We start from the raw sequence: 144179 nt of genomic DNA on the forward strand, positions 1-144179 counted from the left end.
GAGAACTAATGAAGTTAGTGCGGTAAAAGGTAAGAGTGGGACAGTTTGGGCCTGGTGATAGGGTTGCCAACTTTCTACTCGCACAAAACCAAACACCCTTGCCCCGCCTCCCCCCGAGTCTCCACCTCCCCGCTCACTCCATCTCCCTCCCCCGTCGCTCGCTCTTCCAGCCTTCACTCACCTGCTCATTTTCACCAGGCTGGCTCAGGGGCTTGGTGTGTGTGTGTGTGTGTGTGTGAGGTTGCAGGTGTGGTGAGGGCTACAGCTGGGGGAGTGGGCTTTGGTGTAGGGCTGGGGATGAGGGATTTGGTGTGCAGGAGGGGGGGTCCAGCTTTGGGCTGATGGGTTCAGCGTGCAGGAGAGGGCTCCAGCTGGGGGTGCAGGCTCTGGGGTGGGGCTGGAGATGAGGGGGTTGGGGTGCAGGAGGTTGCTCTGGGCTGGGATCAAGGGTTTGGAGGAGGGAGGGGGATCAGGACTGGGGTAGGGGGTTGGGGCATAGGAGGGAGTCAAGGTTGTAGGCTCTGGGCAGTGCTTACCTCAAGCAGCTCCCAGAAGCAGCGGCACGTCCCCCCTCTAGCTCCTACACAGAGGCACGGCCAGGCAGCTCTGCACGCTGCCCTGTCCGCAAGTGCTGCCCCTGCAATTCCCACTGGCTGCAGTTCCCGGCCAATGGGAGCTGCAGAGCTGATGCATGGGGTGGGGGCAGCATGCGGAGCCCCCTGGCTGCCCGTATGTGTAGGAGCCGTAGTGGGGAGATGCGCTGCTTCCGGGAGCCATGCAGAGCCACGGCAGGCAAGGAGCCTGCCTTAGCGCCACTGTGCTGCTGACTGGACTTTTAACGGCCCGGTGAGCAGTGCTGACCGGAGCCGCCAGGGTCCCTTTTTGACCAGGTGTTCCAGTTGAAAACCAGACACCTGGCAGCTCTACTCAGTGACTACATGCCTAGAAAAGGGCCATGTGAGAGTGCGTCAGGCACCATCAGGCATGTGCTAGAGATCATGCAGGGAGGCCATGGAGCACTCAGAGTCTCAGCTAGCAATCCTCCTGGGCAGCACTGCATGGCAGGAAAACTACACTCCTCCCTCTGCAAAACACACAGGATACGCCCCCTCTGAGCCCAACTAGTTTGCTGGTTGGCCAGAGTGCCCACAAAATTGCTAGGTGGGAGCAGGGACTATGTTCCCCGACAGAAGTGTGGCCAGCTCCTGTTAGCGTGGGATTGCTCTCTGTGCCCTGCCCCTCACACGCTGACAGGGGCTGGTCAGAATCTAACCCGGTGTGAGGCAGAAATAGGAGGAAAGGTGTGTACAGGGCTTTGTACTGAATTTCTTGGACTCTCAAGGCATATTGACTTAGGGCCAGATTTTCAGAAGTGCTGACTCCCTACATCTCGTGCTGACTGACCGGAGCTATGGGTGCTTAGCGCTTCTGGAACTCGGGCCCTCAGCACGCACCTGAAATGATGCTGTGAATGTGTTTGTTGTATAGGCTCAGATACCAAACACACGGGCAAACTAAGAACCAGCCCAGTCAGTGTTCAGTGCTGAGCCCGCCACTCGCCTCTTTTAAAAGGGCTTTTGGTGCTCAGGAACGAGCCGAAGCAGGGAGAGCCCTGGGCACGCCCATCCGCTACTCGTCCCACATAGGCACCATAAGCTTCCCCACACCACCCTGCCAGGGGGTCTCACCTTTGCTTTGAAGACTCAGCTCTTAGGATGGAAGTTCAGTCACTGTCCTGGTCTACACTACACAGTTAGGCTGACGTAAGGCAGCTTACTGCGACCTAATGATGTCAGTGTACACACTGCAGCCTTGCTTCTGCCGATGTAAGTGCCCCAATACACCCACATCATAACTCCACCTCCATCAGAGGCATAGGGCGTACGGTGGTGTTTAGGGCAACACAGTGGCTTTGTAGACACTCTTTTACTTACATTGGCTGTTACATTCCCTGGAGAGCTGGGTGGCTGGACCCCACTCCCAGCTGGGAGCCGTGGTGAGAAGCCCAGGTGGCTGGACCATGCTCCCAGCAGGGAATGTGGAGGCAAGAAGCCTCAGGTGGCTTCCTACAGCTCCCGGCCAGGAATGGGGAGTGGGGCGGGGCAGCCCTCCAGGAACCTGTGGGTGAGCTAGGCTCCTGGCAGGGAGCTCCCCACACTGCCCCCCTTAGGTCGGTGGAAATGCTTTGGTGAAGATGTGCACCACCGACCCAATGAGGATAGTGTGGACATGCACCATTGCAGTAACTACTACAGTGGCTGTAAGATTTAGTGTACACATATCCACTGTGTCTAGTCATTCTGTGTCCACTGAGGCTATCAACTATCCAGCAATGCCAATAGTAACATGGACCCCTTTGGTCCTCTACGAAATAGACTGAGATAACCAGCTTCTTTCATGTGGAACAAGCAACCATCAGACAGTTAATCAGACATTAACCTAGGTAGCTTAAAACCCATGACCTGAGAGTGAATGGCTCAGTATCCAAGCTGGGAGGGGTTGCAAGTGCTCTGAAAGATAGGATTAAAATTCAAAATGATCTGGACAAACTGGAGAAATGGTCTGAAGTAAATAGGATGAAATTCAATAAGGACAAACGCGAAGTACTCCACTTAGGAAGGAACAATCAGTTGCACACATATAAAATGGGAAATGACTGCCTAGGAAGGAGTACTGTGGAAAGGGATCTGGGGGTCATAGTGGATCACAAGCTACATATAAGTCAACAGTGTAATGCTGTTGCAGAAAAAGCGAACATCATTCTGGGATGTATAAGCAGGAGTATTGTAAGCAAGACAGGAGAAGTAATTCTTCCGCTCTACTCTGCGCTGATTAGGCCTCAACTGGAGTATTGTGTCCAGTTCTGGGCGCCACATTTTAGGAAAAATGTGGACAAATTTGAGAAAGTCCAGAGAAGAGCAACAAAAATGATTAAAGGTCTAGAAAACGTGACCTATGAGGGAAGATTGAAAAAATTGGGTTTGTTTAGTCTAGAGAAGAGAAGACTAAGAGGGGACATGATAACAGTTTTTAAGTACATAAAAGATTGTTACAAAGAGGAGGGAGAAGAATTGTTCTCCTTAACCTCTTAGGATAGGACAAGAAGCAGTGGGCTTAAATTGCAGCAAGGCCGGTTTAGGTTGGACATTAGGAAAAACTTCCTAACTGTCAGAGTGGTTAAGCACTGGAATAAATTGCCTAGGGAGGTTGTGGAATCTCCATCATTGGGGATTTTTAAGAGCAGGTTGGACAAACACCTGTCAGGGATGGTCCAGATAATACTTAGTCCTGCCTTGAGTGCAAGGGAGTGGACTGGAGATGACCTCTCAAGGTCCCTTCCAGTCCTATGATTCTATCATTGTCTGAGCCATTCAATCTCTAGCATTAAACTTAGAACCAGGAAAAACTAGACAAGACACCAAAAGTACCAGGGTAAAATACTGTCCACAGAACTCTCAGTGGAAGAAACACAGGCCACTTTACAAACCCTTCCAACTTAGAGCCTAGCATTATATCCCTAAAAATGTTATTAAAATGCTGAACAGACTAATAAAGTTTTAGTGGCTTTGTAATTAACGCTCTCTGTGACTGGGCCTCCTGCACAATTGGGTGTCCTCTCCATGGCACGTATGTTTAAGAGACACTGTATCACTGATAAGATAGTTATAGAGCTGGCTTCTTCAGGATTCAGTGTATGGAGTTCTCCAAGTTCAGGCGGATCTGATAAGGTTGTATTATTGAATGTCTAAAATGCCCTCAGTCAGACTCTGTGCCAAACTGAGGCTACCCTGTGAAGTTGTGTAAAGGGAAAAAGAGCTTTTCCTCATTGCATGGGGCTGGGAAGCAAAGGTAATGTGCATGGTTGGTGCCAATGGTCAGTGATGCTAGCTTCCCCACAAAGAGAAAGAAAGGCTAGGGCTAGAAGAAAGTACACCCAGCCAGCTAGAATTCCTTCTGGTAGCTTCTACCGCAGAGTAGCTTTTCTACCCATCACTCTAGCACTGGCTATGGCTTTAAGCCACACAACAGTGTGGTGCATCTTAGAAGCAGTAATCACCGTATAAAAAGGACTGAATAGATTAGGGCAAAGCTCAGGGTTATTTTTTCCCATCAGCTGTTAGAGAAAACTAAATATCCATTCCTGCCACTGGCTGGGCAAAGCTAGGAAAAATGCACTTCAGACCACAGGGAGGGGTGTGTGTGTGTGTGTGTGTGAGAGAGAACTGAACACTGGTGAGCCGGGCTGCTGGAACAATTTATACAGTGGGGGTGCGGAGAGTCATTGAACCAAACTGTAAACCCTGTATATGATGGAAACCACTTCAAGCCAGGTGGTGCAGCAGCACCCCTAGTTCCAGCACCTATGTGGGGAGCCACTCAATATAGAAGACCTGTATGTCCCAGCCATTCCTGCCACCAGTTACGCTATGTCTTCATTGCAAAGAAAGGTGTTTTCATGTCGAGAGAGCTAACAAGATAGCTCTCGCGATGTAAAATCCTGTTGGAGACAAGGCACTGCAGTTTTTAACCTTGGTAGGTAGTTGAGGCTAGGATTTCTTGGCTATAGCTAGCTCCCTCCGTGTAAAAACACACATCTCTTTTGCAGTGAAGACATAAAAGTGAGAGAGACAAAGTTAAAGTGACAACAGGAGTGTCATGCCGTGCATTTGGATGTCAAATGCTCTTCTGATCTGGCAGCAGGTTACTCCCAGTTAGCCCAGGTGTAAATGACACGCTCCTAGGCAGTAAAGGCCCACCAGATTCACACACATGGGGAGAACAGATTCCAAAGCTACAGAATAAATATATGGTGCACAACCAAGGTGGCAGTGAGCTGAATTTAAAGTCTGTTACAAGCTATAATGCCATCCCCTAAGAAGTGGGCCAGCTTTGTGGTGCAGGAAGTAATTTTTCAGGGCACTTACTTTAATTACAAGGTGAATTCTCAATCCATAAGGACATAACATGACCATAGTTTAGTGGCTGCTACCATACTCCCCTGACAAATACCATGATGCTTTAAAGTTTCAGTAGTCCCACTATCTATCTCCAAGTGAAGGGAAACATCAGCTAACACACCCCATTCCTTCCAAGAACAAAAAAGCGAAGATCAGCATGTTCATGCAAAACCTTTATTTAGAGAATGTCTATTGACCAACAGCGCCACCTGACTTACATGGTAGCATGGAAACATAGTGTTTACATTGTGCAGAAAAATACAAAGAAGTCCTTAAAGACATTCATCCTGTGATATTATACAAATATTTTTGTAGTTGCTTACCCCTGTTTCCTCCCTTTATCCCTCTGAATCCCCTCTTGGCCTATCTAGAGCAATGGCAATGACTTATTGTTGGCAACGGAGATGACCCACATGTTGAAGCTCTCTCTAGAAATACTTCCCGTTTTACGTAAAGACCCACACATGCACACTGATGCATATTGTCTATATTTTACATCTTCTTGTTTTCTGCCCAGTTTAGGAATTACTTGTGGGATGTTTCTGGTTATTTTTTCAACCAGTCGAGAGTTGGACAGCTAGGCTTTCTACTGTCTAGGGTGGAATGTTCCTCATTTATTATATAATCTTTATGTTCCTGTGGTTTCCCCTGGATGGGAAATTTCATTTTTTTATTTCTTCTCTCTGCTCTGTGTTGGTCACTTCAGACTTTGTGTTCTTTCCCCCCCCTCCCTGCACTGTAGCACTGGGAGGCGTGTGCAAACATTTGGCAGCATGGGTGGTAGTGAGCATTGTGGATTTTGGTTTTAATAGGGACATCAGGATTCATCTTTTTCTATGTTTCAAACAATTTATTTTAAATAGTGATTAGGATAAACAGCTTTGATTTACTCCCACACTGAGGCTTCTGGTGAATATTTTCATGTGAGTTGGAAATAAGAGAATTAAATTGCAAATAATGTTTAGCATTTCAACCTCCCTAACAGTGTTCTAATGGCTTCAGCAATGTAGCCATTGTCTGTGGGTTTGCAGGCATGAGCCTGTAAACTCGCACCCTTTGGAGTAATCCCAATGAAATCATTGGGGCTCCTCGCGTGAGTAAAGCGTATGCCAATTAATAAGGGCTGCTATATCATGACCCTGGTGTCTATATAACCAAATTATGGAGAGCAGTTGAGCCCAACCTAGAAGAAACCAACTGTTGCAGAAACAATCAGTTTATGGACCATGATCCACAGACAATTTACCAATTTTCTCCATTCCATTTAACACAGCTTATGCTGCAGTTTAGCTCATGCCTCCACTTGCCTCTTTGGTCTAATGGGTCCCATCAAGGAAAGAGTCTGTTTCCAGTTATACCAGCTTACCCTGGGAGATCTGAGCTGCAGCAGCCAGCGTACAGTTGAAGGATCTTCCGCTATTCACAATTAGTAATGCAAAATAACTTTACCTTCTTCCTGCCCTCCACACTCACTCTCTTTCTCCCCTCCCCCTACACCTGGTATGGAGGAGTTCAGTCCTACTCCTAATGAAAGCGAAGGGTAGCAAAAGTTAAATTTCTATTCCCAGCATAAATGCCAGCACTAGAAACCCCTCAGTCAGCAGGCTGCATGTGCTTCCAAGGCAGCGGAACACTGACCATATATATTACCGTCAACTTATCACATTGAAGAAGCAAAAGCCTTTTTACTAAATTCAGATATTTATATATAAACAAGCCTGCCGGACTGGAGGTTTTCAGATAGGCACAAACTTGACACATTATTTGTATTACTTGTAAATTTTAAACAATCACTTTTTTTTCAAGGTTGGTTGGGTGCTGTAATGTATGAAGCACTGTACTTACCTCTAATGACTCTGCACTACTTGGAAGTCTCCCCACTGGATCTAAATTGAGGGAGCTTGGTGGCCCTGTATAGGATATGGGTGTCTGACTCACAGACTACCCCGCTGGTACAATCTACCTTGATCTTTGCTTTGAATGACCTGAGCTTGTGAAGGCTAAATTATGTATTTGTTACTCCTAGAAAGGTTGTTGCGAGTTAATTTAATGGCTGGGTGAGCCAATACATGGCTAGGCATTTCAATTGCCAAATTTCTTTGGCCATTAACAGACTTCAATTACTTCAAGGGGACCTAAGCACATACTTTCCTAAATCAAGGCCACACTCTCCTGTCCCTAACGCCTCCCCCGCGGCAAGGTCTGGAACCTGCGCTAGAAAAGTAGTGATTCTTTAAAGGAAAATGTAAACCACAAATTAACCCCAGTCCTGCAGAAGGATGGATCTGTGCGAGTGAGTGCTTAGGCCTGCAGACAATCCCATTGGCTTCCACAGAACAACATGTGGAAATAGAGGGTCTGCCCACTGCATAGGCTAGGAACCAGCGTGACTCCCCATTGTTTGTGGTTGGCAAGGGACTGAACAATACAGAGAAGCCTGGAAAGGAGCTGCGGGAGCTCACTACTTACTCTTCTTCCCCTGACAGAAGAAAAGTGTCTGGGGACTTGGGGCTCTCACCTCCTTCCTGAAGGTGGAGTCATTGCACTGGCAGTGGCAATAACATGACCAGATTTAGAAAGGAGCATGGCGATGGGTAAGCCTTATGGATACAGATTGTTCACACGCAGAGCTGGAGAAAGTCTGCAAGATTCAGTTCAATAAATTATACAATCACATTTTCTTTGAATATGTAACAAACTTTTAAAAATTCCATGAAGTTCCTGTGTAACCGAATCATGTGTTACAGATAAGAAATTCTTGCTGCCAAAGCCTAGTATGTGTCTTTGGTCTGTTTTTGCCAACTCACAGACCACCCAAAAATTTATGTTTCAGGAATTTGAAATGTTTAAAAGATAAGGTGGTTCTACAAAACAAGAATGGCTAGTAACGAAGCCCTTGAAATTCATGGATAAATTGTCAAAAGAATGTCAGCAAACAACAACACTTTAAAAAAAACCACAGAAGTGGACATAAAGGCTTTAAAAACACATAAACATTGTGCAGGTTAATTCAGTATTAAATACAGCAGAATGTACAGGCCTTTTTATATACTCTTTAATTTTTGTTTAAAAAGCCATATATTTGAATGTCACAAAGAAGCAGTCCAAATCTATCCACCCCCTTCGTGATGCCCATTGGCTCCAAGGATGAATTTGACCCAGATTTATTTATTTTCATACACTAGCCTAATTCAAAACCAAACCGCATAAAAACGTTTAACAAACAAACCCAGGTACTTTATCAGAGCTGCTCACAGACACCGAGACGGGGCTCCAAACCCACTTTTTGGTAATTACAGTCAGTGGAATGTTATGGCAGCAATACCAGCACGGATGGTTCTCAGCTGTTTTCTCTAAAGAGTTGCTCCAAAAAGAACAATCCAACAGTTGAGTGGAAAATTGTAGAAATTAACCCTGTACTCCACACACATACATATACACTGATTGTTCTTTTCACAACAAAAGAAAGTGGCAGTACTGGATATGAGGCCATATGGAACGTGCATTAAGATACATAAGTGATTCCTCCTTGGTCTGTCTTCAGTCAAAAGAATTATTCTTCTTAAAATATAATAATAATAATAATAATACTTCTTTATACTGGCCACTTAACAATTGTTTACATCGTAGAAAAATAGACAGTATTCTGTAACAAGAAATATAGTTAACTTTGTTAAAATGGGCTATTTTAAACCAGCAATTATTGTGTCATATAAAGAATTTCTAAACAGCAAAACACAAATAGATAATACTGAGTGCAAAACAGCCAGTGGTATTGTTTGCATTGGTTCAAAACATTTAGTTGCCAGCTACTGTAATTACATGTTCTGTACACTCTATTACAAAAGTCTTGATCTTTTAGGAGCTTTGGGGAGTTTGCTTTTATTTTCTCTACATGTGGCAAATAAGTATTTAATCAAAATGAATTCAAACTGTGGAAGTCCAAACTGATTTCACAATAAATCAATATTCATTCGCCTTGTCTTGCATTCATTCCAAAGCATCCCTCCCACCCCCCTCCACACACACACACACACACACACACACACACACACACACACACACACACAGTGCAGCAGCACTCATGACTCATGTCTTATGGCCAAAGATTCCTCAACTTATGCAGAGTTTGGGCTTTAGAGATTCAGAAGTTTAGCTTATAAATTCACATTCCTTTAAAATCATTTGACTAATCTCCTGTGTTTAAATGTACACAGAAGAATAAGCTCCAAAGCCTAGTCTCATTGAATTTACCATCCCAGCTGAAGACTGTTAAACATCGTTTAGATAAAACCTCTTTGCCAAGTATAGGCATTAAGTCTTAATGCTACAAAAAACAGATGGTATCCAAGTAAGAGTCAGAGTTTTCTGTGATCTCCACAAAGCAGATATGTGTGAATAACTAATTTCCTACTGGCAGTGGTAAAGGCTTTATCAGAATATCATAAAACACCACAAATGGAGGCAATTTCCAAGTGTTAAAACACAGAGCAAAATCAGCAAAACATTCTTAGGAGAGCAGACATCTCTAGATTCTCATCTGTGTTCAGCTCACACCCTTTCAACCCTGGAGGGATCGTACATATCTGAAAAATGCAAGACAGGAAAACCATGAGTGATGGGTTCTGAAATCTACTCAAGTTTAGTACATGCAGCTGGCAAGAGAAACAAGACACTGTTTTCTTAATTTAGAAGTACAGAAAAACCCGTGCAAACACACTATTCTTTTACAAAAAGTCAATTTAAAAATTGAATAATGAACTTGCAATTATTCTTTTTTTACACTGCGTGGGAGAATTCAGTGCTGGTGCTGGACTGAGAGCCCTGGAGATGCAAGTTCTTGACTAGAGCCTGATTCCTGTCCCATTAGCCCTGATTCTGATCTCACTTACACTAGTGTGATTTGGGAGGAACTCTTCTGAAGTCAATGGAGCTACACCAGTGTAGAACTTGTGGAGATGAGATCAGGATCAGACCCACCAACTAGAAAAGGAGTTTGAATTGAGTGGGGCCAGGGCTTGGCCCCGAGGGTGTGTCTATACTGCAGCTGGGAGCGAACCTGCCATTCCAGGTGGACAGACTCCACTAGCAGGGCTCACACTAGCGCATTACATATAGTGGTATGAACATTGCTGCACCAGAGGTGGCTTGGGCTGGCCACCTGAACTTGGACCCAGTGTGACCTCGAGCTTGGGTGGGCCCAAGCCTCCTCCAGTGCCACAATGGCCACACTGCTATTTTTAGCCTGCTAGTGCGAGTTTGTCTGCCCCATCTGGGAGGCTCGCTCTGAACTACGGCACAGACATACCTTAATACTGCAGAGCAAAGTAGGGGCAGTGTACACCTCCCGGCAACGTGTCTCCACCCACACCCAGATGACCATTTTACAAGGTGGGGATACAGTTCGGTCTTCATTTTTCAGCACTCAATGTCTCCTGTACTCGGCAGAATAATTTATTTGCTTTAAACGCTGGTACTGCAAAGAGAGGCTGTGTTACATCACTGTGGCCCGGCTGAATTCCGCCAGCGTGCAAAACTCCAGGCCATGGTTTTCAGAGTTATTTTGTGCGGACAGAGGCTAGACAAAAGATGTGATTATTATTAAAGAAAATCAACCCTATGCTTTGGTGAATGCAACAAGTAAACAAATAGCATCGTCACCAGATTATACCCATTTTTCTAGCTAAAAATACACAAAAGCTGGTCTATTATATTTTCAATGGGTTTCAAACTGAAGTTCTTACTCAGGTTCTGATCACGTAAGGGCTTGTCTACACTGCGACATTGTCGCCAAAACTTTTGTCTTTCGCCGGGGGGCTTTTTTAAGTACCCGCCAAAGACAAAAGTTTTGCCGACGCAAGCAATAGTGTGAACGTGGCTTTGTCAGCAGGAGCGCTCGCCTGCTGACAAAGCTTATGCCGCTCGCGGGGCAGGAAGTATTTTGCCAACAAAATACAGACAGAGAGTTCACACACGCTGACTTTTAGCAATAAGGCTGTGTGCCTTGTCGCTAAAAGCTGCGTAGTGTAGACAAGCCCTTTTACATGCAAGCAAATATCTGCATCCTCCCATGCATATCAGCTTGCAGTCCTGGGGTGGGACTGCACTGAAAGTCAGTGGGATGTGTGCATCTAAATCACTTAGGTCCTTGAAAACCACACCCATAGTCTGTGGTCGTGTAACTCCCCCACTGCAGTGCCTGATCCCACAAACACTGGTGCATGTGAGTAACTTTACTCATGTGTGTACAGGAATGACTATGCAGATTTGATCCTGCAAGCACTTGTGCATATGAGTAAGGTCTAAATCAATGGAAAGTTTTCCCAAGTAAGAACTTCTGGATTTGACCCCATGTAAAGATTATAAGAATAAACATTTGTTGCAGCTGACAGATTGGTGTCGTATGATTTTGTCTCCTCTCTTGCCACTCTCTTCCTCCCTCCCTGCAGTATTTACAGGGCAATCAATAAAGGAAACCTTGTCAGCAACTGATATATTTTAGAAAATGTGTCATTCACCTTCTTCTGACAGTGTCCAAACGTTTTTATTAACAGACAACATGGATCAAAGTCAATAGACGAATACTGTTAGAACTGCTGTAGTCTAACAGACATTGATGCATGCATCTAAGCCCTACGGATCAATTGTGTGGGAAGAACCCGCAAGGTATGGGCACTTTTTCCCCATGTAATTTTTTTCACCATTTATATACACCTAGCCTTTTGGTTGGTAGGAACTACGCTTTGTAGGAGGAGATTAAGATAAAACTAGAAAGGAATTCACGTTCTTGAATCATGGCTCTCCCTTAAGGCCAGAGGTGCTGAACACTTGCTACTCCCATCAACTCCCAAGAGAGCTGCAAGTGCGCAGGCCTGCGAAAATCAGAGCACAGAATGGTGGAAGCTCCCCCAGCTGGAACACTATTTATTCTCTGAAAAGTTACTCACACTTTCAGCCATCTGAACTGAAGCCAAATGAATTAGGGCAAGATTCTGCCTGGTGCATGAAGAGGCAGCAAAAGGACTGGGTTGTGGCTGGACCCTCCAGGGAGAATTCTGGCTTTGTCATAGAGCTGGCAGGCAGGCTGGGGGAGTAGATGCTAGAGTAGTAGGTCTGCTACCCTGGGATGGTGCAGCATGTTCCCCCTCAGCACCCAGCCAGTGCAGTGCATGGGACTGTTTTACTCTGCTCACAGACAGCTAACAACCATGCAGGGCATTAACAGGGAACAGGCACTTCACTTCCCAGTGGAATCCTGGCTGGTCCCTGTCCAGAGCTTCTTCCACCCTCCCCATTGTAAACCTATGCAGGAATTGAACAGACTGTGGTCCTTGAGTTGTAGATTTGTAAATGTCCAAATTTTCATCGAATTTGGGTGCAGACTATCACTGTCTTGCTTTCTCCGCTTCTAGGAGCCTATTCATGCATGACAGAGACTGAAGTGCCCAACAGGCTCTGAGCACACTCAACCAAATTCACGGTTGTGGGTGGGGTTACACCAGGGATGAAATGAGCTGGTTGAATGTTTTATTTCATGAGACAAGCTCATGTAATTTAAACCAGTTCGTACTATTGCCCTCCTGCTTACTACTTAGGAATACACTGCACTTCAATAGCCCTGTAGCGGGGTGGACACGGACACCTGCACCTGCCCCTAGAGGTTGAAAAAGCCCTGCAGAGGGCTGGGGCAGGGCAAGGTAAAACCCTGGCTGATTGGGGGAAGTGGCTGCAGCTGGGCCACACCTTAATCAGAGCCCAGATGGCCTGTATAAAGAGGCTGGGAGCCAGGAACTCAAGAGTCTCTCTCTGCCTTCAGAGAGAGAGAAGGGCCTGGCTGCAGTGGAGCAGGGCTGGGGAAAGGCTAAGGAGCTGGGGAGCTCCAGCCTGGATAGCCCCAGGCTGTGGCCTGGTAATAGGCCAAGGGGTACTGGGGGTTGCAGAGGGCAGCCCGGAGCTAGGGCAAGGCAGCAGGTCCAAACCCAACCTTGCCGATGATGAGTGGCCTATGCTGCAGTCTGCCCCAGAGAGTGGGAGCTAGATGGGAACTGGCAGTGGCCTTATCGTGAGGTGAGGTGGGGTTAGTGGGTGGGGGTTCCCCTGGGAGGGGAGACCTAGCATGTGTGGGTATTGCCAGGGGGCATCACCCAGAGCAAGGGGCACCGGGGTCCTGGGAGGGACACGGGGCCAATGTAGAGGACAAGGTGGATCACTGCCCTGCAGAGGGTGCTCCTGAGGCTGGTGAGCTAATTCCCTGGACGACCAGCAGGAGGCGCCACAGGGGTGAGTCCAGACGTCTACAAGCCCCTTCCACCAGATGGATCTCAAAGCACTCACTGACCTTAGGGAATAAAGCGAGATCCCCCTTACTAGGTGGGTGACTAATTAGCACCAGCACTTCATGGAGGTTAAGCGACTTGCCCATGGCCACAGTGGCATTTCCACAGCCGAACAGGGACATAAGCCCAAGTCTCCTGCTTTCCAGCCCTGGCTTTTAACTCTGACTTTTCTTCCTCACATCTGACAACAAAAATCCAAAAAGTCCCCCAGCCCACATCCCCTCAGTTAGATAGCTCATTAGCTTACTGTACAAGACAGCTAATTAGCAAAATCAACATACTAAGGAGGAAATCCTTGTCCCACTTCAGTCACTGGTAAAGAAGTGAGGTTTTTACTCACGAAAGCTTATGCCCAAATAAATCTGTTAGTCTTTAAGGTGCCACCAGACTCCTTGTTGTTTTTGTAGATACAGACTAACACGGCTACCCCCTGATACTAGTCACTGGTAAAACTCCCACCGACATCAATGAGACTGGTAACTTACCCAAATGCTTGCAGCCCAGTAATTACAATTGGCCCTAAAACCACTGTGTGGGGGTGGGGGCTGGGAGGGATGGAAAGGCGGGGATATGGGTGCACACTGGACAATGGAATAAAAGCTTGGAAAGGTAAAAGATTTCCATTTCAAGGTTCCAAGATAATTATTATAAACAGTTGGGAGGAATTGGTTTTTTTTTTTTTTGAATTGTGTGAAATACTTTTACAGTGTCCTTTGAAAGACAACGGCATTGGTTTATTCCCATTCATTCAAAATACAGTGAAACCTGGCTTAAGTATGCACTCAAAAACCAAAATCAGCAGCTTAAGAAGTGATCTTTAATAATGATGGAGCAGAAATGGACTCGTGTGTTTGGGAAGACATTAGGGTGGTCTCTTACAATGATAATTTGCATAATAAGGGGTTGTCTCTTGTACAGTGTTTCATTTTAACTCCAACTCCCTCATTTAAAAATAACTGGTGCGTTTGACAAGTTATTGTATAAAAATAGCAAAACAAGGCTTTGGATGAGAATCTCTGTTTGGTGACTCCTCTAGCCTCTGTGATTGACCTGGTCTGAAACTATGATAGACATCAGTCTTTTCCAGTCCACGCTGCATGGCACTTTGGCTCTTTTCTATAAAACTCTACTGGATACTTAGTGAGTCCTTACACCACCTCCCCATTCCAGTCTACCCTCTTACTAGACATACAGTAGAACCTCAGAGTTAGGAACTGAGCGGTGAGCCACACCCCTCATTTGGAACCGGAAGTACACAATTAGGCAGCAACAGAGACAAAAAAAAAAAAAAAAAAAAAGGAAAAGTTTAAAAAAGGTTTGACAAGATAAGGAAACTGTTTCCGTGCTTGTTTCATTTAAATTAAGATGGTTAAAAGCAGCATTTTTCTTCTGCATAGTAATGTTTCAAAGCTGTATTAAGTCAATGTTCAGTTGTAAACTTTTGAACGAACAACCAGAACATTTTGTTCAGAGTTGGGTACAACCTTCATTCCCGAGGTGTTTGTAACTCTGAGGTTGTACTGTAAGCCATCATGGGACTTGGGTGGTGTGGAATAGTAGAGAAGGCAAAGCGTGAAGCCTCTACAAAACTTAGTTTTATACTCCAGACTACACCTCAGAGGCCAAGACTTGAGATTTTTCAGTGTCACTTGTCTCCATATTTGGGCGTGAACAAGTTAGTGTTTTGAGGATGGGAGGATGCTGGTGGAGGCGATTCCTTCCCAACCCCTGAGCACTATGCCCTGTAGTATAAGACTTGATTAAGAGGAAATGAAGATCAAATTCTATCCAGTTGTGGGAAATGTTGTTACAGCTGCAAAGGAGCAAAATTCCTCTCTGTGCTCTGAGGTGGCATTGTCCCCACCAAGGAAGGCTGTACCTAGATGGGAACAAACTGTACAATTCAGCAATAGGGGTCAATTCAGCTCTGATTTACTCTGGCATAAACCAGGGCACTTAGATTGTAAGCTCTTTGGGACAGGGGCTTGGTTTTTTTGTTCTATGATTGGACAGTGCCTAGCACAATGGGGTCCTGGGAAACCACTGGGGCTCTGAGGCATTATAGTAATATAAATAAATCAATAAATCACGTCTGAATTGATACATCCCTGTAGCAGTGTACACTAGAAGGGCTTCTAGGGAGGCTCAGCTGCTGCTCTCCTGCCCAGCAGAAAATCTCAAGGGAGGAAGACACAGGAAACCACTATGAGGCACAGCAGGCCTGGCTAGTGCAGGGAAGTTGAATTTGCCTACACCGTGAGTCTGGAGTGTACAGTATAGTTCAATGGGGAAGGAGAATCTGAGATGGAGGGGGCATGAAATGAAACAAAGACTAAGGCCTGAACGGTAGGAGCTGGGGGTGGGGGGGATTCTGATGCTTACCTAGAATTAGGGTGACCAGATGTCCCGATTTTATAGGGACAGTCGTGATTTTTGGGTCTTTTTCTTATATAGGCTCCTATTACTCCGCACCCCCTGTCCCGATTTTTCACACTTGCTGTCTGGTCACCCTACTTAGAATTCATGCAGTTCACTCCTGGGTCTGGGGTGGGAACAAATAAAATCCCTTTAAAGTACGGTTAAGTTAATCTCCATCTCCCTACACTGGAGAATTTTACATAGATTTATACTGACTGGGTTAAATAAGAAGTGTTTGTGAATTTCAAGGTGGGTTTTCAGCTATTAGAGAGGAAGTGGGGAAAACAAAAGAAACATTAGGTATTGGGTTATCAACCTGCCTACCAAGTACCATGCATTTATTCTTTCCAACCAATTTAAAGTCTCTGAACAGGTGGCATGCCTGACTTTATATAGAGCTATTGCTACACTTCTCAAGGGTACCCATTAATTTAATTAGCACCTCACTATGTTCAAAAGACCATATGTGAGAGTTGATCAATTCATAAGTTAACTTGGAGTTACTTAAGAAGCAGACAAGACTACCCTTGACCCAAGGAGCAGAGGACTCCAAAGCATATGCTGAAAGATTCAGCCTCATGTTTTCTCTGGGGATATCAGTTATCTGAAACATTTTGTATAATGTCTCATGAATATTATCTCGAATTTCTACCCTGAACATTTAACCCTTTCCCTGTGGCTTCAGATTAGAATATAGCAGGTTTATAAGTCTGTTTTTTATTTCTTCTCAGTCCTGATGTGTGTTCCTATCTATTGACTATAGAATAGGACTAGAATTGACTGAGAATGAAAACCTGGATATTCATGGAAAGGGTGGGATCATAATGTATGAGTGCAAAACCAGGGCAGGTATTGTGATATTTCTCTTTATTTTTGACATATTCAGTCTTCTGAAACAGTTAGGTAATGGGGAAAGTCCTACAACTTTATGAATTAACTTCAGTAATCAGAACCCAAGTGGCTGCAATAACTTAGAGGATAATGCTCACTGCAAGAAAACTACAATTCTTTATTAACAACTAATCTGTTTATAGCCTATTAAATTACTATACTAGCAGCTGTAGTATGTGGCAGGAGGTAAACAGGAAGATTATTTCTTTTGAGGATACCACAGGGGGGAGTAGATGTACATTCCCTGTTAAAACAGAGCCCAACTGAATCACAGATAATGGTAAAACTGGGCCTTACCTAAACAAAAATCTCGGTCAGCCTTCTTCTTGCCTATCGTAGTTACGTGTCCATTTTCATCGAGAGAGATAATGCGCTTGGAAACAGCACCTGTGTGCACCATTTTGCGAGAGAGTTCATTACCGCTGAGTGGCGCATAGCTTCCTCTCTCCTCTTGTACCCTTGGTGGTTTCTCCTCATCTACTTCCTCCCCTGAATCTGCACTCTTGATACTCAGACGTCGCATACGGGAAACTGAGTCAACCTCTTTCATTCTCACCAAACGATCCATGACTGTTCGGCTAGGGGGAGAGGCAAGTTTGCCTTGTAAGGTCTCAATCACCTTTGAGGTGCTTCTAACTCTCTTTTCCGAGCTTGGAATGATCACGTTTCTTTCAGCAATTTGATGCGTAACAGACTTGCAAGGCAGGTCTGGATCCTCATCTTGCCTGTTGAGACCCGCACGCTGTTCAAAACCTCGCTCAGTTACCAGAGTTTTAGATCTGGCTTCTAGGTCAGTGCTCTGGTATTCACCAGCCCAAAATGGGAAGTCTCTCTCGCCCACAAAGAGAGAACTTTCTGTCCAGCCACACTTTCGTCTGCCCTCATAAGAGCTGTCTTTTGTTTCTACTTTGTCACGTACTGTTCCCCCTACTGGTAATTCAGGATCCTGGACACTATTTGCAGGGCTGGTATATTGGTGGAGGCCAGTTCTGTCCCCAGGAATTAGAGACTCCACTGCTACCTCTATACCCAGAATCCTTGCAGCTCTTGCCTGCAGTGATTCATTTTGGGGGATCCCCATTGCATTTGCATTAGAAGAAAAATCAGAGTTGTTAGCACCTGGTTCAGGGTCAATATCCAGTCCCACAGACCTCAAATCTGGCTCAGAATGACCTTGATTTCTATTAGTTAAAGACAATCTTACTATAGATCCTCTCTCTAAAAGTGTATCACTCCTGGGAGTTGCGCTTTTGTTCTGTTTTACAAAATCTAACATATTAGCTATGTAATTTCTATCTTCTTTTGTCTCCTTTAAGTCTGCATGACTGAATGGATTACTCTGATTTGCATTACTTGGACTACTGGACAAAACTCTATTGACTGGGCCTGAACTTGCTCGCTGTTTGTTTGTTCTGTTCTTGGCTTCCTGGTTTCTTGTTTCTGTTATCACACTTCCACCTGCTGGCTTGATTAAACTACCGCGCTCTTTTGCATTCAAGGAGCTTTGTGATCCAACACAGATATGTGGATCATCAGACTTAAGCTCTGTACTCCAACTTTCAGACTTACTTTTAACTCTTCCTTGTTTAAATATAGGAACTTCTGGTACCACAGTTTTTAGCTGCTTACAAGGCCTGAGTTCCTGGGTTGATTCATCAGTTCTGGAGGTCCCTATCTTTGTAGGAACACAGCCCTGCTTTGCTCCCTCACTCTCCATGCCATCTTCACTACTAGTGCTTTCTTCCTGTTCTTGGAGCTCTTTGTTAAAACTTTCTAACTCACTTATTGCATCCCAGGGACGGCGACCAACAGGTTTCAAAAGAAACTGACCAAATAGTTCTTTACTCTTGCAGGGAGCACTTGCTTCACCCTTGACCACATCACCCCTGGGAATTGTGCCAGTTTCCCTTTCCTGGGTGGGCATGGCTGTGCAGGACCCATAAGGCTGGCTCTGGTATGCCTTTGGTGAATGTACCTGAATTACGGAGGTGGCAGTCCTTGAAAATGCACTATTGCTGGATGGATTGAGGTTCATCTGACCTTTCATATTGTATGTATTCTGCCTACATTTTCTGTCATCGGGGGATAAACCTGCCTCTTCTGACCCAACCAAAGATGCTGTACAGGCTAAGAATTTTGGAGCCATCAGTTTATTATTTGGTTCACCAGGTTTTATACCATGGAAAAATTGTGAGCTTTTAGGGTCTTCAGTGAAACAGGTCTGTGTTTGCTGGTCTTTGTACTGATCACCTGGCCAAGAGCCAGAGTATTTGAGTTCCCTGTGTTTTGTAGGCTGAGTAAATCTGAGGTCATTCATTTGTTTGAACTCCTCTGGTTTCCATAGCTCTTGTTTTTGTAACTCAGTTTTATTGGTCATGCTTCCTGTGAGAGCTTGTAACTCCAAGTCGGTGGAAGACATACTTAAAAGACTTTGTTCTTGCAAAGCTCCACTGTTATCAAATTCATTCTTCTTATCAGGGCTCTGTGTTAAGTTATTGTTCCTATCAGTATCTGGCAGACCTGATTCAGATTTAACTGGGATGGACACCAAACAAAATATAGTTTCATTCATTTTTTTCTTTGAACTCTTTTTGCTCTGCATCCCAGTTCCAGGTTCAAACTTTTTTACTCTAGTAACAGTCTCACAGGTGCTATCCATATGTGGGTTTCTTACAGAAAGGTTGCCCTTTGTGTACTCCTGATTAGTTTCATTTTCAGGGGGGTGATTATCTGTGTCACCACTGTCTCTTTGGTCAGGCAGGGCCCAGTTTTCCTGATGTCCGTTGGATGCTGCCAACCACCTGTTGCAATGCGTGGTGCTGTCAGGAGTTCTCTCACCCTTTACAGTATTTAGTAAGTTTGATGGATCCAAAAAGGCACTATTGTATTGTAGTTCGATAGTTCTCTCCTGCAAAGCAGTAGGATTGGTCCTACATGTATTTTCAGTGTGTTTAGTGTTGTTCTGGAGGCTCTCGGGATGTGCTATTTTAATATGCCGTATTCGAGGATCATCAAAAGGAATATACTGAATGGAATTCAGGTAGTCATCAGTGTGCCTGGAATGGCTTTGTTTTTCATGAGGAAGGTGGTCATCTTTGCAGTGTTCACCCCCAGTTTCCAATGTGCTAGTGGAGGGTCGATGGCTGCTGAGGGTCCTCTCTACTGAATGCCGCTGACCATTGTCAAAGCACAAGTCATAGTTAGGCACTTCATTGAGGGAATGCTGATTCACACTTGGCTGAGGTGGGGACTTGTAAGATGGAGGTGGTATATAGACAGGGGGCTCTAAACCAGAGTCTGGAATGTAAGCGTCTTGCTTCGGCTCATTACCTTTGGCTAAATATGAAACGGGCTCATCTATTTGCTGGTGGTCCTGAAAGCCACTGGTTTCTACAGGTGCCCTCATCTGTCGGTGCAGTTCATAGGAAGGAGGTTTAAGGGGTCTGCCATACTTGGGCTTGGCCAGAGGAAGAAGGTGGCTTCCTGTTTCCCTGGGTTTTGTGAATTCTAAAGGCTGTCTGTTTTGGGGACCAGAGGATGCTTTAGTTCCACTTAGGAAATGATGATTATTCACCAGGGAGGGTATTTCCACACACTTCAGGGTCTCTGGTGAAAGAACTCTTGGCAATGATTGTGATTTCCCTTTGTTATGGGAGCTAAGTACACTGTCTCCCAGGCTCAATGAGTACAGATCTTGAAGCAGTTTCTCTCTATCACCATCAGACATTTGTCTTCCTAATTTTTTAGGTTGTTTCCAGCTTTCTGTTCTTAAACTTTGCCATTTGTAATCACCAGGCACTTTCCAGGTCTCCTGCAAGCCACTTCTTGTCACACTCTCTGTTCCTGCTCCTACCTCCAGCTGACTTTCTTTAGCATGTCTGTACACCTCATGGGGTGGTGCCAATCCTCTCATTTCAGAGTCTCCTTTGTCAGTGTAACCCAGTAATACGCTAAAGTCTTGTCCTCTTCTTCTCCAGTAGGCCAGATCTTTATCAGTCTTGGGCCCCGAAGACCATGCTAACAGATGTCTGTCATAAAACCTGCAAAAGAAATGCAGTGTCACAGGCAAGCTATAAAAATGCAGTCTCTTTCCTTTATGGGGAATTTTATTAGAGGGTCAAATGCTAAATTATGCCAATAGGGTTTCCACTCGCAGTTACTATAATTTATTCACAATCACAGGACATTAAAATCCTCTTAGTAATTAACATACACATTTTCTCACAAGCAAGGAAGGTGGCTAAGCTATATACACATGCATGTTAGCATGGCATTTTTTTGATTGGTATGCATAGCTGTTAGAAAACAATTTACACAATGTTGTATGCTGTGCAGATATGTAGAGTCCTATTGAATATATACTATAAAAAGTGAATTGACTATGCTAAACAAGGCTTTGAACCCTAATTTCTGCTCTGTTACATCAAAACCTATTGACTTCATCAGGGTTGTACAGGGGTAGCCAAGCATAATAGAATGACTCTAGATTTAAAAAGAGAACGCAGTAGGGGGAGTTTCTTAACGTAAATTCTGTAAGAAACAGGATTTTGCATTACAGCACAAGGGTTGAAAGAGAAGATGGTTCTGGTTAATTTGATCTTTTGCATTTGTATTAAGGAGTAAGTCTCTCTAGATGTTTCAAATATATCACCATTGTGGTATGAATCATTTTATGTGAATATAGTTCTAATGAGATTTTAACTATCAGGTTAATTTTTGTGTGTAACCTTTTAAATTTGTTTCTAGCAAAACACATCTGAAACATGAAAAAGGAAGGATAAAACAAAACACTTTAGTTATAGAACTTCAGATTTCTGAATTAAATCCAGCAGACAATATCAGATTCTTCCCATGTTTCGAGACATGGTGTGAAATACTTTACATACTATTCCAAAGGAAAATGGATGGCTTTCTGCATTAAAAGTTTATCTTTTAGTTATACTGTGGTTCTGCTGTTCTTGTAAATAAGGTGTCCAAAAATCTAACTGCCATTATTTTACTATGTAACTGCCACCAGCATAACACAAGAGAGAAAAATCAAAATTGACATAAATAGGACAAGAATGTAGCTGGAACCCAAGAAATTCCTTCCTCTTCCCCCACCCTGATATGTACAGTCTGCTCTTGGTTTCTGCCAAAAAACTAATAATCTTCTCACAAAAAAGGTTTAAATGGATAATAAAATTCAGAATTCTTAATGAAAATGTAGCAATCCACCTTCAAGAACACTCTTCAATAATTTTCTTTTACGTATGCAAACTTTATCCTATCAAGCAAAATGTCTAAAACAAATTAGGATAAAGACTATTTTTGTTTTAAGTCTGATGGATTAAAACCCATCGTCTGAACAAAAAGTTCCCCATATAAAATACAATTTGCTATCTGGATCCTGGTCAATATTAAAAGCCTGTATTAATCCATGGGCTATAATGGGACATCTCCTATATTGGAAATTTTACCACAGTTAGGGTGAAAACCACTCTATCTTTCAGAATGAGGGAGTCTGCAGCTGACTGTATGCTGTCAGCCTTTGGAGATTACCAAGGCCACCTCTGCTACCTTTGTTTTCTTATAATGCTGTTGTGTGGCTATTGACTGGAGAGACTGTGAGTGACTGGGTCTAGGGAACAGACAAGCTAGGCATTGTTCTGTGCAAGATCTGGTAAATGATATAAAATATATGGAGAGACCAATCGTACTAAACTATCCAAACACACCAAGTACAAAATCACAAGCAGTATTTATTCAAGACTATATAACATCAAAACCACTGGAGGGTCTTCTAGGCAGTAAATCAACACTGAGGTTTAGTGATCACTGTTATTGATGATGTATCAGTGAAATGCCCTGGCTATACGAAAGTAGTGTTTGTGAATAACGATTGGGAAAGTGTTACCTAGATTTCTAATGGGAATCCACCAGAAAACAAAAGAAGAGTCAGCCTTCAATGTACAAAATTATGTGAATGTTTCCCTAGTCATAATGCATGCCTCAGAGGAGAGAAAATCCTGCCTCATTAATAGCGAGAAGGTAACCACATTTTTTTTAACAGAAGTTGTTTAAACAATATTTTGTAGTTATAGTAACTAATGAAGTTCTAAACATGATGTAAAACACCATACTGAAGATCTACATTATGTCATCATAGCAACTAGAATGCAGAAAGCATGTTTAAAGAAAGGTAATGTTAGGGCTTTTCTAAACCTTGTAACTTATGTATATTAATGAGACAGAACATTATTCAGTTTATATCATGTGACTCATAGCAATTAGAGTCAGGAATGAGGGTAGTAGGGGCGTAGTATGGGGAAAAAAATTAAACTACTGGATTGAAATGTTGTTCATATTGTTATTTTGGGTAGAAGATAGAAATTTTAAAATCTTTCTCTCCAACGCCCCTGCCAATTTCTCTTGTTAGAAGAAAATAGTAGTACTGTAATAGAAAAGAAGGCCTGTGACCCTACTTTGAGTGAAACTTGAGGTGATTTCAGAAGCAGTACCACAGCTACCATGACAAGTAATAGCCTTGCACTAGTTCACATAGACTAGTATCCAGGATACTGTGGCCACATCCACAGCTGAGAATATAACTGAGAGAATGGAGAGAATGAATAAGAGGCACCTGTTGTGAAAGTTTTTGATATCTGGTAACATCACCGCTTACTGTGCAATTCTGCCCTACACTACTTGCAATATAACTGGTGATACTAAAGCAAAAAAGTTATACAGTACACCTGCCCTCTGTCAAATCAGCCCTGCTTACCGGGTCTTCAGTTGGGTGTCCAATCACTGAGGCACCAAAAACCACCAGACATTTTTGAAAATGTAGGCCACTATATTTAACAGGATAAATCAGTAATAAGGAAAGCTTGTTAGCCAATCCATTAAGAGCTGGAGAGTAGGGTCAGGAGACTTAGATTTTATTCTCCACTCTGCCAGTAGCTTGCAGGGTGGCCTGGTTCGAACCACTTAACCTCCCTGTGGCTCAGTTTCCTCATTTGTAAATTTGCGCTAATACCCAGCTTTGTAAAGCACTTTGAGATCTTTGGCTAGAGGTGCTGTGCAAGTTCTAAATATACCTTATTCAGGACCCAATCCTGCAAACACGTACTCCCTGGTGCTCTAGTGCTTAGTCCCATAAGCATGGGGGATCCAGGGGCGTATCATGTTGGATGGTGTTTACAGGATCATGACCTATGTGGTAAAAACTCTTTTCTAATATAGCTGTTCCTAAAGCTCAGGGGATCTCACACTGGGTGTCGGGACCCCTCCAGGGGTCATGAGATTCTTACATGGGGGGTCGTGAACTGTCAGCCTCCACCCCAAACCCCGCTTTGCTTCCCGCATTTATAATGGTGTTAAATAAATTAAAAATACTTTTAAATATATAAGGGGAGGTCACACTCAGGGGCTTGCTATGTGAAAGGGGTCACCAGTACAGAAGTTCGAGAATGACTGCTATAGCTAGTACACGTGTACTGTCATGCCCATTTGCTATCTCTCTATTTTAAAACACACACATTGGAAATATTCTGGATCAGAGTTTCTTTGATTACTTCCCTAGATGTGGTGTGAATTAGTTCTATCTGAAATTACACTGATGACAAACTTTTAAACACAATTTTGGAAATTTTTAAACAAAAGAGCAACTGTAGTAGTATTTGAACTCCGTGCCTTTGCCAACACTATCCACTAGGCTGCACAGTCTCTGGTCATCACCCATCAGAATTTACAAGTGTGACTTGGTTACACTAATAACAATCACTATGCAGTATCTGGTGTTCAAAACACTGTATGTTCATTAGTCCTCAACACAGCCTATGAACAATATTTTCATGGAGGAGGCCACAGGGCTTTAAATTCACCCCACAACTGTAGGAATTATGTAGTTTTGTACAGGTCTCCATAATCTACTATATCCCAGATTGGGGGCAATTCTGCTAATCACTAATCAGCAGAAATCCTAGAAATCTGTTCTCTGCGGAAAAACACGGAATCTTTAGTTTGTATATTTTGTGAAAAAATAAAAACATATATCAATCATTAATTAAACTTTATTGAAAATCCCAGTATCTCTGAAAGTATCGTGCGGGGCTGCCTGCCCGACCCCAGCTGCCTCGGAAAACTAAAGTTCAGCATTTCCTTTTAATTGTGGAAAAATGTGGATTTTTAAGTTGTTTTAAATCAGAGAATTTAGTTTTTAATCACGTAAAACTAGAATCCCTGCCAGTGGCGTAGCTAGGATAGGAAAATTGGGTAGGCCCTGAGTGTGCGGGCAATGACAGGGGGAGGGTGAAGGGGGAGGAGGAGGAGGGATGGAGAGCCCGCCTTCCCCCACGCCCTCAAGCTGGCCCTTACCACTCAGCGAGCAACAGAAGATAAGACCGCCCAGAGCACACAGGCTGAGAGGCGTGTCCATGGGGCGGATGGGGCTTGAGCTCCGCGCATCCCTCTCGCCCCCGGCTCGGTGTCTATCTGCCTGGGTTCCTTTCCAGCCAGCGCCATGTGCTGCTGCCCCAGTCTCCGGCCCCAGCACTAGCCCTGCCCAGACCCACCCCCACTAGGCACGCCCCCCGCTTGGGACAACTCACCCCCTCCCAGCCTGTGGATTTGGGGGGCTCTGGCCCCGATTTGGGTGGGCCTGGATGCTAAGTGGGTGAGCTGCAGCCCACCCAGGCCCACCCAAGGCTATGACCCTGATCCATGCTCAGGAGGAAAGAAGCAGCTTCCAAGCCTCACCACTATTGCTTCTACATCCACTGGTCCAATTGGTTAGGGGGGAACAACCATGTGACCCTAGTTCTACTGTTCATTTGCTGAAAATCAGGATGGGGAGAAGAGCTTCAAACCACCAGCTCCCCAGGAAAAGAGCGGTGGAAGCTCCCTAAAAGCGGAGGGCCACCGGTGCCCGAACCATGGCCCCACCCCTGCACCACCCCTTCCCCCAAGGCCCTGCATCTGTGCTACCTCTTCCCCCCAAAGTCCCCACCCCCGCTCACTACTCTCTGGCCCCTTGCCCCTCCCCCCCGTTGCTCATCCTTACGGCCAGTAAAGAGTGGGGCCATGGCCCCCAGCCCCAGGAGGAAACCCACTGCTTAACGGAGGCTTCTGGCTCCACCCCATCTCAGTTTTTCAGCCAGTGAAGCCAGCTGCTGCAGTCTGGGAGAGGAAAGGGTCATCTTTCCTTAACATTGTTTTAGGGCTCAAGGGAGGGAGTGCAAAGCATAGGCCCTGAAGGGGGTGGTGCGAAGCACGAGTAAGAGGAGCAAAGGCCTCATACGGGGGTGCAGAATAGAGGGCACACACAAAAAAAAAATCATTTCCAAAGCGGGAGATGGAGAAACAACCAGACACAAGAGAAGGCCGTTGCTTAATGACAGGATGGGGACTGTTTGAGTTTCCATCAGCAGCCAACCTAATTGGCTACCAATGTTAATTAGATCAGTAGCTGAAAGAAAAATAAACTCTGCCCTCTAGAGGTGCTTGAGTGTCCCCATTTGGAAGAGAGAGTGTCTGCAAGTTCATCCCCGCAACAAGTGATTGCCGCACAAGCTCTAATATTTCTCTCTGGATGCAAGAGAAATACATTGCAAGACAGAAAACATGGGAGTTTAAACAAAATGCGTTCCATAGACAATAACTGCTGGTGCTTGTAAGATTTCCTAGTAGGGCTGCTGTGTAGTAGGACTCGCTACATATAAAAAGAGAGGTACCTATTTTAATGTAAGGGCCACAACTATGGCAGTTCAGGCCCAATATTTGGGTCCCTATTTTAAGGGGCAAAAGGGAGCTCATTTTTAAAAAAATAAGATTTAATATTAAAACTACAGGGTAAGCAGAGAGGTTCTACTCCATTATTTCCCATTTCATAAGAGGTTAGGGAGGGACACACTGAGTGGACACCCAGTCCTGTTTTTTAACTCTACTCTTTTTAAAAGCTACCACAGCCAGTATGCCATATTTTCCCCATCCACACTAGCATTAAAAGACATCCCCCCTACATCTTGGCTATGGCAGACAAGCAAGCTAGTATTTCCTTGTAATGTTGATGTGCCCTTAATGTACTTACCCAGCTCCAAGTCCAACCATAGTTCTCCCTTCCACCTTCCATATGCTCTGTCCTTGTTTGCCATTTTTCCATCTCTAGTAATATATTACTTTGCTGCTGCTGACTAGTCTCTCCCCCTCCAACGGAGGGAAAGCCTGCTCTTAAAAGAACCTCTTCCACTGGCTCCCCAGCCTCATTCTTTAAAGACTGCCCCCCCCCCCCAAAAGGGACCAAATGAGCTTGGAACCACACTTAGACCAGAGATCTTTTTGAGCTCCCCGGCTGCCATACTGCTGCTGCACAGCTGTTGAATTTGCTCCTTTCAGTAATTCCAGCTGGGAAGAAAGAACACTTCTGTGCCCAGATCAACGGCTTACAGGTGACCTGCAAGGGGAGGAGATGTGGAGGAGAGAGGAGAAAAGCCTGGCAGCCCGAGGATGCAGCACTGCTGTGCTACTGAAGGCAGCACAGGTGACTTAGGCCAGCACTGGAGGAGAATGTCCCAAGACAAGATCCCCTTTGCTCACCCAGGACCTTAACACTTTCCAAACCCTTTGGACAGAGGAAGGTGGGGAGGAAACTGATCCTCTTTTTCTGATAACCACACAGTATATTTTGCTATGCTTTAAATACCTTCCCAGCCTCTTTTCTTTGCTCATTTTTAGCATACAAGCGGCTGCAAAAACTTGACCACTCCATACGCGTTCTAGACACAGTCCTTCCTGTCCATTTTATTCCAGTTCAAAAGTGCACACACTGTACACGACGGGAGGTGCAGTGGTGGAAGCACATTTTATGAAGTGGTGACAAGAGCTTCCACTGAGTTTGAGCTGCTTTAACAAGAACTTACTGACACCTTCTCATATTTACTCCATGAGAGCTGCCTAAAAATAAAGATTGTGACCCTCTTTGGTGAGGGAACTCCCCCAGAAGTAGCTGAATTCAGCTGGATACCCACCAGAGATCAACACACACATGAGAAATAAGGAGTTGGGTTCTGTTTTACAGTTATTCATTTTCATAAGCAAAATCTTGTGTGTTTTTCCTTTGAAACCCCTTCATTGAACATCCCATTTTAAACATTAAGAATTGCAAAGTTTCATTTGAACAGTTTGCCAGCCCTGGAGACTGGTGTCCTAATTGTCCTCAGAACAGGTGCACATGGGTGTTTTCCTGCCAATGTGACTCAGCCTAGAGCTGGAGAGCTCAATTCTCAGATTAGAGGGTAATTCAGTATAAAGCCTCCTCAAACTGCAGTCATTCTACTGAGACAGCCACCAAAGGAACTAATTACAAGCTTTATGTACTCATGTGCTCCGTAGGGGCACCTGAGTCCCATCAAGAGCACAGGGTGGGCAGTAGAGTTTTCCCATAGTGCACCATGTTCCTAGGGCTAGAATGTCGACACTGAGGAGTTCCTAGGCACTTTGGGATATGTTTGACTCAGGTCAGTGCATTGCAGTGTGCACTACAGATCCCTGGGTTCAAGCACAGGTCAGAAAATTATTAACCTAGGGTTAAAATGCCCAGGGTTCCTGACACAGGTCAGCTAACTTGAGTCCCACTAACCCTAGCTTTACACTGTAGACATAGGATATGTCTACACAGCAACTAGACACCCGAGGTTGGCCCAGGCCAGCTGACTCAGGCTTGCGGAGCTGTTTCATTGCTGTGCAGGGTGGCAGGGTCCCAGAGCTCAGGCTCCAGCCCTAGCCCAGAAGTCTACACAGCAATAAAACAGCCCCGCAGCCTGAGCCCCATGACCCAGAGTCAGCTGGCACAGGCCAGCCGTGGGTGTTGAGTTACTGTGCAGACATATCCTATGTGACCTGAGCTTCTCCTCCCCACCAGCAAGACCTTTTGTAAGGGGTGTTACTGATTCATTAAACTGCCCCCTCCCCTTTTCTCTGCTATTTTGATAAAGACTACACGCTACAAAAAGGTGTGTTAATGTTAGTGTGCTGCATGTAATATTTCAGTGCATTGCCAGGCACGGAAGCAAAGAAATGCTCACTTATCACAGGTAGAGGGTAAGTGGGGCTGAAGTCATGCTCAGTTGTCTGCCAGAATGAAAGGGAAGAGAGGAGAAAGCCAAGCCATGGCGTGACACAGACACTTACCCCCCTTCTGAAGTATGAAATGTGGACAAACCCCGGAGGTCTGGGTGGTAACCGGGACCAGCATGCCTCCCTTGGCTCCCATGACTGCCTTCACTGCTGCTCAAGTTGCCTTTTGCCAGTGGTTTCTTGTTGTAAATGTAGGCTCCAGAGTCTGTCTCAAACCCATTCAGCGTTCCCCGACTAGTTCTATTCTCTGTAATCTCAGGCTGGTATCCATCATTTCTGTTCTCGTATGAAGCAGAGGGATCTTTGGACAATTTGTATCCATGAGAAATCAGGAGGTCCTCCACACTGAACATGTTGTGCTGGTTTCACTCACTGCTGTGCCACGAGAAAGCTCTCTCCAGCAGAATCCATCACTGAAAGAGGGAACAGAAGGCTGCTCTAATAAGGAAAGACAACTTAACTCAATCTGCAGGCTACTGGATGCAGAGTTTCATTCTCTCGCCTCTACATAATAAAATACATAAGACTGAAGCGCATGCAGATGCTGATGAATCATGTGTTGACCTTCCCTAGATAATATACCTAAATTTGTTCAGCCAGGGAACAGATGCAGAGCTGCTGCTGCTGCGTCAGTCCATTTGAGTGAAGAATTTGGTGATGATTGCAGCTTTCAGATTTTGATAAAGCCTTGGGAAGCTTTGCACTGGAGATAAGCAAACCCTTGAGAAAGGCATTTTCTCCAAAAATGGTTTTTACTCTGATCAGGTGGAGCTGTGCTTTATGCTGGGAGGGGGGTTAGATTGCAGGGCAGCACAGCCTCCTCCTGGAGTCCTGCAAATTCTATCAAAATTAGCTGGTGAACAAGCACAAAAATAATGCATAGCAACAAGAAAAGAGAAAAAGTTTATTATGTTAGCCCATAAAGGCACTGCTGACGTCCTGCTGTGCCCCCAATTAGACTCCCTTGTTTACAGTCTTTAAAGGTTGCTTTTCGGGGAGATTTCTTTATTGCCTAGGTGGGCCTGTTGAAATCTGTAATCAGCTAATAGGTGTAATACAAATCAAAGAAGCCAAGAAAACTGCATTTGAAGCCATGTGTGTTGTTGCACAATGATTTCCAAAGCAAATGGAATCAATCCAAAGTTAAGATTTTTCCTCCTATCTGCCAGCCCTACAGACTCAGCCTGAGTTCTTTGCTGATTGCACATTGTTATTAGTAATAGGTTCTGCAGATCAAATTAGTTGATCTGTAACAGTTTCTCTTGGCTAGCTCACCCTTGTAACCTACTGTCTATTCTACTCTTCTAGCTTCTTATATTTATGGGGTACCAAGTCTTCAAAGGTTTGGAACTTGGTAAACACTTCTGTAGATGAATAGATTCCAGCACACCATCTCTTAGCTGTGCTGTTCTGCCACATCACTGAAGTGGGTGGATGAGACTTGAAATACGCCTAGGGAGCAAAAACATTGAGTAAGACACTCAATAGGACACTTGATAGGGGGCTTGTATAACATGCTCAGTGTTATATGTCCCCAGTAGTGGAACGTCTGAATAAAGAATAAGAACCTACTATTTCTAGAAGCTAATGAAGTTTCTCCTTCAGCTGAAGTGCTAGAGGCCAGTGCTTTGGTGCATGAACTCCTGGGTTCTGTCACCAAGGCTGATCTTTACAAAGAGTCTCTACTCTGTGCTAAAGAAGGCACTTCATTCACTGTTATCAATATGAGGCACTTTATATGGAGTAGGCACGAAAGGGGGACTTGACACATTTACTTGGTGTGTTCCAGAAGTCAGTTTTCAGCACAGAACCAAACTTTAAACTGTGCCTGCGCAGACCATGTAATTGTTACTTAAGGGTTTGAAAATAACTCCTTTCTAAACCGGTTTAGAATCTACACCAGTCTCTGCATAGAGCCTAAAGAATCTGTCCCCTGTCCCCTCTATATGTGGTATTGTACACTTTAAAGAAATAAAACACTTCCCAGTAACATTTGTGGAGTGGTGGTTTTTTGTTTGTTTGGTTGGTTTTTTTGGGGCCAAAACAGGGCTCCTCAAACCTACTAAAAGCTACACTGTACTAGAAGAGTAGAATGATCAGCAGATAGTCACAGGGATAAAAAAGCCAGCCAAGAGGTACTAGTCAAATTAATGGAAGAAAGGAGTGGAATCCCTTTCTTTAAAGGAAAAGATGGTTTTGTTGTTTATTTTTAAACACTTCAATAACAGGAGGTGGGGCCAGATCAGGTCAACTCAAATGATTTCTCTATTCCTAATTGTTTCTAGAACACAAAGACCTGGACTTGTGAGAGGAGGTAAAAATCACAGAAGACAGAACAGCTGGCTGCTAGAGCTATTCAACCTCTAAAGAGAAAAAGATCCACTGTGACTGCATAAACAATAGAATGCCCACTGGACAGCGCACAGGTGCAAGGAAGAAATGTGCTTTTCCTGTTATTATTGCTTGGGGGTCAATATTAACCCTTTCTCTCCTACTGCTGTGGATAGTGGCAAAGTGAAAACAATATTTGTCAGGGGTTGAAGGAGGCAATATGCAGAGAGAGAAACAGGCAATTTAGAAATAGACAAAACCTTTGGACCATGGGTCTTATTCTGATCTCACTTAAAATACTGAGAGTCACGAGTAACTTCAGTGAAATCAGTGGAGTTACACCTTGGGAAAAACCCAGTGGTAGCTGGCGCCCAAAATAACCCCTCAAGGTTAATCATATTTGAAAATAAAAAACTGGGGTAGCGTTGGGGAGGTGTTACAGGAAAGTCCTTTGGTGGGGATATGGGGAAGTGGGGCAGGGGAGAGAAGGGGGATGCCCTCTTCCACATCAGTGCCCTGCTCTTCAGAGTGAAAAACTGAGACACTTCACCATAAAGGGCAGGGTGGGTGAACACAGTTCTCTCCTCATCACAACCTCTCTCCCTTCCTCCCTCCCCTCCTTCCCTCCTAGATAGCTCTACCCTATCATCTCCCTGCTGTCTCCCCATTCCCACACTCACCACTAAGTCACCCCCATCTTCATTCACTAAAGGATTTAATTGCCTCCTGAACTCAACTCTGTAACCCAGCACATCCTACTCCTAGCTCAGAACCTCCCCAAGCCTCCCCAGCTTCCTCCAGCCCAACCAGTGTAGACCCTGCCCCCCATGACGGTTGCCACCTCTGAAGTACAAAAAACCAGGACAACTGGGATGATTTTGAGAGCCCATAAAATTTGACAGCCGGCTGTGTGTACTGAGCATTTCCCAGGACAGCTACTTCAGAAAAAGGGACGATCCTGGGAAAATGTGGCTAGGTGGCAACCCTACCCTCATACCTATCCAAAAGCCCTTCCACTGCTTACCTAACCTCTCCACATCTCAGAACCAGCCCTTCAGCTCTGAAACCTTCCCCCCCCCCCATCCATCTCTCTCTCTCACACACACACACGTCAGAAAACTCCTCTGCAAGCACAGAACCTGCCTCCCTCCTACCAGACATCCACCAACAACTAACTCAGGACTACGCTACATCCACCTGCCCACCCACATGTACACTGCTGGTCCTGGAGAAGTAGAAGCAGCAGGGAAGGACTGTGGCTGCAGGTAGCCCTATACTCCACATCAAGAGAGAACTGGTTCTACAGGAATCAGTATTCCATGCTTTGTGCCTCCCCTTTGCTGCCTTGGAGTCTATGGGCTTCAGAACCAGGATGACTCAGGGCAGCCACCTATATGACATCCCGAATCCAGAGACTGCAGAAGCTTCAGCCTCCCCCCAGTGGCAGTCAATGGCACTGCACACTGCAGTACCTCAGCTGTGCTACACAGCTCTGTCTCCAGCATAGCTGACATTATTGATAGGGCTTAGTTCCATTAGCTCCCAGTAAGACTAGTATAAATGAAGTCAGGATAGATTCAGAATGGAAGACAGTGCAATGGGTTGAGTGCTAGACTGACTTGGGAGACCACAGTTCAATTTCTTCCTCTGACACACACCTTCTGTGTGACCTGGGGCAAGTCCCTTGCTTGTTCTGTTCCTCAGATGTCCATCATAAAATGGGGTTAGCAGCACTTCCCTCCTTCACAGGGGTATTGTGAGGATAAATACGTTAGAGATATTATAGGTACTTATATTGCTCCCATTGCTAAAACATAGAAAGGATCCAGCCCCATGTACACATACTGTACATATTGGCAATTTTCCTAGTGTTTCAAAGCCAAGGTTTCTACTTTTCAGGTGGGAGGCCAGTTCCTTTTACTAGGAGTAAGTGGATGAAATTAAGAAAAGGAAGATGTAGGTCGAATATGAGGAAACATTCCTGACTGCAAGATCTCTAATCCTGTGGAACAGTTTCTAATAGAAAGGGGTGGAAGACTAGGGTCCTGGTCTACACTATGAGTTTAGGTCAAATTTAGCAGCGTTAAATCGAATTAACCCTGCACCCGTCCACACAATGAAGCCATTTATTTCGAAATAAAGGGCTCTTAAAATAGATTTCTGTACTTCTCCCTGATGAGGGGAGTAGCGCCGAAATTGACATTGCCCTTTCGAATTAGGGTTAGTGTGGCTGCAATTTGAAGGTATTGGCCTCCGGGAGCTATCCCACAGTGCACCATTGTGACCGCCCTGGACAGCAATCTGAACTCGGATGCACTGGCCAGGTAGACAGGAAAAGCGCCACAAACTTTTGAATTTCATTTCCTGTTTGCCCAGCGTGGACAGCACAGGTGACCACGCAGAGCTCATCAGCACAGGTAACCATGCAGTCCAAGAATCGAAAAAGAGCATCAGCATGGACCGTACGGGAGGTATTGGATCTGATCGCTATATGGGGAGAGGATTCTGTGCTAGCAGAGCTACGTTCCAAAAAGACGAAATGCCGAAACATTTGAAAAAATCTCCAAGGGCATGATGGAGAGAGGCCACAATAGGTATTCATATCAGTGCAGCGTGAAAGTTAAGGAGCTCAGACAAGCCTACCAGAAAATCAAAGCAGCAAACGGAAGGTCTGGGGCAGAGCCGCAGACATGCCACTTCTATGCTGAGCTGCATGCAATTCTAGGGGGGGCTGCCACCACTACCCCATCTCTGACCATGGATTCCGAGGAGGGGGTAATCTCAGCCATGCCTGAGGATTCTGCAGACGGGGAAGATGAGGACGAGCTTGCGGAGAGTATACAGCACTCCGTTCTCCCCAACAGGCAGGATCTTTTTATCAGCCTGACTGAAGTACCCTCCCAACCCTCCAAAGGCGTTATCCCAGACCATGAAGCCATGGAAGGGACCTCTGGTGCGTGTACCTTTGTAAATATAAACCATGGTTAAAAGCAAGTGTTTTTTAATGATTAATTTGCCCTGAGGACTTGGGATGCATTCGCAGCCAGTACAGACTACAGGAAAAGTCTGTTAACGTGTCTGGGGATGGAGCGGAAATCCTCCAGGGACATCTCCATGAAGCTCTCCTGGAGCTACTCCAAAAGCCTTTGCAGAAGGTTTCGGGCAGTGCAGCCTTATTCCATCCTCCATGGTAGGACACTTGACCACGCCATGCTAGTAGCAAGTAATCTGGTATCATTGCATGACAAAGCCTGGCATTCAAACAACATCCATTCTTTATCTCACTGGGTTATCCTCAGGAGAGTGATATTGTTCATGGTAACCTGGTTGAAATACAGGAATTTAATTAAGGGCACGGAGGTGGCCATTCCTACTGGGCTGTTTGCCTGTGCTGAAAATCCTTCCCTGCAATTAGCCAAGCGGGGGGGTGGGGAGGGCATTGGCGCTGAGCTTTTCACGTTTGGCTAGCAGGGATCTTCCCTGATACCAGCGACACGGTGGGGGGGAGGGATAAAGAGAAATGGATGGGGGGGGGGGTGTTAGTTTGGTTTCTGCTGCTGCACGTCAACAGGAAAACTGCAGCACTCAACGGGCTTTGCTTGGTATGTGGGAAAGGGAGGGCGCTGCTTTTATGAAGGCTGCAGAAGCCGAAAGACAACGGCTTACCATGGCCGCATGCAAGCCGAATTCTGTTTCCCAGACCTGTATCTGTGATCTCTAACACCAAAGCCGCAGGCACTCAATATTAAGATGCAAAATGCGACCTTGTGCCAAAATCACATGTGCTATGTAATGTGAATAGTGTTGTTCACTGTGAAAGAGTATAAGCATTGTTCTGTAAAATGTATCTTTTTAAATACTTCTCTACCTTTTTTCCCTCCCTCCCGCAGCTGCAAATTTTTCAAGCCTCCCTCCTCCGTCCCGAAGGCTAACTCAGATAAGGTGGTGAAAAAAAACGGACGCGAGACAAAATGTTCTCTGAAATCATGGAATTGACCCACAATGAAAGAGCTCATCTGAATGAGTGGAAGGACATGGTATCAAAGTACAGAAAAGATGCCAGTGAACATGAGGACAGGAGGGACCAACATGAGGGACCAACGGGAGGAGAGGAGAGATGCTCGAGATGAGAGGTGGCGGCAGGAAGATCAGAGGAGGCAGGATGCAACGCTTGGCTGCTACGTGAGCAAACAGACATGCTCCGGCATCTGGTGGAGCTTCAGGAACAGCAGCAGGATCACAGAGTGCCGCTGCAGCCCCTGTATAACAGTCCTTCCCCCTCACCACGTTCCATAGCCTCCTCTCCCAGACGTGTAAGAACGCGGTGCGGGGAGGCTCCATGCACCCTCCCACTCCACCCAGTGGACAGCCCAAACAAAGGCGGTCATTATTTTGAACTTTTTTAGTGGCCTTTTTCTTCCCTCCTATCCTCCTCCCAAACCCCACGTGGGCTACCTTGTCAGTTCTCTCCCTCTTTTTATAATCAATTAATAAAGAATACATGATTTTTAACTCATAGTGACTTTATTTCCTTTGAAAGCAAGCTGTGATCGAAGGGGGAGGGTGGGTTGCTTACAGAGAATGAGTCAATTAAGGGACGGGTTTTCATCAAGGAGAAACAAACAGAACTTTCACACCATAGCCTGGCCAGTCACGAAACTGGTTTTCAAAGCTTCTCTGATGCGCAGCGCTTCCTGGTGTGCTCTTCTAATCGCCCTGGTGTCTGGCTGTGCATAATCAGCAGCCAGGCAATTTGCCTCAGCCTCCCACTCCGCCATAAAGGTCTCCCCCTTACTCTCACAGAGATTGTGGAGCACACAGCAAGCAGCAATAACAATGGGAATATTGGTTTGGCTGAGGTCTGAGTGAGTCAGTAACATGCACCAGCAACCCTTTAAATGTCCAAATGCACGTTCTACCACCATTCTGCACTTGCTCAGCCTGTAGTTGAACAGCTCCTGACTACTGTCCAGGCTGCCCGCGTATGGCTTCGAGCCATGGCATTAAGGGGTAGGCTGGGTCCCCAAGGATAACTATAGGCATTTCAACATCCCCAATGGTTATTTTCTGGTCTGGGAAGTAAATCCCTTGCTGCAGCTGTTTAAACAGCTGAAGACGCGAGTGTCATGAACCCTTCCCGGCCATCCCATGCTGATGTTGGTGAAATCTCCCTTGTGATCCACCAGTGCTTGCAGCACCATTGAAAAGTACCCCTTGCGATTTATGTACTGGCTGCCCTGGTGCTCCGGTGCCAAGCTAGGGATATGGCTTCCATCTATCGCCCCACCACAGTTAGGAAATCCCATTGCAGCAAAGCCATCCACTATGACCTGCACATTTCCCAGAGTCACCTTTGGTAGCAGCAGCTCAGTGATTGCTTTGGCTACTTGCATCACAGCAGCCCCCACAGTAGATTTGCCCACTCCAAATTGATTCCTGACTGACCGGTAGCCGTCTGGCATTGCAAGCTTCCACAGGGCTATCGCCACTCGCTTCTCAACTGTGAGGGCTGCTCTCATCTTGGTATTCTGGTGCTTCAGGGCAGGGGAAAGCAAGTCAAAGTTCCATGAAAGTGCCCTTACGCATGCAAAAGTTTCACAGCCACTGGGAATCATCCCAGACCTGCAACACTATGCGGTCCCACCAGTCTGTGCTTGTTTCCCAGGCCCAGGATCGGCGTTCCATGGCTATAACCTGCCCCATTAACAGCATGATCTCCAAAGCGCCGTGGCCCGCGTTTTGAGAGAATTCTGTGTCCATGTCCTCATCACTCTCGTCGCCGCGCTGCCATCGCCGCCTCCTCCTCGCCTGGTTTTTCAGGTCCAGGTTCAGCATAAACTGCACGATAATGCGTGAGGTGTTTACAATGTTCATGACTGCTGACTTGAGCTGAGCGGGCTCCATGCTTCCCGTGGTATGGCATCTGCAGTGTTCACCCAGGAAAAAAGGCGTGAAACAGTTGTCTGCCATTGCTTTCATGGAGGGAGGGGTGAAACTGTACCCAGAACTACCAGCGACAATGTTTTTTGCCCCATCAGGCATTGGGATCTCAACCCAGAATTCCAATGGGCGGGGGAGACTGCGGGAACTATGGGATAGCTACCCACAGTGCAACGCTCCGTAAGTCGATGCTAGCCTCGGTACATAGACGCACACCGCCGAATTAATGTGCTTAGTGTGGCCGCATGCACTCAATGTTATACAATCAGTTGCCAAAAATCAAATTCTGTAAATTCGGAGTAATCCCGTAGTGTAGACATACCCTATTGCTGTCCACTTGAAATCTAAGCAGTTTCAGAGAACGAGTTAAAAGTAGTTTCAAGTAAAGCACGTGTCCCTGAGTCCGCCAGCCAATTTGTTGTGGTTTCACACTAACATTTTCTTTTAAAATGTTTTTATCACACTTGTTTGTGTGGATGTTTTGTACAACAAAAAGGAAACCAACTGACTGACCAGATGGGAAAAACAATGAAATTGTCTATGTGCACAGTGATACCAAATGCACAAACTAAGCCAATGGAAAAAGAGAGAGAAATCCCCCTTCTTAGCTTCTTTCAGTCATGGTATCTTAGCAGCTATTTTTAACAGTAGTAGGTACAAAACTTTCAGACAGACGTGGGATTTTTAAATTGACAAATCCCTTTAAAAGTAACCGAAATAAAACACTAGTGAATGTAAAATGGGGACAATTGGGCACTGGCAAGGAGATGGCCTAGATAATCAAATAAATCTTTCCCATCTCCCTGGTTCATGAAAAAGTGGGGAGGGATTTTACTCCTGGCAATATGACAAAGAATTTATCCTGCTCATTCCCTCTACTACTGTGATTCAGAGGCAGGCAGGAAAGGGTGTGTCTCACCATAGTGACACTGAATTCTTAGAATCACATCCAGTTCTAGACTGGCTCCAAAGTGGTAATGCAAAGAATTTGGGTCAAAAGTGTGAGAGAGTGTATTCAGGGCCGGTGCAAGGATATTTTGCGCCCTAGGCAAAACTTCCCCCTTGCACCACCCTCTCCCCTCCCGCCAGAGTATCGCTTATTATAAACTTTCAAAAAATGAATACAGTGGAGTCACATCTTATGCGGGGGTTAGGTTCTAAGGTTAGCGTGTAAGAGGAAAATTGCATACAGTGAAAATTACCATAAAGTACAGTACACACATTATACACAGTATACACTAGAGCAGGGGTCCTCAACCTATGGCACGCGTGCCAAAGGTGGCACGCGAGCTGATTTTTTTTAATGAGCCGAATTTTTTTAAAATGAGCCCGCTGCCACCCTGGGGTTCCGTTCACTCAGCCGGCAGCGGGCTAAGCGGGGCCAGCAGCAGGCTGAGCAGGGTGGCGGCCGGGACCCAAGCTGGCAGGAGCCGGCTGCCGGTCTGGGGTTCCATCCGCCAGCTCCTGCCAGCTGGGGTCCCGGCCGCCGGCCCACTCAGCCTGCTGCCGGCTGAGTGAACGGAACCCCAGGCTGGCAGCGGGCTCAGTGGCGGCCAGGACCCGCAGCCTGCCATAAAAAAAAAAAAAAAAAAAAAAAAAAAAAAATCGGCTCGCATGCCATCTTTGGCACGCATGCCGTAGTTGAGGACCCCTGTTCTAGTGTATACAGTGTATACTATGTATACTGTGTGTACTGTACTTTATGGTAATTTTCACTATACACGACTTTCCTCTTATGCACCTAAACCCCGGGTAAAATGGGACTCTACTGTAGCGTAAAAAAATTTTGGGGCACCGCTTTTTGGAGCCCGCAAATCTTGGTGCCCTAGGCGGCTGCCTAGTTTCCCTAGTGGTTATACTGGCCCTGAGTGTATTGGAAGGGTTGGGAGCGATACCTTGGCTCCATGATAGCAGACCAGGAGCACTATTGATCAAGCCTTGAAGAGGATCAGCAGACTGCATGTTAATGAAGAGAACCTGTAAAACAAGGGGCTGCAATTCATTAGAGTCTAGTTTAATACACAAGATCTCAGCTTCCTTCAAAGTCTGTGCTTGGCAGGAGACGGTGGAGCTTCTGTGGAGAAGGGTTCCTGTGAACAGCAGATGATCATGAATCTTTCAGCCCAAGAGAGTGAAAGCTACCATTCTGAAGCTGACTGGGGAAAAAAGTTGCTATCATGATACCCCATCAAAGAGTATAACACTCAGTAACAATCAATATTTCATGCATATGGACAGGATTAGATTTCTGTCTGCATGTCATCTCATCCATAGTATACACGACAAATTAAAGAAACAGGTGCAGAAGTTCTCACCCAAGAGCAAAAAGAGAACAGGATTTAACACCAACATCAAAATAAAAAACTCAGCTCAAGGCAGAAATGAACATGACATAAGAGGGATAAAAAGGAGAGTAGCCACTGAATCCATCCAAAATTTTTTGCACAAAAAGTTACCTAAGGAAAAATGGCTTTTTACTGAAAACAGAACTTTTTGTAAAATATTGTGTGACAAAGTTCCTCCTCTATCTTGGCGGGTCCTGCACTTATTGGCGGATTTTCTTGCCTCAGAGATTCACCATGTGGGTTGGGGAACAGCCCAGAGACCTTCTCCTCTGGAAGAACCGACAGTCCAGGTCAATTGGGAGGTTTGGGGGGAACCCAGGCCCACCCTCTACTCCGGGTTCCAGCCCAGGGCCCTGTGGACTGCAGCTGTCTATAGTGCCTCCTGTAACAGCTGCATGACAGCTACAACTCCCTGGGCTACTTCCCTATGGCCTCCTCCAAACACCTTCCTTATTCTCACCACAGGACCTTCCTCGTGGTGTCTGATAACGCTTGTACTCCTCAGTCCTCCAGCAGCACACCCTCTCACTCTCAGCTCCTTGTGCCTCTTGCTCCCAGCTCCTCACACTCACACCACAAACTGAAGTGAGCTTCTTTTAAAACCCAGGTGCCCTGATTAGCCTGCCTTAATTGATTCTAGCAGCTTCTTCTTAATTAGCTCCATGTGTCCTAATTAGCCTGCCTGCCTTAACTGGTTCTAGCAGGTTCCTGATTACTCTAGTGCAGCCCCTTCTCTGGTCACTCAGGGAACAGAAAACTACTCATCCAGTGACCAGTATATTTGCCCTCTACCAGACTCCTGTACCCCACTGGTCTGGGTCTGTCACAATTGTCAACAACTTGAACATTTTCACAAAAGTTTGTGTGATGTTAATCAAACTGCTTATTTAAACCGTGACAACATTTAAAAGTTTAATAACTATTTCAAATACAATTCTGGTAACATTTTGATAGAAAAAATTGATGAGATCCCAGAATTGGGTTTGAAAAATACATCCATTTTGAACATTGCTATAATTACAAAATCTCATGCGAAATGTTTTTTGTCTTTCAGACAGCTCCATAGGCCACTGATGGAGCCTGCTTCAGAACAGGGACATATGCTTGATCTGATTTAGTATGGTGAATGGTATCGTATGTTCAGCAATGGCACATAGCTCCCAAATACACCTGACAATTGTACTATGCAGGAAAGAAATTCCTTCTTGACCACCGTGGCAATCTCCTGATGCACTGGAGCATGAGATTTCATCAATGGCGATTAGCCAGGATGGGCAGAAATGGTGTCCCTAGTCTCTGTTTGCCAGAAGCTGGGAATGAGCGACGGGCTGGATCACGTGATGATTACCTGTTCTGTTCGTTCTCTCTGGGGCACCTGGCACTGGCCACTGTCAGAAGACAAGATACTGGGCTAGATGGACCCTTGGTCTGACCCAGTATAGCCATTCTTATGTTCTGGTTCAGAGGTAACGTCTTCAAAAGCAGTAAGTGACTTAGGAGCCTAAATCATACTGACTTCCAAGACTCCTAAGTGCCTAAGTCGCTTTTGAATATGGGATTGGGCTTTGAAAAACTTTTCCTTGGGTCTTCAAATGTGATTTGTTACAGAAGAGTATGTAGGTTCTAATATTTGCATGGTTTTTCACAGGCACTAAGCAGTCATTTTACAAGATGGAAATGTGAGATCTAGTCCTCTCACAACATTATAGTTCCTGGATTGTGGAAATACTGTAAGAAGCTCAGATCTTGCATTATTTCAGCCCCAAAATGGCTTCTTGAGGCAAAAAAGTATTTAAAACAAGACCTCAAACACTGAGCTCTCCACGTGTTGCCTGAACACATTGATTCTATTTGGCACACGCAGGGTTAACTTAGTGCTCATGGACACAGTCCTGGTTTATTATCCGATTAAGTTCTGGTTGAGGAACAAATGAAAATTGTGTACATTAAAAAGCAAATGACAGCAAAATAGTGCCCCATAGGGGGTGGGGAGAGGGAAAGAGACTTGAACTATTGCTCTCTTTTAAAGACTCTCAAACTGGGCCAGAAACTGGATGTGCAGCTTTTCTAATTTGAGGTAAGATCAACAATGCTGGAAAACAGTTTGTTTTCCCAGAGCTCATTTGTTTTGTTTGCCAATGACATCACCGTGTTCTGATAGGTTTTGCTTCCTGAGGATGCCTGTTATCTCGCCAGTGTTTCCGACTTGTCAAAGTCGGCCGGTCCAGCTCCAGTGGAAACATGGGTCAAACTTTCTTTGGCTACCTCTAAGCTACAATGCTCAGAGTCAAAGAAACAAGTATGCATTAGAACACACATACACAAGCATAGTTAAGGATTAAAATCTCCAGTACGGGGATACAATGGAACCCCTGGAGGGGGGACATTAAAAGAGTTCCTGGTTGTGTATTATCAAACACCAAAATGCTTTGTTTGTGCATTTGTCTTGGGCCCTTAATGTTTCCTTAGCTTTAAAAAGAAAGAATGGTTCTTCTTGCCCAAAGGACGAGAGAAGATAAATGATATTGATACCATAGGGCAGTATCATTGAAAGATGCACATGCTAGACCTATTGAGTGTATACAAGCAGTATTCGTATGGTGAATGGAATGGCAGCGCCGCAGCGAGGTGGCAGAACTGGAGCGTGCTGCACAGTGTATGTTCTATCTCATCATCCGAGTCTGAGGCCTTGGCTACACTTACCCGCTAGTTCGACGGCTGGAAATCGAACTTCTGGGTTCGACTTATCGCGTCTAGTCTGGACGCGATAAGTCGAACCCGGAAGTGCTCGCCGTCAACTGCGGTACTCCAGCTCGGCGAGAGGAGTACCGCGGAGTCGACGGGGGAGCCTGCCTGCCGAGTGTGGACCAAGGTAAGTTCGAACTAAGGTACTTCGACTTCAGCTACGTTATTCACGTAGCTGAAGTTGCGTACCTTAGTTCGAATTAGGGGGGTAGTGTAGACCAAGCCTGATATACGTTCTCTTGTTCTCGACATATTCCATTAGAGCCTGAGCTGTAGAAATGCTGAGCACTGACCACTCTAATTGAAGCCAGTGGGAGGTGCCGTGCCCAGCATCTCTGTAAATCAGACCCTGAACGAGTAACAACCCCTGCTATGATATATGTTCACGCCCAGCTCCCAATGACTTCAGTTGCAGCTCTGAGTGCTCAGCACTTCTGCAAATCAGACCTCAGGGTCTCAAGTCAGACACCCAGAAAATGAGGAACACGCTATAATGACCACCTGGGAAAAGTTTGGTTTAAGTGACTTGTCTATTTCCTTAGAGAGACAAGGTGGGTGAGGTAATAGCTTATCGGACCAAATTTTGTTGGTGAGAGAGAGAAGATTTTGAGCTACACAGAGCTCTTCTTCAGATCTGGGAAAGAAACTCCCAGCATCACAGCTAAATACAAGTGTTTAGCATAAGTAGTTAGCACATATTGTAAGGGACCATTCGAGGTAGAGTGATCCGCTAACACTTCTGCAGTCATAGGACAAAAAGAGCGGGTTAGCGAGCTACAGATTGTTGTAATAAGCCATAAATCCAATGTCTCTGTTCTGTCCATGAGTTTTAGTGTCTAGCAGAGTAATGAATCAAAGCTCCCAGGCTCGTCTTTTGAAAGTGTTGTGCAAGTTTCCTTTGAGGATGAGGAGTGCTCTAAAGTGATTGCTTCGTAAAAAGTGTTCACCCACAAGTGATTTTTTTTCCGTCTTATCATTTTCCTGTGTGAGTCTCCTTGCCCAGCTAGTTCCAATTCTCCTCTTCTGGCCCCTGGTCTGATCTGCCTTGCCGCTCCCCCTCACTGCCTCTCAGTTCCAGTCTGCCTCTCTGGGCTCTTCCAGAGGCGGATTAGGGTTTTGTGGGGCCGTGGGCCACAGCAAGTGGGGGCCCTTCCCCACCCCTTCCACCTGCAGTCCCCCCTACCCCTGTGCTCCTGCCAGGGCATGGGGGCTCGCCCCACCCTGCCCAGTGCTCCTGCGGGAGTGGGACACGGTGGCTTGCCCCGCTCCACCCGCCCGGTGCTCCTGCTAGAGAGTGGGGTCGGGGCACGGGGTGCTCATTTTTCTGGGGCACCGCAATTGGCTGAGGTCTCTGGGCATGGGCCCCGTCGGCCCTGTGGCTAATCAGCCCCGGGGCTCTTCATCCAACCTCAGTCTTGTCTCACCTCCTCCTCTAGCCAGGATCCCCACTCCCTCTCTCTGTGTCCCAGTTTCCTTGTCCAGCCAAGCCCAGTCTCCCTTCCTTTGCGCAGCTTCTTATCCAATTTCAGTGGCCGAGGCCCCCTCTAAACAACCAAGGAACTGGCTTTCAGTTCACCCCCCATTTCCCTCACTGGTTCACAGTCCCAGTCTCCCCCTGGCTCCCAGTTGCCAACCAGCCCGTCTCCCCTTCTTCATCCTCCAGCTCCTAGTCCCAGCCTCCTCCCCCACCCCAACTCCCAGTCTCAGCATCCCTGTCTCTCCTCAGCTCTCAGTCTCCTTGCCCATCCAGTAGCAGTCTCCCCCATCATGCTCCAGCACAGTGTTCCTCTCCTGCTCCAGTCCTAGTCTCAGCAGACTCCTTCTCCCAATCTACTCCTCTTCATCCTTTACCCCAGTTCAGCTTTTGTTGCCTCTACATTTCACTCAGACAGCTTCCTCAAACTCAGACTTTAAGGTCAGAAGAAACCATCATGATCATCTAGTCTGACCTCCTGCACATTGCAGGCCACAGAACTACTCAATGTGGAATGAATAATATTAACAATGTGGGAACTGAGGCAAAGAGGTTTTGACTGACCCACACAGTGTCAGTGACACATCCCGAATTAGAATTTAGGATGCCTGAATCTCAGTCTTATGCTTACTCCACTGGACCACGCTACCGCTAAAATATTCCTCTGGTGTTTAAGTTCTTACAGCGTATTAACAACAACCACCATCACCACCACCACCCTGCTGTGAATATATGGTAGGGTGCAGACAAGAGAGGAAGATGGGATTGGGCATATATGGTACAAGTATAAATCCGGGGGGCAGTCCAGAAGAGGGACATTGATTCCACATAAAATATGCTAACAGGGTGGATTTTCACAGGCACGGCAAAAAGCATATATTCCTGACATAGAGGCCACACCTCTGACAAATTTCAAGTTGCTGATCCAAAACACGGGGGCACTAGAGCTTCTCAATGAATGAAATGGCTGAAAGATTTTTTTTTTCAGTAAGAGCAAAACAATGTATTTCTCCCAACCTTGTTCTCAGAAACAGATAAGCTCTTTTAGCGGAAATTTTCAAAAGAAATTCATCCTGCGGCTCATACTCAGCATGGGAAATTTCAGCTCAAATGGTTAAAGTTTGGCAAAAGTTATAAGCGACTGAAAACGGGATCTTATATGGAAGTGTTGGGCAACTTTAATAATGGGCAGTGCTGGCTTTGGTGTTTTAACCTCTTCCGTTTCCCACTCCTTTTCTTTTCTGTAGCAGACAGTGTATTAAAAACAAACATTTTAAATAGGATCTGGTTTTTACCTTGACCATTTAATCTTCTTTTAAATAGTAAAATCCAATTAGACTGTAAACTCTTCAGGAAAAGGAAGTGACCAAATGCAATTTAATGTTTTGTTGAACTGATTCAAAATGAAATATTTTGGGTCAGTTAAAAAAAAAAAAGAAATATTCTGATTCAGTGGTTGGTGTCAGATCACAAACACCCATCACCACAAGGCTGTTGGTTGTAATGGAAACTCTCCTAATACCATACTTCGGGGTTCAAAGGCAACAGACCTAATTGAAAAAGCATCTCTGATGATTGCAAGTAAAAAGTGTATGTCAAGGTCATTGTAGACTGAGAAATGTAACTTTATGTTGGGACCCTGTGTGCTCCCAGGCATGCACATCTCTCTAATTCCGCTCACAAGAAGATACAAATCTGTGAATTTTGCATTTAACCTTCACTGCAGACAGGAGAGTGCGTACATTTTTCCCCAAGGAGAAAGCAAAAAGTGTATATGTTCACATTCACTGAAAATCATGGTCCATATTCTACCATCAATTTCTGAGCAGATTTCCCCAATGAAATTAATCAGGTGTTGTGCCTAATAATAATAAAAAAATTGTGGCACAATATGGCTCCCAAGAAAGTTTGGAAGTGGGAGCAAAAAAATAAAAGGAAAAAGTGTTACCAAATAGACTAAATAGTGTATTTCAGAGACTGACCCTTGCCCCGTAACATATTAGCACAGTGGTGGTCAGTGGAGGCACCTGAGCGGAAGCAACGTTGTTACAAGAACGAGGGAATGGCTGGCAGGGCATTCTCCACTGGAGCCCCAGACCTTTGGGAATGGCTTCTGCCCAGGTCTGTAACAGCCTGAGTTTGCTAGCCTTCAGGGCATGCAGCAAAGCTTTCCTCCAGTGTTCATGAGGAGACAGGTACTGGATAGGGCTGTTTGTGGTGATGTGGGACTCTGGTGGGAATTGAATGTGCATTGAGAGTTGAGCTATTTCTCTGGTATATATGTTGTTATTGGGTGGCCTGAGGGAATAGATCTGGGTTTGTTTAGTTATTTTGTGTATTTAAAAAGCTTGCCCACTGTGCCCAGAGCACTGGATAAGTGCTCTTTCATTGTAGCATGCACAAATCCAGATAAGGTAAACACAAAGGCAGAGGGGGGGATCTTTGAATATTCGCCATTATGATCAGATCCAAAGAGCCGGTTTTCAGAATGTCGAGAGCTTGCTGCCATGGATGACAAAGCACCACATTACTAGTCTGAAAACAGACCAAGAGGATTTTCTTTTTTCTGGTTTTCTTTTTAATAAAGAAGGAGCGATTTTTAAACACTGTTCACTGACATTCCATACTGAAGATGTAACAGGTTCCTAGAGAAGTTGGCAGTGTGTGGTAGAAGTATTTCCTTTGACAGTTCTACTGTTGTAATAAATAGTAACGTATTTTATTAAACAAAAAGTAAACAGCCAACTCCCTTCCCTCCGTGCCCTCTCCACCCCACCCCCTCCAAAAAAACACCTACAAAAGAAAACATGTTTTCAAACTGAGACACGTGTTCTCATGCTGTTCATGCTGCTTTCCATGGGTAAAATCTGTCAAAGCTTTGTTGGAACAAAATAAAGGGAACTTTAATTTTAAGAGTCAAGAAATGTAAGTCCTTAAGAGCTAACAGTTCCACTTTAAATACCTACATGCAAAGCCCCAATAAACTGTTCCCACACTAAACTAAGTGGATTTTTCTTCTAACCAGCAGAAACAGCTCTCAGTTTGGGCAAAACACAGAGGAGATCACCATAATTGTATTTAGTCATATGGAGTAAGAAATGTTTTAATAAGGGATCCATCACAGAGCTGGATTTTGAGATGACAGCGACATTGATTATAAAGCTTGGGCTCCATGATCAAAAGGATTACACACATGAGCATTCTCCTAATCACAGCAGGATCTGCCAGCCATTCAGGCCAGGATTCAAGAAAACAAACAAACAAACAAACAAACATGTAAACACACACTTTCCCCTTCTCACAAATGTAGTTGGTGGCTTGTGATGGGGACTCTGCAGGGTTTGGCCTGGCCTCCCCTACTTTCAGACTCCTCCATAAAGATCATGTCTGCTGGAGTAAATAGAGTCTGAGCACATCTGTGTCTGCTTTGCTCACTTACTTTCACATGTTACCAGCCTCTCTTGCCTCCCGTTCGCATACTTCTATGTGGAATCAACGTCCCTCTTCTGGACTGCCCCCCAGATCTATACTTGTACCATAGATGCCCAACCCCATCTTCCTCTCTTGTCTGTGTCCTACCATATATTCACAGCAGGGCTTTTGTTGTTGTTGTTGTCAATATGCTGGATGAACTTAAACACCAGAGGAATATTTTAGCGGTATCGAGATCCAATGGAGTAAGGATAAGACTGAGATTCAAGAATCCTAAATTCTAATTCAGGGGATGTCACTGACACACTGTGTGGCCGTGGGTCAGTCGAAACCTCTTTGCCTCAGTTTCCACATTGTTAATATTATTCATTCCACATTAAGTAGTTTAATATTTGGTATTTGACAATAAGGAAAGCAGAACTTAAGGGCTAGAATACACAAGAAAAGTTATACCAAGATAATATATTGCTTAGGGTGATTTTTTAAACCTAGTGTGGACACTTATACCAGTATAAAGGTACCTTACACCAATATAGATTATTCATCTTCCCACACAAGAATAAAACTATACTAGTACAACTGCAACCACGCTAGGGAAGGGTTTGTTATTTTAACTGCACTGGTGTAGTTAAAGTGGCAAATCTTTCTAGTGTAGACAAGCCCTTAGAGACTGAATAGGTAAGTGATAGCCAATCAGTACCACAGAGAAAGAGGGACTGTCCTGAATTTTCAAAAATTGCCACAAATTTTAGATGCCAACTTTAAGATATATGACTGTGTCTTTTGCATGCAAAATTAGTAGCCACTTTTGAAAATCTGGCCCAGTATAGTTAATACTATAAACATACTTCCCATCTAATATTGTCTGAGTAATCACTGACAAATTTCAATAATGTTCTAATCATGAACTACTTGGGCAACGTACATGCTGTTGCAATTTTTCACTGTCTACTATAATCAGCACTATATTGCACAGAGACATATTTAGCTTATTCCTGCTGTAGGTGTTAAAAGATCCCATCAATCTATGTAGATATCTACATTTGGATCTTAAAGGTGGTATAAAGTTGTTGAAAGACTGACCTACCCTTTCCTTTGTAGCTGGACCTAGTGAGTAAGCTTCCCCCAGCATTCCTCAAGTCCACAGGCTCTTGAAACAAAGCACAATAGCAAGGTTTTAGCAAGTGAGATAACCCTTTCCACTCATGAAGGGGAAAACAACATCTGTTAAAACCAAACAAATTGGTGTAAGGAGTTCAGCAAGAGACCCAGAGGATTTTGAAGACATAGCTCTTGGTTGGGTCAACACACTGTGAAAAGAAAATTACAAGAGAACAATTGTTTCATACTCTGCTCTCCTACCCCTAAACTCCCTCAAGATTAATTAGGCTGGACTCTGGCCAAATTCATTAAAATGGAAGATTTGGCCAGGACCTTGCAGCCTGCTTGTAAGCAGCTCGAAAAATATGGAGAAGTTCAGAAATGCATCACCCTCCAACCAGATCTGCTTTTGGCAAAACCCAAGTTTGCATGTGCCATGTCATTGCTGTGACAGTCAGGAGAATTATTTTAAAATGATCTTTTCTTAATTAGATAGCGACGCAGAAAACATTTGCTTTTCCCCACTGAACAATAGATCCTTGTTTATTTTCCGTGTGCTCTTTAGGTCGTGAGAAAGCCAGTCAAGTTATGTATCTAACAATATACTACTGTAATCCGTTAACACTCGAAAGACTAAAACCGACAGATTCAGTCCGATTAGTATTTTCTGAGCACAGGAGACTGTTTTACAGCCAGCAATTTTGAATAATGCTACAGGAAGTGAGGACACAAACTAGGGCCCCATCCTGAAAACAATGGGCTAGACTGATTTCACAATCTGCCTTGTGCATGTAGTGGTGTGCTGCCATGTCACCAAGGAGCAGTGCAGGGAAGGAATCATGCCTCAGAGATTTGCCATCCCACCCTGTGATCCAGGCGATAGTAATTTGCTATTGGTCCTTTCTACATTACAACCCTTATTCCATGGCAATTCAACTGCACGGGCTGGTGCACTGGGGAAAAAGCATAGAACCAATGTTCCTGTCACTACCCACTCTCCTGCTTTGTGGAGAATAGTGGACACACAATAAGAGTGGCAGAACCAGGTCCCAAGTGAGTAAAAGCCATGAGATTCCTCGCCAATTCGTACTGCAGTAGTTTATTCAGAAGTTGCTTATTCTGCTCTTTAACAATTGAATTTAATTGGGTCGTTATTTTCCATGTAACTATTTATAACAACAACAAATGGTAACATCTTTTTTGACTTAATACAGACCCTTTAAAGCAATGAAAGGAAAACGGTTCAGCTACTGCTCAGGAACGTGGCTGAATGCTTTAGGCTAGAAGGCAAGATACGCATTGCATTGTCACTAAGATTTGGTATCCTGACAACACGGATCAAAATGCTTGCTCATGCAGTTGTACTCAGATTTTTACTTAAGAGCATGAGCTGAAGTGTCTTAGCTTCTGGGACTCCTAACAACGGAAAAACAATTTCTCTGAATCCTTAACAAACCCCCAATCCAGAAGAGATTCCGTAGAGACACAACAGTCCATTGGCATGGATTCGATGCCCAAATCAGGGCTATAATTTGTAGTTCTAGGACAATTTAAAATGTAATATTCAGCCTAACACCTAATGGAAAAACAACAGATTTTTTCTTCTCTTTGCAATGATAACTGAGTAAAGTGTAAAAGGGCCCGCTTATAATAGAAAGCACTAAGACTGATGATAAACTTTTGCAGCTTCAGGTTTAAGGCCCTGACCCTGCAAACTAATCTGTGCAAGTGGACCACCACTAAAGTCAATGGGGCTCATATGGACACAGGGGTAGCTGTATAGATCAATTTGAGGGATTAATGCCTATGACTGTATTATCACATTCTAACAATCAGGTTTTTAAAGGCAATTTTAGTTTCTAAGACAGACAGTAACTTGATTGTGACTCTTCATGGGAGTAAAGTTAAGCATGAGTTGGGTCACATTTGCAGAACCAGGGCCTTTCACTTCACTAAAGAATTCATCTCTCCTGTTCAGAAAGTGGGTTACAATGTGGGGATAGACAAGAATTAACATGTAGAAAAGGGACATGAACAGAGACAGAAGCCTCAAACTGTCATAGGCAGTACCACACACAGACGTGCGTGAGCTTTTCAGGGTGAAAGCAAGTTTGTAGCTTTAAAAGAAAGAAAATAGCAAAGCAGGAAAGAAATTCAAAAGCTAGAGAGAGAGAGAGAGAGAGGATTGCTTCACAGTCTGTTTTCTTATTTGATGTGCTTAGACACAAACAAGATTATGGCTCTTCACAAAAAATACTTTGCAAGATTTGGAGATTTAACTAAATGTCTTTAATTTAGTTATAAAAGCGCTGGTGTTTTTAGTGCTGCTAATTCACCCGTCATGGGGGGGAAGGAACAAAGGTTAGTTTCCAATAGCTGCCTGGTATTAACCATCCACACATTTTGTCTCATATGTACAAATGAGAGTAACTGATGCTTTGTTGTTATGATTGTAGAGTGGAATAATTTAGTTTTTGAAACATCCAGATGGATCCCAAGCATTAAATTTCTGTTATTCCTGGCAAGAAGCTAATGCAGGTTCTTTTATTAGTAAGCTAGTTCATGTTGCAGCAGAGCAGTCATCTCTCTGCTATAAAGTACCTAAATGTTTCATTTTATGGCTAAACTGGTAACATCTTGAGAGAGATGCTTGGAAAATCAGAGACTCTGGGCTGGCTATAGTGCTCAATAAACAATCTTTACAGCATCTCCCTTACAGGAGCTTAGTTGGGAAGAATAAACACCGTAAGAAAACTTGTGGGATGTAGCAGCAAGGCACCATGAAGGAGACCTGCACAGAGGCACTTAGATTTCACAGTCACAGATTACCAAACCCTAATCCCTAAAGCACTAAACCCTCTCTGTGAGGGGTGGTGCTTTCCGCAGCCTGGGTTAACATCATTATTTCTTTGATGGAACATTTTAAAAGTCAAAAATGTGGGGGGAAAGTTTGTAAACTTTGCAGGGCTATCAGTACAGAAATTGAATCGGCTATAGTCACTGAATCAATTAATCAGCAGGTCACCTGAAGTGACCACAGGCTGCAATTTACTGCAGAAGACTCATCAGAAGCATACAGCTGACCTAAAACCTGCCCTGAAAATATGATCTCTTTCCACTGCTGTGTGGCAAGACAACCCTTTTGCTTTGCTCTGATCTTTGATTCCACCTACCCAGTGCAAAAGGGTAAGGGGCTGCTAGCAGCAGACTTTAGGTCCCCCTATGTCCAAGCCAAATGGGGAAACACATACCTCACGTAATCTTCAAACAATTGAAGGAAAGAGCCAAGCTGCTTGTAAACACATACTCTCTGGTACTCAAACAGTTACATCTGCAACTAACACCAGCGGAGACCAGATAATCTACTGCTGCTCCAGCAAAACTATTAATCTGTTTGAAAATGGTCAGCGCAGCATGTGCAGCATACACTCAGAGCTCCGGAACAGAGCAAAAAGCCTATGGTTTGACATGAGGAGAGAAACTTAGAGATGCAGTTAGAATCGTTGGCAGCTGCATGACAGCTTTGCAGTGGATTGGTTCCTTTTTGCAGCATGCCTTACAGAGAAACAACAAAGCCACCCACACAATTCCCTTGAACTCTTAATTCAGGCTGAATAAATTAAGTGGTTTTAACTTGGAGATGTAGGAAGAGAATGTCGCTGACTTACCAGGTGGCTCCCCCATGCTTCCCTCTGTTCTCTGCGTTTGGGAGTATTGTGAGAGAGCCCAGCCTTGCATGAAGCAGTCACTGCGGAGCATGCCTAGTGCAGACAGTTTGCCTTGCCTTTCCTCCCCAGCAGCTTAATGACTTTGAAGTGAACCTCAAGCTTCCTGGAAATTATCAAAGATTCCTCCACAACAGAAAACTTTTTTTTTAAAGGAATAAACCACTCTAGTTTCAACCCAGGTGGCATGGCTGTTGTGTAATTCCATCTGATCTCTCTTCATTATCACCTCTCCGAACATTCTAGCCACGTGAAGTAGCTTAGCCCCCAGGATTAAGAACATTCTTGTTAATATGCTGCAGATATATTACACACACACACACACACACACCCTTCAAACGTTAATCTTCACAAAAACATGCGATGCTGGGTTAAGACGAAATGGGGCCCAGATCCAATCCAATCCAAGGGCTCCCCCCAAAGCAAAGAGCAGCCCACAACAAATCAAATACTCTCCCCCCCCCCCCCGACCTGATAATCATCCCTCATGTCCCACGTCCCTGTGACAGACCCCCTATGGAGCCCCTTCCTATAGATCTGAACTTTAGCCCCGGTCTTGCAACTTGTTTTGCGTAAGCGGAGGATCTTGCTGTGCAGAACAAGTTGTTGGTTTGGGGCCCTTGTGAGTTTCTGGGTGTATGGGTTCCCCTCTAGCCCAAGACCTGGATCTACAGCTTCATGAATCCTGCTCTAAACCACCCCTGTAAACGTGCTTACTTGTGCTGTGGGAAGTCAGAGTCCTGCACAGCACTTCCAGGAGGTAAAGCATACACACTGCATTTGAAAGCTAAATAAAAGGGAATGTCTGAGGAGCTCTGTGGCTGGTTAGCTTCAAGCAGATATCCCCATCACTCGAAGCAGTGTGCCTTTGCAGGCCTCCTACACAGGCGTCTAGCTATGAAGCCGAGTCAGACAGACTTCCAAATGCCGTATCCTCCCAGAAAAACAACACCAGGGAAGCAGAAAAGCCTGACCCAAGAGCACCAGCCGCCAGTTCTGACAACAGCAGACTTGCTGGGAACATCCTTCAGCATGGGGTATATTGTTTCCTTTGAGAGGACAAACAAAACACCTCCAGCTCTCCTACAGGAGCTGCTGAGTCTGTAAGTGCTGTACAGTTAATAAGAAAAACATCAGCTCTCTCTGTGCATGGAAAATCTGTAGGATGGAAGATTATAGTCTATCAAAGGGAAAATAGGATGCACTTTTAAAATTAATGCTGTCTGACAGGCTTGGCTGGTACCCAGGACAAGAAATCAAAGGGGTTCCCCTCCTCCAGAGAAGTGCTTTTGGGGCACCTGGGAGCCAGGATACTGGTGGCAGGAGATGATAATCATTGCATGTAAGTGATGGCTGGCGAGACAGCCCTATGCTTCCAAATCCACCCACCGGCAACTTCTCCTAACTAAAACAGAATTATTTGGCTTCTTAAATGCACCCAGATAGCTGGGACAGGATTCTATTACAACAGGCCTAGCTCTGTTTTAATGATACTACTACCAGAGTTGGCCCAATATGATTTGAGTAATTTAGTTGATGAATTTCATGATCTCTTTTAAAGAGGAATTGGAGGAATATTTTTTCCATCATTTGCTCAAGCGATAGAGCTGGGCAAATCATTGGTGAATAGATTCCAGCTTAGTGAAATTTTCCATATTTGAGAGTCATTTCTTTCATTATTCACTTGGCTTTACCTGCCTACCCAAAGGGCTTTGACCACGTTCATGAACGGAGCCTCACATCACCCCTGTCAAGTATGTGATGCACTATAGCGCCATTACACAGCCGGGGAAACAGGAAGAGAATCTCTAAGTGACTTGCCCAAGGTCATCCAAAGAGTCTGCAAAAGAGCCAGTATAGAATACCGATTTCCTGCTCCCCCATTCTTATGCTTCAGCCATAAGACCACTGTTCTCCTGGCATTGTCTATTATCTAACAATCTTTCTTTCTTATCTAACCTGCCAGCACTTAAGCACGTGCATAACTTTCCACACGAGTTCTCCCCACTGACTCCAGTGGGATGTCACTGCCTTCAATGAGGCTACTCACATGTATAAAGTTATGTATGGGCTTAGTACCCACAGGATCAGGGTCTGTACAGAAAAAGCTGTATAGAAAAAGCTGTACTCCTTTTGCTGCTAAATGTCTACACCAGGTTTCAGTCAGCTACACTCATCATAGAAAAATTACATAGTCTCACTACAACCGTAGGGGTTTTATCACAGATACTCCCTAGATGTGATAACACAATTTGCCATAGTCAAAAGGACTGACAGTGGATCGAACATTTAAATCTTTTCACTGTGTTAAGAAAACTGGGAGGTAGTTCAAATAAAAAATAATCAGAATCTGACTCTTTTTGCAAAAACTTTTCTGGGATGATTAGCGTCATTTGCATGTGTGTAATCTTATCTCAATCAGGAACTGTTTGCTATTCTATGGCAGCTGTTCGCTAGGAGAACAGAGTCATGGGAAGCAGCGTTGTTTACTTCCCCCTTCCTCCTTGGCCTCAACACCTCTCACTCGCTATTGTGGCGTTTACTATGCAATATACAAAACACCTCTTCACTCCAGCGCTGGTAACTCTCTGCTGATTTCATTAGGGAAAGGCTGCCATGGCATTCCAGGGAGTGAGAATGGGGTGAGTTGCCAATGTAGAGGAGGGGATTGTTATTTATTGAGCACCATCAGGGTGCAGAAAAAGGAAAGGACAGTCCTTGCCTCAAGGGGTTTACAATCTAAGTACAGTACAGTACAAACACACAATCTACCATATAATCGGATGCTGCTCACATCTCAGAGCAGTGTGGATATTTTTTGGTAATGTAATTTTCCAGAATTCTTAGACTGGGGCTTGCTATCAATCGAATTATGGAAGAAGTGCAGCGCTGTCAAATCCAGTGATTTAATTGGAAATCTTGCCATAGTTCCTGTTTTTCTTAAAGTCCCAGCTCCTGGAGCTGAGAATCTCAACTTTAATTAAAAAAAAAAAAAAAAGTTTCTGAAAAGCCTGACAATGTGAACTCAATGTAACCTAAACGCTCAGAAACTGGATAGCAAATATTTTAAAAAAGGATTATTTTTTTAAAAGGCTAAATGATTTTTAAACCATAACGCCTGATGTTTTGGGGCCAGACTTGTGATTTTTTAAATGCTCAGGGGTGGCAGTACTGGAAGTGCATTTGAGGGATAGATCTGAATGAGAGAGGATGACTTGTGGATAAGGCAGTGGACAGGGACTCAGGAAACCTAGGTTCTATGCCTGGCTCTGACACTATTTTGCAGTGTGACTTTGAGAAAGTCATTTCACTTCTGTTTCCTCTTTCACCCTTTAGACCAGAGGTAGGCAACCTATGGCACGCGCACCAAAGGCGGCACGCGAGCTGATTTTCAATGGCACTCACACTGCCTGGGTCCTGGCCACCGGTCCGGGGGAGACTCTGCATTTTAATTTAATTTTAAATGAAGCTTCTTAAACATTTTAAAAACCTTATTTACTTTACATACAACAATAGTTTAGTTCTATATTATAGACTTATAGAAAGAGATCTTCTAAAAACGTTAAAATGTATTACTGGCACGCAAAACCTTAAATTAGAGTGAATAAATGAAGACTCGGCACACCACTTCTGAAAGGTTGCCGACCCCTGCTTAAACTCTAGATTTCTCAAGGCAGGCATTGTCTCTTACTGTGTGTTTGTACAGCACCCAGAAAAATGGGCCCTTCTCTCAGTTGGAGCCCTGTAGCTGCTACTATACTACAAATAGTAACTCCAGTGAGAAGATCAGGGGCTAAAGTAAGGAGGAGCATGGGAGATGGTGAGGGCAGCTCCCCTTTTTACACTAAAAGTGGAGACAGTGCTCTCCCAGGCCTGGCTGAATAGTGCTTCTTCACAGGTCCCCCTCCACGTTGATTGGTGCAGTGGAGCTCCCCGTCTTGGTTCAATTGACTCCAACCTCTGGAGAAGAGGGTAGGTGTTTGGCACTCAGGAGTATGCAGATTCAAGCATAAAAGGGATTGAAAAAGGTAAAAGATAGCAGTGGGAGAAGTATCTAAGAGGGGGGACATTTAGGAGAGGAAATTGGAAAGAGGAAAGGAAGGAAAAGATGTGGATGGGGCTGGCACTGTGCAGGACCCAAAAGGTGAGGGTGTTGGGGGAAGGAGAGAAGAAGCTGTGGAGGGATCCTGAGAGAGCAGCAACGGGATCCAGTAGCAGGAAGGAAGACCATGTTAGCAATAGCTGCAGAAGGCAGGGTGAGCACAGGGGAGAAGGTTTCAGAATGGCTCTGTCTTCCTGCAAAGGGCTGGACTAGGACCCAGGGAAGGAGGCAAGCCCCGAGCAGGAGTCCTAGGTAAAGTTGCCCCCTATTCACTCAGCTCACATTCTGACAGGTGTCCTGCAGGGCATTTAAAACAGTCTCAAAATATCTGGGGTGACAAATTCCCAGCACAGGAATGCAAGGGGTTTGGTCCTGAGGAACTAGAAAGCAGCATCCATAAGCTGGAGTCAGCAGCTAGTATGGAAAGAAAACTGCTGCATCTGTAGCCCTGGGTGAGGTGCTCTGTCCCGTCTAGTGGCACTGAGAGAGAGAGAGAGAGAGAGAGAGAGAGAGAGAGATGTGTATATATATATATATATATATATATATATTAATGAGTCTGCTCCACAGCCTTCACTAAGAGGCATATGGCTTTTAGCTCATGCAGCAGAGACTCATGCATTTAGCTCCAGAGGTCCCAGGTTCGATCCTGCCAGTTGGCGACAGGGGGTCTGTTGGTGTTACACATCCAAAACTGGACATACAAATACAGAAGAAACTGGCTGGATGGGGGAACATATCAAAGTAATAAGCACAGAAAAGGGAACAAATGCAAACCATGCAACAGCCAGCTCTTCACGGCAACAGCAGTCTTGCTTCTTCGGTGTACTGGAGCCTAGGTCACTTCTTGGCAATGGTGAGTGAGTGGGAAGCACTGCACTGCTTAATGCATTTCCCTGCTGACTTTCTGGTTCACTTTGGGCCAAATTCTGCTTCCATTGAAGTCAGGAGTTTTACCATTGACTTCAGGGGGATCAGGACTTGGCCTTTAGCAATTCTTTCCCAACTGCTCATTCCACTAAGGTTACAGTTCATGTTCCACCCTCGGCTTTGCTCATCAGGGTCAGTGCTTTCCCTCCATTTCTGCTAAGCTCATTATTAGTGTTATGTCTCGTTTCTGGAAGTGACCTCGTGTCAATGATTTTTGCACACCGCCTGGTTGGGAATGTGATAGAGGCTAGAGGTACAGGGCCAGCAAGTGTTCAGTGAATGAAACAGGACTGAAAACACTTTGTACGTTTTTTTTCCCCAACGAGTAGGTGTATTGATTTTTCATAATTTTCTCTATAGCTCTTGTTGCTAGTCTATTGCTGCATTCTAGAACACATGCTGAAACCACCACATACCTGAGAGTTACTATAACTAACTAGTCACAGATGTAGTATTAAATCCACGGCTATTTTCCCTCCCTCTTCTGTCCTATATGGCACACATTACAGCCATAATATATTAAACTTTCTTGGAACAGATGCTATTCATAAGCAAAATTACTATTATGCATTTGCAGAAAAACATGTTACATTGCCCATACGGTCAGCAAACACCTGTTTATAGAATTGGCACCTTTTTTTCATTTGGAGCATGTTAGCTTGAAATATTTTATAGTTACATGGAGGGAAGAGTCAAGACTTGCCACGGAGAGGAGATGTTTTCATTTATCAGTTCTTTTCTGCTTCTTCAGCAGTATTTTTGACCCTTATCACTTGGGGATTCAATTTCTTAACAGCTTCAACAGCTTCCTAAACATTCTTTAGCAAGCAGATTAGAAGGGCTGCCTTTCAGTGGTGGGGAATCAGTCAAGGTATTTTTTAGTGATTATTCTTTTAAAATAATTGAATGTGTGTTTAGTGTTCTTGAAAAGTGCGGTATTGGAAGCTGTGGGGAACTAAGTTCTGTGTTTAAGTCACTGAACTGATAGAGCATGGGTAGCAACAGTGTAGGTTCCTTGCACAGCTTGGTCAGTGTGCTTCAGCCCTGACCTAGAGGGACCACTTCAAGGGATCTTTCAAGTCCATTCAGTCTTTGGCCTCTCTACTGAGGCTCGCTGTAGTGTTAGACTTTGTACCTTGGACACCGGGGTCACTGGGACAGGTCAGAGTTTCTAGTCACCTGTCTCATAATATAAGAACAAGGGCACAATCAATGAAATTGGAGGGCACCAAATTCAAAACTAAGAGGAAAGAGGATAAGAGGAAATGATTTTTCACACAAGCAACCGGTTGGACTGTGGATCTCATTGTCACAAGATATCACTGCAGCCCAGAGCTTAGCAGGAACCAGAAAAAATTATATCAATAACAAAAACGCCTCCTTACTATAATAAATATTCAAAAATAGGAGTTTGGAAGGAATACAATCCTTCAAGTTTCAGGGCATAAACCAACCTCTAGCTACAGGAGGGTTAGGAAGAAACTTTCTCTGGGGCAGGTTACCCCATAAATGCCTACTACAGGGTTTCTTCCTCTGAAGCAGCTGGTATTGGCCACTGTCAATACTGACCAAATATTGGACCAGGTAGACGTTGGGTTTGATCCAGCATGGCAATTTCAAGGTTCCTTTTTGTTTTTGGAAAGTAAGAGATAATTATATCTTCAAAGATTTTTTTTCACAAAACTGTATTAGGATATCATAGGAGTTAGAGAAGGAAAAGACTAAGTCACCTAGTCCATCCACCTGCCAGAGCAAGAATACTCCTCACAGTATGTTACCTAGTACTTTGTCTAGCATAGTTTCACATATCTCATGTCATTGGGCTTCCATAGGTCAATGGGGAGTTTTGGAAAAAAGAAATCAACAAAATGGCACCCGTTGGTATGAAACAATGGCAAATTGGTTTGATACAATGGTTTCCTAATTTAACACAAAGCGCTGTGTCAAAGGCAATGATGCGATAATATCTTTAGCACACCGTTTTATGTTACAGTAGGAAATTAACTTGAGTCTAGAACAGTGACCAGGCCGTGACGTACGTGACAGTAATAAAAATAGCTTTATTGTAAGTGCTTTGTGCTATAGACCCTACAGTTCTATAGAATTTAAGAGGGAGGAAACCAATAGGCTTCTATAGAAATTAAATCGAATTTGTTTATGAACCTAAGTCCTTTTTGAACTGTCCTACAGATGTTAATGAGGAATTATGCCCCTGATATAGAATCATATGGTTGGTTTAAAAGTATCTATAGAAAGAATAACATTTATGTGACTCTTCCATAAGGAAAGTAGTTAGTATATGATAATGAGAGTGCGGTGTGAAGGAAGACATATCTACTACATACACATCCAGATAGCTCTACGAGAGACTGCAGAACCCCTTCAAACCATGAGGCCCTCACAAAAAAGAAATGCACTACCCAAGGAACTAAAGAACGACAATAATTTTGAATTGACAAGAATATTTTGAGGGCAGTTTTTGGTTTTGAATGTGAACTGCTATATTTACCTCAAAACAGTAGCTTTATAGATGCAACTGACATCCACTGGGTTAAACAGTAGACAGAAAAATACAGATACATGCCCTTAACTGAGGAACACTGAGCATTAGACAATCCAGTTCTGAGGTGGGTAAGGTTCTTGTTATCTAACTGATATATACCAGAAGTGCCACAATTTTTACAAATCCAAACAAATCTTGACATGGGAGGTTATACAGATTCTGGAGCTGCTGGAAAGAGGCCAGGGAAATGAACCAATCCCAGAGCAGCCCATCAAGACAGGAACAGGGAGAGCTATTCTACATAGTTATCCAATGTCACAAATGATCCTTAATATTTCTATGGGGTCCTAGAAATTTTAATAGAAAATCATTCTAAAATTGCTGACTGGCAGGTGACACAGCTATCAAACTGTTTCATGGTTGTACTGTTATCTATGCAAAAGCATTGGTCCACTTTGGTCCACTGTATGTTGAACATATGAATCCAGGCAAAATTATCTCTAGATGAAGCATACCAGTTGCACAAATGCATGATAGACCAACTTCATTTTCCCTTGAACCCCTCGTAACATGGAGAGATTCTGCCTTTAGGTGAACGTCTGCCTTTTAGACAAACGAACAGGTGTGAGTCTCATTGCATTCAATGCATGGCCTGTGCACATATACAAAGGCAGAATTTACCCCAGTGCACATTACACACTTCCTCCTCTATATACACTTAGGACCAACCACTAATGTCCCACTAAAGTCTTAGCCCCACTCCACTGGAAATGCTTCCCAAGGAAGACCAACTAAGAACTGCATGATTTGGCTGTCTTAAAATAATGTGTGTCTACTCTAATACCTCTGAATACATACTGGTGATGACTAAGAGAAATGTATATTAGTGGTGGAAAAGTCATGTTAATTACACTGATTCTGCCCAAGGGTCATGGTAATGTTAGTATAGTGTATTTACATAAAAAGGCTAGAAAAGAAGTAGTCACCCTACCAAGGTGAAAGTCTTTGAAATCTATTAATTCTTTATACCAATATCGTTTTGTCAGAAAATTGTTGTTATTACAAACAAATCTTGTTAAGAGGCAAAAGGCATCAGCACAGATTTTGTTATTTTCATGTTATAACTGTTTTTTTAAAAATTAAGTTAAGGTGTTACCTTCCATTCTGGAATACAGAGGAAGTACCAGTTCTTAATTAACCGGGGGCTAAACATTACAACAATAAAATCCTTTATTAGGCAAAGTCTCATTTGGATTAATGAGAAGGAGCCAACGTACACTTTATTAGGCTTTTTCTTAAAAATCTAGGAAAATATGATTTAAGGCTGCCACTGCATCTTTAACTTGCCCAGGCTATCCCCATATGGTTCTCTTGTAGGGGATTCAGAACTATAGTTGTACCTATATACAATGCCATATGTGCCGCACTTAGGATCAAAAGGGCAAATAAAGGATACTGTGAAAATCTTAATTAATTTATTGGTTTAAGTCTCAATCCTGACATTGGATGGGTTATAGGCATTGTGAGAAATAACCTTCAAGTACCCTTTCATTAAAGGTTAGGCTGATTAAAGGCTTGAATAATGTGAGGATACACTTGTACTGTGCAAATTCTTTTTCTAATCAGATACCAATCCCACAGCAGTAGAGATCATGTGAGATTCAAAAATTAATCTGTTCATTCCTAACACACACATCACTGATATCACACAGAGGAAAATATAAACTTTCTAGCAACCCCTTATTGGTAGTGGAGTGACTATAACCTGAGAGGGTGATACTGCTCAGAGCAAAAGAGGTTGTGAACACAGGGTAACCGATGGAAGGACAGAACGTAGAGTTCAGCTCTCAAATTATGAGCCCAGTCATCCCCACAGGCAATTCCCCACTGCAGGGGAAAACGCCCAGGAGGAACTCTGTGAGGTTCATCTCATGAAGTTGCCTTCCCAGTCTCACTTCACGGGGTAGGGATGTCCAACCCCATATTAGGGGACAGAGTGTGGCCTAGATACCACATGCAGGCTAGGGCTACACAAACCAATCAGGCTGCAAGCTGGCAGTTTCCCAGGCAGCTGCACAGCCAGCCCAGCCCTTTCACGTGCTTCCTAGTCAGCCCACTTCACCCAACAATACACTAGGAGCCATGCTGTCATGGGGTCTTCCCTTCCCCCCCCCCCCACACATCTATTCCCTACTAACACGACATGCTCTGCTTCAACCACAAGCTGTCGGGTGCAGGAATCACCATGGGAGGTTCTACGGCCTTGTTAAGTAGCTGGTCAGACTACCTAGAATATCTTAAAACTTTTGAAAGCTGAGGGCCCCTTCAGAAATATGAAACCAGTTGTGCGTCCCTTGAGCCCTGGCATGAGTTGTTAAAGGCCAATCCCAAGTGAGGGTCACAAGGTATGTCGACGCTATGGCTATACCTGCATAGCAGTGTTAGCATAGCCCTATAGGGTAGTCACGGCCTACACTGACAGAAGGGGTTTTCTGTCAGTGTAGGAACACCACCTCCTGTCACAATGTTAGCTACATCTACGGAACCACTCTTCTGTTTACGTAGCTGCGTCTACACTGGGGGTTATGTCAGCAAAGATCTGTCAGTCAGGGGTGCGTTTGTTTTCACTCCACTGACCAATGTAAATACACCACTATAACTTAAAAGTGCAGACCACGCTTCAGAATACACTGGGTTCCTCCTCAAGTGATCCTCCCTCTCCTTACACATTAGGATGCGTAGTGAAAGTGTTAACAATGTTATCATTTAAAGTATCAACATTAGCATCTGGGTTAGCACCCACTGAAATGAATGGAGCAGTTCACATTGTTTCAGTTTGTTACCTGAACCTTCATCAGCCCCCTACCATGCAATGTCTTTCTCAGGACAATTCAGCAGCAGTGAAACCTCATTGCCAGAGCTGAACCATCGTTTGTGGAAACCCTGTCTTCCAGGCGCAGCACTTCCCAAAGGGACATTTTAGCAAGGGCATTGGAGCCTTCCCAAAAGTGTGTGTGTGGGGGGGGACTGGGGGCCCACCCTCCTGTTCCCCCCGAAGGCCTCTCTTCTTCCCCCAAAGCTCCACACCCACCCCACCTCTTCCCCTGGAGACCCTGCCCCCGGCCAAGCTGGAAGTCAGAGCAGGACCAGGGAGCCTGGACCCCTCTCTGCTCGGGGTGGGGGAGGGGAACGAAAGCAGCCCCCTGCCTTTGTCCCCACCCCAGGGAGATGGAGGGACTTTGTAGAGTAAACAGAGCTACACCAAAATAGACCAGTTGAGGATCTATCCCAGAAAGGGTATTCAGCTCCCTTCAACCCGTGAGTATTCCAAAATGGACATGAACCTAGAAGGAAATTCTTGGCCAAAACAGTAGTTAAAGACCCCCGTGTGCATTCAGAAAAGTTTGGGGGGGATAGATAAGCAACATCTAAACAAATTACCATTCAAAATAAAATTAACACACAAAATGTTGCAATATGTCAGAACAACACTGAAGATCTAACTTAAATCCACTAAAACCAGGAAATTAAAATAGAGTTAAATCTTCTTACTACGTCCTTCTTTTGTTGTGCCTTGTAGGAATCCAAGAGCACATGTGTGATCGTGCACATAATACAATTTATACTGCAAATGCAAGGCAAAAATGACCTGAGTGAGGAATGGCGAGTGGTGCCCTACCTCTTAATTTCCACCTTTTTTTAAAAAGCAAGCAACAGAGGAGTTTGTTTTCTGATCCTTAAACAATGGTCTCCCTCTATTTCTCAATGGTCTCCTCACCACAAACGGCCTTAGTACTTGGCATCCTTATTAGTCTCAACAGAGACGGTAATGAGTGAATGGTGTGGAAACAGAACTACACCTCTACCTCGATATAATGCTGTCCTCGGGAGCCAAAAATTCTTCCCGCGTTATAGGTGAAACCGCATTATATTGAATTTGCTTTGATCCACCGGAGTGCACAGCCCCAACCCCCGGAGCACTGCTTTACCGCGTTATATCCAAATTCACATTATATCGAGGTAAGGATACGAGGGTACACCACTAGCGGTGGTTACTCCAGATTAGGACTGAGACACATAAATGTGGCAGCCTGGAGAGTTTACATTGCTGCTTGCCCTGTGACCAGACAGAGGACTTCAGTTTCCAGGCAGGCCATTCTAGCACTTTTGATGACCACAAACATTTCCTTAAAAAAAAAAAAAAATAAATAAATAAATAAAAAAAAAAACCCAAACCTTAAAATTAGCATTAACTGAATTAAGCATTTAGTGTTTATTATTTATTTTTTCTCTCATGAATTGAACAGACATGTCTTGAATCTCTAACAATTACACAAGAGACTAGAAGCATAATATAAACTCATTCTTAGCCCTACATAGTTTTTTTTAAGTTAACCAAGCATCCCAATGCGATGCTGAATTTGTCATACATATTCCTCTCCCCTTAAGCTAGACATAAAAATAATAAGAAAGTTATGAAAATCCTGGTACAAAGAGAGAGAGTATCTCACCATTTCACTGCACTGAATTCATCCCAAATACAAAAAGCAAATTATCTTTATGCATGGTGTGCAGAGAAATGAGCAGTTGAGAAACGTGTGTAGGGAACTCATCTATTTTGATGGCAGTACCTTTTGCTGGAGATGGAATATCTGTTTGGGTGATCTGACAAAAATCTTTCAACCAAGTTCTTGTGCTATAAGTGCATTACATTTGGCTAGATTCTTCTCTCATGTGATAAAGCAGTTAGGGGTCCATGTAACAGACACTCTTGCACGTCTCAAATATTTGTCTCTCGCAGGGTTCCACATGAACAATCTGCTCTTCTCATCAAACCCTTCTGTTTGACAAACTTTAATGCAGTTTACCTAAATCCGTGCTAGACTGTAAATGGCCTAATCGATTTAACATGTTTATTCCTGATGATGTCAGGCAATGGTTATAACAAGCCACCAGATGAACTGATCTGGTGGCAGGTAAACTTAGGTTTCCAATCAGAGGCTTATAACCTTAAAATCAAATGCTCTAAGCGTAGCTCATTCCTGAAAGCATGCATCCATCCGTGATAAAATTGTTTCAGTGAGTTACACCAATACCAGGGCCGGCTCTAGCCACCAGGAAAACAAGCTGGTGCTTGGGGCGGCACATTTTTAGGGGGGGGCATGGCCGGCACCAGAATGCCGCCCCTACAAATGTGCCTCGGCCGCCCCAGCTCACCTCCGCTGCTGCTGCCACGGCGCGTGAAACAGCTGATTTGCGCGCCGCTACTCGCCCTCCCTCCCAGGCTCTCAAGCCTGGGAGGGAGGGGGAGCAGCGGCGCGCGAATCAGCTGTTTCACGTGCCGCGGCCACTCGGAGTCTCCCCCTCCCTCCCAGGCTCTCAAACCTGGGAGTGGGGGAGACTCCGAGTGGCCACAGCGCAGGCGCTGCTTCTCCCCCTCCCTCCCTCCCTCCTAGGCTTGAGAGCCTGGGGGGAGGAGGCAGGGCTGGGGATTTGGGGAAGGGGCGGAGTTGAGGCGGGGCTGGGGTAATTAAAGAACCGGGGGGGGGGGGGGTTGGCCAAAATCCTAGAGCCGGCCCTGACCAATACCACAAAGAAAAAATCCCTCCCTCCCAATACTATACTGCATTCTCATATTGATACCTTAAAGAATAGCATGCAGATGTGGAGATACATTTCAAAAAGAAATTAGAAGTAAATCTAGGATTAGAAGTAAAAGTTTCCCTTTAAAAACTAAATACCACAAGTTATCAGCACCATGATTAGAAGAAGGATGAAGAAACTCTTTAAATATGGGAATGACGGAAGAAGAAAAAGTTCTGCTCTCAGTCTTGCACAGTAATGTGCAAATGTAGTGTCTCCTCTGCCTATGTGTGTATGTTTCCTGCTTGACATCAGCAGGAAATCTACACATATAGGTTTGCAGAATACTGAAGATGACCACTACTGAGAGCGTCTCAGAAGAGAAATTGGCTCTCTGTCTGTATATGTGCGGTATACTGTATGTTTCCTGTAGTTGGCCATTGTACTCCAGTTGTATTACAATGCATGTTTCAAAGGGACCATCATTTCTCTTGAAATTACTGGCACTGGAGGAGCAGCAGAGCTAGCAAGCATGGTTTCAGGAGTTTATATATCTTTCAATCCACGTGAAATAGGTCTAAGTAGCAATTTTCTTGGAAAGCCAAACACAGAGGTTTTACTTAGGTTGGAAACGGCAAAGTATTTGTATTACAAAAATAGTTACAATGCACTGGATATTTTGCTGATTGCAATAATTATAGCAGAGATTTCCTTTTATCTAGTTCAAAGTCTCCGCTGCTTCAAGTTTAGAGCTGTCGCACAGCCAAATGAATAATACAGGGCCCACATTCAATGGAGACAGTGCACCCAAACCAGCTGCTGGCAGTGGCCTACTTTTGCAAATCTACAGGGAGTGAGGGAAGGACGGAGTAGACCAGGATGCAAGCTCCCATCTACAGTTAACATTACTCTGATTCACAATAGCCTATCCGGAGTATCACAGGTTAGAGCAACAACTGGATTCTTGAGGGGGATAAGCCAGCATTTACACTGAACTCTACATACAGGCAGAAATCAGTATTACTGCAAAGCTGTCATATATGCCATCGTGTGAGTGCCTTCTTATTTTAAATAAGATCATGTTAATGTGAAGAAACATCGGGCACATTATGAAATTAGGGGGAATCGGAGAAGAAAGTTGAGCTGCAGCTGATCTCTTTGAGAATGAAGGTGGCACATCCTAACAGTGTTACTTGTCTAGGAGAGGATTTTTTTTTTTATAACATAACATTTAGTTTTAACTTTAGAAAAAGGTTTTGTAATCTGACATGCTAAAGGTAGGTGGCATTAGCCAATACTAGCTGACAAACAGGGGTGGCTCTATGTATTTTGCCGCTCCAAGCATGGCAGTCAGGTGGCTTTCGGCGGCGCGCCTGCGGGCGGTCCGCTGGTAACGCTGATTCAGCGGCATGCCTGCGGGAGTATTGCTGGTCCCGCACCTTTGGCATACCCGCCGCCGAATTACCACCAAAACCGCGGGACCGGTGGACCTCCCACAGGCACGCTGCCGAAGGCAGCCTGTCTGCCGCCCTCACGGCTTGCCGCCCCAGGCATGCGCTTGGTGCGCTGGTGCTTGGAGCCGCCCCTGCTGACAAAGTCCTAGTGCAGAGGGTTCTAAATATCCAACCTCTCCTCATTTGCCATTTAAGCAGCTTTATAATTTGCAGAATATTAGTATATCTTTACAAGCCAACTGCAGCATAGCTAGTCATAACTAGACAGATAACCACTGTAACAGGAGTGCATACAGAGTGGCATGCGGGTACACCACAGGATAACTGAGGAGTAAGTGAACCTTAGTTTTCTAGGTACTTTTTACAGGAGACCGATGAAAAGTGTAGCTTTTCTGTGAATTTCTGATAGATCCCTCAGCAGGAAACAATTGCATGTAATACCAATTTCCTGCAGAATCTCACAAATCCGTCCCTGCAGGGATTTCACCTTTCAGTGGTCTCCACTGTACAGTACACAAATCTAATTGGAAAGGTACAAAGGCAGATCTGTGAAGCGACACATGTTTTGTACTCTCTGAAGGCTGGAGAAAATAGTCTCTCATCTTTTAATAAAACAGTGTCGCCAAACTATGCACCCTCCAGTGACCAAGATGATTCTGCACAAAGCCAAGAGGTGGATGTAATGCATGGTGGGGAGGACAGGAACAAGCACATACAGCAGGTCCTGCTGCTTTTGAGGCACAAGATTATACTTCTGCCTTGACAGCAAAACTGGTAAGAGTTACGTCTGTGATAATTGGACACACTCGGGCATTGAAACATCAGTGAAAGGGTGCACTTCCTTAATGACAGCCCGCTAGAAAGAGGAAAGCCTCCTGGGAGTGCATTTCAACAACACTGCACTCTCCAGCTACACCATCAGGATAAAAGTGGCTGACGCCCCAGAGCTCTGTTGGAACGGTTGTCATTCTCCACCAGTAACAGCAAGCGTGCCAGTGCTGAGGAGATCACAGAGGCAAAGATCAGATACACATTTAAAAACAAATTAGAGAGAGTTGCTAACTAGAAACAGATCCTCAGCTGGTGCAAATTGGGTTAACTTCACTGAAGCCGAAGGAGCTACACCAGTTTACCCCACAGGATGATTTGGCCCAAGAGTCCAGCTCCTAGTGGGCGTGCATCCATAAACAACAAACTACCACCACAATTTACACTAACAGGTATTCTTGTTGGCAGACTCAGCAGGGAGAGTGAGAGCTGAATGGACGGGGAAAACGCACTACCTTTGCCCCAGGGCTAGTCCCTCCCGTGTGGGTTGAGGCAGGACAGTAAGGGGACTCTCACACTGCTGCCTGTGCTGGTTCTGCTCTGTAGGTGAACAGAGATTTCCAGTCTCCAGGACCCTCAGCCTGGCAATGAAAATTCACCTGCACTAAACTCACTTAAAGAAACCAAGCAAAATAGCCCAGGGGTTCTATTGGATTATTGTCAGCTCACTTTATTGTTTTGGATGCCATTGTCTTTTTCTAGTAGCTGCTGCTTTCTTGAATGGCTGCCAGCATGAACGTGGGCCCAGTTTTCAAAGGGCCCCCACTTTCTGCACACTCAACGTTTGCTCAGGCCTCCAAACCGCAGACTTACACAGCCAAAGTGGGTACTTAAGTACACAGTTTCCTGATTACTGTGTGCAGGCAGATGTGCACACACAGACCCTAGGCCCTTTGAAAACTTACTTCTATGTATGTGCATTTGTCTGTCTTATTCTTTAAAGCATCATAATATGTCTCATATGTGCAGACACTGTGATCAGCAGCTAACTGCACATTTGTGGCATTGGAAACAGAATTAACTGGTGAGCTTGGCCAGTAGCGTTTACCTGTGAGCAATCTGACATATCCCCCCAGCAAAGGAGGATGGTAAACACAAGCCATTCCATTACAAGATGGTCTGTATCTTAGAAATTCTGACAGGTAAACACCAATGGGACTTGTCCTACTTGGTCATGGTTATAAATATTCAATTGTTTGTTTGTTTTTTAAACTCTTTGTCTTTTCCAGTATTGAGCTATTTATTAACTCCAGCTCAGGTGGACTTGACATTAACACTCCAGTTGAATCTGATCTCAGTTTCTAACTGTTAGCGCCCTTACAGCTTTATCATTTAGAAAGGAATTTCAGCCCGGGAAGCACATTGTCATCTAAGACTTAATTTTGAGCGTTAATAAAGAAAGGCAACAAGGTATGTGCTGCTGGCAAAGTAATAATTCAAATCTTCGCTAGGATGGGGCTGAAATAGTGAGAGGACTAAAACAGCTGAGAAAGCTGTTTGGTTGCAGTCAGCTTTCTGGGGACCAGGCTGTGCCACACTGCTCTGCGGGTATGCAAGGAAGGGAGTAGGGTGCCTCTGAGTGGCAGCCAGGCACAAACGCATTCCCTGCCTGTTTTGGAGTCCAGAAACTGCCCCCTCTCTGTATCCCTTGAAATAGTGGGTGTGGAGGAGATGAGGTTATGGATCTGCCCCCAAGCACTGGCAAGCAGAGCGGACAAGGTGGATAGGGGGGAATATGTGGCACCCTGTATGTGTGCCAGGGAGCTCCAAAAGGAATTCTGCCTCTGCTGGGTTTCCACCCCACCCCAATGCAGAGCGGTGTCATAGAGCTGGTCTACACTCGGGGCGGGGGGAAATCGATCCAAGATACGCAACTTCAGCTACGCAAATAGCGTAGCTGAAGTCTAAGTATCTTGGATCGAATTACCTGGGGTCCAGACGGCGTGGGATCGATGGCCGTGGCTCCCCAGTCGACTGCGCTACCGCCACTCGCTCTGGTGGAGTTCCGGAGTCGACGGTGAGCGCGTTCGGGGATCGATATAGCGCGTCTTAATGAGACGCAATATATCGATCCCGGATAAATCGATTGCTACCCACTGATACGGCGGGTAGTGAAGACGTACCCTAAATGACACAATAGAGGGGGAGGAAGAAAGGGTAGTGTAGAAGTACAGAGTGTAAAAATCTGTGACCATTTCAGGCTTTGACCTTCTGTGCTGGTCTCTATCACCTGAAGAGAGCAGAGAGAGGGAACAGTTCTGTGCATGAGACTTGAAGAAAGCATGACGATATCTGTAGCAATTTTTTTTAAATTGTTCGTTGCTTTCTAACTTGGGAGAGTTGAAGGGCACAGGGTGTTATCCCTTTCAGAGAAGTCAGAATTTAGAGGCCACTTTTGCTATTTTCAAAGAGCTTAAAATCTATAAGACAAGGCTCTGGCCTACTCTCTCACCACAGAAGCTCATCTTAGTCTGGACTGGCTGCCATATCACCATCTCTTGGCTATTTGGAAAGTTAATTCTTTTCTCTCCACTACAGCTCGTCAAAAATGCATTTTTCCCCTCATGAAAATTTTTGAAAGAAAATTTCTCATTTCATATGTTTCATTTATCCCAGAAAACTACACATAATGTTTCCATCCAACATTTTGATTATATTTGATTCAAATGTTTTTTTGAAAACTAAAAAAAGTTTGGTATCAAAGGGGAAGCCGTGTTAGTCTGGATCTGTAAAAGCAGCAAAGAGTCCTGTGGCACCTTATAGACTAACAGACGTATAGGAGCATGAGCTTTCGTGGGTGAATACCCACTTCTTGCATCCGAAGAAGTGGGTATTCACCCACGAAAGCTCATGCTCCGATACGTCTGTTAGTCTATAAGGTGCCACAGGACTCTTTGCTGCTTTCAAAAAAAGTTTGAAAAGTCAAAATTTTGGATTTTGTTTTTCCATAGATCCCAAGGCTGGAAGGGACCATTGTGATAATCTTGTCTGGCCTTCTGTAAATCACAGGCCATAAAACTTCCCCAAAATATCTTAGAAAAACATCCAATCTTGAGTTAAACATTGTCCATGATAGAAAATTCATCACAACCGTGATAAATTGTTCCAATGGTTAATTACACTCACTGTTAAAATTTTTCTCATGATTTCCAGTCTGAATTTGTCTAGTTTCAACTTCCAGCCATTGGATTATGTTATACCTTTTGCTGTTAGATTGAAGAGCCCACTATTAAATATTTGTTCCTTACATAGTTACTTACGGGCTGTAATCAAATCATCCCTTAACCTCCTCTTTGTTAAGCTAAATAGACTCAAGGAGCTCAGTCACTATAAGGCAGGTTTTCTATTCCTTTAATCATTCTCGTGGCTCTTCTCTGAACCCTCTCCAATTATTCAAAAATTTTCTTAAATTGCGAGCACCAGTACTGGACATAATATTCCAGCAAAAGTCACACCAGTGCCAAATACAGAGGGAAAATAACCTCTCTACCTTTACTCAAGATCCCCTTGTTTATTCATCCAAGGATCACACTAGCCCTTTTGGCTATAGCATCACAGTTGGAGCTTATGTTCAGCAGATTATCTGTCTCCCTCCCCAAATCTTTTTCAGAGTCACTGCTTCCCAGGATAGAGTCCCCCATCCTGAAAGTATGGCCTACATTCTTTGTTCCTAGATGTCTACAGTTACATTTAGCTGTATTAAAATGCATGCCATTTTCCCTATCCTGCCTTTTCACTACCGAATTCAATAGGCTGAAAAATGTTTAGTTTTCTCCCTCTATTTATTTCTACCTCCCCCTTTCCACTCTAACTTTTAAAATTTCATCAGCTTTAGAAAAGCTACAGTGCTTTCCTTTTGCCACTCTGCAAGTTTTCCAAAGTTGGAGCCATTTTGAAAAGTCACAGTATAAAAAGAATAAAAAGGAAAGATAGAAAAATGTAAAAAAAAAAAAAAAAAAAAAACCCAAGAAAAACCATTGTACAGTATTCATTGTATTGAACTCGGTGACAAAAAGAGGGAGAAAGGGGGAAAAACAAAAATTCAAAATTTTGAAAAAAATTTGGTTTTCAAAAAATGAAACAAAATTTAAATTTAAATGTGAAATTAAATGAAAATGCTAGTTTCAGTTCACTTTGAAATTTTCCATTGAAAAATGTAATCCAAAGTGACATCTTCCTGCAACAAGCATCATTTTTGACTAAATCTCACTTTTTGGCAGGAACATTTTTTGACCAGCTTTGCTCCCCAATATGGAGGATTCAACATATTCTTTCATCACCTCTAGGCTGGATTGCTACAATTTGTTCTGCTTTGGGTTCCCCTTGAAGTTGATCCAGAAATTGCACCACCTTCAGAGGGAGGTAGAAAGTGTGTTGCTTACCCTTCGAGATGTGCACTTATTGCTAAGAAGCCAATGGATGCTCCCTAGGGCTTTAATGTTGAGATATAAAAAGCCATGGGGCACAGAGCCCAGCTTTCAGTATCTCACCTGATATTCATGTCACCTCATCTGTTTGTATTCATAATCTTGTAGATGTTGGGATTTCTCTAACAATCTCTAATTCAAACACTGCATTCCCCACTTGAGATCTTAGAAAGAAAGGAGCCAGGGTAAACATGTAATTTACATGTTAATAGAGGTCTGCTTGAAAGGAGGTGTGTGTCCTAGACCAATTAGCCACACAACTGGCAAATTAATTGATATGCATTTTTTAAATTGCAAAAAAGACCACAAGATAAAATATGTGTTTGTAAAAGCAATAAAGAAACAATGAAAGAAAAAAGAAGTTTAATCCTTTCCTATCTGTGGCATTTTGAAGTGTTAATTTATATCAGGGTAAATCCAGGATTGAAATTATTCTACAGCATTGAAGACTATCATTAAGTCATGTGTGTGAAAGGAAGTTGTACTTTAGGCTATCCAAAACCTTACACAAAGACAAAGGCATAGTTTGATACAGCTCTAAAAGGAATTACTTCTTGTTGCGATTTGTGTCACCTTTACTCATAATGGAGGGGAAAGATAAAGGAATAGACCTTGACCAATGCTTTATGGGTACATAAAAACAGCCATACTGGGTCAGACCAATGGTCCATCTAGCCCAGTATCCTATCGTCCAACAGTGGCCAATCCCGGGTGTTTCAGAGGGAATGAACAGAATAGGTAATCATCAAGTGATCCATCCCCTGTTGCCCATTCCCAGCTTCTGACAACCAGGGGTAATCTATTTTTGGCAAGGTCCAAATTTCTTGGTCAAGGTATAGTCAAGGTCCAGACTCCAGAGAAAATAATGCAAAAACAATAACGATAATGATAATAATAAGGAAATAAAAAGATTTTGCGGTCCGCTTATTGATTACCCCTGGATCCCTGCCCATCCTGGCTAATAGCCATTGATGGACCTATCCTCCATGAACTTATCTTGTTCTTTTTTTGAACCCTGTTATAGTCTTGGCCTTCACAACAGCCTCTGGCAAGGAGTTCCACAGGTTGACTGTGCATTGTGTGAAAAAAACTTCCTTTTTTTGTTTTAAATTAATTTATTAATTTCATTTGCTGACCCCTAGTTCTTGTGTTACAAGGAGGAGTAAATAACACTTCCTTATTTACTTTCCACACACAAGTCATGATTTGATAGACATCTATCACATCCCCCTTAGTCATCTCTTTTGAAAGCTGAAAAGTCCCAGTCTTATTAATGTCTCCTCATATGGAAGCTGTTCCATACCCCATATCATTTCTGATGCTCTTTTCTGAACCTTTTCCAATTCCAATACATCTTTTTTGAGATGGGGCGACCACATCTACACACAGTATTCAAGACATTGACATACCATGAATTGATATAAAGGCAATATGATATTTTCTGTCTTATTATCTATCCCTTTCTTAATGATTCACAACATTCTGCTCACTTTTTGACTGCTGCTGCACATTGAGTGGATGTTTTCAGAGAACTATCCACAATGATTCCAAGATCTCTTTCTTGAGTGGTCAGAGCTAATTTAGACCCCATCATTTTATATCTATAATTGGGGAGGGTATGAGGAATTTTCTCCTTTCCCTATGGCCCTCTACTGAGGCTCACTCATCTCTTTTGGGGGGTTTTTGTAGGATCTTCTTCCTCTGATCATCCCCACAAGTTCTAGATGCCTAAAAGATGGCAGAGTGAAAGCATGTCTGCACACCACCGAACAGAGCTGGCTGGGCTCAGAGAAGGAAGTGTGCTGTGCCTGCCTCAAGAGTGGCACAGGGGTGCACCATAGATGATGCCCAGAAGGAATCTGGCTGAGGTCACAGGATACAGAAGAATTCTTCCTAGAGACTGCTGCTGCTGTGGGGTCCTGGCCACTCTGCTCTAACACACTGCACAATCTAGCCCCAAATCAGTAGGGTTACAGAAGAACCCTTGATTGATGGAACATCTAAGGCTACATGAGACAACTAAACACGCTAGGTTTTAAATGTGTTTCATACTGGTCCTTTCATCTTTCCTGTGCGACTCTTAACACTTGCTTGTACAGTCTTATTGTAGGGCCTATTTTAAAGTGTATTGTTACCTTTAGCCAGTCTCCAGTCAAAACTGTAGGAAGTTAAAACATGGTGTTGTGTGTGTGTGTGTGTGTGTGTGTCTTTTGTGTTTTATTTTAATTGGGAAGCTACCAAATCAGTTGTGGAGAAGTAATATGCGGTCAATGAAACCTTTACAAAATTACTAACGGTACAAGTGAAAACAATGACACCTGATGTGCACTGGTATAAATAAGAGAACCAGACCCAGAAATTCTGGCATGCCTGAGAAATAAACACTTGTGCAGTATGTAATTACTGCATTACAATTGATAGTGTTTCTGATGCATGCTCTTAAGTTGACAAGCACTCTTATCTTTAGCGATATTAGTTGCCTATTCCACTTTCATACCAGAAACATCTGGCTGCCTTTTGTACTATCAGGATGAAAAAAATAACCACCAACTATTAGCAACATCATTCTTTGCTTGAATCCTTTTAAGCCAACTTTACGCTTGGAGCTTATTTTCCCAACCAAGCTGCAGTACTCCGGGAACAGGGGCTGACTGTATACTAGAGATGCAGGTAGGCCTGTAACTCTAGGTGTACAAACATTAAACAGTTCCCAAAATGTTGTTTACAATACTTACTGGTATAGTCAAAGTAAATAATTCCATTGGAGTCACTTCTGCATGTGTGAATTTGATGCTCTTCGTTGGCTAGAACTAAGCACAATGAACCACTCTTGCACTAGTATAAATCTGGAATAACACCATTGAATTTGTCCCTGTGTGGGCAGGCACTGTTCCATTCTGGATCCCACTTCTACCAATACACCTCAATTCTGGTCTGAAACTTCCTGCGTGCTCTGGGGTGGCCTGCTCTTTTAAGGCCCTGAGACCTGGAGCTGACCATCTCCATCCTGTTAGCCTACCTCACACACCTGGGATGGGGTCTGGGGTTAATTAGTAGAACCAACTGAGTATGGAAGAGCTGATTCTCCCATAAAGAGCAGTAGGAAGCGGTGGGGGAAGAGAATGACGAGGAGGAGAAAATGTATTCAGGAAGTTTAGCGAGAGACTACAGAACATGGGAGAGGCTCCTGCAGGGAAGACCTTGAGACTAGGGAAGTTGCTCCAACTAGGAAGGGTTGGGAGTAACCTGCTAAGGCAGGAAGGATCTTGAGACACCAGAAGAGTTTCGGGCTGTGCCTAGCTTAAGGTTGGAGAGAAAACTTCTGGGTTTATTGTTGAACTTTAGTGTAATAAACCACGCCCTAAGGAGGGCTGTTGTCATTGCATTCAAGAAAGCCTGTATGAAGTTGATTTAAGAAGCCCCTTGAAGAAAAGGAAAGTGAGGCAAGTCACCTGCAGAGCAACCTCTGGCCATGGGGAAGGGCTCAAGAGGCAGCCAGTGTGGTAATTCTGCTATACCAATCTTAGGCATATCTCAATCATATCCAGGGCCGACGAGGGGGGGGGGGGGAAGCTGGTACAAATTACCGGGACCCGGCGGTCCGGAAGGGGGCCCAGGGCCCGGCTTCCCCCCCTCTCGTCGCCTTACCAGGGTCAGGCGGTCTGGAAGAGGGCCCGGGGCCCAGCTTCCCCTCCCCTCTCATCGGCCCTGTTTAGCCAGTCCGCCCTTACTGGGGGACCCAAAAAATTTTTTTCACTGAGGCCCGAACCCGCTCTTGGCGGCCCTGATCATATCAACGGTATGGTGGTTTCTACCAGGGAGAAATGCTGATTAAAGTTTAGGTTGAGGCCATTCAAATCTTTCCCACCTGTGACCCTGAGTCAGGACTGAAATCCCAGATACTCCACTCAGAATGGGGTAAATCAGGAGCTTCTCCGTTTAAGTCAATAGTTATACCAGTGTAATACTGGAGTAAGCAAGCAGGAAATCAAGTCTTAGGTCTCCAGAGGAAACAAGCCTTTAGTTCAGAGTCTTTCACTGAAAAGAAGGGTTTGTAATAGAAACAAAGATCCATAGTTTCATATAAATTACCATAATAAAAGAAATGCATAAGCAATCAAAGAAAATGATGCAATTAATTTGTATATGAATCTCTTGCTCCCAACTCTTACTCAAGATAAAGTTATATAATTGGAAAGCTAGATCAGTGAATGGACTTCAGTTATGTTTCTTTCTGAAACATTGTATCTGCCCGTTTCCCTCCCCTCCCCCCCCAAGCACTTGATTTGGGAGATGCTTGGACAGGTTATTATTTATGTCAGCACAAACTGGTGGTACCAGGCATGCCTCTGCAGTAGGGAAGGAAAATACTAGCACCAGCATCTTTGCACAGCATATGTATGTGATGAGATAATACTCATCTGGCACTGAGCAGCTACTGGAACTCAGTAAATCTTTGTTTTGTAATTGTGTGCAGAACAGCTACTGCCAACATCGTACATGATTATATAGCATGCTGTAATAAATTAAAGATCTTGATAAAGCTCTAATTGTGTAAAGTTCATGTTATTTCCAGAACTTCAGCTAAACACTTAGGGCCTGATTCCCCTCTTACTTTCACTGGTGTAAATCAGAAATAGCCACTTGGAAGTTAATAGAACTACACAGGTGTAAAACTGGTGCAAGGGAGAGTCAGTGGCCTCTTAAACTCAGGTGGAAGACATCAGAGATGAATCACTCTAAAAAGCTGTATTAGTATTTATAGGGTAACCTAGAGTTAACTTTAACTAGTCTATGTTACTGGCATTTTTAAAGGAACTGGGAATCAGCCATTCATTAGAAATTGCTTATGTTTATGTCCTGCAACAGATCTTGCCATATAGAATATTATTCTGTTAATCAAATTACGTGATGAGGTATTTCCAGTTCAAAACCCATCAGGTTAAATATGGCCAGATTCTGCTCCCTCTTACATTGCTGTAAAATCTAGGATAACTCTACTGACCTCAGCTTGGTCCAGAGTGCATCCCTGTGGCTTTTGTTGGTAAATTGGTGGGACATTTCATCTCTCATAGCACTAACAGGAGCAGAGTGTCCAGTTCCACTGCATGGTGTTCTGCAACTATTTGTTTGAATGGCCACGTTTGAGTGAAACAAAAATGAGAGAGAGAGAGAGAGAGAGAGATGTGGAAAAATCTCTTTATGCCTATAAAAGGATCACATCGAAACCACAGGATTTTGTATAGGAACCTATTTCCTTAAATAGTAGTAACTGTCATTAGATACATTCCCTCAGTTAAACAAATGGTGGCACAGAAAAGTACTACTATATCACACAGCCGTTCCCTCTCTTCCTCCTCCTCCCCCTCCTCACATGTCTCTTGCCTTCAGAAACTGCAGATTTAGGACACAGAAGAGGAAAGTGATTGCAAAATAAATATACAATTAAAGGAAAATCTGCAGGGTGGGATTTCACTGCCCTCCTCAAAAACCACCATTTTCTTCATCTGAACTAGAGTAACTGAAACCTTGAACTAATTCTTACTGGACTACTAAAATATTGTACAAATTCACACTGGAGTCCTGCCACCTGAGGCCTACCCAGTGTCCAGAATGAACTAGAGAAGAGTGGAGAGTCAAAACTGTTTAGAAGCCACTGAGCCCAGTCCTGCCATTATCGACCAGCCTGAATAATCCTACTGATGTCAGTCAGGGCAGGAGTTAGTCAGTGTCCCTTGTTTAGGGTGGGATTCTGACTGCTCCTCAAGGGCCAGCAGTTGAGGAATTTGGGTGGTTCCATTGCAGGGGGTGTGGCAGAAGTCAGTGACTCTGCTCCCTGTGTGAAATGGAACCCAGTTTTGTGGGAGCATCCCACGCATCCCAAGAGAGTGGGGTTGGCAGAGGATGAAGCAGAACAGGTAAGAGGAGAAATGGGGACAGGGCCACAGGGTCCACCATTGCATGCAATGCCTCCAAGGCAGCAGCTCCAGTTACTGCAGCTTCAAGTTCAACTACTACCCTGCAAGCTAGAGAGGGCTAGGAAGGGGGAGAAGATTCCTGACACCCCAGCCCCTATGGAGCTCCCTTGGCACCAAGCATGTGGTAGGGTAGGGGAAGGGTTAGGGTTGGAGAAAGAAGATAGGCTTTAATATTTACATTGCATGAGAGACCCCTCAGCCTGAGCATAACCTTTAATATGAGGTTTTGTTGGAAAAGGCAGTGGTTGTCATTTATATGGGGAGTGTGTGTGGTGATTTGCTGATTAGCGTGATGCACATGCTGTACAGAATGGTCTGTGTAGCCCTTCCCTTTCCCTGGCAGAGTGAGGATGTTATCTGTGGCCCTGGGGATAATTCTTGGTAGGGTGAAGGCCAATCCCTGCCTCCCTCGCAAAAAACCTGAATAAAGGGCTTTGGAGAGAAGTCACGCCACAGACTGCATGCTAAGCATGGAGCACGGCAGCAGCCCATCAATGGCAGCTATTCCAGCACTCCATGTGGACATGAGCATTGCAGGCCCATAGGTCATGCCCCAGCTCAGTATGCAGCCCCCCTTGCTTGCTCTCAGAGAGGCAACACAGAGCAATGGCCAGGGCCCTCAACCAGGATGCAGGAAACCAAGATTCAAATCCCTGTGCTGCCAATGGTCTGCTGTGGGAGCTTGGGCGAGTAACTTCATCTCTGCCTGTGGCCATTTTCTCTCCCACCCTTCAGCTGTTTATTTAGATGGTAAGCTCTTTAGAGCAGGGAGTGTCTGTCATGATGGCTTTGTACAGCACTTAGCACGATGGGATCCCAATCTCAGTTAGGGCCTGTAATATAAATAAAAAATATAATAATAAAAAGCTGGGGAGTGACCACCCCCAGAACAGTGAATTGCTGTATTTCTTCTGCTTTGGGGGCTCTTCCGTTCCGTGCCTTCACTCAGTTCCACCCTTTGTGAATAGCAGGGCACTTGCTCTGTGTATGTACATTGCTAATAAAAATATGAATGCTATTAATGAAGGACATCTAGGACTCTCATATTCAACCTCTCACCCTTTATAGTGTGTACCTGAAGGGAAAGAAAGGTTGTGTGAATGGAGGGACACTGCACCAGAAAGAACTGGTTTGTATACTTCTTGAACTTTTTAATGTGACTGGGCAGCAAACCAGTGCAAATGGCGTGTTATTTTTCCATGCCTTTGTCCCAAAATGTGTATTTCATGGGCTTAAAAGAATAGTCTATTAAATGTGATAAATGAGGCCATTTGTCACCAGCCTTTTAGCTTTTCTATTAAAGTAGGATACAAGATAATGAGGAGGGCTTGAAGAAATCCTTTGTGGTGTTGGAAACCAGGGGCACATGATATATGGAGTGGATTTTATGCCTCTTCCATCATGTGAATGAGATCTGACAATATTCCCCTCAGACCTTGTGAGTCTTTGACAGAGAAATCAGAGACAAGAAAAAAATCACTAATGGACCAAAAATCAGTGACAGGTTCAGGGGCGAAAAAGCAATAAAGATAAGAAGAAATGCACTTAGTGTAGGGTAAACCGGTCTCTACTTGGTTTCTTTAACCTCTTATTTTAGAATTTGGTTAATAGCACATCTCGGTCTCCACAGTGGTATCCCTAATTAGCCAGACTTTCTCAATAACAAACGTGGTAAAAAGCCTCAAGCGATTTAGTCTCATCTCCGCTGAAAGGAATTATGGACTAGATTTGGCCCCTACAGTGGAGGCTGGAGGGAGTGGTGATGTAGGAGCTGGTTTATAGCAGCTAGACACTCCTCCACAGTAGAGCAATCCCCAGGTGGGGAGATCCTTTTAGGCTCCTTTGTGCCACCAGAGCAGGTCAAAGTGGGCCAGACTGTTCTGATTTGTTCAGAATTACACATTTTGGGCCACATGTTCAAGAGAGCCCCATGTACTGTTCATCTCTACAGTTACATGCAGTTGCACTGATTCAATGGGCAAATTGGGTGATTCCACATGCAAATAGCTGTTCAGGCAACTGATTTTTATGGTAGGAATAACACCCAGGCCACTTGTAGTAATTAGGTAATGCCTAGGTTCAGCTGGATTAATTGAGCATGGAATTTGAATGTGACCCTTATTTTCTAGGCACGTCCCCTGACTAGCACTGCAATTACTGTACGGATTAAACTTTTACTGCATATACCTCTATACATTAGGAAACAATCTACTGTGATGTGTGAGACAGATGTATGCTCATAGAAATGCTAACTGAATGTAAAGAAAATTTCATAGGCTTTATTACCATACATTAGGCACTTCAAAAATAGCACTTGTATTTTAATTCCGCCTACATTCTAAATGCTGCATTTGTACCTTTCTCCTGCTCTCACCTTTGCGCTTTCCTCCATGCTATCATTAAAGTGCAGCACTTCCTCCCTTTCCTTTTGCCTAAAAATCAACATACATATACAGAGCAAGATAGAGATATAGGTACATATAGATGACTGTAGCCACAAACAAATAACCAAAGAGACCAGAGTCTCTGGAAGTTTGAATCTATGTTGTATGTATCAAATATATCTATACTGTATGGTCTGTGTTTGAATTAGATTGTCCCATGGATCTTCCACAGGCTCTGGGTGAGATCCACAAAGGGACTTAGCCGTTGCAATGCTGAGCATCATGGTGTCCAGGCTGCAGGAAGGCACCTTGCGCTGCTTAGCACTCCGTGAGTGGGAACCAGCTGTTTGCAGGCCGGTGGCTTAGGTGCCTACGCCATTACTTGCAGGAATTAATGATGCATCTGTCTTGCTCCACACAAACATTTAGCTGAGTGGTTAGCACACATGCCAATATGTAGGAGACCCAGGTTCAATTCCCTCTTCCCTGTCAGAGGAAGGAACAGGGGTTTCCCTCCCCTCCCCTCCGACGACCAGTCTAACCCCTGAGCTATGGGATATTCTGACGTGGGGCTCCGTCAATCTCTCCTGTTGAAGCTGTTGCACTCTAGATAAGTAATGAAGAGTGATTGGGACAGGGGGAACGGACCCAGGGTTTCCCACCTCCCAGGTGAGTGTCTGTGACCCAAAAAACCTCTTTATGTCAACTGCCAGAGGGCAGAAGGGGTGCACAGAATCCTTGTGTCAAGTATGTGCACCATAATTCACCACAGGGTGGCCTATAAGGCCCCTCCTGAGAGGCAGTAGCTCACCGGTCATTGTAATCATTGTGAAATACAGATAATATTTAAGAACTTATGGACCTATACTGGAAATTATGTTCTTAAAGCCTTGAAGTTAAAGGCAGGTCACCAAGAGGGGCATGGGGCTGTAAATGCTTATCTCTCTATCTGGTCATTGTCTATTTGCATACTGAGCCACCAGCTGATCAAGAATGCAAAACTGACGAGATCGTGAAATCTACAGGAAGACACACACAGCAGGAGGGTGTCTGTTTATGACTAAAGATCAAAGGACTGTTTTGATATATCTGGGGTTGCAAAGAGACACACGGTATCCTTCACCGAAGGGACAAATGGCAGTGTGTTTTGTCTGATGTAAAAAGGATCACAGCAAGGCCTGGCTGAAAATCCTGGAAGGACTTTGGGGTGAGCTTTGCTTTATAAGACACCAAAGTATCTAGTTAAATAAATCTAGCTTCTAGAATGTGTGTTATGATTTGATTTGATCTGTACCCCTTTGTGAAAAACACTTCCACTTGCTATCATTTGAATCTCTTTGTTAAATAAACTTTGGCTTGGTTTCGCTATAAACCCGTAGGCCCGGACTCCGTGGCTGCTCACCACCCACCAGCCACAGTTGATCCCCGGCCCCGCTCATCAGCTTGGGGAGGGTGGAGAGCGGCGAGTGGGCAGGGGCCTCAGAGGGGATGGAGTGGGGGTGGGGAAGAGCTGGGGAAAGGGCAGGGCCTTTGGGGACGGGGCGGAACGAGGGCAGGAAGAGACAAAGTAAAGGTGAGGCTTTGGGGGAAGGGGTGGAGTGGGGCTGAGGCCTCAGGATGAAGCAGGAGTGAAGCCGCTCCAGGGAAAAGGAAAAGTCAGCATCTGTGAATAAACTTATCTAAATGCTGTGTGTTAAACAGAGCAGTGATCAGAGGTAAAACTGGTAAGCTGGGGTGTACTGCTTCTCTGGGAGCAGTGACTGAGTACTGTGAGTGTTCAGTGGAGCAGGGGCAGGACCCTCCAGGCACATGCTCACAGGGCTCAAGGTACCTATCCCTAACCCGCAGAGGGACAGTGGAGCCTGTGCAGGATGAGAGGAGAGGGTTTGTGTTGCTTGTGACCAATGGAGTTAGGGAGCTGACCCCTGGAAGCCATAGACAGGCTTCCTCACGCTAAGGGCAGATGGTAGCAAGGTGCCTCACAACCCTGAAGCATCACAGTGCCCCAACCATGAGCACCCACCTGGGAAGTAGAAGACTCTGGGTTTATTCCTGATGCTCTAACCATTCTTTCATTATTTATCCAGAATGCAACAGCTTCAATAGGAGAGACTGAGGGAGCCCCACATCAGAATATCCCATAGCTGTGATTGAAGACCTCTCCTGAGGGGTAGGAAACCCCTGTTCAAACCCTTTCTCCCACACTAGCAAATGGGAGATTTGAACCTTGGTCTCTAGCCATTAGGCTAAAAGTTATAAGTTGGGCACTGGTAGAACCATCATCACCACCTCCTCAATTTTGAATGGGAGTCGATCCGGTAGGCGTGCTCGGAGGCTGACTAGCAGATTGGGGCCCGCCTGTGACTTAGGCGGGTGAATGCCTATATTTCCCTGGTCCATGGCTCACTCTGGGGCTTAGCAGGACATAGGTGTCCAGATGGCTAGTGAGGCAGGATTGTGCATACCCAAAGGTAGGAACACAGATGCCTAGGGAGTTTTTACTCTGAAAAACGTAGGTGCCGCGTGAGTTTAGGGTCCTATAGGTTGGATGGGAGTTTTGTGGATCGCAGTGGAGCCAAAACTGGGACTTGCGTGTCTACACCCTGCATTTAGGCACCTAAGTCTGGGGTTTAGGTGCCTCAGTGCCTTTGTGGCTCCCACCTCTGTCTTCTTCTGTATGTGAACAGCACCATGCAGATGGTTGGCACTCGATAAATAAGTAGATGTCCATAGATATTAAAAATCAACTTACAGAGACCAGTGTCTACCAAGAGGTTTCAGAGGAAGCCCAGCAAAAATGAAGATTTTAAATCCTATTAAAGGAATTCCACAAAACTAATTCCCAATCAAGGGTACCAATTAAGTGAATGTTGCTATAAACTGCATCTTTACTAAGGACCCAGTTCAGCCAATCACTTAAGCACTTGCTTAACTTTAAGGCAATGAGATTTAAAACCATGCTTAAAGTTAAACATGAGCTTAAGAGCTTTGTTGAGTTAGGGCCTTAGAGCGCTCTAACTGGGTCTGATCTTGCAAACACTTCCTAGCAAGCTTAAGACTTAGGCTTTGTCTACACTGAACTTTCGTTGTTAAAACTTTTGTCGCTCAGGGGCGTGGAACCCTCCCGCCCCGAATGACAGAAGTTTTAATGACGAAAAGCGCTGGTGTGGACAGCGCTTAGTCATCAGGAGACAGTCTCCCGGCAATGAAGCTACTGCCCCTCATTGGGGGTGGTTTTATTTTGTTGCTGGAAGAGCTCTCGCCCATCGACAAACACCGGCTACACTGCGCACCTTACAACGGCATGCCTGCAGCAGCCCTGCCACGCCATTGTAAGGTGCACAGTGTAGACATAGCCTTAGTAATGGGAATAGTTCCCCAGAAGACAATGGGACTAGTCATTTAGAAAGTTCTAGGCCTGGTCGTAGTTTTCAGATCAGGCCTTAAATTAACATTTTGGGGCTCAGTGCTGCATTATTAAAGTCAATGAAAGTTTTGCCATTGATTTCAATGGGAGCAGAGTCAACCCCTAGCTGCAGGCTGCCCAGACTACATCTCACTGAAAGAGTGGAATAGCATTGCTCATACATGAAGTCTTGATGGTCTTCCCATTTCCCCTCCTCCTCCTCCTCACTCGCTCAGTTCCAAAACAAATTGCTGTTGGAAAGGCTCAGACGGTTTTACTTAAGCATTCCTGCTTGTAATATGATCCCCTTTGTATAGGGAAGTGAACTGGTATAATGCATTGAATCCTGAAAGAAACAAAAATCAAATAGTCATAGGAAATATCAAGAAATATTTCATAAAATACATCCTAAACCACACAGTAGATTGAATGCTGCAGATGCACAGCTTAGATCAGCCTCTTTAACTGGTGCATTTTCAAAAGCACAATGGCCTATCACTAAAACTAGCAGGCAATGGAGTTCATAACAGCACTCCTTGAGTTCACAGAAACAAATCCATCCTTCCATCATAGACATGTGGGAGGCAAAGGCAGTGGAACGGGTGCCCAGTTATGCAGAGGATCTGCAGCTATATGGATCCCAAACCCTCTATCTTCCTATACTTCTCTCCCTGCTGCGAGATCTGAGCCCACACTGGAGTCCAAACACTGAGGTTGTAATAGCGAAACATGCAGGGATTTTGTCCATCCCTAATGCTGCAGAGCCCCCCCAACACAATTGATTCAGGATAAGAGGATTATGAGGATTTGACTCACAGCAATATACTATTTGGAACTGAAGGAAAGTGGTTTTGTTGTGAACACCTTTAATTGGCTTGTTCATCTTATTAGTTCTAAAAGGGTTAGGAATTAAAAAAAAAAAACCCACAATGAGCCAATACTGCCCCAAGTGACACCATGGACAATTCTATTAACTTTAGTGAGTTCAGAGCTGGTCAGCAATATGCTTTGCTAGAACAGTTGTAGCTTGTTACGGAGTTCAGGAGCTGTTCAAAACATTTACTTATCTGACTGACAAAACGATATTAAATAACTTACGCAGTTAAAGTAACCATGGTTCGGTGTAAACAATGTATAGTGCCAAGACTGATGCTAGACGCTATTTGGAGAATAGCAAGGCTGATTATATATATATATATATATATAAATGAAGCTGAGAGGTTGCGGCCTCATTTTCAAAAATGGTTTCTAATTTCAATTTTTTGGATTTCTAATTTTCTGGCCAAGGTGTTTAATTTTCAAATATAGATGCCTAAGGTTAAGCACCTAAATACGAGTGGCCTGATTCTCTGAAGTGCTGAGCACTTACAGCTCCCATTGTAGTCAGTTCTACCACTGTGATGCACTATGGGAGTCACATGACCTCAGTGATTTCCAGCCAGCTCTCCTTAACATGCTCTTGGTCTGGAAACGACGTTATAAAAACAACTGAAAGGCAAAGACTTAAACTTGAAAAGAAAGAAAAGTTCCAAGCTTCGTTTGTGTTAATAAGGTACTGTTCAGATAATGTAGCACAAAATAGCAATTTAAAGAAATAACTGAAGCCCTTCTCCCTGGATATATTCTCCTGGACAGATTTAAACTCACAAGTCCACTACTACATGACGCAAGTGAAGACAGAGCGGAAAATTAAAGGAAGAGCCTAAAGAATCAACACTGACACTAATGCAGGATGGTTGGCTGAACGTGAGGAATGGCTATATAATGGCTACAAGTTCCCAAACAGGGAAAAATGTGTTTCTGCTTAATGGATTGAGGTAATGAAGTATTGATTCTACATCTGAAATTAAACGGTGGAACATTGCATCCATTTTGCTGCAGATGCCATCCAGTAATTCAGAGAACAGTATGACAAAAGGTTTTTTTTTTTGCAGTTGCTCCATCAATGAAAATAGAACAAAAAGGATGAGAACTACTGAGGTCTAGATATTCAGCACAATACATTAACCTTATGGGAAAACATTGTAGTATATCATGCAGTGTTACAATGCATTGTGCAAATTCAAAAATGCTTCTGCAGCCATCATCAGCCTCAGGGTTGATTGAATGAAAAGGATGGCTGACACCCCACCTTTCCCAAAACACTCCATGGAGCTCTCTGGAGGATGCATCTCTTCAGTTAGTTCAAAACTATCATAAGTATGTTGGGATTTGCACCCAGCACAAGAAGGGTTTTGATTCAAACAGCGCATTTTATACACAAGGGACTCTACAGAAAAACACTAAGTTTACAGAAGCAACTGAAGGTTTCAGAGGGACTTGACAGATTGCAGGCTGATGACACTACTATTGTAGTTTCTGTGGAAATCTGGCTTGATGTAATTAACAAGAAAGAACTCAAACCACACAAGGACAAGGTCAAAAAAAATGATTCAGAGCCGCCACGGACTCTTTCATTGCTTTGCCATAATGACTAAACCCAAATGGCCTAGAACAGGAAGAAGTGGCTGAATTTTAGGTGATGGATCATAACCCTGAGTCCCTTCCTTCTCTTCTACCATTTAAAAGTGAAGAGTCAGTTTTCTACCCCAAATCTATGTTTGCAGAGGTTTTGTCACTGCTTGTTTGCATCAAAATGGCGGATGACTGAGGAAGTAAAATCAAGGAAGACAGGACAGAAATTCACAAAAGCCAACATGCTAGGCAGAGAGCTGCCTAAGCTAATCAGTGGCAGATGCCAACCACAGGGGTGTTTGCTAAGCCCCGCCTTTCTCATGGAGATATAGGGATCTCCCTGCAGCCTCTCTGCTAGCAATTCACAACCTGGGACCCCCTCTGGAGTTAGGAGCCTGTGACGTTTTTGCAAAAACACAGGTGCTGAGGAAGCTTTTTGCTGAAACAATTTAGGCACCAAGTGAGTTTAGGTGCCTACAAGTTTCAGTGGGAGTTTTGTGAATCACAGTGGAGCCTAAAACTGGGACTTAGAAACCTAAAACCAGACCTAGGCTCCTAAATCAGGCTTTAGGCACCTAAATACGTTTGTGAATCTAGACCTTTTTAGGCAAGGAACAGAGCACACAGAGCTTGTGTTGACTTCAATGAGAGCTGTGAGTATTGAGCATTTTTGAAATCAGGCCATTTATTGAGGTGCCTCACGTAGTCATCTGACTCTGTGGGGAAAAAAACACTAGATGATCCCTCTCTTGGAGAATTATTATTTAATCAAATTTGGTTTAAAAATTCAGTTATTTTAAGTTAAAACAAATATTTGATATAGATGTTTGTATTTTCACCCAAGCTTGTAAGAGTTACTGCTTATTAATGACAAGAGAAAAAGAACCCGTGCTGTTAGCATTGCATGTCTTCAGAAATAATTGACTGTGGACCAAAACAATTCCTCTTCCTGGAAGTCATTAAAACATTAAATTTCTGGGACAGCAATAATACCAACAGAAAACTTGCAAAAAATCAACTCAGAGATTGTGTGACACTCGGCACTGTGATTGTGGCAGTCCCATGGCATGATCTGCGTATCAATAAGAAGATCTCAGACCTTTTACAAAATGAGATCCACTAAAATAACATGGGTAAAATATGACTTGCTTAGTAGACATTATTTTGTCTTGATTCATATTTAAAGAAAAGGTGCATTATGTGAGTTAAAAGTAGACTGTTTCAACCAGGGCCGGCTCTAACTTTTTTGCTGCCCCAAGCAGCAAAAAAAAGTGCCGCCCAGCCGAGCCCCCGCCGCCGGAGCCCGCTGCCCCCCCGCCGAGCTCCGCCGAAAACCCCCCCCCCAGCACCGTGGCCCGCGCTGCCCCCCCCGCCGAGCTCCGCGCCGCCAGAACCCTCCCTCCCAGCACCGCGGCCCGCGCTGCCCCCCCCGCCGAGCGCCGCGTCGCCAGAGCCCGCCCCCCCCCGCCGAGCGCCGGAGCGCCCCCCGCCGAGCACCGCCGGAGCGCCCCTCCCCACCGCAGAATGCTGCGCCGCGCTGCCCCCCGCCACCCCAAGATTGGCTGCCCCTTACCAGGTGCCGCCCCAAGCATGTGCTTGGTTGCCTGGTGCCGGCCCTGGTTTCAACACGTGAAAAGTGTGTGTGTGTGTGTGTGTGTGTGTGTGTGTGTGAGAGAGAGAGAAAGATCTTCAGCATGGAATAAAGAAGAGGGAGGAGGCTATTTGTGTTTCTTCAAGATGCAATATTGACAACAGTATTTCTATTTTAAATGTCTACTTTGCACTGAAGTATATATGAGTGATTGCAGCAAAGTTTAGTACACCGTAAATAAAGCCCTCTTTATGCTGACATACACCCTTTTCAACCCTGTCTAAATTGGTAAAATTGCCCAGGAGGCATGTCAAATTATACTCCATCATGTGTTGTGACTGCTCCCCATGCTAGAAGGACTGGAAGTTCTAGGTACATTTTCATTTTAAAACCTTTGTGATCTGTGTGGGGCACAGGGATGGAAACCACAAGAGTTATGTTTGTTAGGCTCCTATGGCTCCCTTTTGGGCACTGCACTGAGTTGTGCAGCATAGCTCAGCACAGTGCGAAGTTTAACATCAGACTACATCAGAGGTTTAACAAAAGGAGGCACTTTCTTCCCTGCAGGTAGAAAAGTGCCAGGAGCATAAACAGCCAAGCTTCAGTACCTGCAAAATAAGAGAGAGAGAGACAGAAAAAGAGAATGGGAACACACTGCCAAGGAGCCACACTATTAAGTAAAAGGGGATATCATTTCTGTATCAAGAGGCCTTGACCAGACACCAAAACTCCAGTGCTTTTGATGTGATTAGAACCCTGCATATATTCTATTCTATTACTTATATTTTCCCTGTGCAAGTCTCTGGCAATTTATATATTTAATTTTAAAAAATGGGCCCAAACTTTAGGGGAGTTCAGAATCAAAACCTACATCTGGATCTGAATTTCCCAGAGGGGTCTTATCTCTGTAAAGTGGTGAAACACCCATTCTCCCCTCACACCACCTAGATTCAGCGGCCGATCTGAACAGGACTTTGGGGTATTTAAAATCATCCCTTGGATGAGGGAGGCATTAAATAAGTGTAAAGAACTATCCCCTAAGTTTTGTGACTCTAGGTCACTTCTGCTTATTTTTACCGATTTACGTATTCTCAAACAAGAGGTAGTACATTAACCCCTTGTCTTTACACATGCTTCTGGGCAACTACATTTGCATTGCACTGATACCATCACGACATACCAGGTAATTTCAACAGTCCAGGAGATACACGTCTGATGGATATCCAGGAGTTGGTATGTTGGACAGCACTGGTTAAGAACTGACAGAAATTCCCCTCTCACTGCTCATGCCCAGTGGTTTGTTCCTCATTGCTGCTTCCTTCCTAAATTCACCAGGGCTACCCAGAGGCTTCAGGGGGCCTGGGGCAAAACAATTTCGGGGGCCCCTTCCATTAAAAAAAAGTTGCAATACTATAGAATACTATATTCTTGTGGGGGCCCCTCTGGGGCCCGGGGCAAATTGCCCCACTTGCCCCTCCCCCCGGGAGGCCCTGAAATTCACCCAGCACCACTAGAAATGCAATTTGCCGAACTTCCCTGACTCGTCCTCTAGATGCCTCCTCTGCTTTAAAGTATTTGACACACAATGAAACAACCAGCTCACAGTGTGCCTCGCATTTCAGAACAGTGTGACATATACAAGTAACTGAGGGGCTGTCTACACTGCAGTTAGACACCCACAGCTGGCCCATGCCAGCCAACTTGGGCTCATGGGGCTTGGGCTAAGGGGCTGTTTAATTGCAGTGGAGATGTTCGGGCTCAGCCCAGCTCCGGGACCCTTCCACCGTGCAGGGTTCTCAGAGTTTGGGCTCCAGCCTGAGCATCTACAGTATAAACAAACAGCCCCTTAACCTGAGCCTTGTAAGCCTGAATCAGCTGGCATGGGCCAACTGAGGGTTATTAATTGTAGTGCAGACATACTCATAATCACAAGAATGAAAGTACATACCTAAAGCATCCACTTAGATAGATAACTAATTATTAGATTCCCACTATCTACTTCTACTGTTAATGAAAAAGTAAGGCCAGATATTGTTCTCTCTCTGTTACCAGACCTCTATTCACTCCTCAATTGGAACTGAATCACAAGCAAATAGAAAACAAATCAAGTCTTACAAATCAGATTTTTTTTGTATTAACCCTGAATTTTATAAACTTCTTTAAGGGTCTCACATCTCCAAATGTGCACATTGTTTAGTGGTGGTGTGTGAAGTTAACATGAGGCCTATTATAGAGTGTGATCTGTTTTATATAGAAACATATTGTTTGGAACATCAAGAAAATTTGTTACAAGAGATTGTATTGTCACCTAAGATTGTATTCCTTGAGAGACAAAATCCTTTCTGCAGTTATCTGAATTGTTCATCACATATTTCCCTTACCCCATCTCACCGGTTTGAGCATAACACAGGAACAGATTCTGACACCTGCTGAAGTTCTTTGTACCAGTCCGCTGGCACAAAGCCACTGTACAGATGGCAGACCAAGCTGCCTGAATAATTTTCCAGCATGAGGGAACCGCCAGGTGGAGTATGCCTGGGGTAGTGGCCTTTATGCTATCTTCCCCCGCCCCCGGTCCATGGTGGAGGGGGTGTGGGCGGGAAAAAAGGTATGGCTAGAGTGCTCCCATGCCCTGGCAATCCTTGCCTTGCTGGAACAGCTCCTGAGACTTGGGCAGCGTGAGCAACTTAGAGCAGCCATGACCCTGCTCTAAATTGTGCTTTGGGATTGACCTGGTGCTTAGCGGCCTCAAGATCTGAGAACTATAAAGGTGGCTTCAAACCACTTTTCCAAACCCTGCCCCCCTGCAGCACAGACACGGCAGATCCGAGGACCTGGGCCACAGTGTCAGAAGAGAAGGAACATATGAAACATATTTTAAATGTATCATTAACAACAAATAATGACCTGTAAGAATTAAAAGACAGTTAATTCATAAGTATGTGGAAACCAGTTGGGAAGATAAATCGCACAAGAGCCATCATTTTTCTGTGAGGAACTGCAGAATTAGCTTCATATCCATTACTCTGCAGCAAATACCAACTCTCCAACCAGATCCCCAATAACAGTACTACAGTATTTGTTGGTTTAGGCAATAACCTAATGGGTTATAGCAAACCAAATATAAAGAGTAACTATTTGGGGTAAGGGGTGCAGTAAGAGCTGGGTTCAAATCCCAACTGGGTTAGAAATAAAAAATGAGTTGGATGGTGTTAGGTTAGTTCCTCAGAGATGTTTGTCGTATGTGTCAGATACTGCACTGTTTACTATTAACAATGAAAGGACTGGAACAGCAAGTGTTGCAGGTTAGGAGTTAGATGCTTTTCTAGAGCTATGTGAAGAAGCTTGTACAATTCATGCCTGCACTAGGCACAATGGTGATCACATTCCTGGACTACAATCCAACTAATATATTAGTCCACCACCTTCTTGAGCACCATATTCACCCAGTAGATAGTAAATAAACAACGCTAATAATTAATATACTATAATGATTTCTTCTTCAATAGCTTTCACATGAGCATCTCACAGCACTTCAGAAGCAGTAACCAATTCAGCCTCAAAGCCAGCGCTCCTTTGTGCTAGGTCAGATCATGCAGGATTCTGTCCCTCAAACTGCCTCCACCAGGGGAGGGTTCAAACACGAGGGCAACAGGGAATGTATCCAGAACTGGTATGTATGCTTGCAAATGGAATTACGGGAATGGTGGATGGAGGTGTCCTCTTAAATAGGGGGAGGGAGAAGCTGTTTGTTCTCCACAAAACACGTCACTGGAACATAACCCACAAGTATCACCGGGACATTTCAACTCATCTCTGATGGGCTGGGATCCCCATAATCCAAGGCCCTCTGCAGCTGAACGTTTGGCAGCATTGCCTAAACCATCTCTGTACATGAATTCACTCACCACTAGTACACAGCCACTTCGCGATGAAGCACAGCAGCTGTTCAATAGTGCACAAAACTACACAACAGGATAGGGCAGAAAGTGAAAGACGTCCAACAACTTGACACTCCGGGGGCATTCAGACCGGAAGAACCTAATTGCCTAGGTTGGAAAGGTGGGACTCCAAGTGGTCAGGACCTCCATTTTACATTTCAATCATCTGCATTCATCTGTTAAAGCACCATGCCCATCTATGGTGCTGTATATATAACAACATTCAAACAGTAGAAAAAGAGAAAGGCTGGTGATGCTATCAACCAGTTTTGCTGAAACCATCCTCCCTCCATAACATTCATGCACATTTGAGCTTCTCCTTTCTTGGGTAAAGGGAGCTTACAGTAAAATATAATGGTTCTCTGAACATACGCATCATTATCAATAAAAAAATAACACAACACACACTCCTCTGGCAGGTTCCCATAAATATCTTCCATAAAAGTTCATTTTTCCACATGAACAAATTGTAAGTATGTGGGGTTTTTTTTTCCTCTGAATCTTGATACGGAACTTCAATTCTTGGCACTAGCCTGTGAAGTTAAAATGACATCAGCTTGACTTTCTAGGCTGAAGTTTTATAGTTGCTGCCTAACCACATTTCTTTGTCCTGAGAATATTCACTCTCCTCTTGGCTGCCTCTTTAATAGGGCTTACTGTTCATGGGTATCATTAAAAGCTGTGCATGTGTATTCACTATAATTCCCCGTGATCCATACCACAAAGCAAGTGGTGGTATGGAGTGAGAAAGCTGCATTTCTCTCTACAAGACAAAGAGGCGCTGTCAGTTTAGATGTGTGTGGCTTTGCCAACCTAATGGCTTTATAGTGGCATTGCATAGTCTGTGACATGAGAAACCTGACTTTGCTATCCACCTCAGGACTGTTTCTCCCTAGGACCAGTGGAGTCCAGGACATACTGTGGGAGGTGACGCATGTTGGGGATAGTGGGGGCAGGTGACAACCACTTATTGTATGAATACAGCCCACTGGCTGAAGCCACTCTACCAGCTATCAAACAGAGAAAATAGATGAATTGGAAGAGAGGGGGCAGTGGGAAAGTTAGTACCTCAACATGTGAATGGGCTGGAGGATTCAGAGTGCCACCTGTAACAGCATTTGTTTGGTGTTGTGTGCAGTTAGGGAGAACACAAAGAGCCTGGGAATGGGGCAGGATAGTGAGTGGCAACATGAAAAAGAATTAAACAAGCAATTATCTCAGTAATGGACGCTGCCAGGATTTTCAGATGATGTGACCACTGATTTCTAAGAATGAAGACCCTAAGGACTGATTTCATGCCCAGGATCTGGGATGATCTAAACTGTGGGGGAGAAGCAGGGCAGGTACAATTTGTACAGTTCAAACCTCTGAATAGAGTTCAAGCTCTGTTTGGAGCACTATGTTTCATGCCTGCATTTCAAAATCAAATAGGGTTTCAAGAAAGAGAGGATTTTTTACTACACCGTGTCTTTGAAAGCAACACAGCAAATATAAAGGCACTTAATTATCTGGCAACACTGCATCAAAAATACTCCAGAATAATAGCTCTGTTGTTATTTAACAGCACTAACATATACACTGTAAACATATCCAGTGTGATCCTAGAGTGCACCGCTTGAGCCTTCTGCATGGAGATTACACTGGTCAGACAACCCTGGGAGTGACTGTACTTAACATTCAACAAAACAAATCAGGTTCTAGTTTAGCATTAGGCTGACTCAAACAGAATAAAATCCAGTTTTGTTACTGCACCAAACCCTATTTCATCTATTCCCTAAACACTCAGCCTCTTTTCCATGTGACAGAGAATCAGTGCTGCTATCCTCTCTCCATGTAAGCTTATCATTTCATCATTTCACTCCTGTTGTATTGAAATAGCCACAAGACCAGATTAACAGTTAAAGATTGTGAAGCCATTTGCCAAATGCTTCTTGCTCTATTAGTAGCAACATTTTTGCAGTTTTCACACACAGACACACACAGAGATATATACACAGATTGCAGGAAATTTTTACCTTGCATGCAAACAGGAGAGATCCTGGTTTCCTCTCATGGATCAGAAGTAGGATAAAAAAAACGCACCAAAACCCTAACAGACTCATCTGCTGAGAGTTCTCTAAATCCCAAGTCTGCTTCAGCTAGCGGCTCTAAGTTTGTGCTCTGAATAGAGGCTGTGTTATTTTAACCACAGGATTTCTAGTCATGGGGGAGGAGAGATGGATTAGGTACGTTTGCAATCTAATGCTTCACGTTTACCTCAAGTGAAATTAACTACTCTAAGCCTGATGTAAATAAGAACTTCTGAGATATAAATTTCAAGAGCCCTCAAACCAATTATGCCTAAACTAACATGTTAAATAACTGTGGAAAATTCCAGAGGAATAAGATAACATACTTTTGTGTTCTAAATAAAAGGCATGTGTGGAATTTCATGCTAGATACTGACACAAGTGAGACACAACAGATGAACTCTACAGACTAACCTATATAAGGTACAGTACCTTATACAGTAATATTCCCAACACCTGTTAGGATGTATTTCATCAGACATCAGAGCAATTCAATTTATCATGATCCATGACAATTACATAGTTAGATGTAATATTTCAGTAAAGCAAATAGCATCTTTTTAGAATAAAAAGCAACATTTGTAAAGGGGCCTCACCAGGCTCTCCAGTTTTGTAGGTGCATAGGTGTCAGTCAGCAGGAGCAAGGAGATAACAAGAGCTCTTGAAACTATCATTTGCACTCGCAGACAGCTGTAGTCATAGTTAAATGCAGGAAAAAACTTGCGTCCACAAAACTTTTGAAAAATCAAGCTGAAAAGCTGTATTCATTGCCTGGTTTCTCATAACAAACACAGTGGTAAAGTATCATGGTTTGGCATGGGCTAAGTGACAGACTTCAGTGCTCACCTCAAAAGCAATGATTTACAAAAATTGCAGCCAATAGGCCTCCTTTCTGAGCTGAAAGTCATTTTTGTAAATAAAACATGCCCTTGAATTTTGGACTTAACAGAGGGGAATCATTCGCATGGGGAAAAAAACAGTGAAAACAAGAATACACTCTAATCTGGCCTTGACAACAAAAACACCATGAACAGGAATTTGGCTCCATTTTGAGTAAACCTAAGATCTACAAATATCATCTTACATTTACATAATGCTTTTCAGCCCAAAGCATTCCTAAGTGCTTTAAAAGCATAATTGACTCATTTGTAAACTATCAGCAGACATCATTTCACTCACCACTAAAATGTAGCCACTACTGGGGTGAGATGCAGAAATTGTTTAATAGAGCACAGGAACACTACCCCAAAGTTTAGGGTAGGAAGTGGGGAATAGCATAGCCAGCTGAAACTACAGGAGGGTTAGGCAGGTAGCAAGTACTGTAATTACCTGAGTTGGAATTTGGCCAATATATCAAGGTCAATCCCCTAACTCTTGTGAAAATGAAATGAGGGGCGTGGGGTCAAAACTTCAGCTGGTGTAAATTGGCAGAGCTGCACTGGCTTCATTGGAATTTATGCTGATTTACGACTGCTGAGGATCAAGCCCAAGTGCCTCTTTAATGACCACCAGCCGTCAAGAGCTGTTTTACATTTCATCCAAATGAGCTGTCTAGTGACAAAATGCTTCCTAATAACATGCTGGGGCATTTGTTCCATACACACTACACAGGAAGTGCCACCTTCTGACTCACCAACCCTACTTCCTGCACCAAGCACTCTGCATGTTCCTTGGAAGCCTCTCGTCTTCTGACTGAGCCAGCCTCACACAATTTAGCTAATTATTTTTGGCTATGACACTTTTGCATTTGGAACAGAAGAGGCTATTGGAACCCTAAGCATTTGAAATGTGAACCAGGCAAAGTCATACACCTAAACCAGAAAATAAAATGATCAGAATCCCCACATTTATGTAGGATTTTGTGATACTGTTATTATGGTCCATCCTACTCTCTCCATTTTCTCCCAGTGAATCTCCACATAATCTATCCCTTTCCTAATCCAGACACCTCTTTATTATTGCCACAGTCACGGGAAAATCCATGTCATTGACAATTTCTGGAACAGTGTGGGCTTGATTGTCTGTATAGGTCCTCAAAAGGGGAGAGGTTGCAAGAAGCTTTCTGGTTCCTATATCTGCTGCACAGAGGATAGGTACAGCTGCAGTCCCTATAATCTCCTCAAGCCAAGGTCTCTCCCTGCTAGCATCCCCATGAGCATTAGTCACTCAAAAGTCAGTAGGATAGAAGTGGAACTAAAGGTCCATTGACTACACGCCAGCTATTGGAGATAGCTGGGAGCGTGAGCCTCACCCTCCGAAAGTGGGGAGGGCACTACAGACTCATCCCCTGCATTTTGTGATTCTCAGAGGCACGTTTTGATTTACAACACTATTTGAAAGTTCCACCTGGCTGGTGCAGTTCTGCATAATCTAAACGTGTGCCTATGCCTTAATGGCCTGAATTTGCAACTAGGACACATGCCTTGATAATGAGGTTATTAATTTTCCCCTCTTGGGTTGTATAGGCTATAAACGGTCACTCCATCTGGCACTGTACTGCTATTACAGTACAGACCTGAAAGCTGCACTCTGCTTCCAAAGCAAAGTGCCTTTTACATACTTTCATAGGGCTATTCCCCTCCCATCCGACCCTAACATTACAGACCATGGCTATTTTCTGAGCTTAAACAGCAACAAATTAGTGTCCAAATGTGAGACAAACATTCCTCTCAGAACATTCATTATGTTGCTTTGAAACATATGGGCTGTTAGCAGCTCTAAAGAGAGCCTTTGGGAGCCTGCATCCTGGTCACTTAGATCACCCAGGGCACTGGGTGTGGTTAGAGTAGGAGTGGGTTTGGAAGGTGAGAAGGGATCACTTGTACCTGTAGAGAACCTGATGAGCTAATGAGGTAATTAGGTCACCAGATGAAGAGCGGGGAGAAGAAGGCAAGCAGGATAAAAGGATGAGCCATGGAGCCTGAAGGGGGGTTTCTATTAACTACTGCTATGTTAGTGGTGACAGTACCCTGGTGAACTGTGTATGCTGTTTAATTCACCCACAGGGCTTATCAGCCAGGGTTTCCAGGAGGTAAAGGGGAAACCTATTTACAAGGGTTTAGTCCTGCAAGCTGCTGAAATCAGCCAATTCCCACTGAAGTCTATATTATAATGTGTCCTATATTTGAATATTTAGGTATTATATTTTGCATTTCAGTCATTGACTAGAGAAACATGGATGACAAATGAAAGGAAATATGAATTACAGTGAGCTATGTTATCAATCAATGGCATGTCAGCAGAAATGCCCACACTAGCCTCACCCTCTCTGGATGAAGGGCTCATAGTAGACTTTGTTGATAAAAACACACAATAGGATTCAAGGATGGGTGCACCAATTTTGCCTAATTTGTCAGTCTTGTAAGGTGCACAGAGACTAAGACCAGGGCAAAACAGTCTTTTGAAGTAGGAAGAAGTTGCTATAAGTAGAAATGCCAACCCAAAGTGTTAACAAAATCACATATTAGTCTCCAATAATCATGAGATTGTCTTAAAACCATGAAATTAAAAAAAAAAAAATTGAGGTATTTTTTATTTGCTGTTTGGTTTTTAACCTTCAGGGTGCACTTGGGCCACATTTTCAAGCTTTTTTCTGCAATTATGGGGTCTAGAAACTTACTTTTATTTTAAAAGAAAGCTGAGCTCCTCACATAATCAAAGGACTCCAGAGCCTGGGGCTTAAAAATACACAAGCAGCAAATAACCCAAGAATCCTGATTTAAAAGATGAGCGTTAGCAACAACGCAAAGACATTAGAAGCATAGGATTGGTTTTAGTTGATCAGTCCTGGATCACTTTATTCTAGATGGCAGCCATAATAATTTTTTTTAAATGTATTTTAATTTTTAAAATTTCTAAAATTGCCCCCATCACAACTGTCTCTAAGAACCTGAATTTAAAAAAAAAATGAAAACAACCAACCAACTCCCTAGTTAACAAATATTAACTAAAACTGAATAGGTTATCCAGCAGAATTCCTCATTAAACGCAATATGCTGTGAACATCCTCTCTCCTCATCCTCTCAGGAAAAAGCCAGGGAAAACAGATGGACCTGAAGGTCAACCGACCCAGGCTCTGTCAGACCAATGAGGGAAGCAAATTCCAGAGTCAATAGCCCTCCACTAAAAATGCCCTCCCACTAGCCCTGGACATTCAAATCTCGAGACTCTTATCGCAAATGCATTGACTGATCTCAATAGAGCAGAGGAAGAGAAGCAGTCCACTGATAGCTAGGAGCCAAACCGTACAGGGTTTTAAAATCAGTAACAATACTTTTAATTGCACTAGGAAGTGAACAGGAAGCCAGTGCAGTCTCTGAAGCACTGAGTTAAGGATGCACCTTAAGGCTTGTCCCACTAAAAAAAGCCTCTGCCTCCTGCACTGGCTGTAGCATTTACACAAGCGGAGTGTTGAAGCTCCGTACAGAACACATTGCAATATTCCAATGTGGAGGGTCATAAGGTACTGGGTAACTGTGGCAAAGCCCACAGATCACAGAGAAACTGACACCAATACTATGCTAAACAGATAAAGAAGGCTCTTATTCCACCATTGTCCCCTAGGACTCCAGGAACAAACAGAAAGTCGGAGAGTCCTCACTTGTAAGTCTTTTTGCCAAGGAAAGGACAAACATTCTGTAAGGGGCAGACCTCTCCCCCCGTAACATACGATCCCCACCCACCCAACCAATATCAATTCCATCTTAACTAGAGCAAACCTCAGCCAGCTCACTTGCTCTCTCAGCCCAGCAGTGGGAAAACACAGACCCCATGCTATCCAGGTGCACAGAGAACGAGACTCCGAACTGTGTGTACTGTAATTATGCAGCGTAGCGGTAGCCGTGTCGGTCCCAGGATATTAGAGAGACAAGGTGGATTAGGTAATATCTTTTATTGACCAATTTCTGCTGGTGAGAGAGAGAAGCTTTCAAATTTCTCTGTGTGAGCTCAAAAGCTTGTCTCTCTCCTCACCAGAAGTTGGTCAAATAAAAAAGATATTACCTCACCCACCTTGTCTTTCTGTACTGAACATGGCAAGAGACTCACAGCAGACTGCTGGAGGGAAGCCGACATCTTGTCTGTCTTTTTCTAGGGAAACATGAACTATTAAAACCAACCAAATGAAACAATTTACTAGGCACTAGAATCAATGTGTCTTATGAATGCATTAAGGATGAAGCCACTCAGCACAGGATAATGGTTGTTATGATGGCCATGACATTCAGCACTAGGCCAGACTAAAACTGAATCAGTTCAGCTGAGATACTGAGGACATGCCAGGATGGCCTGAATGCCACAACTAGTCCCAGTTAAGTCATATTCTGAATTTCTAGTGTACTGGGCATCTCAAATTAATCTATTTTTAAAACAGCACCTTCTGAAATCCCATTCAGAAAACACAGCCACATTGCACCCTTATCCCCCTTTTATGTCTTAAAGGGCAAAAAGGGTGCATTTTTCAAGCAAATTAGTTTAACATGATTACACCCTCCTCTCTAGGCTAAAACACAGCCAGCTAACATGGCTTCAGACATGTACACAAATACACCCTTGTTGCCCTTTAATAGAGGATCTTAGCTCATGCTGAACCCAATATCTGTCCAGAGCGAGCAGTGCTGACAAAGACTTTGTTCCATCTTTCAGGCAGGTATCAGTTATGTAAGTGAGAAGGGGAAGAATTTTAGGGAACTATGATGGTGGGTTCCAGGATTCCGCATAGGAATGCAGGGCTCCTCTGTTGAGTCACCAGAAGATCTGGTGCTAAACCCCCATCCAAAGATGCAGAGTAATTCTGGCTGACTCGTGCTATCCAGCAGTTCCTATAGGTCATAGGAAGGTTTGGAGCATCTCTCTGGGGCAGAGGAAGCAGGCAACTGACACAGAGAAAGTCCTGCAGGAAAGTCCTAGGAATAGCTGAGCTCGAGGAGAATATTCAGACTGAGGGCTTGTCTACGCTTACAGAACTGCAGTGGTACATCTACGCCGCTGTAGCACTTAGTGAGGATGCTCCCTATGCAGATGGGAGAGCTTCTCCTGTCGGTGTAGGTACTCCACCTCCCCGAGGCACTAGCTATGGTGATGGGAGTAGCCTGATGGGATGTAGGGCTGTCTACATCAGGGGGTAGGTCGGTACAACTACATCTCTCAGGGGGGTAGATTTTCCAAGCACTAGGAAAACACAGACACCATTCTACCCAGGCTTAGTGCTTTCCACACCCCCTGAGTGACATAGTTAAACCGACATAGATTTGTAAGGTACCCCAGGGCTGAGGTTTGTGTTTTGTTCTGTAATTGGAATTACCAGTAAGGAAAAGGGGTACATTTGGCTTGTATATGGTGTGTAAAGACTGTTCAAAGCAGGGTGGGAATTTTGCTTGCTTAGCTGGCTCTTTTGGCAAAATTAAGCAGTTTAGAGAACCTGATAAGGAAAATATATGACTTTCCCCAGAATACCTTAGGGTATGTCTTTACTGCAGAGTTATTTCAGGCTCTTACTCTAGTGTTGACTGGAGCTGGGAGAATACCTGATTTTTCAGTTCAGTGGCAGTTCTGAAAAATTGCAAATAAATAAATAAATTCATTTGTGTCAGACCAAATCTGAATATTTGGTTGATCCAAAAAAGAGAGCATTTGAACCTGGATCTCCTGCTCCCCAGCTGAGTTCTGTAACCAATAAAGGTGATAAGAGGGTAGTGGCTGCTTCTCCTCCTCCAGCCATTTGGTGAGTGGCAAAACTATTCATGTCAAATTTATGAATAGTTTCAGGTGAACTGAAAATGCATTTTTCATCAAACTATTTGTCTGAAAAATGTTGCTCTAGTGTTGCCCCAAATCCCATTCCCGTCCACACACAAAACCTCTCGCTTGAGTTTGATGGTGCTGTGAACCCAAGCTAGTGGGCCTACCTGGAGGAATAGGCTAGAGCTCAGGTGCAGCTTTCACTCAGGCCGATAACCCGCTCACTTTGTAGTGAGGATGCAGGCTAAATTACTCAAGAACTGATAGTCCTCCACTGCTTTCCCATAATTCCCCCTGTGTGCCTAGAAGGACAGACACGTTCCTCCACAATTCATTGGGAAAGAATCATAGAGTGGCTCAGCCACACAAAGAACTCTGGCCTATGCCTCCAGAACTCCTAGTGATACATAGGGGTGAGTGCAGCACCAGTGAGGACACAGTAACTCAGGTCTGGCTTTGCAGTGGGTGGCTGCTCACAGCTGGCTTAGGCTGAGATGGATGCTAATCACCAGAGTGAACTGTGCAGTGAAGCTGTACCCTAAGGACCAGGGCAGTGCCTAGCAGATCTCCCAGAGGAATGGGAAGCGTTTATGCTTGTTGCTTTATGCTTGTTTTGGACTTTGAGTGCCCCAGAAGGGGTAAAACAGTAAGAGACCTAGACCTTCTGGCTAGGTCTCTGCAACCCAAAAGACAGTGGCGGCTGAGCGTCCAGGAAGAGAGTCAGGAAACTCAGGCGAATTGTCTGCTGCACAGCACGATGCTGAAAGGGGGCGCTCTGGTAACGGTGCACAATAACAAATATTTTTGGTTTGGTTAGGTAGAGGAAACAAAGGGATTAAAGGAGGCGAAGTCTGTGGACTCAATCGTGGATCACGAGGTTGGAAAAGGGGAGCTCTTGGATTCAAGGAATGAAATGACCAAAGACTTGGATTTGCCTGTACTTGAGAGGGTAACTTGGCCCTAAATTTTTTAATATAACAATACCTTATTATAAGTTCCTTATTGTAATTTGTTCCAGAAGTGACTTCCTATTTGTGGGAGGATTTCAGTTAATATTAATATGCTGAAAAAGCTTCTGTTTTATTTTGGCATATGGTCCTGGTCAGCTGTGAGTACTTTATTATTACTTTTAGAGGTGGGTGGCATGTACTACCTACATCCTGTTCAAGCTTCTACATTCCTCTTTAGGACAGGGAGGTTCTGTACATACCTGTGACTTATAGTTAAGGCTACATAACAGCTTTCCTCACTTTTGGAGGAAGTCCAATGTTAGGCAATTGACATGGAATGGTGACTATTATAACTTGGAGGTCTTTTCTTTGAGACATTTTACGGCCAGTGTTGTTCTGTTATTTCACACGGAGTCCCTACATGGATTTGTGGGAAGCCAGCCCATTTAATAGTGGTGAGAAGGATTTATAGCTCATTCAGTGTCTAGGTGTTTGTTTGTAGAGCTTGTCAGAAATTTTCCAGTGGAACGCTTCTCTGTCAAAAATGCCAAGTTGTCAGAAGTGAAACGTTTGGTGGAAACATGTCTATGTTGATGAATCTTTGGAGGGAATACATGCAGGTTTCAAAACTTGCATGACAGACAGACAGCTTCCTCTCAGCAACTTGCTTAGCTCCCCACCCGTTCACCCACCCATCTCCTTGGCAGCCTGGAGGACTGTCCCAGGATCAGGTACTCCAGGACTTACAAGGTCAGTGGCTCTAGTGAAGCCTGCCATGCAGACTGCCCCAGTGTCAGAGACTCAAGGGCTTCCAGGTTCCCTGATGTGGAGCCAGGAACTGGCAGCTGAAGTTCTCATAGGATTTACAGGCTCCATAGTAGGAGAGTTGAAGCCTGGGTAGAAGGGTTGGATTGTGATTTAGGTTGTATTATTATTTACCTCGTTAATAGAATCAACTGCCAAGAACAGAGTGAGTTTGGCCTGACAGTGTGTTCAGACTCTCAATCCTGCCTGCTCCCAGAGCCCAGTGAGGAAGGTACTATTATACCCATTGTACAGATGGAGAAACTGAGGTAGATGGAGGCTACAAGATATTAGACCTATTCTCACTCCTATTGAAATCCAGGGCCTTCCAGGAGGGGGCGAAGGGCAAAAGGGACAGTTGTAACCTGGTATATGAGTTTGACTCACTTGCCTCTCTATGATTGAGGGGTAACCAGGCCAAACTTGAATGGCACTGTGACCCCAAAGACTAGGTTGCAATGCCAGGAGCAGGAAGTCGGGCCCAGCCCCGTAGGCTAGGAGCTGCGACTGCAGGGTGAGTGCAGGGCGGGCTCGTTCCACACCCCCCATTGGTCCTTCCCTCAGTGGTAATTTTTTTGGAAGGGAAGGGGCCTGGTAAGAACATAAGAACGGCCATACTAGGTCAGACCAATGGTCCATCTAATCCAGTACCCTGTCTTCCGACTGTGGATGTTGCCAGATGCTTCAGAGGGAATGAACAGAACAGAGCAATTATTGAGTGATCCATCCCCTGTCATCCCGTCCCAGTTTCTGGCAGTCAAAGGTTTAGAGACACCCAGAGCATGGGGTTGCATCCTTAACCATTTTGGCTAATAGCCACTGATGGACCTATCCTCCATATTTGAGATTTTGCCCCAGGTCTCTCAGAACCTCTGTGTAGTCCTGCTGAAATCGGTAAGATTTTTGCCAGTAACCTGAATGACAGCAAATTGGGATTAGAACTCCCAACTCCCAGTCTGTGTTGCAGCTAGTCCACCAAGCTCTTTCCCTTTTCTTATAATTGTTTCACCCATCTGTTTATTATTAATCATTTGCAGGAGGTTAGGGTGGAGCTGTACAAATAATGAAGCTTTCAGCTTGCTGGCAATTCTGAAAAAAATCAGGGAAAAAATAAGTTCAGGTTGACCCCAAAGTGATTTTTTTTTAAATTTTTGGCAAATTGAAGTTTAAAACAAAGAAACAAAAAAGGCTCGAGTCGAACTAAGTGTTTCGTTTTGATTCTGAGCTTTTCAACTTTTAAAAAAAAAATTAAAGGAAATTTCAAAACAAAGAGCCATTTTGAATAAAAAAAACAAAACTTTGTTTCAAAACTGTTGAAACAAAATGTTTCAATTTTTGGGGAATTTTTTTGTTTTGTTTTTCCTGACCAAAACAATTTGATGAAATTGACATGACTTTGCTCAATGTCACTAAATCAGCATTTTTCGCTGAAAAAAGTTGCAGTCCAAATTTTTTGCCTGGCTCTAGTTGGGGCCCCATTGTGCTAGGCACTGTACAAATACACAGTAAGAGCCAATCCCTGCTCTGAAGAGCTTAGTCTAAATAGACAAGACAGAAAAAAAAAAAAACGGGAAGGCAAATGGGCATGGAGAGGTGAAGTGAGTTGTCGAAGGTCACACAGTAGGTCAGTGGAATTTCCCTGATTGTTTCCTGCGTGAAACCTTGCCCACTGAAATCTAAGTGCTACCCACCTCCTGTCTGTCCTGGATGTTGTTTTCTCAGCAGTTTGGTCACTTTTTGCTTAGCTATCACAGCAAGAAAGAAGACAACAAAGCAGTTGATATGGGTGGGGAAATGAATGCAGGCTCAAAATTTTAGCCCATACTTCTAAAAAAAGTATCTACCTATCAGCTGCACCATGAGGTGTCTTTCTTCTAGCTATTTATTTATATTACAGTTGGCCAAATTGCTGACTAGAACACGACTTTAATCTGACTGAAGATGGTGCTGAGGGGAAAATATAATTAATAAAAAAATATTATGAATTAAACACAGAGAAAGATTACCAACAAACCTACACTACCAAACCAATGTTTACCTCCCACACAGCTAACAAAGCATTCAGTCTTGCTGAAACAAAAGATTTCCCATACATGATTCCTAAAAAACTCTAACTGCTACAGTCTTCCTTTGTTTCATCTGCTAAAGAACTTTCTCCCTGCTGTTAAACCACCATCAGTTTGGAAATCCTGGCAATATTTATTCAGAAATTATCCAAGATTAATTGAGTGTGGAAGGTGAAATATCCTATTACACCTCCATGGCTGAAGAAGAAGCTGAATCATGCCTTTCCTCCACCCAAAATACGGTAGTATAGCTCACCACCTCAGTACAATCTTAAACTGGGGGCAGAGTATAACAGCACAACCCCAAAGCAGTGTTAGTGCCATTCCTCCTAGGAGGGGCAGAATGCCTCCCAGAACTCTCCCAGCGAAAAACACACAGATTGCTACACCCCTTTCATTAACGGCAGAATCTGGTTTATGTCATTTTCTCTGACACAAAGATGGCTCAACCAGGGCTAAACAACATACAAACACAGCAAAAAAAATAATAATAATAAAAAGTTACCCAGGGTTAGAGCAGACTGCAACACGTGCAGCGGTTGTGTCCCTGACCGTCACAGCTAATAGCCATTGATGGATCTTAGCTAATTCTTTTTTGAACCCAGTGATACTTTTGGCCTTCACAACATCCCCTGGCAACAAGTTCCACAGGTTGGCTGTGCGTTGTGTGAAGAACTTCCTTATGTTTGTTTTAAATCTGCTGCCTATTAATTTCATTGACTAACCCCTGGTTCTTTTGTTATGGGAAGGGGTAAATAGCACTTTCTTAGTCACCGTTGCCACAATTTGTGATTTTATAGACCTCTGTCATATCCCCTCTTAGTCGTCTCTTTTCTAAACTGAACAGTTCCAGTCTTTTTAATCTCTCCTCAGATGGAAGCTGTTCCATACCCCTAATAATTTTTTGTTGCCCTTGTCTGTACTTTTCCCAGTTCTAATGTATCTTTTTTGAGATGGGGTGAGCAGAACTGCACAGTATCAAGGTGTGGATCTACCATGGATTTATATAGTGGCATTAGATATTTTCTGTTTCATTATCGATCCCTTTCCTAATGGTTCCTAACATTGTTAGCTTTTTTTGACTGCCACTGTACATTGAATGGATGTTTTCAGAGAACTATCCAAAATGACTCCAAGATCTCTTTCTCAATTGGTAACAGCTAATTTAGACCCCATCATTTTATAGGTATAGTTGGGATTATGTTTTCCAATGTGCATTACTTTGCATTTATCAACATTGAATTTCATCTGCCATTTTGTTGCCCAGTCACCCAGTTTGGTGAGATCCTTTTGTAATTCTTCGCAGCCAGCTTTGGATTTAACTTTCTTGAATAATTTTGTATTGTCTGCAAACGATATTCATGGGGGTTCAGCACCGGGCTCTAACACAGGCCTCCTGTGTGATTTAGGGGAGATGATTTAGGGTCAGATTTTCAAGTGCTCAGCACCCACAGTTGGGGCCAGACTTTCATTGCATTTAAGTCAGAGCCAGACTTTCAAAAGTGCTCACCATCCAGTGTCCTGAGTTCTTCTGAAAAACTGGCTGCTTAGTTTGATGTTTAAGGCTATGTCTACACTACACCACTTTTGGCAGCATGTAGTGTACACACCTGCTGCTGGAGCTCTTCCCCTCTGCAGGAAAAAGACACCCCCAGCGAGGGAAGACTGTGGCAGTGAGGAAAGGCTCTGCCGGCTCCCTGCTGCCAGAGCCTTCCTCTGCTGCAGGAAAAGACTCCGGCAGCACACAGTGGCCACAATTTTTTCCCTTCATGGGGAAAGGCTCTGACAGGGGGCAGGCTCAGCCTTTCCTAAATGCCTTTGACCGCCAGAGGCTTTCCTTGCCTCAGTGAAAGGCTCCAGCAGAGGAGCTAGTGAAGCTTTTCCCTGCTGTCTCTCTCCTGCCAGAGCCTTTCTCTGACGTGTAGTTACCCACTGCAGAGTGGACACCACCTGCGTTTCACTGTGCGTGTAGCTACTTATACACTACATGCTGCCAAAAGTGATGTGCAGTGTAGACATAGCCTAAATGGGAGCTAAGCTCTTCTGAAAATTTGTCACTGATTGAGGGTGCTGAGCTACTTAGAAAATCTAGACTCAAATCTCCCTTTGCCTCAGTTTCTTATCTGTAAAGTGGCAGCAACCATCCTTCCTTTCTTTCTCTCTTTGTCTGGTTCACTGAGATTGTGCACTGTTCCTGACCGGGATTAGCTTGTACTATGTGTATGTGCACACCTAGCTAACTAAGAAGCCCTGATCTCACGTGAGGGGCTCTAAATGCCATTGTAATACAACTACTACTAATAATAAGCGTCAAATTAAAAAAATACAAAGGGAAACGCTGGAAAAGAAACAGTCTTGTTACATTTTTGCCCTTTCTTAATCTGTTCTTTCTTTGTCTACTTAGACGATAAAATGGTATGCTCCTTGGGCACAAGCATGAATGTAGCACAGCTAGTACACTTTTGGGTACTCTATAAGCAACAATATGGATAAACAAGCATTTGCACACCTTGTCTACAGTTAACACCATCTGAGAGGGCAGAAAAACAGGATCTCCTGGGAATTGTAAAGAAAACACGGAACCAAAGCTCCTGGTTACAGATAAACTGAATGTCCTTCCACTTTATTGCTGCATTCATTCTGTGGTTTGGAAGGTTGGAATTAACACTTATGACTTTTCAGCTTCAAACACCAAAGCTGCACCTACTGGATCTGAAGATTAATTCACAAAATAATGCTGCAGAGGGTGTTGCAACCAAATTACACACTGTCTCTGGGAGAGTGAAAATCATTACTACCTGTTGTTAGCGAGAATGGGACCAGTCAAACACTGCCTGCCCCTGGAGTTTTTCATTCTGCAGCAATTCAAAGCTAGTCACATACATATAGGTCACTCACTGATTGGCAGCATTCAACTGTTTAGATGTACTGGAGAGAGACAAGGATATTTTGGCAGCCCTCAAATTTTAAACTAGGAGTTATGTTAAAACTGAATAAAAGCAGCTTTTCCTATCAAATATTTCAATAAAACATGGTAAAATTAAGAAAAATAACCCAGTGATTTGAAAACAAGTCACAAGTGCCATACTTCACTGCGAAGATCTGTATAGCTGACAGTTAGGGCCTCATTCTGCCTGAGCAGGTCCTGGATGGTGCTGAGTGCCCTCAGCTCCAACTGAAGTCATCACACTCAGCTCCTCAGAGATCTTGAGGTAACTGCAAGGTGCCACTTAATCCGCCTGGAGCAATGGGAGCAGGTTGTGTTGCTCCAGCAGCAGTGCAGGGACCGAACTGTGACTCAAAGTCAGAAAGGAATCTCTGCTTCCCCCGTGCCCCATGGAGGAAGCACACTGTGCCAGTCCTTTTCCTGGCGCAGCTTACTTCCCCCTATGTGCTGGCCGGGGCCTTTGAGGTGGAGCCACGGCTAAACCCACTCCCTGCCTCTGCCCACCCTCTTGCATCCTACTCATGTGGGAGGGGGAGCAGGGACCCCAGAGAGGCTGCTCTCCCTCTCCCCAGATGCAGGTAGCGCTTGGAGGGAAGTGAGGGGACACGTCCTGTAACCAAGAATGGCTGTAGGAGCTGAATCCAGGCTCTCTGACCAGGGGGTGAAATGCAATGAAGTTTCTGTCAGTAGAATCAGTACCAATCCCTCCCTCTGTCCTGTTTATCGGCTTTTCCCAGTTATTCCATCGAGTCAGCAAACACACACGAGGCCACCATCCTCACTTGCAACGCAAAGGCAGTGCAGAGAGGTTCCAGAAAAGATTGGAAGCTATTCCTCAGATTGTAAGTAAACTCCTGGGGACAGTGACCACGTCTGTGTATGTGTTGGTCCAGCATCCTAGCAAAATGGAGCCCCTATCATGAGCCGGGTGTCTCTGGGAGCCACTGCAATACACATTTCTAATACTTACTTAATAATAGTCTGAGAGGGCTCCTGGAACACTTACAAAGAAGTAGTGAACATCCAACCAATGAAAAGGGCTTTTGCATACATAATAGCAATACTCAGGCTTTTGTGCATGGTACAGAGCCCAAATATTGTAATATCATAAGTGATCCCCACAAAAGTGTATCTTTGGAGTCTGAAGGTGGTTTAATGATGTCCATGTATCTTTCACTGAGCAACACAAAGGCTGGAAGAGAGGCAATGCGCTGTAATTTTCCTTCATACCACCTTTTGTTCCCCAGCAAATGAAAAAAACCTCCACATTTTTTGCAGAACAGCAGCCACCAGACTCCCTGGAAAGTCAGGGGTCCCTGGCTGCCAGGTGAGCTGCTGGGGACCCAGGGCTGGCCTAGTGGAACTGTAGATCATGGGAACCGAGATGGCCAAGGAGCGTGAGGCTGGAAGCTTGGGTTTCCAGGACTTCCAGGTAGCCCATCAGTCTGCCAGATGGACTGCTGAGGAGCTGGAAGCCTGGGCCACTGAGGGCCAAGCAAGCCTGCAGTAAACCGGGCAGGTTTTGAAACCTGCCTGGTTTCCATGGAACATTTCAGTTTTGACAAATTGCCATTTCCCAACAGACAAACTTCCCATCAGAAAATTTCCAACCAGCTCTAGCCCTTAGAATGTACTGATTATTATTTATTCTTTGTATCACTGTAGTGCCCAAGCTAAAACTCTGCTTTATAAACACCTCTACAATACAGATTGGCACGGCAGTGTACAATGCAGTGAGTCCAAAAGGAGTCTTCCCCTGCTGTATGGTATCCAACGCCTGCTTATTAACATGGCAAAAATCTGTGTGTTAGCAAGCCCATGCTATGCCACAAACTATATCATAGCAACTTCATGGCAGCTGTTATGATAATCAAGTGACCTGATCAATCAACTCAAAATCCCATGGAAACCAAACTGCCTGGAAATGTATTTTCATTCTCTTCCTCCTCCTAGATGCAACTGCTGGAGTAAAATCCAAAAAGTATATAAACTCCCAAGACCCAAATCTGGCCTCAGAGATACCTGTGTGTCTCCCAATGAAAGTTAGTGGGGTGTTGCATGTACCAATCTGAGGGCAGAATTGAATTCCTGCCTTAAAAAATGGACAGAAGGAAGGAAACTGGAGATGAGAAGCCAATCTCCATTTTCCACCTGGCCCCCTTTCTGGAGGCTTTACATCAGATAATGCTGCCTTTTCAAAGTGCGGCACAAACCTTAATTGACCAATTTGCACAGCATCCCTGGGAGAGAAATGTTGTTCTCCCCATTGTACAGATGATGAAATGGAGATGCAGGATGGTCACATAGCAAGTCATTGTCAGAACTAAGAGTGGAATTCAGGGAGTGATTCCCAGCTCATGCTTAATCCACTAGATCAGCCTGCCCTCAAAGAGGGCCTGAATCTGTGCTCTTGTACACCAGCATAAATCATGAATAATTCCACTGGTATCAGTGTAGTTACAGCAAGGTAAAACCAAGGTAAGCTCAGGATCAGAGTTAACTGCAAATATTGTACTGCGTGCTCTGCAACAGACAGGCACAAAGCACTGCTAATTACCCTTCCACTGACCTCGCTGTTATCTCTTATTTTTTCCTTTTCTCTTTATTTGCTCTAATCCAGTTCTGTCAGGATATGCTGCCCCTATGCCTGGAATGATCTCCCAGAACCTACTCCTCAAGCCTCATTCAATCCCTCGTAAAAATTACAGGGTGCCACTAAGGTTAAAAGAAGTGATTCCAGTAAAATGCAAATTTTCAGAAAGAATATACACTGTTCACAAAGATGACTCCATGAGCCATTAGAGTCATCACATGGTCTTATTTATGGCAATACTGCCAGCTCTTGCAATACTTAGTGTTTTTCAAAGGCCCAGTTCATGGAATCATGTGACTATATGAGCATCTCAGCTTTCATTAAAAAAAAAAAAATTCTAACCCTCATGTTTGTGAAGAAAGCCTTGAAAATATGAAACCAGAAGACAAATAAACAGAACCCCCAAATTATTATTTTATAAAAGTTCATGATCTTCAAATCAATCTTAGGCTCATGACTTATGCATGCGGCACAGTGAATAATGGATTTTTCGGTTTGGAAGGAGACGAACCAAAACAACAACAAAAAATCAGGATAATTTCAAACCAAAAATCTTTTCTTTCCTGAAAGTTTTGTTGAAATAAAAACGCAAAGAAAAAATTATTTTCAAGACGACTCAATGTTTTGAGTTGTCTCAAAACATTATTTTTTTACTTCTTGTTTCAGAATTAGCTATTTGGGGTGTTTTTCACATTTTTTTTTATAAGTGTGTGGGTGGTTGTTTTTTTTAATACTGGCCAAACATTTATTTGAAAGGCTGTTTTGAATTGAAAAATGAAATGAAATGCTTTGAAACAATGTTTTTTGTCTCTCTCAGGAAAAAAAAAATCAGCCAAAACCTTTCATAGAATCATAGAATATCAGGGTTGGAAGGGACCTCAGGAGGTCATCTAGTCCAACCCCCTGCTCAAAGCAGGACCAATCCCCAAATTTCACCAAATTTGACCCAAATGACCCTCCAAATGATCCCCCAAAATGATTTTTCAGCAAATAAAGTGTGTGTGTGTGTGGGGGGGGGGGTGTTACATTGCTGCCCTCTCCTAGGTTCTCAAGCCAGGGAGTACAGCTTTAACATGTGCTCAGTGCTCCATAGGAGCCCTGCTAGTAGAAACGCATTTACTAGGATGATGTACCCCCTATAAGAACTTGGAAGGATAGATAGAGGCTGTGCAGGGGATTCAGTGATATGGCACATCCCCAGGTGCACTGGCTGTGTTTTCAGGCAGTGCCACTTAGTTTTAGGGCTGTGATGTCTGGTGCTGGAACCTCCACTCTTTTGCTGCAGATGTCTTGCAATACCATCGCCACCTTCTATGCAGACTTTCTGGCCCCAAGGACCCTGTGCCTCACATTACACCAAAACATGACTGTATAAACCATGGTTGAATTGAGGCCATTATTTTTGTAGGAGTGTGTGTGATTTTTTTAAGTGGAAGAGGATAAAAATGGTGGCATAATTTCCTCCCTAAGCTTCCTCTGAAATATTTACCACTTTATCCTGAGCATGGTAGTCACCCCATATACTCAGGGGTCAGATCCAGAGCAGGTGTAAGCAGGTGCTGCAGTTTGTTTTTTAACTTCCTAGTGGCACATTCCTTAGGGTGCACTAGTACCGTATTTTGTCCCTCCGCAGACATACTGCTGGATATCTATATCTAACCATCTGCTGTGCTAGCAATTGCATTGCATGTAATGGTATGTCTACCTTCTGAGATAATGGGCATTTTGCAGGCAGGGAGCGTGTTGTGTGGGCAAAGGCCGAGGGATCAGCCAGGGGGCAGATACATTTCAAATTGCTAGCTACAGCACAGATTCTGAAGGCTAGGGAGCTTTGCTGTGTCAGTTTTAACTCAGTAAAGCAGATGCAGCACCTTCAGCAAGGTTGGTCTCATCAACCAGCAGGGAAACACATGGCTCTGTGGAGAATAGCCAAACCCCTGACTGTCCTCCAACATAAACACATTTTTGCATGAGGTGTCCTTGACTCTAGAACTTGGTCCCTTGCTCTGGTTCCACAGAGACTGGATTTACAGAGAGCTTCAGGGTACGCTGCAAGGCATATCTACTTTCCAAAGCTTTTTCTGAAGAGCTGGGAAGAGGGATAGTGGAGAGTTTGATGAGAGAGGCTACAAGCAGCTTGCACATTTGGGAGGATCCAATACTAATAAATAACACTAATTAATTGCTGTGGGACCACTGCAATCCTTAGATTAAAGTTGCTGCTTCTAGCTCTTGTGCTGCTATGCATATACTGCTGACACTGTTCAGCACAAGCAGCATATTTCCAGCAACAGTATTCATACACATAAAGTATATCTTCTAGCTATTTCATAATGGTCTCTGAAGCTTTGGCAGTGAGGTCAAAGGTAAGAGTGCGCTTTGCAAGGCAGAATTAGGGAAGGCTGTATAATTAATAATACTCATTACCGCAGTTGGCTGGTATGTGCAATGGCTCTGTTTTTGAGAAATCGCCATTTCTGTGTGCATGTTGGTGATAGAACAAGTGCTTGGAGGCACCAGAAGAATGGCCTCCCGCAAGGATCAGTATTATCTTCACTATTATTCAACTTATATTTGAATGACCTACCATATATCAGGTCTTGCAAGTTTGCTTATGCAGATGATATACGCTTTGGCACTCAGTCACATTCCTTTGACATACGTGAGAGTGTTTTGAATGCAGATATGGTGGCTATGGACAATTATTATCGTTGGTGGCACCTGATACCAAGTGGAAGTAAGACTCTGTCAAGTGTTTTCTACTTACATCATGCACAAGTGGGCAGAGAGCTGAATATAGTTCTCAATAGTCAGTGAATAAAGCATGATTCACACCAGGTGCTACAATGGATAGAACTCTCACATATCGTGACCATCTTACAAAGACAGCAACTGAGGTTAAATTGCACAACAACCCGCTTGGAAAACTGGCCGGAATGACATGGGGTGCCAACACCCAAACGTTACGCACTTCAGCGTTGGCACTCTGTTATTCAGTGGTGGAGTACTAGGTCCAGTGTAGGCTCACTGGTCTCACACAAGGATGATCGACATACAACTTAATTGCACCATGCATATTATTTCAGGCACACTTAAATCTACTCCTCTACCACTGGTTACCGGTTCTCTGCAATATTGCACCACCCAGTGTTTGCAGAGAAGAAAGCATAGCAAAACTTGTGACAAAATTGCATGATATGCCACATCTACCATTAATTAAAGACTTGTTTAATCCACCACATGGTTGTCTGCCCTCACAGTGCCCATTGTGGGTAAGTTTTTGTGAATAGGGATTTATGGTAGAGGACACATGGTGAGCTTCATGGTCCACAGAGAAAGTAACAAATAACTATTTTGTCTCAGACCCACTCAACATCAACCTGGGTTTGATTTACCACGAAGGCAATGGAGCCTTCTCAACCGGTTTTATACCAGACATGGAATTTGTACTGCAGCAGAATTTTGGTGGCATTTTAGAGACAGTCCACTATATCAATAAGGGAAGCCACAAACCATGACACACATTGTTGAGGACTGCGATGACTCAACTTCCTGGAGGTCTTTGTGCCTTGAACGTTGTTGATAAGAATACTGTGGCTTGGCTTGACTGGACTGCATATCCCAAATAAATAAATAAATTACCACAGCATCTGAGCACTTCAAAAACTTTGCAATCCTCTTGTGAGGTAGGATAGTATTGTCATCCTCATCTTACAGATGAGGAATTGTTGATTAAGAAGTCTATGGCTGAGCCAGGAATAGAACCAAGATCTTCTGATTCCCAGCCCAGTGCATTAATCATAAGACTATCATTCTTCTATACTTAAGACCCTATCAAATTCATGGCCATGAAAAACACGTCATGGACTGTGAAATCTGGTCTCTCCCTGTGAAATCTGGTCTTTTGTGTACTTTTAATCTATACTATACAGATTTAATGGGGGCAACCAATGTTTCCCAAACTGGGGGTCCTAACCCAAAAAGAGGAGGCGGGGGAGTCACAAGGTTATTGGAGGGGGGTGGCTCTCTATATTGCCACCCTTACTTCTGCATTGCCTTCAGAGCTGGGGGGCCAGAGAGTAGCGGCTGCTAGCAGGGCGCCCAACTCTGAAGGCAGCGCCGCTGCCAGCACCCACGCAGAAGTAAGGATGGCATGGTATGATATTGCCACTCTTACTTTTGCACTTCTGCCTTCAGAGCTGGGCACCAGGCCAGCAGCCACAGTTCTCCAGCAGCCCAGCTCTGAAGGCAGTGCTGCTGTCAGCAGCAGCACAGAAGAATGGCAATACTGCAACCCTCCTACAATAAACCTGTGACTCCGCCACAATTCTCTTTTGGGTCAGGCCCCCACAGTTACAACACTGTGAAATATCAGAGTTTAAATAGCTGAAATAATGAAGTTAACAATTTTTAAAATCCTATGACCATGAAATTGACCAAAATGGACCGTGAATTTAGCAGGGCCCTATCTATACTACACGGGAGTTATTTAGAGCATTATCCATTTAATTATTTGAATGCATCCATCCCCTAGCAGATTGTGGGATGCTGTATAAAAAAAATCCCAAATAAAATATGAGCCAAAAACTCAAGCCAGCTCAGACGCAGCTGTCCAATAAACCTGAGCTAATAAAGAAAAGAAATCTCTCCGTCTCTCATGCACACACCCACATGCATACGGGGCAAATGGTCCAAGGTGTACAAAACTGGTCTAAACAGAAAAAACTGAGCTCTGAATAGATCCTCTCCTCTGAAAGCTCTACAGCTCAGCTAACCTCAGGCAGAACCTTGGGCTGGAGCATAAAGATAATTGGGCTGGTTTCTAAAGCTTTAGGGACATAGCGGGATGGTGATTCCTCAACACTGAGGGATTAGTGTCCCAATTCAGGAAAGCGCTTCAGCATGTGCTTCAATCCTATTGACTTCAATGAAATTTAACAACATACTTAAACATCCTTCCTGAATACTTCCCCGAGTCAGAGCTTAGTTTATTAATGTTTTCTTTGCATCACATTATTTATTAATATTCTCTATTACTTGGTGTAATAAGATAACAGCCATGCACAATAGTATTCATGCAGTCACCCCGAGCAAGTCATTTTTTTGACAGCTGAGCTTCTTTATATTGACATGTTTGTATTAGAATGAAAATATCACATTTGGAAGTCATAACTATCATCGTTATGGTGAAAAATGTGCAAGCAGATTTTGGGCTCTGGCTGCTCAATTTTTATAACAATTTTACAACCCTATAATTGACACACATAATGTGACTGTTGTTTATAGTCATGATTACTCTCTAGCCAGCGCAGTAAAGGAAGTTATCACCATAGGAATAGGATAATGCTCTACTTGTTCATATCAGGGTGCTAACAGCAAAGCAAGAATAAGGGGGTGGTTTTTTGATTGCTCTCTCTCCTTTCCCTTCCTACCTCAAACAGGAGGAATGTGTCCTCAAAATGACCTCATTTCAACATGAGATTTTAAATAGTTTAAATGACTGAAGTAGGGAAAAGATCATTTGATCAAAGTAAGATATTGAAAACAATGATGCACAAAGGAAGCTGAAGTGAAAATATAATTCTCTTTTCAATGTGTGGAGATACAGACTCCAAATTACACACACTTGCTGCTGATATTGTTTCCAGATATGTGAAAATACTGTCCAACCAGCCTAGAGATTTCAGTTGCAATGGTGGCTTCCTAAGAATCTGGAACTACCTTATATAACGCTGCAATAGGAGACTGTATCCAAAAGAATACCGTTCTTTATTCCTTTAGTGATGGACTGTAGCAGTAGGAGATACTACAGCGTATTTGACAAAGGACTTGTTCCTGCAGTGTGCTGAGTGCCTTCTAAAGGTTCCAAACACCCACAACTTCAGGACGTCATTTCAGGACTTAGGGCTTGTTGTCTATACTATGAAGTTAATCTACTTTAATTGTGCTGGTATACTTAAAACAGTACTGGCCTCCTAGTGTGGAGTTAAGGGGCACTAAGTACATCTCAAGCTCCTCAGAAAAGAAGAGTCAATTTACCTCAGAATGGTGCTGAGAGGTATAATTCACCTATTTGTTAATGGACCCAATCTGCAAGGCCATAGTGCCCAGAATTCCCATTAACTTCAGTGGGAAGTTAACCTCCCATTAACCTAAAGCAGGTGGCATTCGTAGAGCATTCTGAAGAGGCAAAGTGGTAAGCATCATTATTTATTATTAGTATTCTCAGTGTCTCTTTTTGAAATTCTCAGTTCAGAGATAAAACGAGGAGTCCTTGTGGTATCTTAGAGACTAACAAATTAGTTTTGCCTAAACCTTGCCTTGTAGAGCCAACACTAAGCATGGTACTCCACATCTTCAATGAGCTGGAAGCTCAGTTTGTTCTGGCAAATATTTTAAAGCACTAGAAGAATGTAAAAAGGGTTTTGGTTGTCTTTTTGGGGGAGGGGTGTTAAATAATGCTTTTCTGAAATAACAGAAGGAAAGAAACACCATAGTCCAGAGGGGAATTCAGAATGCCAACTGATCACATAGACTAGCACAGTATTGCACTACATAACAAGACCATCATGGTGGCCACATTGCTGAAGCATAACCCTGCTTCAATTATCAACCATGCACTGAAAAAAGAGTAAGAAGAACTCAGTACAAATTTAGAAGTAATTTGTTTCATCCCATCCTATGTAATGGTATTGAGCCTAATCCAACAGTCCTTTCAGATAGAACACCATGGATTTAAATGGGGATTTTGCTTGAGTAAGGACTGGAGGGGCAGGCACTTACTTTGCTAAGTACTATGCTTAACTAAAGTCAGGTACACTGAAAATGGTTAAGGAGAAGTTGCTTATATAAATCTTTGACGGGGTGTAGTTGCCCCGCACTGGACAGGAAGGGGTTAACCCTACACTCTGGGCAGAGGAAGCTATGCCCCCTCACTGCTACTGAGCATGCTGTAAGTGCTGTGTCAGTATAAAAAGGAGCAGCCCAGCTCATTCTAGGCTGACCGCTGGAAAGGAAGGACACATGCTGCTGGCTCCAACCCAGGAGCAGCCGAAGCCCCAGACTGTAGGAGCTGGAGACGCCGACACCCAGGCAGGCGCCTGGATAACTGTGGACGCCCTGTGGAGGGCTGGAGTCACTGGGGGTAGCACAGCCTGAGGAACGTAGAGACCCTGAAGATGCCCAGGACACTGCAGCAGGGGATACAGTATGACGAAGTCCAGGGGACTAGGCAGTGGACCGACTAGAGAACCAGGTTTTGAATCTGTGTGTTTCGGCCAGATCCCCACCAACTCAGTTGCATGCCCACTTGCCACTATCAAGGCCCTGGGCGGGAACCCAGTGGAGGGGGAGGGTCCACATCCCCCTACCCTGGCTGCCACCCCTAGCACTCCAGGTGGTGGCCCACTTCCCCAACTCCAGCCACTAGGCTGCATAGCCCTGCTGAGGAGACCAGCTTCACTGACTCCAGCCACTAGGCTGCATAGCCCTGCTGAGGAAGCCAGCTTCACTGACCCTAGTCACTACGCTGTATAGTCCTGCTGAGGTAGAGTGACCAGACAGCAAGTGTGAAAAATCAGGATGGGGGGTTGGGGGTAATAGGAGTCTATATAAGATCAAGACCCAAAAATCAGGACTGTCCCTATAAAATCGGGACATCTGGTCACCCTATGCTGAGGAGACCAGCTTCACTGACCCTAGTCACTACGCTGTATAGCCCTGCTGAGGAAGCCAGCTTCACTGACCCTAGTCACTACGCTGTATAGCCCTGCTGAGGAAGCCAGCTTCACTGACCCTAGTCACTAGGCTGCATAGCCCCGCTGAGGAGGGCAGCTTTGTTGAGTCAAGCCACTAGGCTGCATAGCCCTGCTGACGAGGGCAGTTATACTGACTATGGCTATTAAGCCATTCTGCCCTCAAGACGAGGACGACCATATTGACCCTGGCCATTGAGCCGTACTGCCCCGAGGCTAAAGGCAGGCAGGCAGACTTAACTATGGGGCTGTGACACCCTTGTCCTGCCCCCAAAGAGGGATGGGGTGTACTTGCCCCACGACACAGTCCTTTAGAAAATTGAAACATTTAAACCCCTATTGCATGGACTTTGCTTCATTCTTTGCAGGAAATTTGTGGAAAACTGTTCTGTCGTTGCTCACAATATTCTGAGTGAATTGGCAGGTTTCCTTAAGAGAAGCCTTTGACCTAATGCTAACTAACACAGAAACTTTCCATTTTCCCTACCTCTTTAAAGCTGGGCTTCATCTCTTGTTTCTGGTTAGATGAGCAAGGGGAAGAGAAGGTGATGAATATTCATCTTTATCATTTTGAAGTGCTACAGAGCAATTTTTTAACTATTATATTTAAGGTTCCTACAACTGTCCAGGCTGAATTTCCAGGAATTTGGGATTGTGGCAAAAAGATATGCAGAAACTACCTCTTATGGATCTAGATGATGCAAAAATTATTTTACCAGAGACTGAATTTGAGGCTTTTTGATGAAAAGTTAACTAATGAAACCTCAAAGGCCCTAGGAAATCTGTTTCAAAAGAAGTAAATTTAACCTTACGCTAAACAATATTTGAGCATTGTAAGGTTAATGGGCTTCACAGAGGTGTCAGACAAGTGCATTTACGCTTTGGCTCTACTCACTATTATACAAATGGAAAAATAACCGGTGAATATTAGAGAACAGGTCTTCAAGACTGATGCTCTGCTCATGGGTCAGGCTGTGAACGGTTAAAACAACTGGGCCCAGAACTATTCTACAATCTAAGTCTGACGTCTGGCAAAGAAGACATTTCAAAGGGATGACGACTATGCCAAGGAAGAGTCTATAGATGGCTAGCAGATCTTGAATAAAGTAAGACAAAGGAACAAGAAATCAAATGATACACCTGTATAACCTGCAGAATGGGGAGCCAGGGAAGAGAGATTTCATCTGGGAATTTGCCCTTGGTTTGGAGACAGCTTGGATAGAGTGAGATACAAGCCACACAAAGCAAAATGAGAAAAGGAGGAAGAAAGTGAATAAGAACTAAGTCTCTTAGAAAGGCATTTGAACAATGATGAGCTCAGTGTTATGAGGTCCTTGACTTGTGCACTCGCTTTAAAAGATAATGGGCTCCCTAGCAGGAGAATAAAGGCGTCTTAAGCCATTAAAAGCAGAGATTTCTCTTTTAAGTTCTCTAATGATAGCAAATAGGTGTCTGGTAGATAGTTTTCAGTGTAACCCTGAAACCAGAGATTCAAAAGCCAGAACAAAAGTCAGCCTGACCCACCTTCTGGAAGTGCTGCCATGGGAAAGTTAGTGTAGCAGTTAGGAGAGATAAAGGGGAAATTATAGCAGAGGGGGAAGCAATGTAAGTAAAGAGGAAACTAACTAGAGAATAACCCAAATCTTAGCCCTGAAGCCTCCTGTCAGTGAGGCCTGCAGGTGTGTCTCTTCATTGCCTGTGGATATCTGGGCACAAGCAGGGCAGCAGATCCCAATATGCCCCTGCCTGCCATTGAGAGCTGGATTTTGTGGAGTTAAGGGGTATCCTGCTCAGCATTTCCTCTCATGTAGGCACTATTCGGCCAACAGCTAAGACCCATAAAGAATGGACAGGAATTAAAATGCTATAATGCAATCACTCCACATATTAAGGGAGTGCTGATGCTCTCGCTCCTCTGATAATTACACTACAAGGGAATTAAAGAGACAAGGGGGGTGTGGTAATATCTATTATTGAAGGGGTTCTCAACCTTTTTCTTTCTGAGGCCCCCACAACATGCTACAAACTCCACAGCCCACCTGTGCCACAACTGTTTTTCTGCATATCCAGTAGATTACAAGCCAGGGCCGGCATTACGGGGTAGCAAGCGGGGTAATGCATGCAGGGGGGCCCACAAAGCTAATTGCTTGGGCTCAGGCTTGGGCTCCAGCCCTGGCTTCAGCCCCAGGCGACGGGGCTCGGGCTTCAGCTTTCTGTCCTGGGCCTCAGCAAATCTAACACCGGCCCTGCTCTCTGGTTTATTTTGGCAGACCCCCTGAAACCGGCTCACGGACCCCCAGAAGGCTGCAGACCCCTGATTGAGAACCACTGTTTTATTGGACCAACTTCTCACCCACCTTGTCTCTCTAATATGCTGGGACCAACATGGCTGCAACAACACTGCAAAAGGAATTAAAAATATCAATCACAAAACAGCACCTATTGTCACATATATTCTATCTTAGGTACGTACACCTCTACCTCGATATAACGCTGACCTCGGGAGCCAAAAAAATCTTACCGTGTTATAGGTGAAACCGTGTTATATTGAACTTGCTTTGATCCACTGGAGTGCGCAGCCCCGCCCCCTCCCCTCCCGGAGCTCTGCTTTACCGCGTTATATCCGAATTCGTGTTATATCGGGTCGCGTTATATCAAGGTAGCGGTGTATTACTTTTGTGAATGACATATGAAGGCAAACATTAGCAGAAATAACACCACTTACTCAACCATACTCTCAATTTCTTGACTTCCATCTAAGAGCCACTATATTTTCCTATGCTTCTCTGAAAAGATCTAAATATCCTGTCCAATTGTAATCCTTTTTTGTAATTGTACTTATTTTAATCCTGCATTTGAAATAGCTGAATTGTGAATAGGTCTTGTTCAAAGTGAGAACTTTCAAATTTGATTCTGCTAGGAGATTGGGAAAGTCCTTTCAGACAAAAAAATAAAGCAGCTTGTTAATGCAAAAATGTTGGGGGGGGACGGGAGGGATAGCTCAATGGTTTGAGCATTGGCCTGCTAAACCCAGGATTGTGAGTTCAATCCTTGAGGGGGCCACTTGGGGATCTGGGGCAAAATCAGTACTTGGTCCTGCTAGTGAAGGCAGGGGGCTGGGCTCAATGACCTTCAAGGTCCCTTCCAGTTCTAAGAGATGGGATATCTCCATTAATTATTATTATTATTTTTCCCATTGAGTTTTAATCACCAAACTCTACTAAAGAGAAAATGCCATTAACCAATCCAGAAGTATTCTCTTGGCCATTCAGTAGATGTGGTGGAGGAATGTATCCCCTTGCCCTCTGGAAAGATGAAAAGGACTTTTAGCCATATAAACAGTTTCAGAGACAGGCAGGGAGACCTTTTCCAAGGGAAACTTCTGTGTGTTAGGACAGATGAAGCTTGCTGCCCTGCAGTAAGAAAAGCAATGTGCAATGAAATGTGTTAAGTTCATGGAATAGCTCTGCTAGACCTATTAAGTTCCGTATACGTTGCAGGCCATGTTTCAAACTTTATTTCAAATATACTTTCTTTATATTACCTTGAAGTAAATATATGTTTTGTCTTATCTAATTTGGGTGAGTTCTGATTGTTACACTGGCTGGTATCTTCAAGAACTCCGTTCCCTTACTCTGATGTTAGGTGCCTTTTTGTATGAGATAACCTATGAACTGTTATGAACTAATGAATGTTGAAAATATTTACTCATCAGCACTGCCAAAAAGAATCCTCTGTGGGCACAGAAAAGGTGAGAGAGCCTGTAGTTAACATGCAGAGCCTGTAGTTAACATGCAGAGCCACAGCTTCACATGGCAAGTCAACCATGGATTTGCTAAATGAGCTGTCTTGTATTAACAGCTTGAATTTAGATTATCTGGTGACTCTAGGTGATATGAAGCCTTTACATCAACATACAGGCCATAAGGTTTTACTTAGAAAAGGAAACATATAATGGACTTGCACTTAGCTATGTAATTCACTTAGAAGTGGTATTTTAGGAGATTACTTTAAATTTCAGAATCAATTTTAATTACAGGCACAAGGAAATGCCACGAGGACTAATAAGACTCTAGCTGAAGCGAACTTTATTATGGGGAGATTAGAAGTAGAATTTATTTACCCCACCCCCTGCCTTCAGTAGCTTTGTTTTACTAATGGCATTTCTCTTATCTAGGCAGGAAACCTCATGGATTTGGAATGTTTTATTACCTACACAAATTCCATCTACTAGTGTCTGTTAGTTTTAGCTTCATTGACATACTTTTTTTAGATGTACCTGTGAGGAACAGAATGGGAGTTTATCAATCACTATGTGTAGAAAGGTTTCAGAGTAGCAGCCGTGTTAGTCTGTATCCGCAAAAAGAAGAACAGGAGGACTTGTGGCATATATGTTCCATTCTATATGCATCCGAAGAAGTGGGCTATAGTCCACGAAAGCTTATGCTCTAATAAATTTGTTAGTCTCTAAGGTGCCACAAGTCCTCCTGTTCTTCTTTTTATGTGTAGAAAGAAAATTACCAAAAAAAATTGCAGGCTGTTAATAACTTTTGAAGAAAGTCTGCATTATAGATGATTTATGTAATGAGAATAGCCCCAGACAGCCATGAAAGCAAAGAAACAGCTGAGGGAAACTACGAAAAACGGGATGGAGAATCAATGGAGAAACTGATGGAAAAAGCTTTAAACACAAGAGCAGGTATCTCTGGCAAAAACAGGACAGGAGAAGAAAAATAATCAGTCAATTTATATTATATAATACTATGTTAAAGCAAATTTCAGACATTACTGTATCCTAAGAGACATGAGATTGGGAAACAAGTGCAAGCGTCTACCTTTATTTTCTTAAGTCCCAAAAAATTTACCGGATATCTCGACTCATTTAGATGCGTCTCTAGATCCACCTTAAAAGATCCAAGCTTTTCCCGAACCAGGGAATTTTCCATGTGGCAGTTGCAGCACAGGTGGATCGTGTGTTAAGTGTCTATCATCCCTGAAGAAGGAAAGAAGTGCAAGTGAAGGACAAGTCCATCTGCGAGTCACATTATAGAGGAGATTAAGTGCCCTTGTAGACATTATGTGGGTGAAGGTACAGGAGCATATGGCTTTTCAAAGAGTGCTCTTCATCAGAATGCTATGCGTGGGAGATTGGATTGTTTAGGGGACTGGTCATGGGATACAAACTCATTCAACTCTAGGTTGCGGGTATGAAAGCTATTCTCTTCTTCTTTTGCTGACCTGTGTAGACTGAGTTCATGGACACAGCCTTGTTCTGAGTGGACATGTGCCCAAATTACAATGGTTATTTTTTGGTAGGCTCAGCAGAAAAGCTCAGGATTGCATAGACATCAAGATCAACCTATCCTCTCCCCCTAAGGGTGTATGCCATGAGTTTGTGTTGGGAAGTGTGCAGTGCTGATGCTCAGACTCTACTGTTGTGGAGATAAACAGTAGACTTTAGTCTCCTTGTCTGTCAGTTCATTTCCTTTCACCGAATGCTCATTTCACTTGAAGACCCACCGCCAACTCAAATTTATAGTGTTAAAATAATGGATATTTAAGAGCTCCAGCCCATGTTACATCTGAGTATATTTTTGTTTTACTTATTTTAAAAAAAGCAAATAAACATCCCAGGGTGGTGCTTTAAAGACTCTTGTAAATACCCACCTAGCTGCATTAATGTGCGTAGGGAATATGTATGGAGGTGGTTCAGAATTGACTTCCAGGTCATGAAGATTTCTAATCTCTAGCCTGAATCTGCACTATTCATCTATCTTTAAGTTTTGGACTTTCATCATCTCTCCAAATATGCAAATATAACATTTGTTGGGTTATTCTTTTACCATATCTCCTCCTCTATTGTTGTTGATCATAGCTCCTGAGACAATGATGATTCTTCCTATATAAGAAATTCATTGTGCTATTGTTTGCATAAAGGGCCAGCATAAAGCACTGCAGACTAGATGACCGCAGCCTATGAAGGAGAAGGAAAACAAGCCTTCATCCTCTTGACTTTCAGAAAGATGCCAGCCACACAGTGACCTGGATGGACACTCCAAAGAGGAATTTAGAGAGAGGTCATCTGCAGCTAGAGGATAAGTGGGAGAGGAGACACCCAGAGAAGCTGATGTATTGGGAAGAAAACTAGAAGAGTTCTATTTTGAAACAGTTCTACTTGTTTTGTTTTATTGGAGTAACATCCTAGACCTCCAATGGTGGTATGCCAGGGATGAATTTGGCCCATGGCATTTTCTAGCAAACTGAGAAAGAAAAAAGCAGCATGCATAGTTCCAGGATCACCCATAACAGGACTTCGAAACAACAACAAAAACTAGAATAGAATGGAAGGGGAAAACAGGAACATCAAGAAAATAGGAAGGAGGGAAGTATAAGCCACCAGAGTAAAAGATTTCAACTGTCTGTCCCACAATGGCGCGTGGCAGAGTGACTGAATACAGCAGGGACAAAATGGGTGAGGTAATACTTTTATTGGACCAACTTTGGCCCAGCAAAAGATATTACCTCACCCACCTTGTCTCTCTAATATCCTAGGACTGACATGGTTACAACAACACTGCATACAACAGTGACATAAATGCAGCTCCAGAAATGCCCTTTGCAATGCACCAGAGGAAACCAGATAAGCACCATTTTTTAAGTAGTTACAATCCCCTGGAGCACAGGATGACATAGTGTTCCTGTAGGAAACTACCATACCCTGTGACACTGCCTAATAACTACCTAGGTTTCACCCCATTGCACTGGAAAGTTTGTCATGCAAGAGTCACTTTCTGTAAGAGACAAATGTCTCTTTCCTTCAGAATATCATGTGGACAACACAGACATGATGCGTGGAATAAACACACAAAATGATGTTGTCAACTTCCATGGACAAATTAAACATGCTGTGTCTTTAAAGCCAGACGATAGGGAGTGTTTGTTTAGACAGTAGCCTTATTGCAAATTTGGAGCTGCCAAACAGACCCTGAAACTTTCAACATAAACAACAAAGACACTAAAATAAACCCTCAGAAAGAATAAAAGTGACAGAAGCCTTTTCATCTGCATGAATCATGTACTAATTATTGTTTCTAAGAAAGTAAACTGGCTTCATATAGTCTTAACCAGCAACTAGAATGGGGAAGGTATCGTTGTCAGAGTTTTCTATAGGTAAATACAAAACTTGATAGGAAAAATGTTCAGTAACATTATGAAAAAAACGGTTTAATTTTTGCAACCCAAAGTGGTATATTCACTGTGTCAGAAACTGAGACTACATTAGACGTGCTGTCTGTGTTAGCAAAGGTGGGAGTGGTAGTGCAGAAGGCTCTGGTAGCTGCTGGAATTTCAGCTATTGGGTTATCTATTGCTTGGCTCAGAGCAAATCTAGATGACACCAGTGGCCCTCAGCACCTTGTCTATGTCAAATACACAGACTCAGGACACCAGGATGAAGGTAACTGCATGACATTTATTGCCTGTTACCCTAGAGCAGTGGTTTCCAACCCGTGGTCCCCTGACCCCTGCGGGTCCGCAAACTAGGTCTACAATTTCCAAGGGGGTCCGCACCTCCATTTGAAATTTTTTAGGGGCCCACAATTGAAAAAAAGGTTGAAAACCACTGCTCTAGCGCTTTCACACTTCTCCCATACAGCTCCCTAGTGGCCAATCTAAATAGCTGCTGTAGGCCTCAGCAATTGACATTGGTGTCTACACTACCACTACCACTCCTGCAGCTACTGGGAAAATTTAAGGAAGAGAAGAGAGGCTAGTATTGACAAGGTCTTACACAACATTGCTACTATCCTTCCTTTAATAGATCAAATAGTAAAGTAATAATATGTCTGTATTGAACTCCCAACACCTTTGTCATCAAGCATTCTGTCTTCATATCACCCCCCACCCCAAAACCAGCAACTCACACCGAACAAACTTTTGCCCATGTTCTGTCCTCTCTTGTCCCCTCTTCAATCCCATTGAATCATAGAATCCAAGGGGCTTGTACAGAATTTGGCCCAGTTTCTGAAAACTAATATGCACGCCAGTTAGTTTTAGTGGAATTCTGTCAATCGCAATAGGAGCAATTCAAGGCGGATGTTGAAGAACTGAAGAGGGTTCAGAGAAGAGAAGACCATGTGAATGATTAAGGGATTGGAAAACCTGCCTTACAGTGAAAGACTCAAAGAGCTCAATCTATTTAGTTTATCAAAGAGAAGGTTTTGGGGTGAGTTGATCACAGGGCCGCCCGGGGGGTGGGAGGGCAAGTGGGGCAATTTGCCCCAGGCCCCGCAGGGGCCCCCATGAGAATGTCGGAGGCTTCTCCCCCGCCTCCGCCTCCCCCCATCCCCCGGCACCTCAGTGCGCTGCGTCCAGGAGCGGCCCTGGACAGCGCTGCAGCGGCATGGCTCGGGCGGGGCCTGGGGTAAGGGGGCGGGGCTGTGAGCTCTGGCGGTCCGAGTGGCAGGAGCTCCTGGACGCAGCTCGCTGAGGCTCTGGGAGGCGGGGATAAGCAGCATGGTAAGCCCCTCTGAGCTGGGCACCCCCCCAGCCCTGATTCCCAGCTCCGAGCCCAGCCCCTCTGAGCTGGGCACCCCCCGACCCCATCCCCCCTGAAGCCCTGACTCCTAGCTCCGAGCCCAGCTCCTCTGAGCCGGACACCCCCTTGACCCCATCCCCCTGCAGCCCTGACCCCCAGCTCCAAGCCCAGCCCCTTTGAGTCGGGCTCCCACCCCCACAGCCCTGACCCCTAGCTCCGAGTCCAGCCCCTCTGAGCCGGACACCCCCCTGACCCCATCCCCCGCAGTCCTGACCCCTAGCTCTGAGCCCAGCCCCTCTGAGCCGGGCACCCCCCGACCCCATCCCCCCCCCAGCCCTGACCCCCCAGCTCCGAGCCCAGCCCCTCTGAGCCGAGCACCCCCCAATCCAGAGCCCAGCTCCCCACCCAGCCCTAGGCAACAGTAGCGCCACCCCCAGGCAGTGACAGCCCATTGGCACCAACCATTACCATCACCCAGCGACAGCCCATTATGTAATTGCAAATGTATACATACCATTAAAGCATTTAATGTTTTTAAATAATGTATTTTGTGTATTTTCAAATGATTAAAAATTAATTTTTGAATGTATTTCACTGGTTATTTTTTACATTTCCAAATACATGTTACTATAGTATTGCAACTTTTTTTTATGGAAGGGGCCCCCAAAATTGCTTTGCCCCAGGCCCCCTGAATCCTCTGGGCGGCCCTGGTTGATCACAGTCTAGAAGTACCGGGAACAGAAATTGGATGGGAAGGCTCTTCAATCTAACAGAAAGGTATAACAAGATCAAATGGCTGGAATATGAAGCTAAATAAATTTAGACTAGACATAAGGCATAACAATTTTTAACAATTAGGGTAAGTAAACTTTGGAATAATTTACCAAGACCTGTGGTGGATTCTCCATTACTGGAAATTTTTAAATCAAGACTGGGTGTTTTTTCCTCAAAGATTTGCGCTAGTTCAGACAGGAATTAATTCAGGGAAGTTCTATGACTTACATAATGCACAAGGTCAGACTAGATGATCACATTAGTCCCTCATTAGTCCCTGGCTTTATAATCTATTAATCTAACTAGCAAACTGGGGACATTTTTCACAATACTAAATTCTTAAAAAAAATCTCAGGTTTGGCAAGTTGCCACATTTCAGTAATCATAACTAGCTACAGTAAACCTGTTCTCAGAGTTCATCCCTCATATCTCTGGCTTAATTAGGAGCCACCATCCTTTTGCTGGGGCTAGTAGAAAAAATGTATTTGCTGAGATTATTCATACTTGCATCAAGAAAGTGATCATTTTGAGAGTGCAATGACTAAAATGCTCAAGGTTTCATCATACAGAACAAAAGAGGATGCAACTGAAACTAGAATTTTGCAGAAATTATGGGGAATGCTTCTCCAACTGAATTGCCTGGACTTGTTTTCATGATTCATCCACCACCTTTGTTTCTACATGAAAGTAGTTATCACTCATTCACACACAATAATGACAAATAACTGGAATGGGAGAAAGTCTGGAGCCAACTTCACAATGGGTCAATCAAGTGTTTTTCAAGTTGGATACAGCATGTGCATTCTTTAGAAAATATTTAAATGAAAGAACATTCATAAGTCAAGGTAGCAAATACATCTTCCCACATCTGACCTTGTTTATTTGGCTAGTCTCTAGAAACACAGAGGTCCTACACTGTACCTTGTGAAGCTGCCACATCACATTAGTTCTGGTTTCCTGGCAGTACAGAGTAAGGCTTTAAAGGAACCAACTCCAGTCTGTCACGTGAGCTTTCCTTCACCTCACAGTTTTGTTGTTTAAAAACAGAAATAGGTGTTCAAAGCAGCAGGCATGTTACTGTGTTTTAATGATAATTTTTAACAAAATGGAATTGAGCATTATTAATAATTTTATTGTGCCTTTTCCTTCCCCGCCTCATTCCAAAAACAGATTTGTTTGCCAGAGGTAGGTCACAGATCCTCTTTTTTATAAGTCTGCTAATTAAGTTAGCTCTTTGGATCAGGGACCATCTTTTTGTTTTGTGTTTGTACAGAGCCTAGCACAATGGGGTCCTGATCAATGCTAGGGGCTCCCATATGCTATGGTAATACAAATAATAAAATAATATACGAATATCCACTAAATGACCTAATGGAAAGGGAAGGGAAGATTTTGGTTGCCACATTCTAAGTTCTAGTGCCTCTCCCTGCTTAGTCACCATTGTCAAGCGAAATGTTATCTGGCCCCCAACTCTGTCCTAGCTGTTCTGCCCATGCTCATCCAGGCATTTGCCAGCTTCTCCTAATCACCTCCATGTCTCTTTCCTGTGGCTCCCTATGCATGATACAACCTCCCCTAGCTCATCCACAAGACTCTTCATATCTAAGTCCCTCTTAAAAGACTAAGGGTACATCTACACTACAGGGGGGAGTCGATTTAAGATACGCAAATTCAGCTATGTGAATAGCGTAGCTGAATTCGATGTATCGCAGCCGACTCACCCCGCTGTGAGGACGGCGGCAAAATCGACTTCTGTGGCTTTCTGTCGACGGCGCTTACTCCCACCTCCGCTGGTGGAGTAAGAGCGTCGATTCGGGGATCGATTGTTGGGACGCGATAAATCGATCCCCGAGAGGTCGATTTCTACCCACCGATTCAGGCGGGTAGTGTAGACCTAGCCCTAGTTTTTCTGTGCTGCCTATCGGCACTAAAGCTGACTTGTATATAAAGTGTATATGAAATAACCTATTGTTATTCTTCTTCCCCTGGTCTCTGTCTACTTATTTCTCCATAAACTGTGAGTTCCTCGGAGCAGGGACTGCTCATCTTAAATGTTTGAAAAGTGCCCGGCACACAGTGGGCACTATGGCAAATAATAAAATCATATTAATAAACTTATTATTTTTCAAGTGCCCTGAAATCACAGCTTGCAACTCCTGCTCCATGAGATGTGCAAACATGCATTGGGTCAGTGATGTCACAAGAACCATGTCTAACTGGCCATATGCAAATATCTCATATACTGTACATAAATTATGTGCGTGCCAATGTTTGCTTGAATTTCCACATACCTAATTTTAAAAATCTGCCTCATTAAAATAAATAATAGAAGTTGGATATTGAAAAGACCTATTAGACTCAGCGATCAATCTCCACTTACATATACTTCGGCTTGCCAGAATTCTATTTTTTAAATATAATTTCAGCGGATAAGATCAATGTTTATTTTTAAGCCTTTATAAAACTTTTTATTGATTTAAATTTCACAGTTGTGGGAAACTATGGGAAGGATCAGGCAATAATTATTTAATGACAGCAGACACTGAGATTTTAAAAGTTAAATCTTTATAACCATTACAATACAAATGGTCAACATCATGTCAAAATATACAAAGTAGATGTCCCTCAACCAAATTATAAATTCTCAAGCAGCATTTCTCTTACTTTGACTATCTGTAAATTTTGATGATCATCTATGGAAATATTTTTTCATCTGTGTTTGTACAGTGAAATTGACATTTACCAAAATTTACTGATAAAAATTAGGGCTGTCAAGCGATTAAAAAAATTAATCACGATTAATCGCACAATTAATCGCACTGTTAAACAATAATAAAATACTATTTATTTAAATATTTTTGGATGTTTTCTACATTTTCAAATATATTGATTTTAATTACAACACAGAATACAAAGTGTACAGTGCTCACTTTATATTTATTTTTATTACAAATATTTGCAGTGTAAAAAACAAAAGAAACAGTATTTTCAATTCATCTAATATAAGTACTGTAGTGCAATCTCTTAATCATGAAAGTTGAACTTACAAATGTAGACTTGTGTACAAAAAATTACTACATTCAAAAATAAAACAATGTAAAACTTTAGAGCCTACAAGTCTACTCAGTCCTACTTCAGCCAATCGCTCAGGCAAACAGTTGGGTTACATTTGAAGGAGATAATGGTGCCCGCTTCTTGTTTACAATGTCACCTGAAAGTGAGAACAGGCGTTCGCATGGCACTGTTGTAACCGGTGTCGCAAGATATTTACGTGCCAGATGCGCTAAAGATTCATATGTCCCTTCCTGCTTCAACCACCATTCCAGAGGATATACATCCATGCTAATGACGGGTTCTGCTCAATAGCAATCCAAAGCAGAGTGGACCGATGCATGTTCATTTTCATCATCTGAGTCAGATGCCATCAGTAGAAGGTTGATTTTCTTTTTTGGGGGTTCGGGTTCTGTAATTTCCGCATCTGAGTGTTGCTCTTTTAAGACTTCTGAAAGCATGCTCCACACTTCATCCCTCTCAGATTTTGGATGGCACTTCAGATTCTTAAACCTTGGGTCTAGAGCTTTATCTATTTTTAGAAATCTCACATTGGTACCTTCTTTGCATTTTGTCAGATCTGCAGTGACAGTGTTCGTAAATCAAACAACATGTGCTGGGTCATTATCCGAGACTGCTATAACAAGAAATATAAGGCAGAATGTGGGTAAAACAGAGCAGGGGACATACATTTCTCCCCCAAGGAGTTCAGTCACAAATTTAATTAATGCACTATTTTTTTAACGATCATCATCAGCATGGAAGCATGTCCTCCAGAATGGTGGCTGAAGCATGAAGGGGCATACAAATGTTTAGCATATCTGGCATGTAAATACCTCGCAATGCCAGCTACAACAGTGCCATGCGAACGCCTGTTCTTACTTTCCGGTGACATTGTAAATAAGAAGCAGTCAGCAGTATCTCCCATAAATGTAAACAAACTTGTTTGTCTTAGCGATTGGCTGAACAAGAAGTAGGACTGAGTGGACTTGTAGGCTCTAAAGTTTTACATTGTTTTGTTTTTGAGTGCAGTTATGTAACAAAAAAAATTACATTTGTAAATTACACGTTCACAATAGAGATTGCACTACAGTACTTGTATTAGGTGCATTGAAAAATACTATATCTTTTGTTTATCATTTTACAGTGCAAATATTTCTAATAAAAATAAATATAAAGTGAGCACTGTACACTTTGTATTCTGTGTTGTAGTAGAAATCAATATATTTGAAAATGTAGAAAAACATCAAAAATATTTAATACATTTCAATTGATATTCTATTGTTTTTTAATCACAGTTAATTTTTTGGAGTTAATTGCACGAGTTAACTGCAATTAATCGATGGCCTTAATAAAAATCGAATCCTACCAAGCCTACAAATACTGTATATAGTCCCCCAATAGAGATCATATCAAATATTTAATGTCACACTACATCTTCAACAAAAGACCATGAAGAACCTATGAGGCATCCAGCACATAAGCTGGTAGTTGCCTAATTCGTTTCCTTAAAGAACTGCAAGTCACTTTTGAAAAGGAAATGAATAAAGGGAAGAACTATTCTGTATGAAGGATGGAAAATATCCTGCATGGTAGCTTTAATGTTTGTGAAATATGGCTATTTGTCATCCATACCTTAAGTGCATTACTAAATGATAACTAAGAGGGCTTCTGAAAATGATGAAGGCTAACCATGTGACCTGGCAGTGTAAGGGCATAGCAGAGTGAATCTTCAAAACGGGATACCCAACTACATACACTAGACATCGGAGGGAACTGCAATAAAATTTATAAAGCAATATACGAGAAGCACTACAGTCCAACCACAATCTCAAAAGAAAAGTACAAATTTAGACTGCCTTGGAAACAGTGGTTCTCAGTCTGCAGGTTACCACCTTCAAGGAGGTCATTAGCAATTGTCTGTGGAGAATGTGAGTCTGATCCCAACCCTCTCTTTCATCTTCTGCTGAAAACAGTCTGTTCAGTCAGTCATTGGCAAGTGGCCTTCCTCAAACACCAAGAGCCAAATGCTGCTCTCCATTACCCTACTGTACAACTCGAGGGATTCCACTGACTTTAGTCGTGTTACTCTGCATTGCAATGGTAAATTGTTCTGCTAGACCAGCAGGACTGTCCCATAAACCACTGCACTGATTCCCCCAATAATTTTTTAGAGTGACATAAGAACTGGCACAAGGGATTCTGAGGAGCATCTGAGTGATCTCTAAGTAAGGGCCGGCATTTAGGAAAGCTCAAGAGTCTCTGTTGTAAAGCCCGCTTACGTAGGAACTTCACTGAGAGCCTTTCAGAGGGAATCTCACACTGCAAGAGTTCAATGGGAGAAGAAACAGTCTATTTTTGATCTGGCTTAGTCAGAAGTTAGACGATATGTGCTAGAGCAGTGTTTCTCAACCTTTTTGATACCAGAAACTGACTCGCTGCCTTACTAAACTGTCAGGGAGATCTCAGGGACTAGCGCCGGTCCACGTTGAGAAACACTGAGCTAGAGGACCTTAAAGAACTGGCCTTTACACAGCAGCCCTGAGGGTGAGCAGCTCACATAAAAAGTAAGGTGTCAACCCAGAGATGACTTTATATGTAAATACCATGGGCCTGAATCTGATCTCACTCACCTAGTAAAAATTAGGATTAAATCCACTGAAGTCAATAGTTACGTGATATCAGATCAGTGTGACTGGAGAATCAGGCCCCAACATTTTAAAACCAATTCACTGACTTTCAGGGAGTCAGCTCAGACATGTAGCACAGCCATGACCCACACAACTCATCTCAGAAATGTACCTGCCACATTCTGAACCAGTAGAGAGAACAGTGAAAGCACGTATCTGTCAGAGAAAGTATATGCTTTTTCTTGGCAACATCTTTCTGATGGAAACATAGGTTGCACTAAAAGTCTGCTACAACATGGAACACAGCCCAGAAACGCACAGAAGAATGACTTTTTGGAAGGTTTTGCTTGTAGAGTCTGTGCTGAATGAACAAGAGAATAAAACCACCTTATAACTGCTAACCAGAAACCCTGCAATTACTGTAGTCAAAGAGTCACAGATATTGGAGATGAGAAAGAGCTATTAAATTAGGTCAGCTAGTCCATCAGTCCTGCCAGTGCAAGCACATCCTAAGGTGCAGAGGGCTTCCCTTACAGAAATACACATACACAAAATACACGCAGTATGTATGCCACCCACATAAAAGGGCAGGCCAGTGTTTTGCACCGGCGAGTAAGGATGGACCAGTGGTTCCGGCCCTACCCAGAAACACAGGAGACCTAGGTTCAGTTCCTTGCTCTGCCATAGACTTCTCATGTGATCTTAGACATATCTCTATGCCTCAGTTCTCACTCTGTAAAATGTGGATAATAGCCTTGCCCAACCTCACAGGGGTGTTGATGATAAATACATTAGAGATTGTGAGGTGTTCAGATACTACAATAATAGAAGCTATATAAGCAGAGAGATATGCCAGTGTAACTGCACTGATAGTGGTGAATCAGGCCCAAGATATCTGTCATTACTTTTAAAATCCCAGCATCTCCTGGTCTGTAATTCACACTAGAACTACTATCTGCACTGGAAAAGCTCATCTTTAAAAACTGTGCATAGTGGGCTGTCCAAACAGGGATACTTGTCTACATTGCTTTTTGGGAGGCTTAGCTGCAACAAGGACTGGGCCTGCTACAGAGCATGGAGTAGGGAATGAATGCCGCTCATTGTTTTATACCCAATTTAGAGAGAGAAATGGAGGCACGGAGAAGTTAATTATCTCAGTCACACAGAAAATCTGTAGCAGAGCTAGGAACAGATCTCCCACCTCTGTATCCAGTACTTTAACCACAAAACCCAGCTTTTTTCTGGTATTCCAAACTGAACATTTTGATTTCTGAGGAGGGGGCACTGAAACGTCCTCATCTACAGGAATTATGACCACAGTGAGGATCCTTGATGGAGAGAAGCAGGATTCCAACAGACATGCAGAGGACCCTCTGCAAAACGAGACCTGGCATTTCATTTAGCAAGGCAGTTTGCTCTGCTAGCCTATATCAACAAAAATTTCCTGAGGAATTTTAGCAAAAATAATCTAAAGCGAGAATAGCCCCTAGGCATGCACTGATACTGTACCCCTTTTAAAAACTTCAAGAAGCCTCGAGGAATGTATTTCACCCTAAAACCTGAATTTCCTGACTTTGGTGCATTTGAGCTAGACTCTAAACATTGTTTTTGTGAGGGAATAAGATCCAAGGTCCTTTGAGAAATGAACACTTTTATGTTGGAGGGAAAGGAATGTCTTGTGTATATAAAACTCACAATGCCACACTGTATCATCAGCTGAGAGTCATGGGGTACCTAGCAGAAAATGGCTTCCCCAATACTGTCTGGTGGAGACAGATTTAACAACAGCAATCGTTTAATAGCTCTGCTGTGCTGCCTGTTTTTCTTTCTTTACAGTCTGCTCCTGTTTTTTTATGGGTAGGGCTATGATATTGGTGAGAGGAAATTAGGTTCCTGGGCTCTTCTCCTGTGTACTGAGGTGAGCTTCAAAATTAACAGGGAGTCTTTCCTACTCCACTCTCAATTATTAAGCCCTGTGAGGTGCTGAGGACCATCAAATCTCATTGTCTTCAATAAACTAACAGGAGGTGTTGAATGAGCCCAATTTGAGCTAATTTCATGGCCATTAGACATAGGCACTAAACTGTGGCCAGGGAAAGACCACTTGGGGATGAATTTGAGTTGTGGGGAATCTCCCTCTGATCTCCAAGGCATGAGGTTGGGTTCTGGGGATCCACTGAGGCCCTCACTTATCTGAGTGAGTCAGCTTGACATTTCTGAGTGAGATGTCACAGGTCTAATTCCTTCACCAGACATGCTTTGAAAAAAGCCTTAAAATCACAATGGAATGTCTGTCACCTTCTCTACCTGCCAGCAGAAGGAAATCCTATTTGTACAGCATCTTGGGGGCCCATCTCAAGCTGGAACAACAGAAACAAATTTCAAGGGCCGACTTCCTTTCCTCTCTTCAAACTCAAATGGAAAGCAGAGAACCCAGTTAACCTCATTTCCCTCCACTCAGCCTGACCAAACATATAGGGGTTTTGTGCTTTATCTTGTAAAAAATGACAGCAATGTGACTGCTTTACCTTGGAGCACTGCTCTCCTTTAACACAGCTTGAATTCACCACTTCTGCAGCCCCCACACAGCTCTGACATGCTCACGTTTGATTTCCTCCTCTCTGCAGGTGCTCAGAGGTGGGAGGTACATTTCACCACTATATCGCTGTCATTTCCTCTGACGCTAGACAGGTCTGTGACCTTGCTGCCAACAGACACTCAGAAGCCAGGGCTACCCTAGTCTTGGCTAGTATTTAACAGGTCTCCAGTCAATCAATCAACCATACTTACGAAGAGAGGCAGAGGTGAATATTTTAGAGCACCAGCTAGTGTGCATGTGCACCACTGCCCTCTAGTGGCTAGCTTACAGAGTATAAAAGGCCTATTAGTGACAGCAAAGGAAGATTCTTCTGGAAAGCTCTCGGATACTACACTGATAAGGGCTGTATAGGAGCCTGCATAGAATTCATAGAATTTTGTTTAGCTGGGGATCTTTCACCTGCTACGCAAGTTAGGGACTCTCTCTCCCCAGTTTTCTCCATTTAATTTCCTCTTTAGCTCGCTTCCTTCCTCCCCATCTCACCACAGACTAAAAGGTTCTTACACTAGCACCAGCTCTGACTGTACTATAAAGATACAGAGAAGTCAGATGCTTCTAGCAAAGGCATCAAAACAGTTTTTCCCTCCTATTACTCTCAGGAGACCCTTTTAGCATCTGCTTTCTCTGAAGTGCTAGCATATCATTGATACTAATAAGAAACATCAGGGTCATTTTTGACAGAAATGATAATTTTAGAAACTTCTCCAGAGGAAAATATTCCACTGTTTAATGAGAAAGAATTCTGACAAGCAGCGGCTTCCAGAGTGATGGGCATTGAATCAGTTCCCTGATCACATGAAGGAGGAGAAATATTAGATTTTCCCCTTATAAAAAAGCTATATACAGTGGTGGATTAACACATAGGCACACAGGGCCTGTGCCCCGTGGCGCTGGCCAATTTGGGGGCCCCTGCAGGAGCACCAGAACCTGTGTAGAAGTGGGGGAGCCACCATCTTCAGAACTGTGGCCCTGCCCCCTGACCAGGCTGGAAGACACTGTGGGGAGCCCCATACCCTCCATCTGCCCTAGCAGGGGCTACACTTTACAGCAGGGGAGCTGATCACCTTATCAGTGCCCCTGCTGCGAAGCGCAGTCTCTGCCGCCACCACCGCTCCACACCTGCCTGAGACTACTACGCCCATGATAAAAAGTGGGCGGGCATGGTTCCGGTGCCCCTGGGCCCTGGGAGGCCTAAATGTTCTTTGCCCCCAGGGCTCCAATAAATCTTAATCCGCCTCTGTGTATCTAGAGAGAGAGAGAGAGAGAGAGAGAAAGCAAGCGCACCTATGCAAACTAGCCGACTCTAATGTAGAGGCACGCTCTTTGCTATATGGCTTTTTGATAGACAGAGACAAAGTCAAGGGATCTAAGCACAGGCCAGTGAGTCTGGAACTCCTGAATGTTAATCCTTCCTGATACTAGCTCTCTCTGTGGCACTGAAGTCACTGAACCTGTCTGCCTCAACTTCCCCATTTGTAAAATGGAGCTAATGATGCTTACCTACCTCACAGAGGATTTCAATATAATTTGAAGATGAAAAATATTATTAGCTAACATGGCAAATAAAGCCAGCTCAATTAACTCTAGTTTGGCTAAGGGATGCTGTTTACTGCTATTGAGCAGGCAGCAGTGTTAGTCACACACCAGTTTCGTGCTCAGAAAAAAATGTACTTTTGGTTTTAAGAAAAAAAGACTGTAATGAAAGGGATAAAATTTGTAATATTTCTCTGTGGCCCCTTCCAGACCTGCATATCTCACATATTTAGATATGTGTGCTGTGTGTATTTTAGGTACTTTTATTGCTTATACTGTAACAGCTCATTTGCAACAGAGCAACACTAGCATGTATGAAACGTGTGCCAGACATGGGCATTCATTTCCAAGTGACATATGCTGCCCAGATGCAACACACACTTCAGTGTGCGGCATGCACATGCACTTTATTGATTGGAGCTTACAGCATCTGTATACTCTAAAAGGATGAGGTGTGTGCCCTGGCATCAAACACAAAGAAAAGGTCCTTAACTTTCCTAATTTGAAAACAGTTTGAGAATTTAGGATAGTTATTTAGGATGTCACCATTTGGTCTCCTCCACAGTCTGTCAGCTCTTATCAACATGCAAGGTACTGAAGCCTTGTCTACACTACAAATGCTTTGCCAGTATAGCTGTACAGTAACTCCTCACTTAACGTTGTAGTTATGTTCCTGAAAAATGCGACTTTAAGTGAAATGATGTTAAGCAAATCCAATTTCGCCATAAGAATTAATGTAAATAGGGGGGGGGTTAGGTTCCAGGGAAAGCGTTTTGCCAGACAAAAGGCATAATATACATTTTAAAGAATTTTAAACAAGCAATTTAATACTACAATCATCACTGCTGAATATGAAGCTTGGTTGTGGTGGTGGAGTCAGAGAGTGGAAGAGGATGGATTGTCCAGCTGCTCCTCTTGCTGTTCTTGCAAGCACAGGCACTGACTTTGCTGGGGGCAGGGGGCTCAACTCTCAGCCCATCCACTGCACCCTTTCCCCCAAGCTCCCACCCTTGACCCGCCTCTTCTCCCCCCCCACCTCCTCCCGCTTTACTTCGCACGCTGTGTCCTCGCTTCTCCCCCCCCCGCCTCCTAAATACTGCAAGCCAGCTGATTGCCGCGGGCAGGAGGCGGGGGGAGGAGGGGAAGGCACTGATCCGCGGGGTCTGCCGGCGGGCGGGAGGTGCTGTGGGGAGGGGGGGGCGTAGGGAGCCTGCCAGCTGTGGAGAAAGCAGGCAGCCAAACAACGTAATAGTGGAGCATTGCACAACTTTAAATGAGCATGTTCCCTAATTGATCAGCAACATAACAACGAAACAACGTTAACCGGGATGACTAAGTGAGGAGTTACTGTATTAGCAGAGCCCCCTTAGTGTAGATGCAATGTACACCAACAGGAGTTTTGCTGCTGGCATCTAATTCCTTGAATGACATTAGCTATGCCAACAGAAGCATTCCTCTCTTGGCAAAGCTGTGTCTGCACTGGAGGTTTGCCAGCAGAGTTAAGACAGCTAGGGATATAGTTTTTTCCACACCATTGACAGACATCGCCATGCTGACAAAACTTTCTAGTGTAGACCTGGCCTGACATAGCCTTACATCCCAACCCAACCCTTTGTTTAGATCAATGATAAGTACCTGAAGGGTATAACTAACTCCTTTCCGCAGGGAAGGCTAAATCGAAAGTGGCATAAACATGATTAGTAGGATGAAACTGAGCAAAGAAATATTCAGGATGAATATCAGGAAGAGTTTTCTAACGAGAAGACTAGGGACTGTGGCAGTCTCCCAAGGGCAGCAGAGCAAACCCCACTGCTAGGCAGATTAAAACCCCCAGAAATTACTTGAGAAGAGTTATTTGCTTGAATTGCCAAAATGCATTTATCTCAAACTCAAGTCACATTACTAAGTGTACAGGAAAGCAATGGAAAAGCCTAACGGAACAGGGTACCCCACCAAAAGCTACCTCCCTTAAACCATGTAAAAGGGCTGGAGCAATTTAAAGGGGCCCCTGGCTCCAGCCAGGAGAGGATATCCCCAACGCAGGTACTATGGCAACAGCCTTCTGGCTGCCTTTCAAGAACTGCTCCTAAGCGCTGCGCTGGCATGGGGGTGGGCTGCTGGGGTATGTCAGGAACGAAGCTGCTGTCTATATTATGCTGGGGGCTCCTCAGCCCCCAAAGCAGCCCAGGATTGGGAAGATACAAAGATGGCTTAAAGCCAGCTTCCTCCCCTCACAGCTGGGCTGTGAGTTCTCACCCCTTAGAAAGATACGCCCTCCCACAACCTCTTGCTGACCCCAAACAACATTACCCACTTCATCCGCCTATTTGCCCCCTGCTACAATCACCCCAGCCACCCATTCCCCAGGAATAGTCTCACACAGAAGGTTCCTGCAGGTCACCCAATCTGGGCTTTTGCAGACTGTCGCAGGTCATGCACACCCCATCCCCTTTTGGGATGAGGCACGGGTCATTATAGGCTCAAGTCTGCGCGACCCCTCTGAGTCTCGGCAGTAATGTGGCCTACCAACCAAAGTCAATCTACTTGCCCTCTCTACCAAGGCTGTGTGGCCTAGCGGCCAGAGTCAGTAGAGCTTCCCGCACAATCAGGGCTGTGTGGCCTAACAGCCAGAATCAATAGAGCTGCCCTCACACTCAGGGCTGATGAGGTGGGGTGTCACCCAGCGTGGGTGGCGGCCAGGATAGGAGGACCCAGGCCTTCCCTCTCCACCTGGTCCCAACCCAGAGCCCTGTCGGTGGTGGGGTTGCCCGCCACCAGCTTGGCAGGGATCCAGCTGAAACATACCAAGCTAGTCTCCAGTTCTCTAACCACCTCCCCGCAAAAACTCTCTGGGTTACTTCCTATCCACTTCTCCACAGCTTGTGGTCTTGTGGTTCCCCCAGTCCCTCCTCCCTCTGTGGCACACAGAGCCTAGGGGCCGTGAGTTGCTGCCATCTGGCTGGCCTCTGCGTTGTGAAATGTTGGTGGTCCTTCAGCAGGAGCCTGCAACACACCTCCTTCCTCTCCAGCAGTCAGCCCCAAATGAAATGGGCTGCTTCCTTTTATACCTGGCCTCCAGCTGGAGCATGCCCAGCAGGGTCGAGGGGGTGTGGCCTCCTCAGCCCAAATTGAGGAATTAACCCCTGCAGTCCCAGTGCGGGGCATGCACGCCCTGTCATACACTCCCCCTTTAAGAGAATGTCTGGTGGTGGTTCCTCTCCTGTATCCTCACTTCCCACTTGGGAAAATAAATCTGTGTTTCCCCGGGCCTTATCGGGTCAGTGGGCAACTTGAAAATCAAAGAGCTGGAGTGAAAGGTACCACCTCATGACCCGGGGATTGGCCCTTCATCCTATTAAGCCATTGAAGTGGCGCATAGTCAGTGACCAACTGGAAGGGGTTCCCCAGCATATAGTACCTAAGGGCGTCAATTGCCCACTTCACCTCCAGGGCCTCCTTCTCTATTGTTGAATACTTCTTCTCTCGGGAAAACAACTTCTTGCTCAAATAGAGCATTGGGTGCTCCTCTCCCTCAACCTCTTGGGACAGCACTGCTCCCAATTCCACTTCTGATGCATCAGTCTGTAATATGAAGGGTCTGTCGAAGTCTGGGTGGAATAGGACAGGTTCCCTAGTTAATTGGTCCTCCAATTCCTGGAAGGCTGTCTCACGCTCTGTTGACCACTGTATCTTGCAAGGCTGTGAGCTCTTCATTAGGTCGGATAAGGGTGCTGCGAGCATTGCAAACAGGGGTTGGCACCATCATGTTGTACGATGGACACATGACAAAATTACCATACTTAGTGATGGAAATGGGGGGGGGGGGTTATGTCTTTCAGTCATTCAACCCATCAAATAGCGCAAAATTTTCCACACTGAAAAAAACCTAGTAACCTAGCTAGCTAATAAATAAATACATACATAAATAAATAATAAATTCAACTCACTTTAGTGTTTTTGAATGTACCTCACCACCGCAACTACATCAAAGTCCTTTGTGCTCATTGTTGAAGTTGCAATATGTCGACAGGCATCAACCCGACAGTTCTCAAGGCAATTCCTTGTGGATGTTATGTTTGAGTTCATGTGTCCAAAGCCTCATTCGCACCAACATGTGTCAGGGCTCAGTGTCAGTAAAGGAAGTGAAAGCCTTGCCAGGTCACTGTATTCACTCTCACTTGACTTAAACAAAAGACACCATAATTTGATAACATTACTGTCACACCGGTCTAAGGTGAAAAGTGTCTTGACCACGTCATCCTCCCAGTACAATGTATACTGCATTTCAACCTTGCTGAAGTCAATGTGCTTTGTAAATTTTGCTGAAAGTTTTTGAATTTCTGAGAGTGGTGGCTTTTGGTTGCAGAGGTCCAAGTAAAGCATGCTTTTCACCACGTCTTTTCAGGAAACCTGGCCTTGAATGTCTGTTCAAGTTTCTTTGCATATTCAATGAACGTTGCTTTTACCTGAGCAATCTCCGTTCTGGCAAGTAGTGCTGCTCCTCACACTCCCTGAGCATCTCTGTGACCTTGGCACTAGGGACAGACAGGTTGCTTGGAGATACGAAAGATTCCAGCATAGAATCCTCATTTGAAGGCTGTTTAATCGGCTTCAAAATGACCTTGTAGTACTTCTCCAGAGAGCAGTATGCGTTGTACAGATGAGAGTTCTCTTTCTGCAATGCCAAATTCATTGCTACAAGAAGTGGAAAAACCCAATTCAGGACAACTGAGATACAGAAGGAATTTAGGAGACTGTAGCGTGTCATAGATATTCTGGTAACCTGTTCTATAATTTAGCGACCCACTCCCAAATGACTCTCTCTCAAAGTATTGCACTAGAGAATCCCGTAGTAGCTTGAACCTCTCAATGCAGGCAGCCAAACTTAACCAGTGAAATTTTTTGTAGCTAACCAGATTTGAATATTCCTCTTCATTCAGCTCACAGATCTGTCTATACTCCTTTTTTCTTGAAGCCCCACTGAAATGTCTAAGTGTCACTTTGATCGTATCTTCCACAAAGTCAGGTACGACTGATTCAGCGTCTCTAGCCATTAAGGCCTGGCAATGGGTCATACAGTGCTGGATGAATAAATCATCATAGCAATCTTTCAGTAGCTTTGAAACGCTTTCATGTGCGGCTAGCATTACAGATGCCGCATCCGATGTAAATCCCACAATTTTCTCCACAGGGTACTTGTTTTGGTCATTTTCCAAACAATCAATGATGGCTGCATTCAGATTTTCAGCATTACAGCGTTCAGCTATTTCAACTAAGCTCAAAAACTTGGAGTGAATTTCACGTGTCTCAACATTCACAAAGCTTTGGTAAATAATAAGCTAACTCTTGTCACTGTGGTCAGTACTCTCATCACACATTACGCTAACAAACGGAGCATTTCCTGCTGCTTTAGCAGTTTCCCTGTAAAGGTAGCCACCTAAATTCTCAGAGTTTTTTGCCACAGTTCTGGCACTGCAGTGCAGTCTTTGAAAAGGAGCAGATTTGGGGTCAATTTTTTTGGCGATTTCTTTGAAGCTGACACCTGCTGTAAATGGCAATTTGGCTTTTGCTAAACTGTAGGCCAGGCAAAGATCATTCTGTGCATCTTTGACATCCCAGTTAAGAAAGTCAGTCATTGACTTTACCTGGCTTCCTCTTTTTGCTTTGGCCTCCTCGATGAATTCGCCCTTCTTTACACTCGACATGTTTGAAGCCTTGGACATTTTTTTGCACCACTTCTCAGCATGGTTGCATGCTACAATTGACTTGAGCTGTTTTATTACTTAGCCACATCTTGTGCACTCCATAAAACAACCTGTGGGTCTTTCGAACAGAAAATATTCTCTTTCCCAAGCTGGGTTGAACGATCTTTTTTCCGAATTCAGTGCCATGTTGTGCACATTTTCCCTCCCACTGGAATGAGAGTAAAAAACGCAGACAAACATTGAATGTAGCTAATGCTATGTCTGATTAAATAACAAAGCCTCTTTTGTTAAGTGTCAAGATTCTACAGTAACCATAGTGACTGTAGAATCTTGGTTTCCCTGTCACTTTATGGAGAGCTGTAGATGCGAGATCTGGCCCATTCACATCGTAATTGGAGATGTTCCTACCATGTGAGGCTGTACAACACTATATTATCTATGTAGGCTGCTGCATACGGGTGGTGGAGTTGCAGCAGCCTGTCCATAAGTTGTTGGAATGTGGCTGCGGCCCCATGCAGACCAAAAGTTGACAGCATGGTGGGAAAGGCCCGGACTTGGTGCCATAGCTCTTCTTGTTGCTCTGGGTCTAGTTCTACTCCAATTGCGACAGGAGTTGGGTCTATGAGTTTGCCAGCCAGCAGGCCCAGTTCAGGTTTTGAGGGATACGGGGTGATCAGTAAGCCCTCCTGGGTCTTTTGCTCCTTTAGGAAGCTTACGTGATAAGTCTGGATTTCTTTCTGTTTACCAAGCAAACACACCTCATAATCTACTGGTCCTACTTGTCTGATCACCTTAAATGGCCCTTGCCATTTGGTGAGCAGTTGGGACTCGGTGGAGAGTAGCAGAACAGGACACTATCTCCAGGTTCAAAATTGTGTCGAAGTCTCACCCCTTGATTGTAGTGGTGTGCCTGGGTCTGTTGTGCTCATAGGAGGTTTTCTTGTGCCAACACCCCAAGCTTCTGGAGCTGCTCCTGGAGCTGCAGTATATAGGGGACTGAGCCCATAGCCTGTGACTCCTGCTCCTCCTAGGTTTCCTTCAGGAGGTCAAGTATTCCCTGGGGTTGCCGCCCATACAGTATTTGGACGGGTGAGAAACCTGTAGAGGCCTGGGGTACATCTCGCACTGTGAACAGCAGGGCTGGCAGCAGTTTTTCACAGTGGCGTGGGTCATCTTCTACAAACTTCCTAAGCATGGACTTCAGTGACCCGTTGAATCTTTCCATGAGGCCGTCTGTCTGCAGGTGATATACGGAGGTCTTTAGCACTCGGATGTCCAGCAGTTGACATAGCTCTGCCATCAGTTTAGATGAGACATTGGTCCCTTGATCAGTTAGTATCTCCCTGGGAATTCCCACCCAGGAGAAGATTTTCAGGAATTCAGCTGCTATGGTAGGTGCTGTGGTGTTCCATAGCAGAACCGCCGCAGGGTACTGGGGCATATAATCCACCACCACTAGTATGTATTGGCAGCCGGATCTGCTCTTTTCCAAGGGCCATACCAGGTTCAGGCCAATTCACTTGATGGCACCCCAACTATGGGGAGTGCGAGCAAGGGCACCTTTGGTACCCCCTTCCAGCCAGCCTGTTGACATTCTGGACAGGCAGCACAGAAGTCCTGCACTTCACAGTGGATGCTGGGCCAGAAGAACCTTTGGGCCACTCATTGCAGGGTTGTCTCCCTCCTCAAGTGCCCTGTGCACTCCGTTGGACTAAGCTGTCATAATTCTTCCTGGGTCAGGGGCTCATGGACCACATGGTATAGCTGGTCTTCATGGATCTCAAATTGGGGTCCCTGGAGAGTCTGTTGCTCGGCGCCCCCTTCCGGGTCAGGGTTTGTCACCTGCTCCCAGGCTCCATTCAGCGTTTGGTCCTCCCATTGTTCCTTCATAAAGGCCCCTCCAAGCTCCAGTCAATCATGCGTGGCTGCCCTGGTCGTCCTGACTTAGGAGAGGGATATTCGGGGGGTACTGGGTTTAGGAGGAGGGGGACCTTCCTCCGTGCCGTCCAGTCCCTCCTGCGCTACGGGCCCTCTCTTTA

At 44.1% G+C, this 144179-nt stretch overlaps 1 protein-coding gene across 17 annotated transcripts; it reads right to left on the reverse strand.

The window, feature by feature from the left end:
- Positions 1-5118: 5118 nt before the first annotated feature.
- JCAD (junctional cadherin 5 associated) lies at positions 5119-93591 on the reverse strand. Of its 17 annotated transcripts, none has more exons than XR_010598219.1 (6): positions 51754-52020; positions 48072-48134; positions 28772-29130; positions 16901-20643; positions 15677-15836; positions 5119-9544 (listed from the first exon to the last, which is right to left on the reverse strand). XR_010598219.1 is itself a non-coding variant. In XM_005290948.5 (5 exons), the coding sequence occupies exons 3-5, from the start codon at positions 29068-29070 to the stop codon at positions 9510-9512; spliced, it is 4077 nt and encodes a 1358-aa protein (XP_005291005.2). In that variant the 5' UTR covers positions 29071-29130; positions 48072-48134; positions 51754-52018; the 3' UTR covers positions 5119-9509. The 17 variants fall into 17 exon arrangements, 15 of the variants coding, with proteins under 15 accessions (XP_005291005.2, XP_065438975.1, XP_065438970.1 ...); XR_010598218.1 differs by lacking the exon at positions 5119-9544 and adding an exon at positions 10557-15173; XM_005290948.5 differs by lacking the exon at positions 15677-15836 and having other exon boundaries at positions 51754-52018.
- Between the last annotated feature and the right edge of the window lie 50588 nt (positions 93592-144179).

This window comes from Chrysemys picta, chromosome 2 (genome assembly GCF_011386835.1).
Source record: "Chrysemys picta bellii isolate R12L10 chromosome 2, ASM1138683v2, whole genome shotgun sequence".
NCBI classification, from domain to species: domain Eukaryota; kingdom Metazoa; phylum Chordata; order Testudines; family Emydidae; genus Chrysemys; species Chrysemys picta.

Bases quoted from the DNA above. Each gene is read 5' to 3' on its own strand.
- JCAD (XM_042858299.2), bottom strand. From the start codon at position 29,070: ATGTTCAGTGTGGAGGACCTCCTGATTTCTCATGGATACAAATTGTCC. The intron at 20,644-28,771 runs GTAAGTGTCTGT...TTTCTTTTGCAG, and splicing joins TTTCATACTTCAGAAGGGGG to GTTTTATGACAGACATCTGT. The intron at 15,189-16,900 runs GTAAGGCCCAGT...TGAATTGTACAG, and splicing joins TGACCGAGATTTTTGTTTAG to TTTGTTCCCATCTAGGTACA.